The sequence below is a fragment of the Cheilinus undulatus genome, linkage group 20 (genome assembly GCF_018320785.1).
Source record: "Cheilinus undulatus linkage group 20, ASM1832078v1, whole genome shotgun sequence".
Taxonomy (NCBI): Eukaryota; Metazoa; Chordata; class Actinopteri; order Labriformes; family Labridae; genus Cheilinus; species Cheilinus undulatus.
The window spans coordinates 41,063,092-41,184,924 of NC_054884.1; the positions used below are offsets into that span (position 1 = coordinate 41,063,092).

Sequence of the window (121,833 nt, forward strand, 5' to 3'; positions counted from 1 at the left end):
CAAAAAATAAGTTAAAAATGTGGAAATAATGGCAAAATGGGTTAAAAATGTCAGTAAAAGGGGCAAAAAGAGGGACTAAAAATGGGTTAAAAGTGGCAACAGCATGAGTTTCTATATGTGTGTGTTTTTAAATGCAGATTAAATGTGAAGCGGTGGAGGATTATGTTTACAGCCCCGCTCCAAAAACGTCAGGCTGCTGATGAAAATGTAAAACAGAAGTCAATGATGGACGAATCTCATGTTTGATTCACAGTAAAACAGAAACAACATCAGAAGTTAAAAAAAGTAGGGACAGGGCAACAAAAGGCTGGAAAAGTAAAAGGTACTGATGGAAAACTGGAGGAGCTTTTTACAGCTAATTAGATGAATTATCAACAGGTCAGACACATGACTGGGTATAAAAGGAGCATTTTAGAGAGGCAGAGTCTCTCAGAAGTGAGGATGGGCAGAGGTTCATTAATCTGTGAAAAACTGAGGCTAAAAAAAGTGGAACAATTTCAGAAAAATGTTTCTCAATATAAAATAGAGAAGACTTTGAATCTCCCTCCATTTACAGTCCATAATACCAACAGATCCAGAGAATCTGGAGAAAGAAGAGAGGATGCTACACAGTCGTAAACATGACCCTGTCCCAACTTTTTTGAGACGTGTTGCTGCCATCAAATATAAAATGAGCTCATGTTTTCCTGAAATGGTGAAATGTCTCAGTTTAACATCAGACTGTGAATCCCATCTGGGTTTATGAGATTTTTTATTTACATTTCACACAGTGTCCCAACTTTTCTGGAGCTGTGGTTATTATCTGTCCTCCTCCTCTGTTTGTGTGTGTCATATTAATAAAGCCGTGCTGGCAGGCAGCTGCTCATGACTCACGCTCTCTCAGCAGGAGGGCGTCCTGGACGAGTCGGCGCTCTCTCTGATTACTGATGATGATGTAACACGCTGGCGGCCATGTTGGAAGTCTGCGGCTCCAGGCTGACAGTGACTTTGTGCAATAACAAGTACGACCTGTTGGTTCGGACAGAGCTGTTATGGTGCAGGAATACTTTTACGGTCTGTTATTCTAGTGACCGACGTTAGCCGGAATATTCCACCACCTACAGATCTACGGCCATGTTCTCAGGAGAGGAAGAGAGAGGAAGAGTTCAAGACACAGAATAGTGTAGCTGGGCTGTTCTCCAGGGGACTAGCTCTGATCTCACTGAGAGTCCCAACATTCTATCTCACACACACACACACACACACACACACACCCACACACACACACATTATAAAAGTCTGAGAGCCAAAAATCACCCGGAATTAAATTAGGCAAAAAAAGTTGTTAAAGTGAGGCAAAAATGGTTTAAAAGTGGAATTTAAAGGAATAAAGCAGCAATTATTGGTTAAGGAAGGAAAAAGTTTTAAAACTGGGTGGTAAAAATAGTGAAGAATTTTGCAAAAATGTATTAAAAGTAAAAAGTGGCTTATAGTTGCATAAAAATGGCAAAAAGTGGCAAAATTAGGAGGAAAAAAATGCTGAAAAGCTGTTAAAATGTGATAAAAGGTCAAAACTGGGCAGCCAAAGTAGTTAAAGCGTGTACAGGTAACAAAAGTTCAGACGAGGAAAAACGGGTTTAATGTGGCAATAATGAAGAGCGTAAATGGTGAAAAGCAGTTAAAAAGTGTCAAAAATGGGTCATAAATGGCAACAATAGGTTTAAAGATGCAAAAATGTTAATAAAAGTGTCAAAAATAGTTGGTAAGATTGGTGAAAAGCAGAAAAAAATCAAACTTCAGAACCCAACAATAGTTTAACACAGTATTCATCTCCAAAATTAAGAAAGTGTTAGCCAGGATGCTAGCACCAATGCTACTGATCAAACACAAGACTGGAAATCAGTAAATACTACTGGGAAGGGGCCATTCTCTGGGTTTATCAGGGGCCATTCTCTGGGTTTATCAGGGGCCATTCTCTGGGTTTATCAGGGGCCATTCTCTGGGTTTATCAGGGGCCACTTCTGGTTTATCAGGGGCCATTCTCTGGGTTTATCAGGGGCCACTTCTGGTTTATCAGGGGCCATTCTCTGGGTTTATCAGGGGCCATTCTCTGGTTTATCAGGGGCCATTCTCTGGTTTATCAGGGGCCATTCTCTGGGTTTATCAGGGGCCACTTCTGGTTTATCAGGGGCCATTCTCTGGGTTTATCAGGGGCCATTCTCTGGTTTATCAGGGGCCATTCTCTGGGTTTATCAGGGGCCACTTCTGGTTTATCAGGGGCCATTCTCTGGGTTTATCAGGGGCCATTCTCTGGTTTATCAGGGGCCATTCTCTGGGTTTATCAGGGTCCATTCTCTGGTTTATCAGGGGCCATTCTCTGGTTTATCAGGGTTTATTCTCTGGTTTATCAGGGGCCACTTCTGGTTTATCAGGGGCCACTCTCTGGGTTTATCAGAGTCCATTCTCTGGGTTTATCAGGGGCCACTTCTGGTTTATCAGGGTCCATTCTCTGGGTTTATCAGGGTCCATTCTCTGGGTTTATCAGGGTCCATTCTCTGGGTTTATCAGGGTCCATTCTCTGGTTTATCAGGGGCCACTTCTGGTTTATCAGGGGCCACTCTCTGGGTTTATCAGAGTCCATTCTCTGGGTTTATCAGGGGCCACTTCTGGTTTATCAGGGTCCATTCTCTGGGTTTATCAGGGTCCATTCTCTGGGTTTATCAGAGTCCATTCTCTGGGTTTATCAGGGGCCATTCTCTGGGTTTATCAGGGGCCACTTCTGGTTTATCAGGGTCCATTCTCTGGGTTTATCAGGGTCCATTCTCTGGGTTTATCAGGGGCCACTTCTGGTTTATCAGGGGCCACTCTCTGGGTTTATCAGAGTCCATTCTCTGGGTTTATCAGGGGCCACTTCTGGTTTATCAGGGTCCATTCTCTGGGTTTATCAGGGTCCATTCTCTGGGTTTGTCAGGGTCCATTCTCTGGGTTTATCAGGGTCCATTCTCTGGTTTATCAGGGTCCATTCTCTGGGTTTATCAGGGTCCATTCTCTGGGTTTATCAGGGTCCATTCTCTGGGTTTATCAGGGTCCATTCTCTGGGTTTGTCAGGGTCCAATCTCTGGGTTTATCAGGGTCCATTCTCTGGTTTATCAGGGTCCATTCTCTGGTTTATCAGGGTCCATTCTCTGGTTTATCAGGGTCCATTCTCTGGTTTATCAGGGTCCATTCTCTGGGTTTATCAGGGTCCATTCTCTGGGTTTATCAGGGTCCATTCTCTGGGTTTATCAGGGTCCAATCTCTGGGTTTATCAGGGTCCATTCTCTGGTTTATCAGGGTCCAATCTCTGGGTTTATCAGGGTCCATTCTCTGGGTTTATCAGGGTCCATTCTCTGGTTTATCAGGGTCCATTCTCTGGGTTTATCAGGGGCCATTCTCTGGGTTTGTCAGGGTCCATTCTCTGGGTTTATCAGGGTCCATTCTCTGGTTTATCAGGGTCCATTCTCTGGGTTTATCAGGGTCCATTCTCTGGGTTTATCAGGGTCCATTCTCTGGTTTATCAGGGTCCATTCTCTGGGTTTATCAGGGTCCAATCTCTGGGTTTATCAGGGTCCATTCTCTGGGTTTATCAGGGTCCATTCTCTGGGTTTATCAGGGTCCATTCTCTGGTTTATCAGGGTCCATTCTCTGGTTTATCAGGGTCCATTCTCTGGGTTTATCAGGGGTCTGTTCAGATCTGCAGCAGACCTGCTCCTCTTCAGGTTCAGGACTGGTCCACAGTGGTGTTTTCATTCAGTTCTTCCTCTCCTCTGTCTCTCTGACCTCTCGTCTGTCAGCGTCTGGAGCAGAGCGCCTTTTTCTCCGTCCTCTCCCTAAGCTGCTGAATGTCGGCTAAACGCCACAGATTTTAAAGCTGCAGAGAGACCGATATGTTCAGTGAGGATCCACTCAGCAGCCACACGTTTAGACTAAAGCGGTGTACTGTAGTCTCTGCCTCACACAGAGCTCTAATGTTGGGGAGCAAACACAGCGGTACATGAGCGTGCACTAAGAATGTATAGATGGTTGATCTTTAAATATTCTGACAGTAGAGAGGAATAAAATACCCGGTTTCCTGACGTTTGACATGGAATTAAACTCACTAGATGTACCAGCTAGTATATCAGCATGTCCTTTAGAGGGGCTATGACAACATGAGGGAGAAAAGTGGTTAAAGAGGCTCCACTGGCCCCTCATGGTGACTGTCCTCAGTTGACAACTTTTGGTAAAGCTGGCGGTACTGTGAGGCGTTATGATGTGCTTAAGGTCAGAGCAGAATAGGACTGTTAGGCGAAGGTAAATTAAATATACAGTCATGGACAAAAGTATTGGTACCTGGAATTTTTCCAGAAAATACACCATTTCTCCCAGAAATTGCTGCAATTACAAATGTTTTTGGTATGCATGTGTTTATTTCCTTTATGTTCATTGGATCAACACAAAAAAAACAGAAGAAAAAAGCCAAAATTGACATAATTTTACACAAAAGTAAAAAAATAGGCCAGACAAAATTGTTATTGGTATCTAAACATAAAATCTGCTAGTTTGATTTTACTGGAGCGTCACTCTGACTATTCCTCACCTTAACTATGTGGGATTTTGGGGCTGATTTACAGCCTTCTTGGGTTTCCATGGAAGTCCTCCTCCATCCTGTGACGACACCGTGTCCCCACATCAGGCCGTTTGGCTGAGCCGCAGCGCTGCAGCCATGATGTCTGCTGTTTCTGGGTCATCTCCTTTAATAGGAGCTCTGACGGCAGACGCAGACATAGCTGTGGTTGGCCGCCGGTCGCCAGGGAGTTTTGCGGTGAAATGCGGGACGACTGCAGACTCCGGCCACTGGAGCAGGACCAACAGCGCCGAGGCCGCGGGCGTCTGACCTGGAGGGGGCTTTGCTCTTCATCCAAACCCAGAGCAGAGCTGCTATTACAGGCTGAGCTGCGAGGAAGACGCCAAACCACACGGGGAAACCTTGATTAGATCTGAGAGAACACACCGACGCAAGCTGACAAAAATGCCTCGCCGTTTCAGATACTTTACGAGCCGTTCATAATTACTCACAAACGAGAGCCATCAGGGCCAAACCAGCGTTCACTGTTTGTTTGAGACGCCCATCAGCAGCTGTTAGGGAGCATCTTTGCAGGGTTGTGTAACTTCAACTACATTTCCAGCAGGCCTCAAGGGTCTGAGTGTGTGATGGTGATGAATGTGTGTGACCATGTTGAATGTGTGTGAGATGGTGTTGAATGTGTGTGACGTGTTGAATGTGTGTGACTTTGTTAAATGTGTGTGACGGTGTTAAATTTGTGTGACGGTGTTGAACGTGTGTGGTGGTGTTGATTGTGTGTGATGGTGCTGACGTTAAATGTGTGAGATGATGTTCAGTGTGTGTGACGGTGTTGAACGTGTGTGACGGTGTTGACCCTGTGTGACGTGTTGAACGTGTGTGACGTGTCTGTGTGTGACAGTGTTGAACATGTGTGACAGTGTTTAACCTGTGTGACGGTGTTGAGTGTGTGTGACGGTGTTGAACATGTGTGTATTTGACCTGCTTTTCACCGTTTTCAATCACCCAGTTTTTCCAGTCTTTTCCTTTTTTACCCCTTATTTTCTGTTTATTCCTTTTTTGGAATAATAATCTTTTTATTTTTTGTCACCTTTAACCAATTTTTGCCACTATTTCTCAACTTTTCGACACTTATTTCTGGCCTTTTGCCACTTTTATCCCATTTTTGATACTTAAAACTAACTTTGCTACTTTTTAACTGCTTTTCACCATTTTTACTGCCCATTTTTTGCCACTTTAAGCCAAACTTTACCATTTCAGCTTTATTTTTGCTGCTCTTTTTTACCACATTTCACCACTTTTTTCTGCCAGATTATTTTCTGGGAGGTCTTGGTGAGATTTTGGGCATGTTAAGGCCGCCAAATTAGCAACTGGTGTTACGGAATAATACTAATTCCTTCAGTTTCGATAGGGTCCTCGCTCTGAGGTCAGTGCTGGGGCCAAAGTTAAGCCATGTGAAGGCGTGATATGTGGAGAGGTGGCGTATTAATGCTGGCTCATGTTGAGAGGTGACGGATGGACAGAGGGACAGGAGAAAAACCTTGGTTTTTAACTAATGAGAGACAGAAGGTCATTCAAGGTAAAACAGGCAGTTAAATCCCACTTGATTTTTCCACAGACGTAAATCTCACCTCTTTACTGAGTGAGGAGCGTTATACTGACGGTGAGAGAAAGAAGCAGCTCTTATTTAAAACCCTGAAATGCTCCTTTAATCCTGCTGCAGCATCAGTGATGGTCTAACCTGCAGCCATCACACATGTGCTGCACATCTGAACACACGGTCAGATGTACACATAGAGAGAGCAGCCTCAGTCTGTATGATCTCTGAGGTGAGCCGACTAGCCTCTCTCTCTCTCTCTCTCTCCCTCGCCCTCTCTTATGTAACACCACTTTCCCTAGATGCCTCATGTATCATGCATACCAGAGAGAGCGTGTTGTAACTCCAGCATATGTGTGTAGGTTGGACTGGTGTGTTGTTCTCCTCCCAGAATAACTCCTGGATTACATCACATCTTCGTCCTCCTCCTCCTCCTCCTCCTCTTCTCCTCTCCTCGCTCTATTACTCCGGCAGTCTCTGTCTTTTCCTGTCAGTGTCTCTTTCTTCTTCGTCATCTTTGCCATCTTTATTCCTCTTCTTCGTCTTGTCCCTCTGTTTTCTTCTTTGTCAGTCTCTACTTCTTCTTCCTTGTCCTCTTTTTTCCTTCCTTTCTCTTCATGCTTGTTCTCTTCTTTTCCTCTTCCTCCTTCTTCTTCTTGTATTTGTCTTCTTCATCCTCATCTGGTTCTTAGACTTCTTTTTCTTTGCCATCTTCACTCTTTCCTGGCTGTCTTCTTTAACTCTGTCTTCATAATCATCTTTTTCTTCATTGTCTTTGTCCTCTTCTTCTTTTCCTTCTTTGTCCTCATCTTGTTTTCTTTGCTTTTTTCTTTCTTTTTCCCTTTCTTCCTCTTTTTCTTCTTCATCTAAGTTTTTGTCCTCTTCTTCTGTCGTCTTCCTTGTCTTCGTCCTCGTCTTCTTCTTTGTCTTTGTCTTCTGCTTATTTGTCCTTTTCCTAGCTCCTCTTCTTCTTCATCTTCTTCCATGTCTTTTTCTTTGTCCCTTTCTCCCTTTTCCTCTTCCTTGTCTTCATCCTGCTTTTCTACTTTGTCTTTGTCCCTTTCTTCTTAGTCCTTGTCTTTTCCTTTGTCGTCATCTTATTTTAATTTTCCTCTTCCTCATCTTCTTCCTCGTCTTTGTCCTCTTCTTTGTCTTTGCTTTTTTGTCTTTGTCTTCTTGTTTGTCCTTTTCCTCCTCTTCTTCTTCCTTGTGTCTGTCCTCTTCGTCTTTTTCTTTTTCTTCTTTGTTTTCATTCTTGTCTTCTTCTCGCTCGTCTTTCTCTTCTTTTTTGTCTCATTGTCTTCTCTCTATCTACTCTTCGGGATGGAGGAGTTCTCCACCCCATAGGCAGTAATGCAACCCCATACCATCAGAGATGCAGGCTGGATGCTCCCTCTCCTCTTTAGTCCACAGCAGTGGTTGTCAACCCACGGGTCGGGACCCCCTTTGGGCTCACAAGACACTGAGAGGGGGTCTCCAGATTCCCTAAATAAACTAAGAATATTTTAGATTTACACTGTTGCCACTTCACACAGTTTTTCCCATTTTAACCACATTTCACTATCTTATATACCCATTTTTCCAGTTTAACCAATTTCTACCAATATTTGCCTCTATTTTCTTTCTCAGTTAACACTTTTTGCCAGTTTATATCAATTTTTCATTCTACACAAATGCTTAAACAAGATATTTGTGTTTTTTTGACAAGGGTGGTTATTTTTTCAGGTTAACTATAAAGTATGGATCTCACAGCCTAACTTTACAGTGGACCATGATTTCGTTGACCTCCATGGGCCCCCAGTTTGGCTGGGCCCCAGAAAGCTCTCCCATTTATCCCACTTAAGGGCAGGCTTGTCTGCAGATGACTGTTCTTGATTGTGCATGGCTGTGTTCAGCCACCTTCAGGTACAGTGGGGGTCCCCGGTCTCTGGCACCTTTATTTTGGGGGTCGTGGGCTGAAAAGGTTGAGAACCCCTGGTCCACAGGACACCAGAAAGAATAGCCAATGCTCATGCTAATGCTAATGGAGATCTTGATAAAGTCTGCAGGATACTGTGCCCATGGCTTCCAAAAAGAATTTCAAATTTCTGATTCCTTCGACCACAGAACAGTTTTCCATGTTTCCTCTGACCACAGAACAGTTTTCCATGTTTCCTCTGACCACAGAACAGTTTTCCATGTTTCCTCTGACCACAGAACAGTTTTCCATGTTTCCTCGGTCCATGTTGAATGAGCTTTGGTCCAGAGAAGACGGCGGTGTTTCTGGATCCTGTTCACATATGGCTTCTTCTCTCCATGATCCAGCTTTAACTGTCATTGGTGGATGGCACAGCCAACTGTACCGAGGCTTCTTGAGTATCTCTGAATTCTCTTGAAACTGCTAATAGGTAGCAGTTGTTTCCTGATATTTGCAAGCTATAGATTGTGAAAAGAAGGATTTTTTTTAAATGAAGCAGCTGTTGGCAACAATAATGTAAGTAACATAAAACCACTGCAGTATCACTTCACAAAGTTTAGTTAAAACATTTTAAAAAGGGAATACTGGGAAATTTTCCATACTGGAATTGTTCTCTGCTATGCAGATGATACCCTACTATCAGCGTATTATTAAACAAAATCCATGATGATATCGAGGCTATCAGGGCTTCCTTTGGACTGTAGATGGTGGAATATTCAAAGTTTTTCTGAAATTGTTCCAGTTTTTAATCTCAGTTTTTCACAGATTGGTGAGCCTCTGCCCATCTTTACTCCTGAGAGACTCTGCCTCTCTAAAATGCTCCTTTTATGCCCAGTCATGTTACTGGCCTGTTGACAATGAATCTGATTCGTAGAGCTGTTTTTAGAGTCATCTTTAACTCCATCGACATGACTGAATGTATCTGTGAGGTAACATGTAGTGGGCTGTTAGTGGGAACCAGTCAGAGCTGAGGCTAGACTGGTTCTGCTGGTTTCAGGTGACTAAAGCGTCTGAACCTCTCTGTGTTACTGTAACTGTGAGCTCAGAAACAAAGCATTTACATAACGTACATTTCTGTGTGCACTCTGCAGATATTGTTGAAGCGTGGCAGAGCCGTCGCTCCTCAGACAGCTCCTGATAATTACTGTAATAAAAGAGACGAGCCGCTCGCCACCTTTGTTCCCGGCGGAGCCTCGGTGGCAGCAGCCTGATATTAACAGCTAATCAGGAGAGCGAGGGTGCGTTCGTGTGTCTTTCTGTAAAGCTGGCGGGTGTTGGTACAAATCTCGGGGTATTTTAGAGGAAATCTGCAGCCGTCTTAGCTCGGAGCCTCCAGCGGTGGATTTTGTTAATCTGCTGTCGGAGGAAGCATTCGCATGGAGGCTGAAAGGTCGCTGGTTCTAATCCCCATGAAACCTCTTTAAAGTGACACTACTTAACCTCTCATTTCCTTTCAAAGTCTCTAAAGCAGTTTTCACACATGCATCCCTGAACATTTCCAAATATTCAGACAGCTCATGCTCCTAAAGTCTATCTGAGCTGCCTTTTTCCACGTGTCCCTCACAGCATGAACTTTTTCACTCCTGGTCGGGGTGGAGTCCGGCACAGAAATGTGGACGAAGCAGCAGGGTTATTTTAGGGCTGGTTTCAGCCGTAAACTTTAGATATGCACCATTAGCCAACTAAAGGGTTCAAAGCAGGACTCTTTGGAGTTGGCAGCAGGATTGTGACTCAGTAAATCGATATGCTTTCCTGTAATAGAACTGCTATGCAGCCTCCTGCCAGTAGAAGCCGCTGTAGCTCCAATTAATGCTCTGTAATCCAACGTAAACAAAACTGGACTGTTAGCACTGATAGCATCTCACAGGAACACATTACCTTAACGTATCATATCATACCACACTGTTCCATGCTGTAGCATACCCCACCACACTGTAACGTTATGTAACAAAACATAACATTACAGAAACCATATAATGATAATTATGATGTATCATATTGTGTCTTATCACAATGCATCTCACAGAAAAGTATATTACCATACCACACCCTAAGGCAACCATAAGGTAAGGCAACATAACATAACATAACTCTATGTAATGTAATGAAATGTAATGAAATGTAATGAAATGTAATGAAATGTAACGTAATGTAACATAATGTGATGTAATGTAACGCAATTTAATGTAATGTAACGTTATGAAATGTAACATAATGTAATGTGTCACAGTGTAATGTAATGCAATGTGACATAAGGTTAGGTAACGCAACATAATGTAATGCAGCGTAACTCGGAGTAACTTAACACAACATAACTTAACACAATGGCACGTAATGCAGCGTAACTTAATGCAATGTAGGCCAATGGAATGTAATGCAATATAATGTAACATAACATTGTTTAATAAAATGAAATGTAATGTAACAAAACATAAAGTAACATAATGTTAACTGGATTGTGCCTTTTACATCAAATCTTACTAAAACATATCATTCCATTCCATACCCTTCCCAAATTCCATACCCTACCAAATCATTAAGTGACATAACATTATCTAAAAAAAGAAAATGTAATGTAGTGTCACATAAATTATCGTATTGTGTCATATGACATCACACCTTACTCAAACTTACAGTGTCATACCATATCCTACCCTACCAAACCACAATGTAACATAGTGTAATAGAACGTTATGTAACGTAATGTAATGAAACATAACATAATCTAACGTAATATAACTTAAAGTTACACATTGTAGCATTACAGAGTCTAATATTACATAATGCAACGTTACGTAATGTTACATAACAAAATGTGTTGTCATTTAACATCACAGCTTACAAAAACAAACTGTATCGTATCAAACCTGTCAAACCATTAAATGTTACTTAATATAATATTACATTATTTATCTTACTACATTCTATCTCATTACATCCTACTGTAACATATAATATCATAAAACATATAACATAACTATTGTACCTCATCATCTATGACCACATCATTACTGAACACAATGTAACATAATGTAACATTAGATTACGTTATTTTATGTAGTGTGACATAAAATAATGTAATCTTACATAAAGTAACCTAAAGAATGCATCACATTTTATCATACTGTAAAATGTATTAAATTACATTGAACTGAAATGTACTGCATTGCATTAAAATGTTCCATATGGTATCGTATTGTAATGTCATGTATCATATCAGATTGTAAGGCGACATAATGAAATGTAATGTAATGAACATTACAAAATATCACATAATATTATGTAAGTTAACATAATGTGACATTACACAGTGTCATGTAGCATAGCATAACATAAAGTAACATAATGTATTATGTATCATATCTTACTAAAACTTACTGTATTACCGTGACATAACGTTTTATCCATCATACCTTATGGAATCTTATGTTACAATGTAATGCAGCGTTACGTAATGTAACATAACATACAGTTATGAAAGAGGAAATCACAAAATGTAACGTAAAGTAACATATTGTTTTATAAGGTTAATCACATCACATCGTACTGAAACGTTTGGTATCACATTGAACCCTCACGTAGCGTTTGATATTGCCCTGTCTCATATTGTAACATTACATAACGTAAGGTAACATAACGTTATGCAATGTCATGTATCATAATTATATCTTATCACACAACACCGTACTGAAAAGTGTCGTACCTTAGCTTACCAACCGTAGCGTATCCCGTCTTATTGTTTTGTATACTTTCATAGCTACTGTCTGCTGTAGGATCATAATCTCTTACCTTCTGTGTTGGGCTGTGTGATATAAATCAATCTTAATGCATCTTATTACATAGCGTAGTGCTATATTGCATCACATTAAATTGCATCACAACGTATCGTGTCAAATCCTTTTATGTTGTACTGCATTGCATCCCATCATGTATTATTACCTTGTATGGTGTATCCTTGCATTGCGCTCCATCATATCATATCATGCTGAATCTCCCCCACTGCTCTCTGATAAACCTTCTCATTGTTGACTTCTTCACAGCCTGGCTCATTGAGATTTGATTGCATTCTACTACAGTCTGTTCTTTTTTTCAACACTCAGATAATTCACACTAAACATCTGCTGGGTTAATAAGTTATTTGACTTCTGGTAAAATCTCTGCAGGAATCTCTGCCTTTAAGAATCTTTTTTCTTCACTTTATTCTCTATTAACATTTTCTCCTGACGTGTTCTTTGTTTTTGTCCCGTCTCGTTTCAGGGATCGACTACAAGACGACCACCATCCTCCTGGACGGGAGGAGAGTCAAGCTGCAGCTCTGGTAAGCTCCTCTCTCTCTCTCCCTCACACCTTCACTCCGTCTCCGGATAAACTCGTGTTATTCTCCCTCCGAGAAATCCTCGACTCTCACCGTTTTCCCTCGCCGTGCTCCTGTCAGGTCATGTGAATCATCAGAGAAGCTGCTTGCTTAAGAGGAGAGTTAGGAGCAGAGATAAACAGGAAGCGTGTGAGGCCGTTTGACGGGATAAAGAGCCGGTTCAGGTGGCACCGCCTACGGCCGACATGTTGGCTGCAGCTGGGTGGGTTTAAATTCTCTCTCAGGGTTTTTCTATTATTAGATATCTGTTTATTCAATCCATAACCACAGCCTCACTGGATAATGGGATTATCTCTATGTTTTAGACAGTAAAAGGCTTAAAAGTTGATCTACGGTCATTCCTCATCCCAGCAACTTAGAGCTGTCCCACCACCATTTGATTCAAAGTCAAAGAATAAGGATGCCTGTTTGATGTCACAGCAACAAAAAACAGAAGACACCCAGTGTTAGGAAGTTATTGTTTTTCTTTAGCAGAGAAAAAAATTAATGCACGCTGCGACTCTGCTCCGGATCTCTAAAAATAGAGTTCCCATTATAATGAGTGAGGCTGGACAGACATCAGCTGAGGAAACACGGAAGATCTGCTATTTCTATTCAGATTAGCCTGATGATCTGAAACATTTACATGTGACAAACATGCAGAAAAATAATCAGGAGAGGTGCAAATACTTCTTATAGGCAGTGTGAATAGAATAAATGGAGCCATGCATAAATAATAAAGGCAGCAGAAATATACAGAGACTACATGTTTAAACCTCCACTCAGAGTAGGAGGGATTACAGTGCACTTAAAGCACACAGACACACAAAAGAGCTAAAGCATCTCATCCGCTTAAACATCAAACAAAGTTTCAGATTAATAATTTAATATTGACTCGGCTGAGAGCTCTAAAAATACCTCAGAGGGCCTGGAGTCCATGCTGTGTGTGTTTCCTCCTCACGCTCACGGATGCACACACTCTGAGGAAGTCCAGCTTCTCACTAGGGCTGGGCGACGGGGACCTGAATCTGATCTCAATAGTTTCACACCATTCATGAAATAAATGATTGTTTTACTACCGTTAAGTCTAAAAGTACAGGGATTAGTTTGTTGTTAACTCATTGAGTGCCAGCCCTTTTATAAAATGAAAAGTGGCTTGTGCCAGCATTTTTGGCCATTTTGAGTCATCTTTCAAGACCCACAGAATAATTTGTACTATGATTCTGAAAACACCAAATAGCTCAAATGAAAGAAGAATCTCTCTATTTCATCATGGAAAAAAACGTTTGTTTGCAGCTTGTTCCTTTCTTGATTTATCTGAAGTTGAATAGAGGCTAGTTTCACCAAAAAGACCACTTTTTTTTCTAGAAAGCTGAGAAAAATGCATTTTTGTGAAAGAGAGTCTGTCAAGCAGAACAGTGATTTGAATGTTATAATTTTGCCCTCAGTGACATAAAAGACATCTAAAAAATTGTATTACAAATGTGATTTTATTGTTAAATAAATAACATTGCTTCCAGTCACTGTCATTCACACTCTGGAACTGGGCAGCCTCCACGGGACCCCCTATATGCCCACGTCCTCTCCTGCTTGTCGCTGTATGCATCCAGCTGGTGAGAGGCTGCCTTATTTCTCCAACACACGGGGGGGAGCCTCACGGCATTCTTTAGCCTCTTTGCCGGCCGAGGCAGATCAATAAAAGCGCCGATCCCTAGATTCGCTGTCGTTAAGTGTCGGTTTCAGTGAGTCAGCGATTTCTCAGGCAAATATTTAAAGTTTCTACCAGCGTCTAAGTTAGAACTTTTTTTTTTTTTTTTTTTAATTTATTTTTGGGCATTTTTGTGCCTTTATTAGATAGAGGAGGACAGTGGATAGAGTCAGAAACAGGGTCAAGAGTGGAGGAGACACATGCGGTAAAGTGCCTGGGCCGCCCACGTACATGGGGAGCACCTTTTAACCTCTAGGCCACCTGCTCCCCCAAGTTAGAACTTTTAGCTTAGATTACCTCCGTAACGATCGCTCTGCTCTTTGACCCCGGGGTCTCCACCTCTGATGTTTGATCTACTGTCACTTCCGACTGTAGTGTTCCAACTACGTATCCCATAAGGCCCCAAAATTACTCACAGGGAGCATGAGAGCGCCCCCTTGTGCCAGCCACCGTAAAAACACTTTGACGTATATATATGTCAGTGGCACTCAATAAGTTAATATGGGGCAGAGCCATACCAGGGAATACCAATCTATTTGGGCCCCTGATAAACCCAGAGCATGGCCCCTGATAAACCCAGAGAATGGCCCCTGATAAACCCAGAGCATGGCCCCTGATAAACCCAGAGAATGGCCCCTGATAAACCCAGAGAATGGCCCCTGATAAACCCAGAGCATGGCCCCTGATAAACCCAGAGAATGGCCCCTGATAAACCCAGAGAATGGCCCTGATAAACCCAGAGCATGGCCCTGATAAACCCAGAGAATGGCCCTGATAAACCCAGAGCATGGCCCTGATAAACCCAGAGAATGGCCCTGATAAACCCAGAGAATGGCCCTGATAAACCCAGAGCATGGCCCTGATAAACCCAGAGAATGGCCCTGATAAACCCAGAGAATGGCCCTGATAAACCCAGAGAATGGCCCTGATAAACCCAGAGAATGGCCCTGATAAACCCAGAGCATGGCCCTGATAAACCCAGAGAATGGCTGATAAACCCAGAGCATGGCTGATGACCCCAGAGATTGGCCCCTGATAAACCCAGAGTATGGCCGCTGATAAACCCAGAGCATGGCCCCTGATAAACCCAGAGAATGGCCCCTGATAAACCCAGAGCATGGCCCCTGATAAACCCAGAGAATGGCCCCTGATAAACCCAGAGAATGGCCCCTGATAAACCCAGAGCATGGCCCCTGATAAACCCAGAGAATGGCCCCTGATAAACCCAGAGCATGGCCCCTGATAAACCCAGAGAATGGCCCCTGATAAACCCAGAGAATGGCCCCTGATAAACCCAGAGCATGGCCCCTGATAAACCCAGAGAATGGCCCATGATAAACCCAGAGAATGGCCCCTGATAAACCCAGAGAATGGCCCCTGATAAACCCAGAGCATGGCCCCTGATAAACCCAGAGAATGGCCCCTGATAAACCCAGAGAATGGCCCCTGATAAACCCAGAGAATGGCCCCTGATAAACCCAGAGCATGGCCCCTGATAAACCCAGAGAATGGCCCCTGATAAACCCAGAGAATGGCCCCTGATAAACCCAGAGAATGGCCCCTGATAAACCCAGAGCATGGCCCCTGATAAACCCAGAGCATGCCCCCCCCTTTTTTTTTTACCTTTTCACCAATTTTAACCCGTTTTGCTCTTATTTCAATAATTGATGCCACATTCTTTTTTCTTTTACCACTTTGAACCCATTTTTGCCATTTTTAATCCACTTTTGCCACTCTCTACTAATTTTTAACCATTCCTGCCATATTGTCTTTACAATTGTTTGTCTATTTTTGCCATATTTTGCCAGTTTGGCCACTTTTTTTATTTTACCATTTTTAACCAATTTATGCCAAATTCTGTCCTTTTTCATCCATTTTTGCCACTTTGACTCATTTATCTTCATATTGCCACTTCTGTCCCTTTTTTTTTAACCTGGTTTCTTCACTTTCTGATAAGTTTGACCTCTTTTTTTGCTGCTTTTCACCCATTTCTGCCCATTTGAACCCCTTTTGTCTGTTTCCCCCTATATTTGTCTCTTTTTTACAGATGTCTCAGGTTGTTTGCTCTGTTCTCTGATATCCTGAGGTTTGTGCACATCATGGCTTAGCTCTGAATCCTAACATTACTTTCCTAATGTTCTAGTTCAGTGTTAACAAACATCCTCTTATGTGGCAGAGTCTTCTTTGAATCTTGAATCCTGATGCGCTGCCAGCCTTTCTCCACACTCCCAGCTCGTGTTAGTGATGATTTTATGGTCACGTTCTGAAAATGAGCTCTTACAGCAGACTCTCTCAGCGTTAAATCTCCATGAATCTGATCCGGGTTTATTAGACCACCTGATGTACTCCCAAGCAGCCGGCCCGGGTCAGAGGTAGCAGGCCTGCGGCCAACGAGCCAATGAAAACACAGCTCTGGTATTCAGCTCTGCTGTTGGGGAGCGGGCTTGTTTTTCTCAGTGGACTCGGAGACAGACACGGTCCAGTCCTGTGTTTGTGTGAAAGGCTGTACAGTGGCCTGGAGGGGTTATGACGACTGCAAAGTTGAAAGTCAGTTCAGCTTATGCTGTTGATAGTAATGATGTGTTCTTCAAACCAAAACTGGACTTTAAAAAGCAGCTTAGTCTGACTGACCTCTAACAGTGATTTTACATTAGACATGATGGTTCTGAATGCATGAGCACAGTAGCCCCGCCTCCTCCCTCCCGCTGGTCTGCCTCCACATTAGCAAGGCCGCCCATAAGGGGGGAATAAGGGGAGAGCTTGGGGGCCCATGGAGGTCTGGAAAGTCCTGGTCCGTTATAAAGAGTGGCTGTGAACCAGAATAAAACCACTCCTATCAAACAAACAAAAGCTGCATTGTATTTATTTATGCTGTAGTACAATAAAGCATCTCTAAATGTCAACCTTTTTCTTAAACAGAATGACCTTTTATTGGTACTGATAACATGGATGGACACTAAAGGAAAGTAATGTTAGGATTCAGAGCTAAGCCACAGTGTGCTCAAACATTTGACAAGTTGTCAAAACAGGTTTCAGGAAATGATTAAGTCATGGCACTTTTAACACTTTCATCTCTGTTTCTGACGATTTTGCCACATTGTTTCCATATTAAACACATTTTTGCCACTTTATGCCAAATTTCTCTTCCTTTAACCCTTTCCCTTCTTCAGCTGCAAATTTTTCCCCTTTTATGCAACTTGAAACTCATGTCTGACACTTTTTAACTGCTTTTCTCCATTTTTATCATAGTTTTGCCACCTCTAGCCCATTTCTGACACTTTTTAACTGCTTTTCTCCATTTTTATCATAGTTTTGCCACTATATGCCCATTTCTGACACTTTTTAACTGCTTTTCTCCATTTTTATCACACATTTTTGCCACCTCTAGCCCATTTCTGACACTTTTTAACTGCTTTTCTCCATTTGTACTATAGTTTTGCCACTTCTAGCCCATGTCTGACACTTTTTAACTACTTTTCTCATTTTTTATCATAGTTTTGCCTCTTTAAGCCTATCTCTGCCACTCTTTAACTGCTTTTCTCCATTTTTACCATAGTTTTGCCACCTCTAGCCCTTTTCTGCCACTTTTATTAACTGCTTTTCTCCATTTTTACCATAGTTTTGCCACTATTAGCTGACCTCTGCCACTTTTTAACTGCTTTTCTCCTTTTTTATCATAGTTTTGCCACTTCTAGCCCATTTCTGACACTTTTTAACTGCTTTTCTCCATTTTTACTATAGTTTTGCCACTTCTAGCCAACCCCTGCCACTTTTTAACTGCTTTTCTCCGTTTTTACCATAGTTTTGCCACCTCTAGCCCATTTCTGCCACTTTTTAACTGCTTTTCTCCATTTGTACCATAGTTTTGCCACTTTTAGCCGACCTCTGCCACTTTTTAACTGCTTTTCTCCATTTTTGCTGTAGTTTTGCCTCTTTACGTCAATCTCTGCCACTTTTTAACTGCTTTTCTCCATTTTTACCATAGTTTTGCCACTTTTAACCAGTCTCTGCCACTCTTAATACGTTAGATCACTAACTGTCATGGTTAAAGTGAACAGCACCCGTCATGGCTGTATATCGTGCTGGTAGAAGAGTGAAAAACTGCCGTTCCTCCAGTGTTCCTGCTGCTGGAGTCAGCTGTGTGCTTCTGGAGGTTTATAATGTTCCCTCCTGTCTGTGGTCTAGTGTGCAATCAGCATAAGAAGGTGGTTAAACAGAATAATTCTAGACTTAAAGTTGGTAATGTTTTTTATTATTATTATAGATGCTGACGTAGCTTAAATTGGTTTCTGATTTGTCATTGTCCTAACTTTCTTTTGTGTTTCAGGGACACGTCTGGCCAGGGTCGGTTCTGCACCATTTTCAGATCGTACTCCAGAGGAGCTCAGGTACGTTTTTGCTCTGTATTTAGAAAAGAATGTTTCGTCCTCTTCATCCTTAAAGCACACCTTCGTGTATCAGATAAACTACTGTGATGTGCTAGCAAGGCCGCCCATAAGAAGGGGCATGGGGAAAGCCACGAAACTAGGGGTCCATAGAGGCCAGCAAAATCAGGGTCCATGTAAAGTTAAGCTGATAACATTATTTTATTTTTAACCTGAAGAATAAACACTCCTATCAACATGAGTAAGGATTGGCAAAGGAGGGCAAAAATCGGCAAAAACTTGCTGAAATTGGCAAATAATGTGGCAACATTGGGTAAAGGTGGCACAAAAGCGGTAAAATGGGTGTAATATAAAAAACAAAATGTGGGTCAAAGTGGCCAAAAATGGTAAAACGAATTTTAGAAATGGTTGTAAAAAGTGGTGAAATGGATACCAGACTTCATAGCTTAGCAGCGACGTGTACTAGTGTCAGAATGCCAGAAAATAAAGTCAAACAAACTGAGACAACTTCACTGGGAAAAGAGTAAATAATTGTGAAAAGAGGGGGAAAAAACATGGTTTAAAGCGAAAAAATTGGGCAAAAAGCTGCAAAAACCCCAGCAAAAATTGTCAGGAAAAGTGTTGAAACACATTAAAAAATGTCACAAATGAAAAATTGAACATCAGAACCTGATTACAGTTGGACTGTGAGATCACTGTTAGCCAGGATGCTAGCAATAATGCTAACGATCCAACACACATGAATGATGTCATTAAACAGCTGTTGTCAAAGTCATTCTGTTTGTTGTGATTGGTATTTCTGTTGTCGTCCTTGCTGTTGTGAGTGTTGTTGTTTTGTTGTTGTTGTGGCATGACCTCAGACCCAGGCTGATGTGTGAGGACCTTCATCAAACTTCCACAGACCGCCCTAGTTTTTGTTGTTGTTATTGTGTTGTTGTTTTTGTTTTAATTGTTGTTGTTGATGTTATCGTTTTTGTTTTTGTTGTTGTTGTGTTGTTGTTGTTTTTGTTGTTGTTGTGTTGTTGTTGTTGTCGTCCTTGCTGTTGTGAGTGTTGTTGTTTTGTTGTTGTTGTGGCGTGACCTCAGACCCAGGCTGATGTGTGAGGACCTTCATCAAACCTCCACAGACCGCCCTTGTTTTTGTTGTAGTTATTGTGTTGTTGTTTTTGTTTTTGTTTTAATTGTTGTTGTTGATGTTGTCGTTGTTGATTTTGTTGTTGTTTTTGTTGTTGTGTTGTTTTTGTTGTTTTTGTTTTTGTTTTAATTGTTGTTGTTGATGTTATCGTTGTTGATTTTGTTGTTGTTTTTGTTGTTGTGTTGTTTTTGTTGATGTTGTTGTTTTCTTGTTGTTGTTGTTGTTGTTGTTGTTTTTCTTGTTGTTGTTGTCGCGTGACCTCAGACTCAAGCTGATGTGTGAGGACCTTCATCAAACCTCCACAGACTGCCCTTGTTTTTGTTCTCAGTGGAGAAAAAAAGAAAGAGCTCTTCTCTCTGAATGAAGTTGTGTTGTTGTTGGCGGCGGCACTCATCAGAGGCTTTTAGCGGGTACAGAGGAGACATCGCCATGGCAACAGTGACACCATTGCCACAGCGAGGCTCGAAGCTGATCATGAATCTTTATTGTGTCTGTTGGTTGGACTCGATCATGGCCTTCACAAAAATCGGATTGTGCTGTTAAGACCCGGTTAGGGGGCATCCTACATTTATGACCCGTATGACCAGAGAAGGTCTGTTTCTGTCTTCTGACTGCTGAAGATCTGATCTATGGAAGAGTAGGGGACTCTCTCTGCAGACGGTACGACAGGATGCTAAGAGGAACTACTCTGTTCATTATTCAGAGAATGGCCCCTGATAGGGCTGGGCAGTCACAGCAAAATCAAAATCACCATTAATTGGGCTTTTTAAACCCAGAGAATGGACCCTGATAAACCCAGAGAATGGACCCTGATAAACCCAGAGAATGGACCCTGATAAACCCAGAGAATGGACCCTGATAAACCCAGAGAATGGCCCCTGTTAAACCCAGAGAATGGACCCTGATAAACCCAGAGAACAGACCCTGATAAACCATAGAATGGCCCCTGATAAACCCAGACAGTGGACCCTTATAAAACAGACAATGGACCCTGATAAACCATAGAATGGCCCCTGATAAACCCAGACAGTGGACCCTTATAAACCAGAGAATGGACCCTGATAAACCATAGAATGGCCCCTGATAAACCCAGACAGTGGACCCTTATAAACCCAGACAGTGGACCCTTATAAACCAGAGAATGGACCCTGATAAACCATAGAATGGACCCTGATAAACCCAGAGAATGGCCCCTGTTAAACCCAGACAGTGGACCCTTATAAACCCAGAGAATGGACCCCGATAAACCCAGAGAATGGACCCTGATAACCCCAGAGAATGGACCCTGATAAACCCAGAGAATGGCCCCTGATAAACCCAGACAGTGGACCCTTATAAACCCAGAGAATGGACCCCGATAAACCCAGAGAATGGACCCTGATAACCCCAGAGAATGGACCCTGATAAACCCAGAGAATGGCCCCTGAGAAACCCAGACAGTGGACCCTTATAAACCCAGAGAATGGACCCCAATAAACCCAGAGAATGGACCCTGATGACCCCAGAGAATGGACCCCGATAAACCCAGAGAATGGACCCTGATAAACCCAGAGAATGGACCCTGATAAACCCAGAGAATGGACCCTGATAAACCCAGAGAATGGCCCCTGTTAAACCCAGAGAATGGACCCTGATAAACCCAGAGAACAGACCCTGATAAACCATAGAATGGCCCCTGATAAACCCAGAGAATGGACCCTGATAAACCCAGAGAATGGACCCTGATAAACCCAGAGAATGGACCCTGATAAACCCAGAGAATGGCCCCTGTTAAACCCAGAGAATGGACCCTGATAAACCCAGAGAACAGACCCTGATAAACCCAGAGAATGGACCCTGATAAACCCAGACAGTGGACCCTTATAAAACAGACAATGGACCCTGATAAACCATAGAATGGCCCCTGATAAACCCAGACAGTGGACCCTTATAAACCAGAGAATGGACCCTGATAAACCATAGAATGGCCCCTGATAAACCCAGACAGTGGACCCTTATAAACCAGAGAATGGACCCTGATAAACCATAGAATGGCCCCTGATAAACCCAGACAGTGGACCCTTATAAACCAGAGAATGGACCCTGATAAACCATAGAATGGACCCTGATAAACCCAGAGAATGGCCCCTGTTAAACCCAGACAGTGGACCCTTATAAACCCAGAGAATGGACCCCGATAAACCCAGAGAATGGCCCCTGATAACCCCAGAGAATGGACCCCGATAAACCCAGAGAATGGACCCTGATAAACCCAGAGAATGGACCCTGATAAACCCAGAGAATGGACCCTGATAAACCCAGAGAATGGCCCCTGATAAACCCAGACAGTGGACCCTTATAAACCCAGAGAATGGACCCCGATAAACCCAGAGAATGGACCCTGATAACCCCAGAGTATGGACCCTGATAAACCCAGAGAATGGACCCTGATAAACCCAGAGAATGGACCCCGATAAACCCAGAGAATGGACCCTGATAACCCCAGAGAATGGACCCCGATAAACCCAGAGAATGGACCCTGATAAACCCAGACAGTGGACCCTTATGAGCCCAGAGAATGGACCCTGATAAACCCAGACAGTGGACCCTTATAAACCCAGAGAATGGACCCCAATAAACCCAGAGAATGGACCCTGATAACCCCAGAGAATGGACCCCGATAAACCCAGAGAATGGACCCTGATAAACCCAGAGAATGGCCCCTGATAAACCCAGAGAATGGCCCCTGATAACCCCAGAGAATGGACCCCGATAAACCCAGAGAATGGACCCCGATAAACCCAGAGAATGGACCCCGATAAACCCAGAGAATGGACCCCGATAAACCCAGAGAATGGACCCTGATAAACCCAGAGAATGGGCCCTGATAAACCCAGAGAATGGGCCCTGATAAACCCAGAGAATGGCCCCTGATAAACCCAGAGAATGGACCCTGATAAACCTAGAGAATGGGCCCTGATAAACCCAGAGAATGGGCCCTGATAAACCCAGAGAATGGACCCTGATAAACCCAGAGAATTGACCCTGATAAACCCAGAGACTGGACCCTGATAAACCATAGAATGGCCCCTGATAAACCCAGAGAATGGACCCTGATAAACCCAGAGAATGGACCCTGATAAACCATAGAATGGCCCCTGATAAACCCAGAGAATGGGCCCTGATAAACCCAGAGAATGGACCCTGATAAACCCAGAGAATTGACCCTGATAAACCCAGAGACTGGACCCTGATAAACCATAGAATGGCCCCTGATAAACCCAGAGAATGGACCCTGATAAACCCAGAGAATGGACCCTGATAAACCCAGAGAATGGCCCCTGATAAACCCAGACAGTGGACCCTTATAAACCCAGAGAATGGACCCTGATAAACCCAGAGAATGGACCCCGATAAACCCAGAGAATGGACCCTGATAACCCCAGAGAATGGACCCCGATAAACCCAGAGAATGGACCCTGATAAACCCAGAGAATGGACCCTGATAAACCCAGAGAATGGTCCCTGATAAACCCAGAGAATGGACCCTGATAAACCCAGAGAATGGACCCTGATAAACCCAGAGAATGGACCCTGATAACCCCAGAGAATGGCCCCCGATAAACCCAGAGAATGGACCCTGATAAACCCAGAGAATGGACCCTGATAAACCCAGAGAATGGCCCTTGATACACCCAGACTGGTTTTATTGATGATGTCATCATGTGTGTTGGATCATGAGATTATTATATTCTCTCTCCTTTCCTAATAAGTCTAATGGCTCTCCATCTCCTCTCAGGGCGTCATCCTGGTGTATGACATCACGAACCGCTGGTCCTTCGACGGCATCGATCGCTGGATCAAAGAGATAGATGAGGTCAGTGATCGATCCGTCCCTCACCTTTCTCCACTACGACTGTGAATGTTTTTGCGTTTGATTGTTACATAAGACATGATATTTTACTCCTGTCAGCATGTTGTTATTTAACAGACAATCTGGGCTCCTCTCTTAGTGAGTCAGCGACGTTCACAACAACAACCCACACATGGCTGCAGACAAAAGCAGCTCTGATAGCAGCCTGGACGTCAGAATCAAACACCACATACTCTCATCAGTGGGTCCCAGGTCCGCTTTTTGTCATTTAGACGCCCCAGACAACGACTAATACAGGGCCCCTTTACAACTCAAGTAAAACCCAATCAATGTTGGTGTACAGGATATTTAGAAGCATCTCTTTTCAGGTCAATTATCACCTGATCCATCATAGTTTCTAATACTAATAATAATGATAATGATTATAATCATCGTCATTAAAGGTGCATTGTGTAGAATTTGGAATTTTAGCGACATCTAGCGTTCAGATTTTAGAATGAGCCCATCTGTTACCAAAACATCAAATCACTAAGGGGCGAGAGCCTGTGAAGACCAAAAAGGATCATTTACAGCAGTGACGAGGTGAGGGTTTATTCATTCATTTTTGTAACCACTATTTTTATAGATTATAGGTCAGTCTTCTTCTCCACTGCCTTCCAGGTAGCTTTCAGGACCGGCAGGCAGGTTCGTATTTAAAAATCGCGTTCCGCTCTTTCTGTCCCCAAAACGTTGCCGTAGACAACATGGCGGTTCGTTATGTCAGCCTCCGTGAGGGCGACCTGCGGTAATGTAAATTTAAAAAGCTTTTTTCTAATATTGTAAAAAGAAAACGAAAGTTTAAAGGGGATTATTGTGCACTTACTTTAACATACTTCACATAAATATATAAAAATTATACCCCATTTACACCGTCTCTGTTTGGCGAAATGCAGCCAAATTCTACACACTGCACCTTTAAAGCAAGCATTCAGAAAAGGATTGGAAACACCTTTTTTGTTTGTTGGGGGGGGGGGGGGGGGGATTAACCCCTTAAAGCCTGTTGTATCACCTTTGATACATTCTTTAATGATACCTCTATCTAATCAATATGATCAATAAGTGACTAAAAACAACTTCTGAATACAATCTGATAAATGATAAAAATGCCTTAAAGTGGATTATCAGTTACAAAAAACACCTAATGTATCAAATGAGATACAAAAAATATATATATGTTAGATTTGGATTTTGGAATTTGGATTTTTATGAGTAGAAAGTAGAAAGTTAAATAAGCATTTCAGTTCCAAAAAAAGAGAATTTTCTGGCTATAATTTTTGTTTTCAGGCTTTAATGGGTTAAAGATTAGGATGAATTCTGATATTGATGTCAAAATTCTAATAAAGTCCTTTTTCTGGGATTAAAATCAGAATTCTGAGATTAAAGTCAGAATTTTGAGCTTAAAGTCAGAAATCTGAGATTAAAGTCAGAAATCTGAGATTAAAGTCAGAATTTTGAGCTTTAAGTCAGAAATCTGAGATTAAAGTCATAATGTTGAGATTAAAGTCAGAATTTTGAGATTAAAGCTGGAATTTCAAAATTAAAGCCAGAATGTTGAGATTAAAGTCAGAATTTGAGATTTAAGTCAGAATTTTGAGATTAAGGTCAGAATTTTAAGATTAAAGTCAGAATTTTGAGATTAAAGTCAGAATTTAAGATTAAAGTCAGAATTTTGAGATTGAAGTCAGAATTTAAGATTAAAGTCAGAATTTTAAGATTAAAGTCAGAATTTTGAGATTAAAGTCAGAATTTTAAGATTAAAGTCAGAATTTTAAGATTAAAGTCAGAGTTCTGAGATTAAAGTCAGAGTTCTGAGATTAAAGTCAGAGTTCTGAGGTTAAAGTCATAGTTCTGAGATTCAAGTCAGAGTTCTGAGGTTAAAGTCAGAGTTCTGAGATTAAAGTCAGAGTTCTGAGATTAAAGTCAGAGTTCTGAGATTAAAGTCATAGTTCTGAGATTAAAGTCAGAGTTCCGAGGTTAAAGTCAGAGTTCTGAGGTTAAAGTCAGAGTTCTGAGATTAAAGTCAGAATTTTGAGATTAAAGTCAGAATTCTGAGATTAAAGTCAGAATTTAAAGATTAAAGTCAGAATTTTGAGATTAAAGTCAGAATTTTGAGATTAAAGTCAGAATTTTAAGATTAAAGCCAGAATTTTAAGATTAAAGTCAGAATTTTAAGATTAAAGTCAGAGTTCTGAAATTAAAGTCAGAGTTCTGAGATTAAAGTCATAGTTCTGAGATTAAAGTCAGAGTTCTGAGATTAAAGTCAGAATTTTGAGATTAAAGTCAGAATTTTAAGATTAAAGTCAGAGTTCTGAGATTAAAGTCAGAGTTCTGAGGTTAAAGTCAGAGTTCTGAGATTAAAGTCAGAGTTCTAAGATTAAAGTCAGTGTTCTGAGATTAAAGTCAGAGTTCTGAGATTAAAGTCAGAATTTTAAGATTAAATTCAGAATTTTGAGGTTAAAGTCAGAGTTCTGAGGTTAAAGTCAGAGTTCTGAGATTAAAGTCAGAGTTCTGAGGTTAAAGTCAGAGTTCTGAGATTAAAGTCAGAGTTCTGAGGTTAAAGTCAGAATTTTAAGATTAAAGTCAGAATTTTGAGATTAAAGTCAGAATTTTAAGATTAAAGTCAGAATTTTGAGATTAAAGTCAGAATTTTAAGATTAAAGTCAGAGTTCTGAGATTCAAGTCAGAGTTCTGAGGTTAAAGTCAGAGTTCTGAGATTAAAGTCAGAGTTCTAAGATTGAAGTCAGTGTTCTGAGATTAAAGTCAGTGTTCTGAGATTAAAGTCAGAGTTCTGAGGTTAAAGTCAGAGTTCTGAGATTAAAGTCAGAGTTCTGAGGTTAAAGTCAGAGTTCTGAGGTTAAAGTCAGAATTTTGAGATTAAAGTCAGAGTTCTGAGGTTAAAGTCAGAGTTCTGAGATTAAAGTCAGTGTTCTGAGATTAAAGTCAGAGTTCTGAGGTTAAAGTCAGAGTTCTGAGATTAAAGTCAGAGTTCTGAGGTTAAAGTCAGAGTTCTGAGGTTAAAGTCAGAGTTCTGAGATTAAAGTCAGAATTTTGAGATTCAAGTCAGAGTTCTGAGATTAAAGTCATAGTTCTGAGGTTAAAGTCAGAGTTCTGAGATTAAAGTCAGAGTTCTGAGATTAAAGTCAGAGTTCTGAGATTAAAGTCATAGTTCTGAGATTAAAGTCAGAGTTCCGAGGTTAAAGTCAGAGTTCTGAGGTTAAAGTCAGAGTTCTGAGATTAAAGTCAGAATTTTGAGATTAAAGTCAGAATTCTGAGATTAAAGTCAGAATTTAAAGATTAAAGTCAGAATTTTGAGATTAAAGTCAGAATTTTGAGATTAAAGTCAGAATTTTAAGATTAAAGCCAGAATTTTAAGATTAAAGTCAGAATTTTAAGATTAAAGTCAGAGTTCTGAAATTAAAGTCAGAGTTCTGAGATTAAAGTCATAGTTCTGAGATTAAAGTCAGAGTTCTGAGATTAAAGTCAGAGTTCTGAGATTAAAGTCAGAATTTTGAGATTAAAGTCAGAATTTTAAGATTAAAGTCAGAGTTCTGAGATTAAAGTCAGAGTTCTGAGGTTAAAGTCAGAGTTCTGAGATTAAAGTCAGAGTTCTAAGATTAAAGTCAGTGTTCTGAGATTAAAGTCAGAGTTCTGAGATTAAAGTCAGAATTTTAAGATTAAATTCAGAATTTTGAGGTTAAAGTCAGAGTTCTGAGGTTAAAGTCAGAGTTCTGAGATTAAAGTCAGAGTTCTGAGGTTAAAGTCAGAGTTCTGAGATTAAAGTCAGAGTTCTGAGGTTAAAGTCAGAGTTCTGAGGTTAAAGTCAGAGTTCTGAGATTAAAGTCAGAATTTTGAGATTAAAGTCAGAATTTTAAGATTAAAGTCAGAATTTTGAGATTAAAGTCAGAATTTTAAGATTAAAGTCAGAGTTCTGAGATTCAAGTCAGAGTTCTGAGGTTAAAGTCAGAGTTCTGAGATTAAAGTCAGAGTTCTGAGGTTAAAGTCAGAGTTCTGAGGTTAAAGTCAGAATTTTGAGATTAAAGTCAGAGTTCTGAGGTTAAAGTCAGAGTTCTGAGATTAAAGTCAGTGTTCTGAGATTAAAGTCAGAGTTCTGAGGTTAAAGTCAGAGTTCTGAGATTAAAGTCAGAGTTCTGAGGTTAAAGTCAGAGTTCTGAGGTTAAAGTCAGAGTTCTGAGATTAAAGTCAGAATTTTGAGATTAAAGTCAGAGTTCTGAGATTAAAGTCATAGTTCTGAGGTTAAAGTCAGAGTTCTGAGATTAAAGTCAGAGTTCTGAGGTTAAAGTCAGAGTTCTGAGGTTAAAGTCAGAGTTCTGAGATTAAAGTCAGTGTTCTGAGATTAAAGTCAGAGTTCTGAGGTTAAAGTCAGAGTTCTGAGATTAAAGTCAGAATATTGACATTAAATTCAGAATGTTGAGATTAAAGTCTGATATTAAATCTTAGAGAATCTGAGATTCTGAGGTAAAATTAAAGTCAGAACTCAGACTCTGCTATCAGGTTTCTAGACTCTGCTCAATAAAGCCCAGGTCAGATGAAACAGTGACACCATGAGACTGCTGTAGTGCAGTACTGCTGATTGCCTCAGCTGTCTGATTTGAGCTGTCACAGCTCATGTGGTCTGTCTGAAGATTTTAAAAATTCTAACTATTTTAATGCTCTTTGTTCCTGCTGGCTTCTTCATTCACCGCTGTTTCAGAAAGCTTCTCATGTCCCAACATTAGGAAACGCCTCAAAGTAAAACTGACCTGGGCAAAGAAACCAAACTTTAACTCACTAAAGATCCCTCCCTGTTTACCCAGCATGCCCCAGGGGTGCCTAAGATCCTGGTCGGGAACCGTCTCCACCACGCCTACAAGCGTCAGGTGACCACGGAGCAGGCGCAGGTGTACGCAGAGAAGCTGGGGGTCACCTTCTTCGAGGTCAGTCCGCTGTGTAACTTCAACATCACCGAGTCGTTCACCGAGCTCGCTCGCATCGTTCTGATGAGACACGGCATGGAGCGACTGTGGAGACCCAACAAAGGTCAGGAGAATATTCACGATATCTCAGCGAACACATCACAGTTCCAGAAAAGCTGGGACGCAGTGTAGAAATAAGACCCATATTTGATTCACAGTAGAACAGAAAAAACATATCACGTGTTAAACTGAGACATTTCAGGAAAATATGAGCTCATTTTGAATCTGATGGCTGCAACACATCTCAAAAAAGTAGGGACAGGGACAGACCCTGCTTTTTTAGAGATGTGTTGCTGCCATCAAATTCAAAATGAGCTCATATTTTTCATGAAATGGTAAAATGTTAAACATCTGAATTGTTGTTTATGTTCTGAATCAAATATGGGTTTATGTGATTTGGCAATTATTGACTTCTTTTTTATCCACATTTAACACAGTGTCCCAAATTTTTGGTGAAAAAAGTGTCTTAAAATTGAGCCCCTTCATGTTAAAATGAAACTCTCTCTCCTAAATCCCCATGAAGTCAACCAGCAGAGCTTCATGCTCAGTGTCAGTCAGACATGTGCTGCCCTCTGCTGGACACTAAAGCACAGTTTTAGAATTAAATCACTTTCACTTATATTAAAAAAATATATTTTTATTTAATTGACGTTACTTTGTAGAAATCTGTTTTCACTTTGAGAGTGGAGAGGGTATTTTTATAATTTTTTTGTCGGAAAAACAAAGTATATCCACCATTATTGGTGAATAAAATCAATAAAACGTAGAGCAAACCCCCAAAAAATTGAGGGGATTAATACTTTTCAAAGGCACTGTTAATGTATCAGAAATCTAGGTTTGCCTTTAAAATTTACAGGTTATTAATCAGAGTCTTTATTTAAACTCTATAGATTTTAAGGTACAATTATGATTCAAAATTTTTAAAAAATTCTCTCTCTCTCTCGCCCTGCCTACCTCTGTCTCTCGTCCTGTCCCCCCTCTCCCTCGTCCCGTCTCCCTCTCTCTCTCTTGTCCCATCTCCCCCTCTCTCTCATCCTGTCTCCCCCTCTCTCTCTCTCGTCCCGTCTCTCTCTCTCGTCTCGTCTCCCTCTCTCTCTCGTCCCATCTCCCTCTCTCTCTCTCGTCCCTCTCTCTCTCTCGTCCCATCTCCCTCTCTCTCTCTTGTCCCGTCTCCCTCTCTCTCTCTTGCCCATCTCCCTCTCTCTCTCTCGTCCCGTCTCCCTCTCTCTCTCATCCTGTCCCTCTCTCTCTCGTCCCATCTCCCTCTCTCTCTCGTCCCATCTCCCTCTCTCTCTCTTGTCCTGTCCCTCTCTCTCTCTTGTCCCGTCTTCCTCTCTCTCTCGTCCCATCTCCCTCTCTCTCTCTTGTCCCGTCCCGCTCTCTCTCTCGTCCCATCTCCCTCTCTCTCTCTCGCCCCGTCTGCCTCTCTCTCATTCTGTCCCCCTCTCTCTTGTCCCATCTCCCTCTCTCTCTCTCTCGTCCCGTCCCTCTCTCTCTCTCGTTCCCATCTCCCTCTCTCTCTCTTGTCCCGTCTCCCTCTCTCTCTCTCCCGCCCCGTCTCCCCCTCTCTCTCTCTCATCCCGTCTCCCTCTCTCTCTCATCCTGTCCCCCTCTCTCTTGTCCCATCTCCCTCTCACTCTCGCCCCATCTCCCTCTCTCTCTCTCTCTTGTCCCGTCCCTCTCTCTCTCTCGTCCCATCTCCCTCACTCTCTCTTGTCCTGTCCCTCTCTCTCTCTTGTCCTGTCTTCCTCTCTCTCTCGTCCCATCTCCCTCTCTCTCTCTCTCGTCCCATCTCCCTCTCTCTCTCTCGTCCCGTCCCTCTCTCTCTCTCTCGCCCCGTCTTCCTCTCTCTCTCATCCCATCTCCCTCTCTCTCTCTTGTTCCATCTCCCTCACTCTCTCTCTTGTCCCGTCCCTCTCTCTCTCTCTCGTCCCATCTCCCTCACTCACTCTCATCCAATCTCCCTCTCTCTCTCTCGCTCCATCTCCCTCTCTCTCTCTCGTCCCAACTCCCTCACTCTCTCTCTTGTCCCGTCCCTCTCTCTCTCTCGTCCCATCTCCCTCACTCTCTCTCGCCCCGTCTTCCTCTCTCTCTCTCATCCCATCTCCCTCTCTCTCTCTCGTTCCATCTCCCTCTCTCTCTGTTATCCCATCTCCCCCTCTCTCTCTCTCGTCCCGTCCCCCTCTCTCTCTCGTCCCCTCGCTCTCAGTTTTGAGTCTCCAGGACCTCTGCTGTCGCTCCATCGTCTCCTGCACACCTGTCCACCTGGTGGATAAGCTCCCCCTTCCGCTCACCCTCAAGTCTCACCTGAAGTCCTTCTCCATGGCCAATGGCCTCAACGCACGCATGATGCACGGACGCTCGTACTCTGTCACTGCCAACGCTCACCACGGCGCCACCAAGAGGAGTGGAGCTGCGCTGCTGAAAAAGCCAAGACTGATCCGGCCGCCACCTCTCAGCCCGTCTGCACAGAGCTGCAGAAACAGCTGTAAGATCGCCTGAAAACGTGCACAGCATGAACACACCATCACACGTCTACAGAGTCTAAAGACGAGTGGGACCTTTAACCTGAGACCATGGGACACCAGGAGCTTCAGAGCTGAGTACAGAAAGAGTTGGAAGTCCAACATTTCTGTCCTTGAGTGGAATTTTAACAACGTGTGAGAAGACTGTTGGGTGACAGACTCCATGGACGTAAAAGTTAGAAAATAGCTATCTGGTAAAGTTTGTCTGGGTCTCTGGTGATGCACTTTCTCATGTTTGAATGGATTAACGTCTAATCTAAGAGAAACCACGCGGAAGCATCAGTGATTCTTCTCCAAAAAAGAAAAGAAGACATTTTTCCCGTGGACGTTTTTAGATCCAGTATAAAAAACTCAGCCGTGTATTTTTTTAATATGGGAACATTTAAGGGCCAGTTTTTACCAGCTTTAAGTATTAAAGATACATTTAGACTGAGATGGAATTATGACTTGATCTCAGATTACTGATTTTAATCTAAAAATTCTGATTTTAGTCTCAGAATTCTGACTTTAAAGTGGGGGTATTATGCCTTTTTTCAAGGCTTTACACCATCTCTCTGATACCCACGCAGTAGCTTCACATGGTTTACAGCTCAAAAAAACTCCTCATGTTTCTCACACTGGCATCCTGACAAACCTTTATTTTAACCTCCGTCTGAAATGCTTCGTTTTCGCTGCTGTCTCTTCAACACCCCCCACCCCACGGACCTGCTTTCCTCCGATTGGCCGATTTTTCGGAGGCTGGCTGGCGGCAGGGCTCAATGTTTTATGCCTGCCCCCTCTAATGTGGCTAATGTTGTTATGCTAGTAGTTGAAAACCTTGAATGAACCGGTCCGACTGAGTAAAATGTTTTGATATACGTCCGTACGTGTTAGACCCGGAGTCTGATCCTGATAGTTTGGAGAGAGAGGGGGAAGAAAACCAGCAGCAGCGAAGGATAGAGCAGGATGTATCTGTTTGGTAAGTCTTTAATTACTCTGTTGCTAATTGGCTAAATGGCTAAAAGGCCTTGTGGGGGCGGTCTGTTCCGCTTTGCCGGCAGCACGGATGAACCACGAACCAGTCAGGAGATCCTATTGTGATGACCTCATCAGTTTACTCCATCGAAATCTCGTCTCAGGAGAATCTCGGAGAGATTTTCAACGAACCATTTTCATCAGTTTACACGCTAATTGCAAGATTTCTGCCGCATACGTTTATCTTGCGGTTTGAAAATTTGCATAAGTGAAGTATGGACACCCAACATTGTGAATTTATATTTATGTTTTAAAAATCAGAAAAGTAAAATACCCCCTCTTTAATCTCAGAATTCTGAAATAATCTGAGAATTCTGATTTTAATCTCAGATTTCTAGCTTCAATCTCAGAATCCTGGTTTTAGTCTCAGAATTTTGTTTTTATTCTTAGATATTTTGGACTTTAATCTTAGAATTCAGACATAAATCTTACAACTCAGACTTTAATCTCAGAATTCTGGTTTTTAATCTCATATCTTTGACCGTAGAATTCCGAATTTAATCCCAAGGGTCTGATTTGAATCTTAGAATTTAACCCAAGAATAAGGACTTGAATCTCAAAAATCTGGCTTAATCCAAGAATTAGGCCTATGATCTCACATTTCTGGATTAATCTTAGCATTCTGACTTTAATCTCATTATTCTGGCTTTAATCTCAGAACTTGAAAACAAAAGTTGTTTCTCATAAAAAGTCAACCCTAATCATAAGCCCTTATCCTCTTTAGTGTGAAACCACGTCCAGCCAACACTTCCTTTCCTGTGTGACCTTCTCCCCATGACCCTTCTACTCCTGCTAAGTTATTTTTAATTGTGACTTTATAAAGAACGTATCGCATAAACATGTCTGAATTTACCAGATCTCTCGGTATGATGTGAAAATACTGTTTGAAGACAGTCTAGGCTGAGCAGATCTACTCTGGGTTCCCCACTGGACATTAGTTTTACTTCCCCTATCTGTAGAGCCTGTAAGGTTTATGCCTCCACATCAAGACTACGCCGCCATGACCTACACCGCCATGAACTCACATACTGGGTTTATCAGGGGCCATTCTCTGGGTTTATCAGGGTCCATTCTCTGGGTTTATCAGGGTCCATTCTCTGGGTTTATCAGGGTCCATTCTCTGGGTTTATCAAGGGCCATTCTCTGGGTTTATCAGGGGCCATTCTCTGGGTTTATCAGGGGCCATTCTCTGGTTTATCAGGGGTCATTCTCTGGGTTTATCAGGGGCCATTCTCTAGGTTTATCAGGGGCCATTCTCTGGGTTTATCAGGGGCCATTCTCTGGGTTTATCAGGGGCCATTCTCTGGGTTTATCAGGGGCCATTCTCTGGGTTTATCAGGGGCCATTCTCTGGGTTTATCAGGGGCCATTCTTTGGTTTATCAGGGGTCATTCTCTGGGTTTATCAGGGGCCATTCTCTGGTTTATCAGGGGTCATTCTCTGGGTTTATCAGGGGCCATTCTGTGGTTTATCAGGGTCCATTCTCTGGGTTTATCAGGGGCCATTCTCTGAGTTTATCAGGGGCCATTCTCTGGGTTTATCAGGGTCCATTCTCTGGGTTTATCAGGGTCCATTCTCTGGGTTTATCAGGGGCCATTCTCTGGGTTTATCAGGGGCCATTCTCTGGTTTATCAGGGTCCATTCTCTGGGTTTATCAGGGGCCATTCTCTGGTTTATCAGGGTCCATTCTCTGGGTTTATCAGGGTCCATTCTCTGGGTTTATTAGGGGCCATTCTCTGGGTTTATCAGGGGCCATTCTCTGGGTTTATTAGGGGCCATTCTCTGGGTTTATCAGGGGCCATTCTCTGGTTTATCAGGGTCCATTCTCTGGTTTATCAGGGTCCATTCTCTGGTTTATCAGGGGCCATTCTCTGGGTTTATTAGGGGCCATTCTCTGGGTTTATTAGGGGCCATTCTCTGGGTTTATCAGGGGCCATTCTCTGGGTTTATTAGGGGCCATTCTCTGGGTTTATCAGGGTCCATTCTCTGGGTTTATCAGGGGCCATTCTCTGGTTTATCAGGGTCCATTCTCTGGTTTATCAGGGTCCATTCTCTGGTTTATCAGGGTCCATTCTCTGGTTTATCAGGGTCCATTCTCTGGTTTATTAGGGGCCATTCTCTGGGTTTATCAGGGTCCATTCTCTGGGTTTATCAGGGTCCATTCTCTGGGTTTATCAGGGTCCATCCTCTGGGTTTATCGGGGACCCAGTCCAGTTGGCTCAGGGTCCACATAAATCTATGGCGTAGCCTTGAGGCATAGTTATAAATAAACATTAACCATTATTATAGTTAAATCTTTCCTGTTTGTTCATTCAGCAGCACCATCAGAGAAAAATGAACTTGCTTCAGACAGAAAAGTAAAAATAGCTAAAGGAACCAGTCAGATGTCACAGAGGATGGTGAGGAGTCTCCAGCTGCTGTCCTGCTACACTAGCTTAACTAAAAGTAGAAATTAGCATGCTGTTAAAAGAATCGTAGCGTTGTTTTTGGAGCTAATGGTGGTTTCACACTGACAGGAAGGTAGAGGACCCTCAAACTGCAGAAGAAGAAATCTTTGAGGAACGTCATCACAAAGTAGTAAAGCACAAACCCTCACAGGCTGGTGAATTTCCCTCACCGCCTCTAGTCGTCACCCTCACAGTCGAGCAGCTTCTTCCTCAGGAAGTTTTCTACACACCCACACTCTGCAGTACCAGCACTTTGGACTCAGTGTTTTTGCACAGTAATGTTTCCCCTCCCGTTCTCTACGGCCTGTTTTTACAGAAACACTAATGTCGTTAATTTCTGTACAATATTTGTACGTTTTGTAAATATCCCTGTTTGATACGATGGAGAGCGTGTGCCGTTTGTATGTTTTCATGTGTTGAAGTTGTGTTTTATTTTAGCAGAGTGACACCAAAGACTCACTCACGGGACTGGAGGTGTTTTTCACTCTGTCAGCGTTTAATGAGACACACCTTTACAATAAACGTCACTACGTCACTGTCTTTGCTGTTTTGATTCTTCTGCAGCTCTTTATGACTTTTAATCAGTCTCATTTTTTTCAGGTTTATTTTGGGTTTTTTTGTTGTTGTTTTTATCTGGAATGGACAGGACAATAGATAGAGTAATCCAGGGAGAGAGAGAGAGTGGTGTGGGAAAGGAGCCACAGGTCGGACTCAAACACAGGAAAACCAGCCTCCATACAGGGGCTGATTTAGTAAACAGTGACCAGTCTGAGGCTTTTTTCCAATCAGTAAGTGGACAAAATATGACAAAGCATCTCTTTTCACATATAAAAGTCAGAAAAACTACAGGACCAGCAAACAGGGGTTAAAAGTGGCAAAAATGGGCTTAAAGTGATAAGAAATGAGTTAAAAGAGGCAAAAAGAAGCATTAAATTTGGCAGAAAATCAGTTAAAAAGTGGTAAATATGGGGTTGAAGTGGCAATAAATGGTTAAAAGTTGCAGAAATTGCTTGGAGTGGCATTAATGTATTCAAGTGGCCAAAGAATGGCTTAAAGTAGCAAAAATTGGCTAAAATAGGCAAAAATGTGTGGTAAATGTGATGAAAGCGGAAAAAATGTGACAAAAACGGGCAGCTGAAGAAGTGGAAAAGGTTAAAAGTGGCAAAAAGAGTTAAACTTTGGTATAAATGTGGCAGAATGAGCAGAAACAGTGATGAAAATGAGTGGCACAAAGGTGGCACCAATAATTACTGTGAGCATCAGAGCCCAACTACAGTTTAACACTTTCAGCTCCACATGAGGTCGCTGTTAGCCAGCATGCTAACACCAACGCTAATAATCACAACAGTGGAGGGGCCACTCTTTGGTTTATCAGGGGCCACTCTCTGGTTTATCAGGGGCCATTCTCTGGTTTTATCAGGGTCCATTCTCTGGTTTATCAGGGGCCATTCTCTGTTTTTATCAGGGGCCATTCTCTGGTTTATCAGGGGCCATTCTCTGGGTTTATCAGGGGCCATTCTCTGGGTTTATCAGGGGCCAATCTCTGGGATTTAGTGGACTTTTTTAGGGTTTTTAGGGGCCCATTCTCTGGGTTTTAGGGGACTTTTTTTAGGGTTTTTAGGGGCCCATTCTCTGGGTTTTAGGGGACTTTTTTAGGGTTTTTAGGGGCTCATTCTCTAGGTTTTAGGGGACTTTTTTTAGGGTTTTTAGGGGCCCATTCTCCAGGTTTTAGTGGCCCAGGTCAAATCTGTGGGCAAGCCTGAAGATGTCATTTTAAAGCTCAAAGGCCGGATATAACGGAACGATTGATGAGCCCCAAATCACCAATTCAACTCCTAAAACATTAAGATACTTTCTTGAGTTTTGTTACAATAATGAATCCATAGAAAGCCTCTAAGGTGGCGCTTTAAACGCGAAATAGTCACCTGAAAGTTCAGTGAAGGCTTTTGCCGTCTTTTTCCACCAGCAGGTGGCGGTAGAGGGCGGTCTACTACAGTCTTTTATAGAAGTGAAGAAGAAGAGGGCTGCAGGAGAAGAAGAAGTTGTGTACATTTGCAGCTAGCATGATTCCTGAAGGCAGAGAGAGGAATATTAGTGCTTAAATGGACAGAGGAGGGATTGACCTTCTCCCGGGTTCCTTTCAGGGATAAACACGGTAAAAACATTCACTGTCACGTTTAACTGTTGACCACATTTACTGATATTTACCAGGAGCTCCTGCTTTCTTTAAGGACTCTGTTGTATCTAGAACTTTCCTCAGCTTGTTAAAGAAACACTTTTTAAAACAAGTGTTAAATATTAAAATAAAACCAGGGCCTGAATCTCCGCGCAGGATTATGGGAATTACGCACAAAACGGCAATATCTGCCAAATAAATAATAATAAAATCAAACAAAGATATACAGATGCCCCTTCATGTCACACCTCTGATTGTCTACAGGATTAAAAATAGAACAGAGGGGTAGAAAATGCACGCACAGTGACGCTCAGAAGTATGGGTTTTTTGGCTCACTTTTCTTTAACTCGCGCGTAATTACGCACCTGAGACTGGGCAGGTGTACAGAGAGGAGCTATCTGAAACAAAGAGGCCAGACCAGGTGGTCCAACTAGGATACCTGACGAACATCTGAGCCTTTTTGTCCTCTTGATCCGGATTAAAACACCATCCAGGATCTGTAAACTAAAAGACAGCCCCTTTGACTGAACCCCTTCGTGCGTCTGACACGTTCCACATCCTGGTCTCCATCCTCTCCCACATCCTGCCCCGTTATTAGATCCGTTCAGTAAACGTCATTAATCAGCCTCATCCACGAGCGGATCAGGACGGACCCGCGAGACGCACCTGAAAACTTCTACAAAGGTAGGAGTCTGGTTTAGAGATCTGAAACACTGGCAGAGAGGCGGCCATGCTTGTGTGGATAGAAGCAGATAAAACAAAGAAAGCCAGGGCAGAGCTCAGTTTATAGAAACATTTAAGTGATCGGTTAGAAATAGAAACAGACATCTTTAGTGGCTGGCAAGGCCGCTCATAAGGGGGGTCAAAGGGGAGAGCCAGCCAGTGGGGGTCATGGAGGTCAGGAAAATCAAAGCAGAGGCAACTGAAATAACAGTTAGATAAAAATTATTAAATATTTGCAACAAAAAAAAGTGAAGCTGAGTAGAAATGGGTCTAATGTTTTTTTTTTCTTTTTTTTATTAGCTAAAGGTGAAAAATGGGTAGTGAATATGGTGAAAAGCAGTTTAAAAGGGGTTCCAAGTGGCAAAAATCATTTAAAAATGTCAAAATTGATGGTAATCAGTGTCGAAAAGTGGTAAAAGAGTGTCAAAAATAGTTTTAACCCTTGTGCCCTCCTCAAATTTACCACCCTCTGGACACCGAGGCAAAAATGTACACGTACAAAAAACTGCCATTAAATCAGCATACGTCAATATTTTTTTCTACAGTTTTTTAATATATGTCTTTAACAACTTCAGCCCTGCTCAAAACTACCAAACATTATATAATTTTCAAGATTTTAACCCTTTAAATACCAGTTTGATTATTTTATATATTTTATTTGTTACTAAAAAGCAGAAAAAGTGGATTATTTCCCGTATAATAAATAGTAGAAAGATGGGGCTTTGGGGGTGATAAGAGTCTTGGATGGGTCAAAGATTAGCAACAAAATTGTTTTTATTGCATAAATATTGACTGAACTGAAAATGGCTGAACTGGTTTCATTCAAAGCTTTTCGTTCTATTTTGATCACCAGGCAGCGAGAATCCTATGAACAACGCCTGTGTTCTTAATTGTAACTGTCCTCAAAAATGATTGCTCTTCCGTTGTCAAGCTGTTGTTTATGATATATTTATTGGTTGTAATTTTATTGCCTAAACCTTTTTTAATTTTGTATTGATGCTTGATGTGTGCTGCTGACCTCTTGGCCAGGTCGCCCTTGTAAATGAGATCCTGATCTCAATGGGATTTATCTGGTTAAATAAAGGTTAAGTAAAAAAAAAAAAAAAAAAAAAAAAAAAAAAAATATATATATATATATATATATATATATATATATATATATTATTTACGTAGAGTCAGAAATACTCTCTGGACATCTTCGAGGCTAAAATGCCCCCATTGACTTCCATTAAAACCAGGTTTTTTAATCTCACTGTCATTGCAGTATAAAATTATGCATTCTTTAATGTCAGCATTTCAATGTGAAGAAGTCTAGTGAAATTTGACATTTTTACCGTATTCCACCAGATTCAACCATTTCCTCATTTTAGGACCATGCACTAAATTCTTCTATTTTTGCCCGTTATATTATGGAGAGTTTTGTGTGAGTTTAAAATTCTGAGAATTATTGAATGTTTGGTAGTTTTGAGCAGGTCTGAAGTTTTTAAGAGATTTATGAAGAAAAAGTAGAGAAAAATATTTGATGTATGCTGATTTAATGGCAGTTTTTGCCTTGAAGGTGTCCAGAGGGTGCAAAATTCACTGAGTATGAATGACATTTAAGAGTAAACATGTCGGATTTAAAAAATTTAACTAGAAAGAAAAGTTCCTGTAAAAATTCATGCAAGCTGTGAAACTGACAAAATGATCACAAATTTAAAAAAAAGTTGAGATAAATGGCCAAAAATGCCAGAGGAGGGCACAAGTTAAATGAGGGGGGAAAGAAAGACAAAAATGGGCAGTAAAATAGTGAAAAAGTGTTGAAAAAAAAAGGCAAAATTGGGTTAAAGTAACGAAACATTGCATAAAAATGGCAAAAATGTGCATTAAAAATAGTGAAACCTGGCAGCCTACATAGTAAAAAGGGTAAGGAGTTGCGAAAATTGGCTGAAAATGGCACAATAGGTCAGAAGTGGCCAACAGAAAGGCTTAAAGTGGTGAAAATGTGCAGTGAAAATGATGAAAAGCTGATAAAAAGTGGCAAAATGGGTTGTAAGTGGAAAAAGTTGTGAACATAAGTGTTGAGAAGTGATTAAAGAGTGGCAAAAATTGGTTAAAAGGAGAAAAAGCAGAAAAAATGTGTCAAGATCGAAAAAAAGGGGACAAGAATGGGTAGTAAAAATGGTTAAAAGCCGTTACAAGCAGCAAAAATTAATTAAAAGTGGCAAAAATTTGCTTACATTGGCAAAAGATTGCATTCAAATGGGCAGTAAAAATTGTGAATGGTCTGAAGTCATGAAGTCCGGCAGTTTGGGAGTAGAAACGGTTAAAATCACAAATATTGGCTTACAGTGGCAAAAAGAGGCAGTAAAAATGGTGAAAAGCGGTTAAAAGTAGTAAAAATGGGTTAAATGTGGTAAAAATTGGCAGAAATAAGGGGTGAAAAGCGGTTAAAGAGTGGCAGAAACTGGTCAAAGTGGTTAAAGGTGTAAGCAGCAAGCTTGGGTTGGGAAAGGAAAAAGGGTCAAAAATGGTGAAAAGCGGTTAAAAGTGGCAAACATGGATTAAAAAATACCTCCCAAACCCTGTAAGATGATCTCTGATCAGTGTTTGATCAGCAGTGGCAGCCAATCGTACGCTCTGACAAAGTTAGAGGAAGGAAAGGAATGTTTGATTAACGGGAATGTTATGGAGCTCCACGGCTCCTCCGCTGCTCGCCATCTTCTCTCATCGTTTTCATCCCCTGGCGGTGAAACTTTCCTTCTGTGCATTTAACCACAGAAAACAGCTCACAGTTGGTTTAACCGTCCGGACGAAGCACTGGGATGTTGAAAAATGGGTCCAGTCAGGTGTGTTCCCCCTCGTCACCCTCTGTCTCTCTCTGCAGGCTGACCTGTTGACTGATTGGCTGGATGGCTTTCTGCTGTCTGTTCATCTCCGCCCTCCTCTTCGCGCTCTCCTCGGCTCAGTATGAATTCTTCACCTCCATCAGTGAGTTCATCCAGTTTACCTCGTTGCTCTCTGTTTGCTTCTGTGGATGTTCCTAAAAAAAGAGGAACCGCCTCTAACCTGCTGTTTTAGTTTAAATCAAATCCTTGAAATTGTTTTATTTTGATTTAAAAAGTGCATGTGCTTTGGATAAAATGCTTGAAAGTGCTTTAAATGATATTTTTATCTCATATCCTCCTGAGACCCCAGCTTTTGTTTGGAATGCAACTTCTTTAACATTATTAGAGATTTCCAAAACATTAAAAAAAAACATTTCCTCAAATTTCCAAGATATTACCAAAAATTTTAGTGAAAATTCTTAAACATATCATTAAAATCCCATATAATTATCCTAAAATTTCCTTACATATTCTTCAAATGTTTCAGTGAAAATCTATAAAAAGGCGACAGCAGATTTAAACAAAAATTTGTCTGAAAATTCCATGAAAAGGTCTTGAATTGCAAGCAAACTCCATTCAAATTTCCAATTAAATTCCCCAAAATATGCAAATAAATTCCACTAAAATTCCACGGAAAATCATGGAACCTTACCAAACAAAGTCCTCCCAACATACAAACGAATTCCCTAAAATTTCCCAAAATAATTTCAGGAAGATTTCAGAGGAAATTCCAACTAGAATTTCTTATCAATTTCCCAAATTATTCGTAATATTCGCCCCAACATTCAATTTCCACAAATTTCCATAAAAATACCTCAGATTTTTTAAAGTATATCCCCGAAACGGCTTATCAAACTCTCCAGTGTTTTCAAACATATCCTTCAAGATTCTCAGGAAAAATTACAGAAAATTCAAAGCAAATTCCATCCAAATTTCCAATCAAATTCCCCAAGTCTTACAAATAATTTCCCCAAAATTTGATGGAAAACGATGGCAACTGTCCAAACAAAGTCACCCCAACATTTAAACAATTTATCCCAAAATTCAGAAAAAAAATCTAGAGGAAAATTCTCCCAAAATTTCTTATCAATTTCCCAAAATATTACAAACAGATTTCCCAAAATTCCATAAAAGTTCCTCAAAATTTTGAAAGCAGAGATCCCCTAAAACCTAAAAAAAAAACTTTGGAAAAATCCCTAAAAGTTTAAAGCAAACTCTTCCAAGTTTCAAAGCAAATTTCATTCAAAATGTCACATCAAAATTAATTAAATTCCCCCAAGATTACATGGAAAATGATGGAAAAATTACAAACAAATTCCCCCAAACGTGCAAACAAATTCCCTATTATTCCATAAAAATTCAGAACAAAATCAGAGGAAATTTTCCCTGAAATTTCTAATCACCTTCCCAAAATAATACAAATAAAATTCCATAAAATCCCTCAGAAATTGGAGTTCAGATCCTCCTTAACCTCAAATCAAACTCTCCAGTACTGCTAACATATCCCCTAAATTCCAAAAGCATAGGAAATTCCCCTAAATGTCAAAGCTAATTCCATCCAACATTCCAGTCAAACTCCCAAAGACTTTCTAATGATTTTGCCCTAAAATGTCATGGAAAATGATGTAAATTTTCCAGACAAATTCTCCCAAAAACACTAATGAATTTCTTTGAAACATCTATAAACTTCAGAAATGTCAAAGTAAATTTTTTGTAGTTTTCACAGATTTTCAAATGAATTTCCCAAATTCCCATTAAATATTTAAAAATCTCAAAGCAAATCTCTCCAGAATACCTAAATTAAAACTTTTCCAAAACTAACAAACATGTCTTAGAAAAGGCTTTGGATTTTTTTTCTCTGAACCAGCCAATAGGAAACAGGTAGAGGATGAACTAGCCAATAGGATACAGGCAGAGAATGAACCAATCACGTTAGCCCTGTTAAAAATGGTGAAAAGCGGTTACAAAGTGGCAATGATGGGTTGAAAATGACCAGAATTGGCTGCCTGTTGTTGCTATGCTGTTTCAGGAGACATTAGCTCTGATCTCGCTTATGTCGTTTATGTTTGCGGCCATCTTTGGTCATGGACGCCTGCAGTCTAACATTCTTTTACAGCCCATAAAGGTTCAAATGAAAGTGGGGTTTGTCCCGAATATTTGTCCCAGTCATTTTTGTACTTCCAGCCTGAAAATCATGCCACAGTTTCTCCGACACCTCTTTTCTCTACTTTCCTGTGCTGGTAAAATTAAAAAGTGTAAAACTCTTGTATTTGACCCTGATAAAGGCATTTAACTCTGGCTGTTTGTGTTCCGCAGGTCAGATGAACGACCTGCTGCTCTCAGAGAAAGCCCTGGTCGCCGCCCTGAAGGAGTACATCCGAGCAGAGGACAACAAACTGCAGCGCATTAAGAAGTGAGAAACGTGTCAGCTGTCTGTTTGATTTTATTCTCCACAGCCAGCAGACGAGTCTCTTAATTACAGCTGGATTCTGGTTTAATTATGTTGACTGAGGGTGGTTTCACATTAGAGATCCGGATCCAGATCCCAGTACACTTCACCCCAAAGTCCGGGATCAGTGAGAACACAAGGGTAGCATACTCTGGCACTGTGCCCGAGTCCGCTTGGAAAGGGCATGTGTACTCGAGTAGGGCTGAAAGGTTGATCCACATTTAAATGGAATCTCAACAAGGCCTACAGCAATTTAAAAGGACAGAGCAGTCTGGTAAGTAAAAATTGTGTTAAAAATGGTGAAAAGCAGTTAAAAAGTGGCAATGATGGGGTAAAAATGAACCAAAATTGGCTTAAACTGGCACAAAAATGTGTTAAAAATGGTGAGAAGCAGTTAAAAATGGCATGATGTGTTAAAAATGACCAAAAATTGGCTTAAAGTTGCAAAACGTGTTAAAAAATGTGAAAAACAGTTAAAATTGGCAAAAATGAGTTAAAGGTCAAATATATTTTATCCCTAATGTTATGAGTGTGAAAGCAGACCAGTGGGGGAGGAGCAGTGTCATGTAGGTACAGTTTTACTTAGTTTTCCTGCATATTTTAGAGGGACTTTAGCGTTGCTGCGACTTGGCCTGATTTTAAATGTGTGTGTTCTTGTAACCATTTGTGTGCTGTGCCGTTAGGAGATGCTGTAAAATCAGAGAAAGGAGAAACCTTTATCCATCACACGGTTCTACCTGCATGTAAATGTACTGATGAATTCACGAGTGTTGTTGTTTTCTGTGTTTTGTGTCCAGGTGGGCGAACCAACTAGACAACATCACTGCAGCTGCCACTCAGGACCCCGAAGGTTTTCTGGGGCATCCGGTGAACGCCTACAAGCTGATCAGGAGACTCAACACAGAGTGGGCGGAGATTGAGAACCTGGTGCTCACTGAGTATTCTGAAGGTAACGATCACGGCCCTAGGCGCTCGTTGAGGGCCAGTGTCCACAGACACTGTTTTTGCCCTGACAGCGTCTTCAAACTCAAGTGCTTCTCCCGCCTCTCACGCTTCTTTAGATGGTTCCATGATGTGTTGGAGACCTTTTAGCCTGCTTCACTGTCAGACAGGTTCTATTTAAGGGATTTACTATACTCAGCTTTACTAAAAAATGTGGTTAATCACAGTTAATTCATGAAAGCAATGACTTTTTCCACACAGGGCCAGCTAGGTTTGGCTAGCGCCTCAGTTCCAAGCCCTCTTTGACTCTTAAAATATCTAAAGAATCTAGGATTTCTGTTGTGTGATGTTCAAGTAATTGAATTTTCTTGCTGTGGTGTTCTCAGCGTTCCGCATTAACCTCACCGTCCAGAGGCAGTACTTCCCCAACGATGAAGACCAGGTTGGAGCCGCCAGAGCCCTGATGAGGCTGCAGGACGTGTACCAGCTTGATACCAACACCATCGCCGCTGGGAAGCTGCCAGGTCAGAAACACTCCAGATCAGGGTCTAAAATCTACACCCCTCCCCTGAACAACTAATGCCACATGGTGGAGTGATGTTTACACAGTCATATTTAAGGAAAGTGGGCAGAGATTTAATGGCACCAGGTTCTGGAAGAAAATTAACAGGTCTTTATAGGAACAGGTTTCAGTCTCCATCCCTCCTCCTACACCAGTAAAGACAGAACAGTTTTCAGACTTGTTGACATACAGTATTGATTTCATCTCCATTAAACCTCAGCCAACACAACATGCTGGGCCCCTGACAAACCCAGAGAACGGCCCCTGATAAACTCAGAGAACGGCCCCTGATAAACTCAGAGAATGGCCCCTGATAAACTCAGAGAATGGCCCCTGATAAACCCAGAGAATGGACCCTGATAAACCCAGAGAATGGCCCCTGATAAACCCAGAGAATGGACCCTGATAAACCCAGAGAATGGCCCCTGATAAACCCAGAGAATGGACCCTGATAAACTCAGAGAATGGCCCCTGATAAACCCAGAGAATGGACCCTGATAAACCCAGAGAATGGACCCTGATAAACCCAGAGAATGGACCCTGATAAACCCAGAGAATGGACCCTGATAAACCCAGAGAATGGACCCTGATAAACCCAGAGAATGGACCCTGATAAACCCAGAGAATGGCCCCTGACAAACCCAGAGAATGGCCCCTGATAAACCCAGAGAACGGCCCCTGATAAACCCAGAGAACAGCCCCTGATAAACTCAGAGAACGGCCCCTGATAAACTCAGAGATTGGCCCCTGATAAACTCAGAGAACAGCCCCTGATAAACTCAGAGAACGGCCCCTGATAAACTCAGAGATTGGCCCCTGATAAACTCAGAGAACAGCCCCTGATAAACTCAGAGAACAGCCCCTGATAAACTCAGAGAACAGCCCCTGATAAACTCAGAGAACGGCCCCTGATAAACCCAGAGAACGGCCCCTGATAAACTCAGAGAACGGCCCCTGACAAACCCAGAGAACGGCCCCTGATAAACTCAGAGAACGGCCCCTGACAAACTCAGAGAACGGCCCCTGACAAACCCAGAGAACGGCCCCTGATAAACTCAGAGAACGGCCCCTGACAAACTCAGAGAACGGCCCCTGATAAACCCAGAGAACGGCCCCTGACAAACTCAGAGAACGGCCCCTGACAAACCCAGAGAACGGCCCCTGATAAACCCAGAGAACGGCCCCTGACAAACCCAGAGAATGGACCCTGATAAACCCAGAGAACGGCCCCTGATAAACCCAGAGAACGGCCCCTGACAAACCCAGAGAATGGACCCTGATAAACCCAGAGAACGGCCCCTGATAAACCCAGAGAATGGACCCTGATAAACCCAGAGAATGGACCCTGATAAACCCAGAGAATGGACCCTGATAAACCCAGAGAATGGACCCTGATAAACCCAGAGAATGGCCCCTGATATACTCAGACTCATGCCTGACTTTGCCATTTTTGTCACCTTTTCTGGCACTTTTTTCCCTTTACCCTCTCTTTTGCCTTTTTGTGCCACTTGTTGCCCATTTTTCCTTTTTTTTTTAAGATATATATTTTAAGGACATTTATGCCTTTACTTGGAGATGAGGACAGTGGATAGAGTCAGAAGCAGGGCTGAGAGAATGGGGAAAGGTCACAGGTCAGACTTGCTATGACTTGCTTGGATGCAGCTCAGTGAATTCAGTGGCAGTGGGGGGTCAGGGGAGTTGTTGGGGTCACATAAACCACTAAAACCTACTCTAAGAAGTACAAATACACCAAAATAAATTAAAGCATATTATCCTCTCTCCCCCCTGCTCAGGCTCCTCCCATGACTCCATCCTCTGCAGCATCATGACTGTCGACGACTGCTTTGACCTTGGGAAGGTGGCGTACTGGGACGGAGACTACTACCACACGGAGCTGTGGATGGAGCAGGCGCTAAAACAGCTCGATAAGGGGGAGAACTCCACCACAGTGGACGCCATCACCATCCTGGACTACCTGAGCTACTCTGTGTACCAGCTGGGGGCGCTGAGGAAGGCGCTGAAGTACACAAAGAGGCTGCTGAAGCTCGGTTAGTCACATGATCAACCCTGCAGTGTGTTGGGTTTATTTAAACTCTTAACGGAGAGAAAAAAAGGAGAAAAAAAGTTCCTGTTAGTTCAGGTTTTAGGTGTTTTTTTAATCCATCAGGTTAAACTTGTTTTTACAGTCCTTTAAAACCTCCACTTAAACTTTCAACTATGGTGGCCCTGTAGGTTAACCACAGAAAAATTCAATTAGCATTAAAAACATTAAAACAAATAAAAAAGTTTCTGAAACACAGACGTTCATCTATCCATGCATCTCTGACTCTTGAATTTTACTCCATTCCTCTTTGCTAAACTGATCAAGCTCTGTCAGGTTGTAGAGGATCAGGCATAAACAGACCTTTTCAAGTCCAGCCATAATTCCTATGTTGGATTAAGGTCTGGGCTTTGACTCAGCCACTCCAGAACATCCCCCTTGTTGTCTTTAAACCATTTCTGTGAAGCTTTCTCTGGATCCTTCTGCTCATTGTCTACTGGAAAATAAATCTTCTCTAAGCCGTAGACTGGATAAAATTGTCCTCCAGGATTCTTCTATTTTGCTGCATTCATTTTACCATGAACCTTAACAAGCCTTCCGGGGCCGGCTGCTGAGAAGCATCCCCACAGCGCCATGCTGCTGAGAAGCATCCCCACAGCGCCATGCTGCTGAGAAGCATCCCCACAGCACCATGCTGCTGAGAAGCATCCCCACAGCACCATGCTGCTGAGAAGCATCCCCACAGCCTGATTTCCACCTTTAACACAATTTTGATGTTTTTTTTGACATATTTTAAAGTTGCTGTTTTTTTGCTCTTTATTGCACATTTTTCCACTTAAAGTCCCTTTATGCCCATTTTTGCTGCTTTTTGCTCACTTTTCTACATTTTTTCTGCTTTTAACCAATTATTGCCACTTTATCACCCATTTTGCCATCTGTTTTTGGCACTTTTCCATTTTGTTGCCCACTTTTTGCCCCTTTTGCAGCTTTTTTGCAATTTTTTTGCCCATTTTACTGTTCTTTCCCATTTCGCCACTATTTTGCCATTTCTTTCCCACTTTTTTCCCCGCGTTTAACTCATTTAAATATAAAGTCATCCACGGAACAGATATTTTAGCATTATTTATTTATATATTTATCTATTCAGAGCTCTTTATGGAATACTCTGAGCTTTTTTTTAAACATTTTTCTGTCTGCTAAATTATAACAGGGCCACTGTATTCATTAGGCGTGAACAGAGGATGTTAAGAAGTTTTATTTTTCCATTTAGACCCGACCCACCAGCGAGCCAATGGGAACGTGAAGTATTTTGAGTATCAGGTGAGTAAACTGACGATGGAGGAGAAGAGCGGGCTAAAAGGGGAGAAGAGGAAAGGTCGATCAGAGGGTAACCAGGATAGGGATAAATATGAGGCGCTGTGCCGTGGCGAGGGGACCCTGATGGTGAGTAGAGAGCTCAGAAACGTCACATTTTCCTGGATACAGTCATGGTCAGCGTCTTTATCTTTCTGTCAGACTCCTCAAAGGCAGAGCCGCCTTTTCTGCCGTTACTTCCACAACCACCATCCGAGGTACATCATTGGTCCGGTGAAGGTTGAGGACGAGTGGGACAGCCCCCGCATCGTCAGATACCACGACATCGTGTCCGACAGAGAGATGGAGAAGGTCAAAGAGCTCGCCAAACCAAGAGTGAGTCAACATGAGAAACAGATTCTGTGAAAGAAGCTGCAAACATTAGCAACCTCAGATACGTAGCTCACACCTCTCCGAAAGCTTTTAGGAGTGGACGATGTCTCTTTGACTGCAGAAACTCAACTGCCAACTAGTAACCCCTCTCTCTCTCTCTCTCTCTCTGTTATCTGATTGGTTAACTAGCTCAGACGTGCCACAGTTAGTGACCCCATTACAGGCGAAACTACTACAGCACATTACCGAGTCTCCAAGAGGTAAGAGCTGGGCTCCAGCATCACACAGTCGCCTCACCTGGACTCAACCAGGGGCTTCTAAAGACCAGACCACATTCAAAGGTGTCCAGGCCGTTAAAGGCAGTCTGTCACGGATGTGGGCCCTCCTGGGTTCAAAGACTGATAATAAAAGCCGATCATCATTAAATCCTGAGTAATTACCCGGCGTATAAATGTATAAATACTCACTTCTCCACTCTCAGCGCCTGGCTCGGATCGCTTGAACACCCGGTGGTGGACCAGATCAACCAACGGATCCAAGACCTCACCGGGCTGGACGTCAGCACGGCAGAGGCCCTACAGGTAAACAACACACCTTTATGCTGATATAACTATGTATTCATCCAGCCATCCATCCATTCATCCATCCATCATCCATCCATGATCCATCATCCATCCATTATCCATCCATGCATTATCCATCTATCCATCCTTCTATCATCCATCCATGCATCCATCCATCTATCCATTATCCATCCATCCATCCATCCATCATCCATCCATTATCCATCCATCCATTATCCATCCATCTATCATCCATCAATCCATCCATGCATCCATCATCCATCCATTATCCATCCATCCATTATCCATCTATCCATCCTTCTATCATCCATCTATCCATTATCCATCTATCCATCCATCCATCCATCCATCATCCACCCATCTAACATCCATCCATCCATCATCCATCTACCATCAATCCATCCATTATCCATCCATCCATTCATCCATCCAGTAGTGTTAACTGGTACCAGTGTATAGATTCTCTCTGAATGGAAGCACACATTCATTCCTGCTTCTAACAGTGAATCTAATGATCAGAGGCATCAGCCTGCTGTGAATCACTGCTGCTTTCTTGTGTGTTACTGTGGATGTTTAGCTGTATCAGGAGGACTGACCTGAACTTTAAACATTATTTCTGTTGTGTCTCCAGGTGGCCAATTACGGAGTAGGAGGGCAGTACGAGCCTCACTACGACTTTGGACGGGTGAATAAAACCCCCAAACCAACCACACAAGATGTCTGAAACACAGCTCACACCGTACATTCATCTGATTTGATGCATTTTTATCAGATTATGTTTTGTTCTTTTCAGAAAGACGAGCCAGAGGCTTTTGTGCAGTTGGGGACAGGAAACAGAATCGCCACCTGGCTGCTTTATGTCCGTAAACATCTGCTCTGATTCTTCTTCTTTTTTTAAGCCTGATGAACATTTTTAACACCAGTTTCCTTTCCATGCTCCAGATGAGTGATGTGTCAGCAGGGGGCGCCACAGTCTTCACTGATGCCAGATTTGCTATTTGGCCCAAAAAGGTGCAAATTTCTCCAATGTTTCCAGTGGCTGCTGATTATTTAGAATTATGAATTGATATAAAATAAATCATCTGTGTTTAATTCAATAGTCAGAATGAACCAAGACTCAAAGATCTTTGTTTTATTTCAGCTAATGTTCCCTGGGAGGATTGTTGAGAGCACATTTAACTGCTCTCCAAAGATGGGGTTCTTTTTAACTGATTTCCATGTAGAAACAAATTCCAAAAAAGTTGGGATGCTGTGTAAAATGTAAATGAAAACAGAAATCATTGATTGTCAACTCGCAAAAGAAAACATATTTATTCACAATGGAACATAAACAACATGTCAGATGTTAAACTGAGACATTTTACCATTTCATGATAAGATTAGCTCTTTTTGAATTTAATGGCAGCAACACATCTCAAAAAAAGTAGGGACAGGACAACAGAAGGCTAGAAAAGTAAGTGGTAATACTGAAAAACAGTTTGAGGAGCATTTTGCAGCTAATGAGGTTAACTATCAACTTTTCATTGACATGACTGGGTATAAAAGGAGCATTTGAGAGAGGCAGAGTCTGTCATAAGTAAAGATGTGCAGAGGTTCACCAGTCTGTGAAGAACTGAGTTTAAAAATTATAAAACATAACTCATCAGGTCTCCTCACTGCCCAGACGTTTACAGACTGTTGTTAAAAGAAGAGGTGATGCCACACGATGGTAGACATGACACTGTCCCTACTTTTTTGAGATGTGTTGCTGCCATCAAATTCAAAACGAGCTAATATTTTCCTAAAATGGTAAAATATCTCAGTTTAACATCTGATATGTTGCTAATGTTTTATTGTGATTCAAAAATGGGTTTGTGAAATTTGGAAATCATTGACTTCTGGTTTTATTCACAATTTATTTAGCGACCCAGCTTTTTTGAAATTGGCTTTAAGTGAAGTGTTCAATATGTTTTATTTTCAGGGAACGGCGGTGTTCTGGTACAATCTCTACCCCAGTGGAGACGGAGACTTCAGCACCAAGCATGCTGCCTGTCCAGTTCTTGTTGGTAACAAGTGGGGTGAGTTTTATAGATATATGTGTATATTACGGCTGTCAACGCGTTAATGCGGATTAATCCATCATCATGATTAATCTGTTTAAAAATTTTAACACAATTAACCCATCTAGTTTTCTTTTCACCGAAGCACTTCCAGCTTAAAATACCACATTAATGTGAATTTGTAACTGAATAGTCCTGGCATGTATACAGTGTTCCCTTCTTTCTTGAGTCTGTTTGCTTATGCAAAATGAAACGTGGTTAATATAGATTAAAAATGAATGATATTTAATCATGATTAATCGAAATTAATCCACAGCAACCCTGTGATTAGTCTGATTAAAAATTTTAATCGTTTGACAGCACTAATATGTATATCTACAGAGCTTAACAAATGTATTAGACCAGCTGTCATCTCTGTCTCAGAGACCATCCAGCATCATGAAGTGCTTTAATGCGGACTCTTTCATTTTCAGTCAGCTTTCCACCTTTTACCATTTTAAACAGGAATGAGGAATTTCAAACTGAATTCACCCAAATCTGAGCCGGCTCACTGGGCTTCTCTGAGAAGTCAGAAATGAATCAAGCAGAACATTCAAGCACTAAAACTCATTTTTCTGTTCAGGAATGACAGTAAATAACTATAATTTGACATATTAATCAGAAATATTAATGTGCTTTACTATTTTTTCAGTTTTGTTGTAAATCAGTAAATTTGAAAGTTCATGGATAACAATAATAATTCTATTTTAGCATTAAAAATATCATTTGGGTTAAAGAGCTTCTACATATTGGTGTATTAACCATTGCAGAAACATCAAAATGATTTTGGTAATTACCAATGCTGTTAATTTAGGGCAGCTGTGGCAGAAACCTGACTTTGGGTGGTGGTCTAATAAATTTGTTATGCACTGTATGAAACAGGGTTTTTTTATTTATTCTATGAACCGATCCTCACTTCGACTTTTCGTCTTTTCTGCAGTCGCCAATAAATGGTTGCATGAACGAGGGCAGGAGTTCAGGAGACGCTGTGGCCTCAAGGAGACAGACTGATAGATGCTCCTCCTGCATCTTCCTCCTCATCCTCCTCCTCCTCAGCAGACCATCTCCACTGAAGCTGCTGTAATGTGATAAGACTCCTTGTTTTAATCTGAGGAGTGACTGTGTGTTAAAACGCCTGGCTGTGTTTGACTGATACCTCGTTTTAAGGGCGTTAATCCAAACCAAGTTGCCTCTATTTATTTGAATGATCACACTGGAGACACATCAGGAGTGTCTGAGTTCAAACAATAAAAATATTTCTGCAGCTCTGATTGGACATTTTAGACTGTGAACCAAATAAACACTGAAATATTTCTACATCTGCTTTCAGAGCTTTTTACTTCACTCTGTAACTTCTGTCTGGAATGACGAACTCTTCTGACCTGATGATCTGCACTCTTTAAAAGTTAGACTCATCCTTCAGCAGACGTAGTTTTAGTTCCTTTGAATTAGAGAGAGAGCGTATTTAACCTGTTTATATTCATGTAATCCTTTAGTAAAAGTACGTATGTACTCATGACGAACCAAAATCCTTTTTCTCACACAGAACAAATTAAAAAATCCTGTTTTTTTCTTTAGTTCATCTTTTAACTAATGCAGACCTGTCAGAGAGCCTTTATATGTCAGAATGTCGACATTTTGACCACTAATATCCAAGTTTTACAGCTTTTTAAACCCTTTTAACCATTTTTACACCCATTCTTTCCACTTTTAACCATGTTTGCTGCTCTCTCCTCTTTTAGCAAATTTTTTGCTTCTTTTTAACTAGCTTTCACCATTTTTACCACCCATTTTTGCCACTTTTTTCCTTTTCAGCCTCTTTTTACCTATTTTTTTTTTGGCCACTTCAAACCAAATTAGGCCACTTCCTAACCACTTGGCTGTGTATTTCACCATTTTAAACCATGCTTGCCGCTGATAACCAATACTTAACAATTTCTTACCCTTTTTATGTCCATTCTTGCCATTTTTTCCAATTTTTACCACTTTTACCTGTTTGCCACTTTTAACCAATTTTTGCCACTTTAACTATTTTCTACAACTTTTACCACCAATTTTTGCCACTTTTTTCCTTTCTTAATCCATTTTCTTGCACTTTTCCTTTTTTGCCTCTTTTTACCTTTTTTTTGCGATTGTTACCCATATTTGGTCACTTTCTAACCACATGGCCAAGTATTTCAGCATTTTAACCACCTTTTTTGCCATTTTCTTCCCTTCCTTAGCCATGTCTGCTGCTTTATCCATGTTTTGTTTTGGTTTTTTTTAACCTTTTTTTGTCACTCTTTAACCAAAATTGGTCACTCTTAAACTACTTTTCACCAGGTATTTCCACAACTTTTTGCCATTTTTTAAACCCATTCTAACCACTTTTAGCCAATCTCTCCTCTTTTAACCATTTTTTGCCTCTTTTTAACTATTTTTTACCATTTTCACTGCACATTTTTCCACTTTTTTCCTTTCTTGCCTGTTTCATCTACTTTTTTGCCACTTAAAGCCAAATTAGGCCACTTTCTAACCACGAGGCTGTGCATTAAACCATGTTCTCCACTGATAACTAACTTTTATCAATTTCTAACCATTTTTCACGCCCATTCTTGCCATATTTAACCTATTTTTGCCACTTTTACTAGTTTCCACCATTTTTACTACCCATTTTGCCACTTTCTGCCTTTTTTGGCCCATATTTGCTGCTTAATCTCTTTCTTGTCTCCACCGGCCCATTGTTTTGCTATTTTGAGCCATTTTTTGCTACTGTTAACCCGTGTTTGCTACTGATAACCAATTTTTAGCCATTTCAAACCACTTTTCACAACTTTTTTATATCCATTCTTACCACCTTTAGCCAATTATTTTGGCTTCAGCATTTTTTACCACTTTTTTACCAGATTCCACCATTTTTTCCAACATTTTTCCTTTCTTAATCTATTTTCTTGCACGTTTTCCTTTTTGCCTCTTTTTACCCTTTTTTTTTTTACCACTTTAAACCAAATTTAGTGACTTTCTAACCACATGGCCACATATTTCAGCATTTAACCACCTGTTTTTGCCATTTTCTTCCCTTCCTAAGCCATGTTTATCCCTTGTTTTTCACCTATTTTTGCCACTCTTTAACCACTTTTCACCACTTATTCTACATTTTTTTGCCACTTTGAAACCATGTTTGCCATTGAAAACCAATTTTTGCCAATTTCTAACCACTTTTTTACGCCCATTTTTTTTTGCCAATTTTTGCCTGTTTTATCTACTTTAACCTATTTACCAGTTTTAATCAATTTATGCCACTTTTTGACTAGTCTTCACCCTTTTTTCTCTTTCTCAGTCCATATTTGGCACTTCTTTTCCTTGTTTGCTTCTTTGTACCTTTTTTATACCACTTTCCACAAATGTTTGCCACTCTTAAACCCTCTTTCAACCCCTTTTCTCCCATTTTCACCTTTATTCTGTAATTATTTTATGACTTTTCCCTTAATGTTGTTTAAATTCATTCTACTTTATTGGTCATGGTTTAGTGATGAACTCTGGCACTTACTTCTAAACGGGTTAGTTCAGTGTGTCCATCCACACTCTAATCATCACTAATAAAAAGGTAATGTTGTTTTAAGTTTATAATGCTATATTATACTACAGCATAGGATATAGCAGTGGTTTTTATTCAGCTTAACTTCACAGTGGACCATGATTTTCCTGACCTCCCTGATTGGTTGGGGTTTATCCAGGGTCAGAACTCTCCCCTAGTACCTGATCCATAGAGACCTGCTACTGTAGCACAGCTCAGACCGTTACTGTGGCCACCAGTGGAGAAGAGACATGCTACTTCACCTTTAGGGACTGTTACTCATCGCTGTGTTTCTAAGTGTTGAAATATCTGACAGGACACGCCCCCCCAGTACTGTGTGGTTCACTCTGTGTTTCATCCTGCAGGTCGTTCACTCCTCAAACAGCAGATAAACATTAATCACACGTATGTGAAGCCACTGCAGGCCTTCACACACACCGCTCATGAAGGTCAGATGTGACTTTTTCACTCTTTAATCTCATCCAGGAGTGTCCAAACTACGGCAGCCCTTGGCTCATTTTTAATTTGCCTGCAGCAAATTCTTATCTGGCCTGTTGCACATATTTAAGGGATGGGATATGTTTAACATCCATCCAAGGCCGCCCACAAGGGGGGGCTAAAGGGGAGCGCTTTCTGGGTCCAGACAAACTGGGGGGTCATGGAGGTCAGTAAAATCATGGTTTATTGTTAAGTTACGCTGTGATAACCATATTTTATATTTAACTATGACAATCACAGCAACAAATAATACATTTTATTTATTTATGCTGTAGTGCAACACAGCATTTTACTGGAGACCCATTTTCTTGAAACAGAATAATCTATTTTAGTAATGCTGACAATGTGGAGAGTAATGTTAGACTTCAGAGCTAAGTCATGATGTACACAAATGACAGGATGCAAAATGATCCAGGAGAAAGAACTGTAACAACTTTAAGGATAACTTATTAAATAATTCCAGAATAAAGGCAAAAAGATAAAAAAAAAATATGGAATAAAAATGGCAAAAAGTGGTAAAAATAAGCTGCAAAAGTAGTAAAAAGCTGTTAAAAGAAGCGAAAGATGGCCTGCATATATACATACATCTACACATATATACATCCATATATACATACATACAAACATACTTACATGCATACATACATACATACAAACATACATACATGCATACATACATGCCTGCATACATACATGCATACATGCATACATACATACATACATGCATTCGTCCATACATACATGCATACATACAAACATACATACATATATACTTACATGCATACATACATACATGCATAAATACATACATACTTACATGCATAAATACATACATGCATACATACATACATGCATAAATACATATATACATACATGCATAGTGGTAAAAATAAGCTGCAAAAGTAGTAAAAAGCTGTTAAAAGAAGCGAAAGATGGCCTGCATATATACATACATCTACACATATATACATCCATACAAACATATATACAAACATATATATATACATACATATTTACTTACATGCATACATACATACATACAAACATACGTACATACATACATACATGCATACATACATACATGCATACATACATGCCTGCATACATACATGCATACATGCATACATACATACATACATGCATACATACATACACACATGCATACATACAAACATACATGCATACATACATACATACATGCATAAATACAAACATACATACATGCATACATACATACATGAATACATACAAACATACATACATACATACATGCATACATACATATATACTTACATCCACACATACATACATGCATACATACATACATACTTACATGCATAAATACATACATACATGCATGAATACAAACATACATACATGCAGACATACATACATACATGCATACATACATACATACTTACATGCATACATACATACATGCATAAATACATACATACATACATACATGCATACATACATTCATACTTACAAGCATACATACATACATGCATAAATACATACAAGAATACAGACATGCATACATACATGCCTGCATACATACATGCATACATGCATACATACATGCATACATACATACATACATGCATACATACATGCATAAACATACATACATGCATACATACATACATATATGTATACATACATACATATTTACATGCATACACACATACATGCATAAATACATACATACATACAGACATGCATACATACATGCATAGAAACATACATACATGCATACATACATACATACTTACATGCATACATACATACATACATGCATACATACATACAAACTTACATGCATACATACATACATGCATAAATACATACATACATACATATGTACATACATACATACTTACATGCATACATGCATACATACATACATGCATAAATACATACATCCATGCATACATACATACATACAAGCATACATACATACATGCATAAATACATACATACATACATACATACAAGAATACAAACATACATATATGCATACATACATACTTACATGCATACATACATACATGCTTACATACAAACATACTTACATGCATAAATACATACATACATACATACATACAAGAATACAAACATACATAAATGCATACATACATACTAACATGCATAAATACATACATGCATACATACATACATACATACATGCATAAATACATACATACATACATGCATAGTGGTAAAAAGAAGCGAAAGATGGCCTGCATATATACATACATACACACATATATACATCCATACAAACATATATACAAACATATATACATACATACATACATACTTACATGCATAAATACATACATGCATACATACATACATGCATATATACATACATACGTACATGCATAGTGGTAAAAATAAGCTGCAAAAGTAGTAAAAAGCTGTTAAAAGAAGCGAAAGATGGCCTGCATATATACATACATCTACACATATATACATCCATATAAACATATATACAAACATATATACATACATACATATTTACTTACATGCATACATACATACATACAAACATACATACATACATACATACATACATACATACATGCATACATACATACATGCATACATACATGCCTGCATACATACATGCATACATGCATACATACATACATACATGCATACATACAAACATACATGCATACATACATACATACATGCATAAATACAAACATACATACATGCATACATACATACATGCATACATACAAACATACATACATACATACATGCATACATACATATATACTTACATCCACACATACATACATGCATACATACATACATACTTGCATGCATAAATACATACATGCATACATGAATAAAAACATACATACATGCATACATACATACATACATGCATACATACATACATACTTACATGCATACATACATACATGCATAAATACATACATACATACATGCATACATACATTCATACTTACAAGCATACATACATACATGCATAAATACATACATACATACATACAAACATACAAACATACATATATGCATACAAACATACATGCATAAATACATACAGACATACAGACATGCATACCTACATTCATAGACACATACATACATGTATACATACATACATACTTACATACATACATACATGCATACATACATACAAACTTACATGCATACATACATACATGTATAAATGCATACATACATACATACTTACATGCATACATGCATACATACATACATGCATAAATACATACATACATCCATGCATACATACATACATACAAGCATACATACATACATGCATAAATACATACATACATACATATATACATACAAGAATACAAACAAACATATATGCATACATACATACTTACATGCATAAATACATACATGCTTACATACAAACATACTTACATGCATAAATACATACATACATACATACATACAAGAATACAAACATACATAAATGCATACATACATAATAACATGCATAAATACATACATGCATACATACAAACATACTTACATGCATAAATACATACATGCATACATACATGCATATATACATACATGCATAAATACATACATACATACATGCATAGTGGTAAAAAGAAGCGAAAGATGGCCTGCATATATACATACATACACACATATATACATCCATACAAACAAATATACATACATACATACATACATACTTACATGCATACATACATACATACAAACATACATACATACATACATGCAGACATGCATACATACATACATACATGCATACATGCAAACATACATGCATACATACATACATACATGCATACATACATACATACATGCATACATACAAACATATGTACATGCATACATACATACATACATGCAGACATACATACAAACATACATACATACATACATACATGCATTCATACATATATACTTACATCCATCCATACATACATGCATACATACATACATACTTACATGCATAAATACATACATGCATACATGAATACAAACATACATACATGCATACATACATACATACATGCATACATACATACATACTTACATGCATACATACATACATGCATAAATACATACATACATGCATACATACATACATACTTACAAACATACATACATTCATGCATAAATACATACATACATACATACAAGAATACATACATACATATATGCATACATATATACATACTTACATGCATACACACATACATGCATAAATACATACATACATACAGACATGCATACATACTTACATCCATCCATACATACATACATGCATACATGAATACAAACATACGTACATGCATACATACATACATACATACATGCATACATACATACTTACAAGCATACATACATACATGCATAAATACATACATACAAGAATACAAACATACACATATGCATACATACATACATACTTACATGCATACACACATACATGCATAAATACATGCATACATACAGACATACATACATACATGCATAGAAACATACATACATGCATACATACATACATATATGTATACATACATACATGCATAAATACATACATACATACATGAATACAAACATACATACATGCATACATACATACATACTTACATGCATACATACATACATGCATACATACATACAAACTTACAAGCATACATACATACATGCATAAATACATACATACATACATACATATATGCATACATACGTACATACATACATACTTACAATGTTACAATGTTACAATGTCATTTAGCAGACGCTTTTCTCCAAAGCGACGTACATTTGAGAGCAAGAACAACACAAGCAATGATCAAGACAAGAAGAAACAACATCAGTAAGTGCCATCAAGTGCTTCAGGTCCAATTGGACGCAAGTGCTGCCATGTAGAGTTTAAGGCAGAGTACCTAAAATATACGTTGTTTATGGAGTTTTTTTTTTTGTTTTGTTTTGTTTTGTTTTGTTTTTTTGTTTGTTTTTGTTTTTTGTTTTTTTTTTTGTTATGAGACAGCAACAATGAATCAAGGAAAATGTGGGATCACTAATCGCCATTCATTAGACTTCACAACAACTATTTACCAAGTACCAAGTGCTGGATCATTCCCAAAGAGCTGGGCAAAGAAATCCCAGAAGTAGAGCAGGACAGTGCGAGCTAACTATAGTTGGGAAACTCATTCAACCACTGGGGGCAGCAGTGGAGAATAGTCTGGCTGAGACTCAATCTACTACTGGGGACAACAGTAGAGAATTGCCTAGCTAAGTGCAAAGTGTTCTCTGAAGAGCTGGGTCTTTAGCCTTCTCTTGAAAGTAGACAGGGAGTCTGTAGATCGAATGGAGTTGGGTAATTCATTCCACCATTTAGGGACAACAGAGGAGAAGAGTCGAGCTAGTGACTTAGGAGCATGATGTGCTGGAAGTACCAGGCACCTTTCGCTGGCTGAGCGTAGTGGGCGAGAAGGGGTGTAGACCTGGATGAGGGAGTCCAGGTAAACAGGAGCAGTTTTAGTTACTGCTTTGTAAGCAATGATTAGAGTTTTGAATTTAATGCGAGCTGCAACTGGAAGCCAGTGTAGAGAGATTAAAAGAGGCGTGACATAAGCTCTCTTGGGTTGGTTGAAGACCAGACGTGCTGCTGCGTTCTGGATCAACTGCAGAGGTATAACTGTGCATGCAGGTAGGCCTGCCAGTAATGAGTTACAGTAGTCAATACGTGATATTATAAGAGCCTGTACCAGGAGTTGTGTAGCATGCTCTGTCAAGTAGGGTCTGATCCTCTTGATGTTGTAGAGGGCGAAACGGCAGGACCGAGCAATCGAGGCCACATGGAGCTTGAAGGTTAGCTGGTCATCAATCATGACACCCAGATTCCGGGCTGACTTAGTGGGCAAGAGATTATTTGATCCAAGCTGGATACTGATCTGCGGTTCCATAGTGGGACTGGCTGGGATGATAATGAGCTCCGTTTTGGGCAGGTTGAGCTGAAGGTGACGTTCTCATCCATTTAGAAATATCAGCAAGGCAGGATGAGATCCGAGCTGAGACAGTTGTGTCATCTGGTGGAAAGGACAGGAATAGCTGTGTGTCGTCTGCATAGCAGTGATAAGAAAAGCCATGGGAGCGGATGATTGCACAAAGTGAGGTGGTGTATATTGAGAAAAGTAGGGGACCAAGCACAGACCCTTGAGGCACCCCTGTTGATAAGCCATGCAGTTTAGACACTCCTCCCTTCCATGATACTCTAAAAGATCTCCCTGTGAGGTAGGACTTAAACCACTGTAGGGCAGATCCTGAGATACCAAGTGAAGAGAGTGTGGAGAGGAGGATTTGGTGGTTTACTGTGTCAAAGGCAGCAGACAGATCCAGCAGTAAGAGAACTGAGGACTGACCAGCTGCTCTGGCCAAGCGAAGTGATTCCGTTACCGACAAAAGTGCAGTTTCAGTAGAGTGGCCCCACCTAAAGCCAGACTGATTCTGATCAAGTAGATCATTGTTCTGCAAGTGTTCTGAGAGCTGGTTGAAGACTGTGCGCTCCAGTATTTTTGATAGGAATGGGAGAAGTGAGACCAGCCTGTAATTTTCAACCAGGGCTGGGTTGAGAGTGGGTTTTTTGAGCAGTGGTGTAACCCGCGCTTGCTTGAAAGCAGCTGGGAAAACACCTGTGGACAGAGAGGAGTTAATGATACAACTCACAGCAGGGCTGATTGTGGGCTCAATCGCCTGCAAGAGATGTGATGGTATCGGATCGAGGGGACAGGTTGTGGGCTTAGAGTCAAGCAGAAGCCTGGTGACCTCGCTCTCACTTAGTGGAGAGAATGAGCTAAGTGATGCATCACTAGCTGGTGGCAGAAAACTGAGTTGGACAGGCTCAGAGAATTGGTTGCTGATGGTAGAAACCTTGTCAGTGAAGTAGGAGGCGAACATGTCTGGAGTCAACATACTGGAGGGTTGTGGGTTTGAAGGAGAGAGGAGCGAGTTAAAAGCAGAGAAGAGTTTATGCATCAGTGGCAGCACAGATCTTTGATTGATAGAACGCCTTCTTAGCAGATTTTAGAGCAGAGGTAAAACAGGACAGTTTTTGCTGATAAGCACTCAAGTCAGTGGTTTGTTTGGATTTACGCCATTTTCTCTCTGCCGCCCTGAGCCCTGCCCTTTGGGTTCTGATGACCTCAGTGAGCCAGGGACAAGGTGGAGTATTTCGAATAGGCTTAGACACCAGAGGGCAGAGTTTGTCCAGAGAGGAGGTCAGTGAGGAGCAGAATGTGTCTGTGGCCTCGTTAACAGTGAGTGTGAAGGACTCGTTACATGAGGCTAGTGCAGCTGAGACCTCGTCAGACAGCTGTGTTGGGTCAAGTGACTGAAGGTTTCTGCGGTATGATCTTAATTGAGTAGTAGATTGTTGAAGTTCAGGTAAGCCAAGTGAGAACTGAATGAAGTAGTGGTCAGAGAGGTGAAGTGGTGTTACACTCAAATTAGCCGTGGAGCAATTGCGAGTTAGAATCAAATCCAGTGTATTACCAGCCTTGTGTGTAGGAGGCGTTTGAACCAGTTTCAAGTCAAAGGAGGACAGTAGTGAAATAAAATCAGTAGCCTGGGCTCTATCCAAGTGGATGTTCATGTCACCCATGACAACCAATGGTGTGCCATCATCAGGGATGTCTGAGAGTAACATGTCCAGTTCCACAATAAAGTTGTCCAGGTGACCCCCAGGTGGGCGGTATACCACAACCATGTAAGCCTTTATTGGGGCAGTGACCTGTACTGCATGATATTCAAATGAGGTGTTATTGTCCAAGGGTTTGAACTGGCTGAAGTTCCAGCTATGAGAAAGAATAATGCCTGTGCCACCTCCTCGGCCAGAAGAGCGAGGTGTATGAGAGAACACTGCATCAACTGATAGAGCAGTTGGTGTTACAGTGTTCTCAGGACGGACAAGTTTCTGTCAGGGCTAGGACCTGAATGTTAGACAGTTTAGTGAGGGAATTGATGAATTCTGCTTTGTTAACTGCAGACTGGCAGTTCCAGAGGCCAACTGTGATAAAAGGTTGTGGAAAAGAGGCATTCTGCAAAGTGGATAGATTATGCAGGTTTCGTTTTCTGTAACTATTGTGCTTCTTTCTGTTCCCATATATGACTTGTATTTTTTGGTTGCACATGTTGCGTTAGACTGCTGAGGTGCGTTAGACTGTTATGAGGCAGTGCTGCCTGTCTGTGGCCTTGCTCGGTGGACTCGCACAGGTAGACTCGCTGGTCTTTACCCAATGTGGTCTTCACACAATTGGGCTTCCACAAGGGCTGACGCTTCAGCGCAGTCTGTGTACTTATATAGAGAGATATGCCACAGATGTGCACAATTGAGTTGATTGTGCACAGCCGCTAACCGCCCCAGCTGGCAAATTTAGATTCAAACTCTCTTAAAGCTTGGACTACAGTGAAACTCCGCCCCGGCTGTTTTCACTTTAGCAATCAATAGAGGGAGCCACACGCGTCAACTGCCTCACCTATTGTTGCGGAGAGAGTGAAACTAACACGTTCAGCCTAAGCAAAACTGCCAACAACCTACTTCCAACTGAAACAACCAAAAGCAGATTCCTCTTACCAAGTAGCTTCTCCCTTCCTATCTCAAAGATCAGAGCTTGTTCTTACATGCATAAATACATACATGCATAAATACATACATATATACATGCATGCATACATACATACATACATACATACATACATGCATGCATGCATACATACAAACATACATACATACATACATACATACATGCATATAAACATACATGCATACATACAAACATACATGCATGCATGCATACATACATACATACAAACATACATACATGCATGCATACATGCATTAGCCTTATTTGTGTTTAAATTTTTATTTTTTTTCAAGCACATTTTAAACTGTCAATAAATATTTAATGCAGCAGATACATCAGTAAATCTTCTTTTCCTTTTGTCTTGATCTGTGTCTTTTTCCTGAGAAGCAGGTGGATTTTATCTTTGGTCAAAGCGTTGCATTAGTCATACATAGGCAGTGCAGAGGTTTGTCAGCAGGCCAGAGGCATTCTGGGTATTTTAGTCCATGATTTTGCAGTTGTCCTTCAGTGCAGTAGGAGAGGAGAGCATCTTCCCCGTTATGGCTCAGGTAGCACATACCCCAGAGGGTGGTTTCCCTCACGGCGGCGTCCAAAACAGCCAAGCAGCAGGTCAACCGCCGTGCTGACGGTGGACTGAACGTCCTCCTGTGTCTTACCCAGCAGAGGATTCACTTCCACCAGATCCACGGCAGACAGGAGACCTGCAGGATGGACACAGGTGAGATGGTAAAGTTACATAAGCATCAGCTTCATGAGTTTTTAACATTTTTATTTTAAATGAACGTCAGTTAGTTAGATGGTATGTAGCTGTAGGGCTGCCATCTCTGTTTGGGGTTTTATTGTTGGAAACCATGAAAATAGCCTTTATTCATTGAGCTCTTTTCAAAAGTCCAAGTTTTAACCCTTTATGGGGCGAGGATCTGCGGTCACTTCACTGAAAGTGGCATAGCAGTTTATTTAAAGAAGTAAATGTAAAAAAGTGTTATGTCAGCTGTCGAGGGTTGAGCTCACATAAACTACTAAACCTAAGTGAAAAAGGCCACATATCAATGAATGATATTAATCTGCAAAGAGAAAGGAAGGCTGGCTCATACCCGTCTCACAGAGGTATTCTGTGATGTAGACGCCCTCTCTGTAGCTCAGCCCGCCCACTACTGGTGTCCCGGTTGCCGGGGTCTTGGAAGGGTCAATGGCATCCACGTCGTAGCTCAGATGGATCGGTTTATTCCCTCTGAGGAAAATAAAAGTCACATTTATTAAGTCATATGGAGTATACCCACTTATTTTTCTGTCTCTATAGAGTGTACCCACTTCTAAATCCACTCTCCTAGGATGGCACAGGCAGCAAAAAGTAATCTGATTACACTAGAGCAATGCTTTGTATTGCATTAACCCTAACACTGCAGATGAATATGGAAGACTTCACTAATGCATCATCAGGCAGTCAGCCTTTGGTCTTTGGCCCAGAGGTGATAAAATCTCCTCTTCTTTTGCTGTTCGTTTCATAATGATCCTCATTCACTGATGCAACAGCAGTTCAGTGACAATACGGTGACTAAAGTCCCATTTTTAAGCAAATTATATATGAAGATAGAAACCCATACTCTGGGTTTATCAGGGTCAATTCTCTGAGTTTATCAGGGTCCATTATCTGGGTTTATCCGGGGCCATTCTCTGGGTTTATCCGGGGCCATTCTCTGGGTTTAACAGGGGCCATTATCTGGGTTTAACAGGGGCCATTATCTGGGTTTATCCGGGGCTATTCTCTGGGTTTAACAGGGGCCATTCTCTGGGTTTATCAGGGGCCATTATCTGGGTTTATCCATGGCTATTCTCTGGGTTTAACAGGGGCCATTCTCTGGGTTTATCCATGGCTATTCTCTGGGTTTAACAGGGGCCATTCTCTGGGTTTATCCATGGCTATTCTCTGGGTTTAACAGGGGCCATTCTCTGGGTTTATCCATGGCTATTCTCTGGGTTTAACAGGGGCCATTCTCTGGGTTTAACAGGGGCCATTCTCTGGGTTTATCAGGGGCCATTATCTGGGTTTATCAGGGGCCATTCTCTGGGTTTATCAGGGGCTATTCTCTGGGTTTAACAGGGGTCATTCTCTGGGTTTATCAGGGTCCATTATCTGGGTTTATCAGGGTCAATTCTCTGAGTTTATCAGGGTCCATTCTCTGGGTTTTGTCCGGGGCCATTCTCTGGGTTTATCCGGGGCCATTCTCTGGGTTTATCCGGGGCCATGCTCTGGGTTTATCCGGGGCCATTCTCTGGGTTTATCCGGGGCCATTCTCTGAGTTTATCCGGGGCCATTCTCTGGGTTTATCGGGGCCATTCTCTGGGTTTATCAGGAGCTATTCTCTGGGTTTATCAGGGGCTATTCTCTGGGTTTAACAGGGGCCATTATCTGGGTTTATCCGGGGCTATTCTCTGGGTTTAACAGGGGCCATTCTCTGGGTTTATCAGGGGCCATTATCTGGGTTTATCAGGGGCCATTCTCTGGGTTTATCCAGGGCTATTCTCTGGATTTAACAGGGGCCATTCTCTGGGTTTCTACATGGCTATTCTCTGGGTTTAACAGGGGCCATTCTCTGGGTTTATCCATGGCTATTCTCTGGGTTTAACAGGGGCCATTCTCTGGGTTTATCAGGGGCCATTATCTGGGTTTATCAGGGGCCATTCTCTGGGTTTATCCAGGGCTATTCTCTGGGTTTAACAGGGGCCATTCTCTAGGTTTATCAGGGGCCATTATCTGGGTTTATCAGGGGCCATTCTCTGGGTTTATCAGGGGCCATTATCTGGGTTTAACAGGGGCCATTCTCTGGGTTTATCAGGGGCCATTATCTGGGTTTAACAGGGGCCATTCTCTGGGTTTATCTGGGGCCATTCTCTGGGTTTATCCGGGGCCATTCTCTGAGTTTATCCGGGCCATTCTCTGGGTTTATCGGGGCCATTCTCTGGGTTTATCAGGAGCTATTCTCTGGGTTTAACAGGGGCTATTCTCTGGGTTTATCAGGGGCCATTCTCTGGGTTTAACAGGGGCCATTATCTGGGTTTATCCGGGGCTATTCTCTGGGTTTAACAGGGGCTATTCTCTGGGTTTATCAGGGGCCATTCTCTGGGTTTAACAGGGGCCATTATCTGGGTTTATCCGGGGCTATTCTCTGGGTTTAACAGGGGCCATTCTCTGGGTTTAACAGGGGCCATTCTCTGGGTTTATCAGGGGCTATTCTCTGGGTTTAACAGGGGCTATTCTCTGGGTTTATCAGGGGCCATTCTCTGGGTTTAACAGGGGCCATTATCTGGGTTTATCCGGGGCTATTCTCTGGGTTTAACAGGGGCCATTCTCTGGGTTTATCAGGGGCCATTATCTGGGTTTGTCAGGGGCCATTCTCTGGGTTTATCCGGGGCTATTCTCTGGGTTTAACAGGGGCCATTATCTGGGTTTATCAGGGGCCATTCTCTGGGTTTATCCGGGGCTATTCTCTGGATTTAACAGGGGCCATTCTCTGGGTTTCTACATGGCTATTCTCTGGGTTTAACAGGGGCCATTCTCTGGGTTTATCCATGGCTATTCTCTGGGTTTAACAGGGGCCATGCTCTGGGTTTATCAGGGGCCATTCTCTGGGTTTATCAGGGGCCATTATCTGGGTTTATCAGGGGCCATTCTCTGGGTTTATCCAGGGCTATTCTCTGGGTTTAACAGGGGCCATTCTCTGGGTTTATCAGGGGCCATTATCTGGGTTTAACAGGGGCCATTCTCTGGGTTTAACAGGGGCCATTCTCTGGGTTTAACAGGGGCCATTCTCTGGGTTTATCAGGGGCCATTATCTGGGTTTAACAGGGGCCATTCTCTGGGTTTATCAGGGGCCATTATCTGGGTTTAACAGGGGCCATTCTCTGGGTTTAACAGGGGCCATGCTCTGGGTTTAACAGGGGCCATTATCTGGGTTTATCAGGGGCCATTCTCTGGGTTTATCAGGGGCCATGCTCTGGGTTTAACAGGGGCCATTCTCTGGGTTTAACAGGGGCCATTCTCTGGGTTTATCCGGGGCTATTCTCTGGGTTTATCAGGGTCCATGCTCTGGGTTTAACAGGGGCCATTATCTGGGTTTAACAGGGGCCATTCTCTGGGTTTATCAGGGGCCATGCTCTGGGTTTAACAGGGGCCATTCTCTGGGTTTAACAGGGGCCATTATCTGGGTTTAACAGGAGCCATTCTCTGGGTTTAACAGGGGCCATTATCTGGGTTTAACAGGGGCCATTCTCTGGGTTTATCAGGGGCCATGCTCTGGGTTTATCAGGGTCCATTCTCTGGGTTTAACAGGGGCCATTATCTGGGTTTAACAGGAGCCATTCTCTGGGTTTAACAGGGGCCCATCCAATAAATAAAGGCAGAGGGATGAGGAGTTGGAGCTCACCTGGCAGCGATGTAGTCACATGTCTCCTCCATCACTCTCTCCACACCCAGCTGGTCCACCTCAGTCATGGAGTACATCTTCACTCCAAGCTCCTTCAGGATGTAGCTGTCAAAATAAAACAGACATACCTTAGTTTGTCCCTTTTGATAAACCACATACAAAATCAGGGTAAAGTGGCTCCTTAAAATGAGCTGGAGCTGTAACAGGCTATCATTATGCATTTATTTGTTCTACAGGATAAACCCTGTGGACTGTGGTGATTCTGTAGATCTGCTCTGGTTTTATTAGCACATCGGATATAAAAATCAGTATAAACAGAGAGATATCTTTATATGTCAGTGTTACTCAACCCTGCTCAACCAAAGAGCCGAAATGTTATAAAAAAATAAAAACATTCGCAAGAGCCACAATCTAAGTGGTAAAAAGTGGCAAAAATGGGTTAAGGTGGCAATAAAAATAAGTTAAAGGTTGCAAAGATGGTCAGAAAGCAGCAGAGAAGTGGCAAAAGTGGGCAAAATGGGCATAAAATGGCAAAAAAGTGGGAGAAAAGTGGCACAAGGGGCAAAAAGTGGCAAAAAAAATGGGTTAAAAATGACCAAAAAAAAGAGTTACATGTGGCAAAAAAAAGCAAAAGCTTGGAAAAAACTGAGTGAAAAGTCACTGAAATTGGCAAAAATTAGCAAACAGTTGGAAAAAGTGGGCAAAAAACAGCGAAAGAGTGGCAAAAATGGGCAAAATAGACATAAAATGGCAAAAAGTGGGAAATAAGTGGCAAAAAAATGAGTTACATGTGGCAAAAAGCAGCAAAAACTTGGAAAAAACTGAGTGAAAAGTGACTGAAATAGGCAAAAATCAGCTAAAAATGGCAAAATAGAGAATATGAATTTAAAAAAGACAGCTTAAATGGGCAAAAAGGGGCAAAAAATGGCAAAACTCAAGATAAAAGTGTCAAAAACAGGCAAAATCTGGTAAAAGTGGCAAAAAGGAATGGGAGAATGGGCTAACTAGTAAAAATGGAATAAAAGTGGCAGAAATTGCAAATAAAGGCAATGAAAATACACAGACAACAAATAACAGTTGACAATTAAGGTTGCCAATTAAATCCTTCTGTATAAATGTGGGAAACAAACTGATTACAGTGACTTGCAGTGGATAGTTTCTGAGGTCAAAGTTTCCCTTTTTTTGGGTTTTCTGGGGGAATAATATTTCTGATTATAAAAGAGCCACATGTTGATAATCACTGCTGTACGTACTGCTCTCCAGGGTCGATGTCTCTCAGTCCGATGTAGACCAGATCCCTGGCTGACACGCACGGTTTGAGCCACGAGAAGTTTGGCAGAGTGGGAACCTGTCCACAAAAAAAAAAGAAAAAATTAAAGAAAAAATACAGAAAAATCAGAACATGACAAAAACCACAGCATTGATATGACGGCTTGACTTTAAAAATGTTTATTCCAGATGGAGCATGTTAATAAATAAATACATCAGTTAGAATTATTTAGTGTTGGCAAGCGTTTGATTCTGTTTCTGTCTAAACTGCTCCAATTCTCATGAGATGGAACATGCCAAAAACACTCAACTTATATATATAACTGAAATTCCTGTGTTTGACCGTCCTGTGACATATCGGTCCAGATGGTGGCGCTGACGTTCTGCAGGGTTTTTGACAACATGAACGACTTAAAGGGCTGGAATCACCAAACTGCTGCTTGCAGAGATATTTGTGATTTTTCAGTGTATTTTTGAATAATAACTCAGAAAGCAGAGGTTGCTGTTAACAGTCTCTGTGTATGTGATATTCCAACCTTAGAGAGCAGCTCGTACAGCAGGAAGGAGACGGGCTGTCCGTGCAGGTTTCCTGTCGTTGTGGTCAGCGGCGTGTTGATATCGGAGTGGGCGTCGACCCAAACCACGCTCAGATCGCCGACGGCTGCAGAGTGACCGTGGATGGAGCCGATGGCCAGACTGATGAAAGCAGGAAAGAAGAGAAATCCTCATGAATAAATAGTAAAGTTTCAACTGGACTAAACGGTTTTTAACAAGGGTGCAGCTGCTGATTCTGGTTTTTTTTTTTGTCTGTGCTAATCAAAACTGTTGAGGAGTAAAATGTAAAATGTTTTCTACCTAAATGTGCTGGAGAAGGTTTCATGAAAGGACAATTTGAATTCATACTTTGAACATATTCAGTCTTTTCTATACATGAAAATAAAAGATTATGACCCTTCTCCAGCTTTTCTGTGACTTTAAGCCTCCATACAAACAGCTTTTCTCCTCTCTTACATTTCCTGTTTGTGTGTCTGAAGCTCTGGATGAAAACGTTTTGTATTTAAGGCTGAAGTTCAGGTCGATGGCACCGTTCGCTGTGTCTGTGGATGATTGACCACCTCCAACGTTACTGAACGATTCACCCGTTTAACTCTCTGACACGTTGAAGTTCAAATCCAGAGCTGCAGGAGGAAGAACTGATCAACTAGAGCCAGCTCCTCTATGAGGTACGGGAAGGGCTGGGTGGCCCATCGACCATGACCTTTGACCTCCAAAACCCAACCAGTTCATCCTTAAGTCAGAGTAGACTTCTGTGCAAAGTTTGAAAAAAATCCCTTGAAGTGTTCTTGAGATATCAGATAAAGGAACAGAAAGATGAACGACCTGAAAACACTGTAGCTCTTTAAAGACTTGTGTATTCACCGAGTCATGTGCAACGTCCCTGTAAGTTCAGATTCACTTCCTTTCTCAGAGTCAAGAGCACTGAGCAAAGACGTGTTTTAATTTAGCTCTGCATGTGCTGAAATAAACCCAAAGCCTCCATGAAGACTTGAATGTGGTTTGAAAATGATCTGAAAATTATGAATTAAAAATGACTCTTGGTCTAGGGTTGTTGGTTATTTCTTCATTTTAGATAAGAACTTTGTATTTAGAACACATTTAAACGGTGGGGATGGCTATTACAAGAGCAGAGTTATTATTTCAAACTCACCTGTGGTCTCCTCCCAGCATCACGGCCGTCTTCCCCTCCTTCTTCACCTCCTGCACCGCCTCCGACAGCCTCTGGTTGGCGCTGCCCACCGCCAGCACGTTTTTCAGCATCCCAATCGGCTCGGGGTCCACAACATCATCAAATTTCAGGTTCCCATAATCCTTCACTGCAACACCTACAGACAAACGCACAGAAAATCATCAGTAACAACAACAAAGGAGACTGTTGATTTTACGATTTATGCAAACTGGCCCTTTATTCTGAAAAAATGGCACCTTTACAATAAAATGTATTCTCACAGAGAGAACAGGAGCCAGGGATGAAGAAGAAATAAAGACATAAATAAGGTTTTTTACTGTGCGTTTAAAGAAAAAGTCAGGATACAGAGGAACCCTAAATTCAAAATTACTGGGGAAATGAATGTGTTAAGATAAAAAGGAAGTAGAAAAACCTTCTAAATATCAAAATAAATGTAAACATGGGGACAGACAGGGAAAGGTTGACATAATATAAACTGAAATAAAAATGAAAAATATTAAAATAAAATATTAGAATGTAAAGAAAAAGTCAAAATGTAGAATAAAAAGCTAAAATGTTGAATAAATTGCATCTTGAATGTTGGGTTAAAATTTTAAAAAGTTGAGATGAATATCACTGATATAAATCATTGGTTTATTAAACAGAAGTCAAAATGTTAAGATAAAGGTCCACATGTTGAGATGAAACATTGGAGTATTAAAGAGTCAAACTGGTGAGCTGAAAAAATCAAAATGTTGAGATAAAAAATGTTGAATTAAACCGTTAATATAAAGATAAAAGTTAAAATGTGAGATAAGAAGACAAATGCTGAGATTAAAAATGGAAATATTGAGATAAAAATGGAAATGTTGAGATAAAAATGGAAATGTTGAGATAAAAATGGAAATATTGAGATAAAAATGGAAATGTTGAGATAAAAATGGAAATGTTGAGATAAAAATGGAAATGTTGAGATAAAAATGGAAATGTTGAGATAAAAATGGAAATGTTGAGATAAAAATGGAAATGTTGAGCTTCAAAACTGGAACAATTGAGATATAAAAGTCAAAATGATGAGATCAGAGTCACCTCCATCGTTTTATTTCATTGTTTCTGAGGATTTTTCTGTTGTCCCTGGATATTTGGACTCATTTCTCTCTCCTCTCTGATACTCTCTGTTGTCTTTTAGGTCATTTTTTTCCCATAATGCCCTCTGTTTGAACATTAACAGCTGCAGACGGTCTTTCTGTTGTTTTAAGTCATCATTGACAGACGGAACAACCTGCTGCTGCTGCTGCACCAATCAGACAGCTCGGTTACCGAGCCTTCCTCTGACCTCCAGTGGAAAGGCCATCACATTTAACCATTTCCTTCCAGCTGTAGAGTTCAGGAGAGACGAAAAGAAACAAACAAACAATAAACAGACCCGCTGTGCGTCATCAAACCCCCGTAAGGTGCTGGACACGAGTGTTTCAGTACGATAAGATAAAACATTTCCTCTCAGTCACTTCATGATGAGCTGGAAACCACAACGTCCTCAAAGTGAAAGTGAAATGAAAGCTTTCGTGCACTGCAGCATCGTTAGCACTGTTAGCATCCAGAACCAGTTTCACATGGACAGGACGTCTGCAGAGTTCAGAGTTCAGTTTTCAGGCTTCGCCTCACGAAAGCACACCATCATCAGGACATCTTTGATTTGATGGGCGTTTCATGATTAGAATTTAGCTTTTTTTCTCATGATGCTGAACTTTTTAAGAATCCACACATTTTTTATTCTCTGATGGATTTGAACGTCACCTTGCTCTTGCAGCCTGCTGATGAGTCCTGCAGCTCGGATCAGGTCAGGTCCTTTCTCCACTCCTCCGCGGGGCTGCAGGCAGAGAGGAAGAGTCAGAACTTTGATATTTTCAGACATTTTCATGGGAATTTGTTTGGATGTTTGGGGGAATTTTCTCTCAATTTTATTTGGACTTTTTTTTTTTAAATTTGAAACAAAATTAAACGAGAAGTAGCCCATAAATTGGGGGTAATTTTACTTGAAAATAGCGATTTTCTGGAGATTTTGGGGATGTGTTTTATATTTTCAAGATTACCACTGAACATTTTTAGGGAAATTTGTTCAGAATATTTGTATTTTTTTAATTTTGTAATCATGGAAATTTGTGCATTTTTTGGGGTCTTGGAAATATTTCAGATTTCCATTGAAATTTCAGGAAATCTGTTCAGATGTTTGGGTGAACTTTCAGTCATTTCCATATAATTTTGGGAAAATTATTTGTAAATTTGCTTGAATATTTTCTGGAGTTTATTCCACATTTTTGTGAAGTTTATTATAATTATTAATAACAACCCTTTAATGCCTGAACACACACATTATAGCCAGGAAATTCCCTTTTTTTTGGCACTTTCTACTGAAATCCAAAAAAATCAAATTTCCATAAAATGTAACATTTATATTTGTTGTGTCTCATTTGATGCAGTAGGTGTTTTTGCTGACTGATAATCCACTTGAGGGCATTTTTATGATTTATCAGACTGTATTCAGAATGTTTTTAGAAGGAGCAGAACTTCCGTTTTAAAATGATGGACTCATTAGAATTAAAAGTTTTTCTGCTAAAGCAACACTCCGTCTGTCTAACCGGATATCTGGGGGCGTAAAGTCCCGCTACCACCTCTGAGCTCACTACCTGGACGTTCACTCACCTGTCCCTTGCAGAAAGGGGCCCCGATGACCCCCACGGTCCTCTGGCCGTGAGCGTGCTGATGAAGGCTCCTCGCGCCGCCGACCAGCTGCCGCAGCCTCCTCGCGCTCCTCATCATGACTGACATCACCACGCTCACCGAAACGAGCCACGAGCGACCTATAAACCCCGGAGTGACGTCACCACCTGGCCTGACCGAGGGGGGGCGGTGCTGAGGCAGAGAGGGGAGGTTTGGTTTCTCCAGGGTTCAGCTCCATCCACGCGCTCACTTCTGGATTTCATCTCCTCTGTTTACCGGATTAAACTGGAGCCAGAATCTCCTCTGACGTCATGAAATCTAATCTCACGTTCAAATATCCTGACTGTGAAAACCGCGAGGACGTGTTTGAAGACAACACACAGAATTCACTAGAAAAGAGGAAGACCGGAGTCCTTTATTCTGATTCTAATGAAACAACCAGGAACAGTTCTGGACCAGGATTAGGACCCATGCAAACAAATATATTTCATATTTTAATATATTTTAATATATCAAATATAGATTTGTATATTTTGATTTTAAAAGTTCAAAAACTTAAAATTCAAATTCATGATTTTTAACATTCAAAATATGAGGTAAACATCAAAATCATGAGTTTAAAATGTCAAATTATGAAATAAAATGAAAAATCACGCATTTTTAAGGTAAAAAATGAGATAAAAGTTAAAGTTAGGAGCTGAAAAAGGTCAAAACGTGAGATAAAAGTCAAAATCATGATTTTTAAAGTTCAAAAACTGGGATAAAATTCAAAATCATGATTTTTTTTAAAGGTAAAAAATGAGACAAAAGTTAAAGTTAGGAGTTGAAAAAGGTCAAAATGTGAGACAAAAGTTAAAATCATGATTTGAAATGTTTAAATAGGATTTAAAATTTAAAATGATGAATCTAAAAGTTAAAAATATGAGATAAAAAGTCAAAGCTGTGAGATGTAAAGGTTAAAATCTGAAATGAAAAGTCAACACTGTAATTTTTAGTCATAACTGAATTGCAAAATTGAAAATAAAGAGAAAACACTCGTTTCTGTCCAACGTTCCTGACTTTTTATCAAATTATTTTTACTGTTTACTTGTTCTATTTTTTTTTTTTATATAAATCATCAGGTTAAGTTTACATTTTTATGCTGGAGGAAATCTGCAGACCTCATACTGGTGGGCCAGTTCTAATAAAAATATCATGTGATCTTGGGGGCCGGGTAGAACTGCACCACGGGCCGGATTTGGCCCCCGGGCCTTGAGTTTGACACCTGTGTTCCAGTAGGTGAATCCATGGTATAATGTGACTTTGTAAAGTTGCTGCGCTGGGTCTGATCATTTTAATACGGGACTCTATAAACATCAAACTCAGATCTGCTGCTTTAAAATCAGACGAGGGAAAAAGAAAGAATGAAGTTCAGAGAGGATTCAGTCCATAAAACCACTAAAGCAGAGAGAGGCTGGGGTAAACAGAGGAGGGGGCTGAGGTGTTCCCTGTACCTGACTTTCTGCTGGTGTGCTGATAAATACGTGAGTAGGTCTGTAACCATGCGAGGAAAGTTTCCACCCAGTACGTGTGAGAAACAGTAACTTCCTGTTACAGGCGAGACATCACACTTTGGTGAGCCACCAGAGGCAAACCTCTAAACTTAGATTCAGAACTGAATACATTCTTCTGCAAAGGCTTTTAAACTCTTAACAGCATTCAGGTTCATTTTAGAAGCACTTCATCCCAGAATGAGGCCTGGAAATGTGCCAGTTTAACCAGTATGTCATACCAAAAACTCAAAATAACAAACTTCCTGTTGATCTGGCGATGTTGCTACAGGAGACTTTTATGTAGGTCTTTGGCTACGTTCACACTGCAGGCCTTAATGCTCAATTCTGATCTTTTCTCAGACCTGATTGTTCTGTTTGCCTGTTCACACTGCAGTCAGCCTTAAAAAGATCAGATCTGTATCTGGTTCAGAACCACACACCCAAGACTGGCCTGAATCTGATTTGAAAAGGTCAGATTCAGTGTGAGTTGTGCTGTTCACACTGTCAGAAAAAACCCAGGTAGACCAGATTGGCTAGTACACGGGTTTTAAGTTCAAAACTACTTCCTGTTTCATGGCAAATACTGCATTATAGTAACAGACGTGCCTCCTTCACAAGATAGACTGGGTCATTTTGGGATGTTACCCCTAAACTAGGGGTGAATCATATTAGATTTTTGCCGATATCCGATATTTACAGATTCATTCCAGCTGATACTGAAATCGACGCCGATATTTAAATTTGCTTTTTGGACAAGAACATTCAGTCCTTTTGGACACACTTTGAGGTTTGAGGATGACCAAGGAAACAAAGTTTAGTCCTTAAAAACAATTTAAACTTTAAAGAATGAGGATAAATAAAGAAAAAGACGTCCCCTGACATAGGTCCGCTAATTTATTAGGATATATGGACAAAATTTACAGGCGATAAATGCTGAAATACACAGGCAGAATATCTGATGTAAATATCGGCCGAAATTTTGACATCTGCTGATATCAGACCGATAATATTGTGCATCCCTATTAAAAACCTATTTTTAATGTATGTAAAGTATGTATGTGTACATGTCAGAACGTACACGTCTATATGTGTACATACACTTTTATACGTGTGTACATGAATGAAAGTGTATGCGTGCACATTATTATGACTCACCCTATGATAATTATTCTATCTTATCTTATTTTTTATCTGTTATTTAATATCTACTATCATTGTGTTATTATATTATAATAATTGTTACTTTATTGGTAAAATTATTATTATTATTAATATCATCATTTCAATTTCTGATATAATTGTTAGTCTAATTCAGGGGTTCTCAACCTTGGGGTTGGGACCCCATTGGCGGTCACCAGATGCCTTAAAAAAAACTAAGACTATTTTCTAAATTGCAAGGTTGTTTTACATCAATTTTACCAAATGTTAACCTTTTTTTCATTACTTTTTATGACCAATTTAAATTTTTAGCACATTTTTGCCACTTAAACCCATTTGTGCCAATTTTAAACCCTTCTTATCACTTTTCCCCCCTTTTTTTGTCACTTCTAAACCAGTTCTTGCCACTTTCTGCCTATTGTTGACCCATTATTGCCACTAGTAACCACTTTTTTGAGCCCTTTATTGCCCACTTTAACTAGTTAACCCATTTTTGCCAGTTTATATCAATTTTTCATCCCATCCCACCTAATTTCCCCCATTTTTTTAACTTAAAGGCCATTTCAGACACTTTTAATCCACTTTTTTTTTTAAAGATTTATTTTTGGGCCTTTTCGTGCCTTTATTAGACAGAGGAGGACAGTGAATAGACTCAGAAACAGGGAGGAGAGCAGGGAGAGACATGTGGGAGATGGTGTCAGAGGCCAGACTTGAACCCGGGCCGCCCTTATGCATGGTGCGCGCCTTAACCACTCGACTACTGGTGCACCCCTTTTACCTCTTTTTGTGCCCATTTTTTGCCAATTTAAAAAATTTTTGGTTATTTTTTGCCACTTTTATCCAATTTTTACCACTTTTAACCAATTTGTGTTCTTTTAAAATCCAATTTCAACACCTTTTCTACCAATTTTTGCCCCATTTTTCACCCATTTTATTATTTTCATTTTAAGAAGGCTATTTACTGCACAAATGAATAAATAAAGATCTTTGTTTCTTTGATAAGAGTGGTAATTATCCAGGTCAAATATTAGATATGGTTTTCACAGCTTAACTTCATAATGGACCATGGTTTTGCTGACCTCACTTTTAATTATTTTATTCTATTTTATTTTTAGGACAACTATACTTTCTTTATAGCCATCTCCTTTTCCTCTTAACTTATAAGACTGGAGTAATATAGTCTGTGTAAGCCAGGACACCTTAGAAAACACGGATTATCCAACACCACAGCCATAACAAGGTGTTTTTTCATCCTTTTTTAAAAATGTTCTTAATCAGTTAATTTTGTTTTGTTTTTTTGTGTGTGTATGTTTGTTGTGTTTTCTTGTTACTGTTCTGTGTATGTAATTTCACTTTATCACCAATAAAAAAAACCAGTTTTTAAAAAGATTTAATCGACTGAAGATTTAAACAACCTTTAAAAAATCAAAAGGCCTGAGGATCACACCCTGAGGAACACCACTGTTAATCTCAGTCATGTGTAACAGTAAACACCATGTTTTTCTGCGTAACTTGCCATTTTTGACGCTAAAAGCGTAAAACAGACCCAGAGCTGTGTGCCTAGCTTTAGCTTCCATGGTATCAGTATGGTTAGATTTTACTAGAATTATGTTTAAAATGATGGTCAATCCTGCTGTCATGATGCTCTGCTGTGCAGACGTTTAGCAGAAACATTAAACTGATGTTAAATAAATAAAACCAACTCTAACCTACAGCTGAACCCTGAGGCTGATCTCTAGAAACTGACGGTGAATCAGCTGGTCAGGATGTTTACTCAGGATGTTTGCTCAGCTATGATTTAGCCACAAAAGTTTCACAGAACAGGAAGTTGACACCTCCTTTTGTTCAGAAGAGGATTTAGAAATAAAACTCGACTCATACTGAAAGTAGACGCCAGTTTTATGGGCAGGGTGTTGCTGTTGCAAGAAAAAAACCCCACCTCATGAAAGTGACAAAAATGCACAGCTGACCATCAGCTGATGGCTAAACACAGAAGCAGGTTATTGTTCATCGAGCTGCAGAGAAACGCGTCCTTATGTCTTCAGATTTACACGATTTGCTTCATTTTCTCTTCCTCATTTTAACGCCGGAGCTCAGTCTGAATAATCAGGGTTCTACGTGGGCCTTAAAGGGACAAACAAAACGTGTTGATCTCAAAAACTTTTGCAACTTACTATTTCTACAAGATCTTGCACAAATGTTAAATTCAGGTGAATTCCTCTTTTACAGCATCCTTCCTCAGGTCAAAGGCTCAATGACACACCTCAGTAAAGGCAGAAATGCATTCAAAGATGGTAAGATAAATGTGGAGGTGTGCAGACATGCATCAGCAGATCTCTGGTGTTCCTAGAGGACACTGTCTCCCAGGGTGGCTGGGATTCATCAGTCTGGAGCTTCTCTCACAGCAGCATTTGCCCCCAGATCCACCTTCTCGGGTTGCTTCCACATTAGGGGCCAGATCCGAGCATACTTAACCCAGTGTTACTCAACCAGAGAGCCAAATTACCTTTGCAAGAGCCACAATCTAAGAGGTAAAAAGAGGCAAAAACGGGTCAAAGTGGCAATAAAAATAAGTTAAAGGTGGCAAAGATGGTCAGAAAGCAGCAAAAATGGTCAAAATGGGCATAAAATGGCAACAAAGGGAGAAAAGTGGCAAAAAGCAGGGGAAGTGCAAAAAAAAGAGTTACATGTGGCAAAAACATGGAAAAAGATGAGTAAAAAAGTGACTGAAATGGGCAAGAATCAGCAAACAGGTAGGAAAAATGGTCAAAAAGCAAAGAAAGAGTGGCAAAAATGGGCAAAATAGGCACAAAATGGCAAAAAGTGGAAGAAGCGACAAAAAATGAGTAACATGTGGCAAAAAGTGGCAAAAACTTGGAAAAAAATCAGTGAAAAGTGTCTTAAATAGGCAAAAATCAGCAATAAATGTCAAATAGAAAAAATAAATTTAAAAAAGGCAGCTTAAATGGGCAAAAAGGGGCAAAAAATGGCAAAACGCAGGATAAAAGTGTCAAAAACGGGCAAAACCTCATAAAAAGTGGCAAAAAGAAGTGGGAAAATGGGCTAAAAAGTAAAAATGGAATAAAAGTGGCAAAAATTGCAAATAAAGGCAATAGAAATACACAGACAAAAAATAACAGTTGTCAATTAAGTTTGCCAATTAAATCCTTCTGTATAAATGTGGGAAACAAACTGATTACAGTGACTTGCAGTGGATAATTTCTGAGATCAAATTTTCATTTTTTAAAGGTTTTCTGGGGTGTAATATTTATAATTATAACATAAAAGAGTCACATGTATCACTGAGTTAACCCCAGAGTCAGGCACCATGCTTCAGTCTGCTCAGTTCTTGTGGACTGCAGCAGCATGTGGGAATGGGAATGCAACCGTGCCTGACTACAGGGCACTGGTAAATGAGTATGGTTGTAAAATCAACTCTAAACATCCCCCGTCTCTATGGAAACCCTCGTATCCGTGCAGCAATGACCTGTTTCATCCTCTGAGCTGCACAGTAGAAAAGTAGAAAGAGGATCGTTGTTGGCATCCCCTAAATGATAAAACCATCGGTGATAGCAGGGTGGACTCCACTGTCTGAGTTGACCTGAGAGGCTGCTGTGGTGGTCTCCTCTCCTTTGTGGATTTTCAAACCAACTGTGTGCTCATCGCCCCCTTCTGTGTTCATGTGCAAACGTGCTTAGGCACAGAGTGATGCTACTGACGTGAAAAAGAGGAAAGGGGGGGGGGGGCTCCAAAAGCTGGAGTAGCAGCATTCACAGCCTCTCTTCTTCCCTGCTCTACAACGCCCGGCAGCGTGGAAGCTCAAAGGAGTGAACGTCCACCAAGTCCTCAGCATCACCTCCAAGACTTCCTGTGTGTCTGCAGTGTGGAGGGTGATAATCCTGAAGCAAAGCTGATTTTAGTTTTGCTTTAAAAAAAAAAAGAAACTGACTTAAGAAAAACACCTTTATTCTTTCTGCAGGTATGAAAACAGAAGTCCAACATTTCCATTAGAGATCCCTGAGATCTTCAGCGTTAGAAGTAGCTCTGTAGAGGCTCTCCCAGGATGTTCTCCATCTCCTGAACCACCTTCTGCACCTGCTGCTCCACCTCCTCACACTCGTCTGAAACGAACACGAGAGCAAACACGTTAGATATCACCCAAATGTTCAACGAATGGCATCATTCTTTTCACACGACCATCTGCGCTCCCCTTTTTTCATATTTTTTTGCCACTTCTTTGGTGCTTTTTTCCCATAATTGCCCCGTTTCACTAGTTTTTCACCATTTTTGCCCATTTAAGCTACCTTTGGCCAATAAATACTACATTTTCTTCCTATTTTTTGCCCACCTTTTGCCACTTCTTTGACACTTTTTCTCCCATTTTTTGCCATGTTGGCACTTTTATCCCATTTTCACCATTTTTTTCAATGCTTTTCACACATTTAAGCTACCTTTTGCTATAAAACACCGCTTGTTTCCTATTTCTTTGCCCTATTTTTACACTCTTGACTACTTTTTGCCCATTTTAGTCACGTTTCTCTCATTTTTTTGCTACTTTTTGCCACTTCTGGACCATTTTTGCCACCTTTAACTTATTTTAATTGTTACTTCAAGCTATTTTTGCCACTTAGATTGTGGCTCTTACAAAGGTATTTTTCAACAATTTGGCTAACGGGTTTATGAACTTCCTCTTTGACATTTTAAAAATCCCTCATCGTGTGTGACTGTCCTCACCCTCCATCAGCTCAGCCAGGAACGGGATGGTCTCAGGCAGCAGCACCATGTAGTTCTCCTTCAGCTTGGACGCCACCTCCATCAGCACCAACAGCGACGAGAAACGCACCTGAGGGGGGAGGAGAAGGGGGTGGAACTTACAAACTACTGCAGTAGAAGCCCCGCTACACAGACGTCTAAAACCCTAACCCTTAAACATGCTGATAAAGTTCCAGCTGACGCTCCTACTGAATGTGCTAAGACCAGAGCCAGGTGTTTGAGTCTGACCTCGGCATCGCTGTGTCTCGTCTTCAGCAGGATCTGGTAGTTGAGCATTTTCCACAGAGCGTCGTCACTCAGAGCCACGGCGAACTGGCCCACACACGGGACCAGGTGCTGACTCACCCTCTGCTGGTACACCTGGACCCCCCCCACTTTGTTCTCCAGCTGTAAAACACAACAGCAATGAGTCATGAAACACAAGTTATGAGCTGTAAACATCAACCAATCAATCAATCAACTTTTATTTGTAGAGCCCTTTACAACGCATAAAGTGACCAAAGTGCTTTCCAATAAAATCAAAACAGTAGGAATAATAAAACAATATAAAACCAATAAAAACTACAATAAAACAAATACAAGTAATGTGTCACGACTGAATGTTAAAAGCCAGTGTGAAAAAATAGGTTTTAAGTCTGGATTTAAAAAGGCCAAGTTGGTTATGGTTCTCATGTCCGGGGGCAGCTTATTCCAAAGTCTGGGCCCCGCCACAGAGAAGGCCCAGTCTCCCCAGTGTTTTTATGTGGCTCTGGGCACTTCCAGCAAGAGCTGGTTGGCTGACCTTAAGGCCCTGTTTGGGTTGCGGACAGACAAAACTTCACACTGATATGAAGGAGCAAGGCCATTAAGAGCTTTAAAAACAAAAAATAAAATTTTAAAATCACTTCTAAAAGAAACTGGAAGCCAGAGGAGAGAGTAAAGGACAGAGGTGATGTGCTGACGTCTGGAGGTGTTTGTTAAAAAACGTGCTGCAGCGTTGTGCACCAGCTGGAGGCGACTGAGAGAGGACTGGGAGACACCAACATAAAGTGCAATGCAGTAAACAATTCTAGAGCTGATAAAAGCGTGAATTATTTTTTCTAAGTCAGTGCGATTTAAAAAGGGCTTTACTTTGGCTAAAAGACGTAACTGATAAAAAACAAACAAACAAACAAAAAAAAACCCATCAGTCTCTATCAGCTGTAAATATCAGTCTCTATCAGCTGTAAATATCAGTCTATATCAGCTGTAAAAATATCAGTCTATATCAGCTGTAAATATCAGTCTATATCAGCTGTAAATATCAGTCTATATCAGCTGTAAAAATATCAGTCTATATCAGCTGTAAATATCAGTCTCTATCAGCTGTAAATATCAGTCTCTATCAGCTGTAAAAATATCAGTCTATATCAGCTGTAAATATCAGTCTCTATCAGCTGTAAATATCAGTCTATATCAGCTGTAAAAATATCAGTCTATATCAGCTGTAAATATCAGTCTCTATCAGCTGTAAATATCAGTCTCTATCAGCTGTAAATATCAGTCTATATCAGCTGTAAATATCAGTCTCTATCAGCTGTAAATATCAGTCTCTATCAGCTGTAAAAATATCAGTCTCTATCAGCTGTAAATATCAGTCTCTATCAGCTGTAAATATCAGTCTATATCAGCTGTAAAAATATCAGTCTATATCAGCTGTAAATATCAGTCTCTATCAGCTGTAAATATCAGTCTATATCAGCTGTAAATATCAGTCTATATCAGCTGTAAATATCAGTCTCTATCAGCTGTAAATATCAGTCTATATCAGCTGTAAAAATATCAGTCTATATCAGCTGTAAATATCAGTCTCTATCAGCTGTAAATATCAGTCTATATCAGCTGTAAATATCAGTCTATATCAGCTGTAAATATCAGTCTATATCAGCTGTAAATATCAGTCTCTATCAGCTGTAAATATCAGTCTCTATCAGCTGTAAATATCAGTCTATATCAGCTGTAAATATCAGTCTATATCAGCTGTAAATATCAGTCTATATCAGCTGTAAAAATATCAGTCTATATCAGCTGTAAATATCAGTCTATATCAGCTGTAAATATCAGTCTATATCAGCTGTAAATATCAGTCTATATCAGCTGTAAATATCAGTCTATATCAGCTGTAAATATCAGTCTATATCAGCTGTAAATATCAGTCTCTATCAGCTGTAAATATCAGTCTCTATCAGCTGTAAATATCAGTCTATATCAGCTGTAAATATCAGTCTATATCAGCTGTAAATATCAGTCTCTATCAGCTGTAAATATCAGTCTATATCAGCTGTAAATATCAGTCTATATCAGCTGTAAATATCAGTCTATATCAGCTGTAAATATCAGTCTATATCAGCTGTAAATATCAGTCTATATCAGCTGTAAATATCAGTCTCTATCAGCTGTAAATATCAGTCTCTATCAGCTGTAAAAATATCAGTCTATATCAGCTGTAAATATCAGTCTCTATCAGCTGTAAATATCAGTCTATATCAGCTGTAAATATCAGTCTATATCAGCTGTAAATATCAGTCTCTATCAGCTGTAAATATCAGTCTACATCAGCTGTAAATATCAGTCTACATCAGCTGTAAATATCAGTCTACATCAGCTGTAAATATCAGTCTATATCAGCTGAAAATATCAGTCTATATCAGCTATAACTGTCAGTCTATATCAGCTGTAAATATCAGTCTCTATCAGCTGTAAATATCAGTCTACATCAGCTGTAAATATCAGTCTACATCAGCTGTAAATATCAGTCTACATCAGCTGTAAATATCAGTCTACATCAGCTGTAAATATCAGTCTACATCAGCTGTAAATATCAGTCTGTATCAGCTATAACTGTCAGTCCACATCAGCTGTAAATATCAGTCTACATCAGCTGTAAATATCAGTCTCTATCAGCTGTAAATATCAGTCTATATCAGCTGTAAAATATCAGTCTATATCAGCTGAAAATATCAGTCTATATCAGCTGTAAATATCAGTCTATATCAGCTGTAAATATCAGTCTATATCAGCTGTAAAAATATCAGTCTATATCAGCTGTAAATATCAGTCTATATCAGCTGTAAATATCAGTCTATATCAGCTGTAAAAATATCAGTCTATATCAGCTGTAAATATCAGTCTATATCAGCTGTAAATATCAGTCTATATCAGCTGTAAAAATATCAGTCTATATCAGCTGTAAATATCAGTCTCTATCAGCTGTAAATATCAGTCTCTATCAGCTGTAAATATCAGTCTATATCAGCTGTAAAAATATCAGTCTATATCAGCTGTAAATATCAGTCTCTATCAGCTGTAAATATCAGTCTATATCAGCTGTAAAAATATCAGTCTATATCAGCTGTAAATATCAGTCTCTATCAGCTGTAAATATCAGTCTATATCAGCTGTAAATATCAGTCTATATCAGCTGTAAATATCAGTCTATATCAGCTGTAAATATCAGTCTCTATCAGCTGTAAATATCAGTCTCTATCAGCTGTAAATATCAGTCTATATCAGCTGTAAAAATATCAGTCTATATCAGCTGTAAATATCAGTCTATATCAGCTGTAAAAATATCAGTCTATATCAGCTGTAAATATCAGTCTATATCAGCTGTAAATATCAGTCTATATCAGCTGTAAAAATATCAGTCTATATCAGCTGTAAATATCAGTCTATATCAGCTGTAAATATCAGTCTATATCAGCTGTAAATATCAGTCTATATCAGCTGTAAATATCAGTCTATATCAGCTGTAAATATCAGTCTCTATCAGCTGTAAATATCAGTCTATATCAGCTGTAAAATATCAGTCTATATCAGCTGAAAATATCAGTCTATATCAGCTGTAAATATCAGTCTATATCAGCTGTAAATATCAGTCTATATCAGCTGTAAATATCAGTCTCTATCAGCTGTAAATATCAGTCTATATCAGCTGTAAAAATATCAGTCTATATCAGCTGTAAATATCAGTCTCTATCAGCTGTAAATATCAGTCTATATCAGCTGTAAAAATATCAGTCTATATCAGCTGTAAATATCAGTCTCTATCAGCTGTAAATATCAGTCTATATCAGCTGTAAATATCAGTCTATATCAGCTGTAAATATCAGTCTCTATCAGCTGTAAATATCAGTCTCTATCAGCTGTAAAAATATCAGTCTATATCAGCTGTAAATATCAGTCTCTATCAGCTGTAAATATCAGTCTATATCAGCTGTAAAAATATCAGTCTATATCAGCTGTAAATATCAGTCTCTATCAGCTGTAAATATCAGTCTATATCAGCTGTAAATATCAGTCTATATCAGCTGTAAATATCAGTCTCTATCAGCTGTAAATATCAGTCTATATCAGCTGTAAAAATATCAGTCTATATCAGCTGTAAATATCAGTCTCTATCAGCTGTAAATATCAGTCTCTATCAGCTGTAAATATCAGTCTATATCAGCTGTAAAATATCAGTCTATATCAGCTGAAAATATCAGTCTATATCAGCTGTAAATATCAGTCTATATCAGCTGTAAATATCAGTCTATATCAGCTGTAAATATCAGTCTCTATCAGCTGTAAATATCAGTCTCTATCAGCTGTAAATATCAGTCTATATCAGCTGTAAAAATATCAGTCTATATCAGCTGTAAATATCAGTCTATATCAGCTGTAAAAATATCAGTCTATATCAGCTGTAAATATCAGTCTCTATCAGCTGTAAATATCAGTCTATATCAGCTGTAAATATCAGTCTATATCAGCTGTAAATATCAGTCTATATCAGCTGTAAATATCAGTCTATATCAGCTGTAAATATCAGTCTATATCAGCTGTAAATATCAGTCTATATCAGCTGTAAATATCAGTCTATATCAGCTGTAAATATCAGTCTATATCAGCTGTAAAAATATCAGTCTATATCAGCTGTAAATATCAGTCTCTATCAGCTGTAAATATCAGTCTATATCAGCTGTAAATATCAGTCTATATCAGCTGTAAATATCAGTCTCTATCAGCTGTAAATATCAGTCTCTATCAGCTGTAAAAATATCAGTCTATATCAGCTGTAAATATCAGTCTCTATCAGCTGTAAATATCAGTCTATATCAGCTGTAAAAATATCAGTCTATATCAGCTGTAAATATCAGTCTCTATCAGCTGTAAATATCAGTCTATATCAGCTGTAAATATCAGTCTATATCAGCTGTAAATATCAGTCTCTATCAGCTGTAAATATCAGTCTATATCAGCTGTAAAAATATCAGTCTATATCAGCTGTAAATATCAGTCTCTATCAGCTGTAAATATCAGTCTCTATCAGCTGTAAATATCAGTCTATATCAGCTGTAAAATATCAGTCTATATCAGCTGAAAATATCAGTCTATATCAGCTGTAAATATCAGTCTCTATCAGCTGTAAATATCAGTCTATATCAGCTGTAAATATCAGTCTATATCAGCTGTAAATATCAGTCTCTATCAGCTGTAAATATCAGTCTCTATCAGCTGTAAATATCAGTCTATATCAGCTGTAAAAATATCAGTCTATATCAGCTGTAAATATCAGTCTATATCAGCTGTAAAAATATCAGTCTATATCAGCTGTAAATATCAGTCTATATCAGCTGTAAATATCAGTCTATATCAGCTGTAAATATCAGTCTATATCAGCTGTAAATATCAGTCTATATCAGCTGTAAATATCAGTCTCTATCAGCTGTAAATATCAGTCTATATCAGCTGTAAAAATATCAGTCTATATCAGCTGTAAATATCAGTCTATATCAGCTGTAAATATCAGTCTCTATCAGCTGTAAATATCAGTCTATATCAGCTGTAAATATCAGTCTATATCAGCTGTAAATATCAGTCTATATCAGCTGTAAATATCAGTCTATATCAGCTGTAAAAATATCAGTCTATATCAGCTGTAAATATCAGTCTCTATCAGCTGTAAATATCAGTCTATATCAGCTGTAAATATCAGTCTATATCAGCTGTAAATATCAGTCTCTATCAGCTGTAAATATCAGTCTATATCAGCTGTAAAAATATCAGTCTATATCAGCTGTAAATATCAGTCTCTATCAGCTGTAAATATCAGTCTATATCAGCTGTAAAAATATCAGTCTATATCAGCTGTAAATATCAGTCTATATCAGCTGTAAAAATATCAGTCTATATCAGCTGTAAAAATATCAGTCTATATCAGCTGTAAATATCAGTCTATATCAGCTGTAAATATCAGTCTATATCAGCTGTAAAAATATCAGTCTATATCAGCTGTAAATATCAGTCTATATCAGCTGTAAATATCAGTCTATATCAGCTGTAAATATCAGTCTATATCAGCTGTAAATATCAGTCTATATCAGCTTATAATATCAGTCTATATCAGCTGTAAATATCAGTCTATATCAGCTGTAAATATCAGTCTATATCAGCTGTAAATATCAGGATCTATCAGCTGCAAATATCAGTCTATATCAGCTGTAAATATCAGTCTATATCAGCTATAAAAATATCAGTCTATATCAGCTGTAAATATCAGTCTATATCAGCTGTAAATATCAGTCTATATCAGCTGTAAATATCAGTCTATATCAGCTGTAAATATCAGTCTATATCAGCTGTAAATATCAGTCTATATCAGCTGTAAATATCAGTCTATATCAGCTGTAAAAATATCAGTCTATATCAGCTGTAAATATCAGTCTATATCAGCTGTAAATATCAGTCTATATCAGCTGTAAATATCAGTCTATATCAGCTGTAAATATCAGTCTATATCAGCTGTAAATATCAGTCTATATCAGCTGTAAATATCAGTCTATATCAGCTGTAAATATCAGTCTATATCAGCTGTAAATATCAGTCTGTATCAGCTGTAAATATCAGTCTGTATCAGCTGTAAATATCAGTCTATATCAGCTGTAAATATCAGTCTGTATCAGCTGTAAATATCAGTCTATATCAGCTGTAAATATCAGCCATTTTAATATAAAAATGTCTTTTTTGGACACTCAAGACATATTTAATGTTCTTATAATCATATTAAAAGTTGGCAGGGACTATTTTACATATTGATGTTTCACATAAGACAATTGCCCAGCAGAAGAATAACCCAGACATATCTTCCTCCCACACTGATCTGTTCTTGAGAATGAAGAGTCATCAGAACATTTTGCCCTGTTTTAGTTGGAAACTTCTCCTTTTATCAGACGTTGGTTTAAGTTCACTTCAAAATGAAACAGAGCAGTGGTTTTATAAGAACTGGTCATGCTTCTATGATCTTTCGCCTCCCCTGTGAACCTCTATTAACTGACTAGTTTCCAAATTTAAACCCTCTCCTCTGATTCACGTCCTCATAGCACAGAGTCTTGGTTTGTGCTTTAGGTCATAACCCAAAGCATCCAGGATCACTATTTGGTATCTGAACACCTAGAATCGTTGTGTAAACTGTGTTTTTGTTCCCACCTGGTCGACGAGCGGCCCCAGCAGGGCATCGGCTCGCTCTTTGCTCAGGAATTGGTGCGAGTCGTACAGGAAGATTTTGTGCAGACAGTCGAGGACGAGCTGCAGCAGAAGACTCGTCTTCTCTTCAGCTCGGCTCGATGAAAACAACGACTCGTCTGATTCAAACAGAAAACATTTATTAACTTCTTACTTAAAGGACAGAGTCAGAAAAAGAGCAGAGTAAGAGAGACAGAGAACAAACATCAATGAAATAAAGATGCAGTAAATTAAACAAGTCACACATATAAAAAGACCCACTTCTGACTCTGCACAGTTTGAACCCTGCAAACACGAGACTTCAAACTGAAATGAAACAAAGTTCAGACCTGTGTCGCTCGTCTTTGAGGTGTTGGTGAGCCTCAGCAGGTCGGCAAACGGTTTCACTAAGTTTCCAGCGAAGAGGACGAAGAGTCCTTTGAGTCGCTCGGCGATGCAGTCGGACAGACGGTAAAACGACAGCAGACGATCCTTACTGTCTGATTTACTCCAATCGAAGAGCTGCACAGAGAAAATACACACCTGGATCACACCTGGACTCACCTTCTCACAGAGACCAGTTTAATAGAGTAGACCGGGGCGGTTACCTTGAAGAAGAGCGGCCTGAACGTCACCTCAGACAGCTTTAACACCATGGAGACTAGACAGTCGATCACGCCACCCTCCACCTCCGCCGTCTTCTCCAGATCGCCCTGAAACACAGATGGCGCTGCGTTACTGGGTATGACATCAAATTCAACACTTTAAGACATTTTTAAGACCTTCTAATATATCGTCCTGAGAACCTGTGTTCTCAACCTTTTCAGCCAGGGACCCCCGAAATAAAGGTGCCAGAGACTGGGGAACCCCACTGTACCTGAAGGTGACTGAACACAGACATGAAAATAAAAATATTGCTTAAATCAGTGAATAAATTGGTGAATAATAAACAAAAGGTTCAAGAAAGGTTATAGGTGAATTATACAGGTATATAAATGAACTAAGAGGGAACTCTACAGAATATGTAAAAGCCAGATGGGAAAAGGAACTGGGGGTGGCTATCCCCCCTGAGGACTGGACAAATATGATCAACACACAAATTACCACCACAGCCTCACAGTCATGGAGGGATTTTTCATGGAAGAACCTTATCAGATACTTTATAACACCAAAACAAAAATCCAGACAATCCAGTCCTCGATTCAGCTGTTGGAGAGAATGTGGTCAGTCTTTGGCAGATCATTCACACATATTCTGGCACTGCCCTGTTCTCAAACCCTTTTTGGAAAATGTTTACACTGTTGTTAGAAAGGTCCTCTGCTTTGGTTTTGAATTTACTTGTTTATTTTTTTACTTAGGAAATATAGACACAAAACTCTCTAGTAATGACAGATACCTCCTCAGAATATTTATGGTAGCAAGCAAAAAGGCCGTAACAAGGCGTTGGCTCTGTAGGGATCCACCCACGATTAGTCAGTGGGCAGGTATAGTAAAAAATATCCAGTGCATGGAAAGTCTGACCTTTTCTCTAAGACTGCAGAAAGAAAAATATGATGCTCTCTGGAAGAAATGGGAAACATACCTATCACAAAGTGGTGATAACCTATGCTAATTCTAAAACACATTTTTCAACTGAAAACAATGCTGATAATGGGAAAATTTGGGCTGACCCACTTGTGTCCCCTTAAGTTCTATAGTTCCTACTGTTTCGCTGAAAAACTTGTGTGCATAATATGTTTGTAAGCTTAACAGATTTGTGTGGCTTGACATTCAGTTGTATTTTCTTTTCTTCCCTGTTTAAATCTGTCTCCGACAGAGTTGTTTTGTATTCTTTCATCTTAAAAACTAAAAATAAAGTTATAAAAAAAAAAAAAAATTGGTGAATAATGGCAAAAAAATGGTGAAAAAAGGTGTTAAAATTGGATTTTTTTAAAGAACATTAGTTGGCTAAAAGAGGCAAAAATGGCATAACAGTGGCCAAAAATAACAAAAAAATTGATTAAACTGGCAAGAATGGGTATATAGGGGTAAAAGTGGATTAAAAAGTGGCTGAAATGGCTTTAAAATGCAAAAAAATTGAGGCAAATTAGGTGGACTGGGATGAAAAATTGATATGAACTGGCAAAAAATGGTTTACTGTGGTTAAAATGGACCAAAAGGGGTTAATAGTGGCAATAATGAGGCAACGATAAGCAGGAAGTGGCAAGAATTGGTTTAGAACTGACAAAAACAGGCAGAAAAAGTGGTGGAAAGGGTATGAGATTGACACAAATGGGTTTTAAGTGGCAAAAATGTGCTAAAATTGCCAAATTTGGTGTTAAAAAGTCATGAAAATGGTTAAAATTTGGTAAAATTGGTGTAAAGTGGCAACAGTGTAATTTAAAAATATTCTTATTTTTATTTTAAGGCATCTGGTGACCTCGTCTCAGTGTCTTGCGACCCCAAATGGGGTCCCGATGCCAAGGTTGAGAACCACTGCACTAGAGGACATCATCGCATTTTGACTTTCCTACAACACGGTAACAATTTCTGCTTTTTCAACTTTAGAGGCATTTGTCCAGAATTTTCATAAAACTTTAAAGTTATTTGCTTGGAATATCTGGAGAATTAATTTTGGGTACTTTTATGGGAATTTAAGGAATTTATTCGTAAAATTTGGGGGTTTTGATTGGAAATGCCTGAATTTTTATGGAACTGTTAGGGAATTTGCTTGGATTATGGAGGGAACATGTTTGGAATTTTTCATTGTAAATGTGGGTGTAATTTATTTGTAAATTTTTGTGAATTTGATTTGAATTTTTTGGGCAATTTTCTAGATTTTTTTTTCAGGAATTTTCTTGGGATTTTATGTGAAAACTTTACGTAAATCTTTAGGCCTTTTCAGAAAAGCTAACTGAAACATTTGGGGAATACTTGAGGAGATTTGGGGAAATTTGGAAAGAACTTTTAAATTTTACAGATTTTTTTTTGTAATTTAGGGATATTTTTTATGTTTTGGGAATCCCTCATTTTAAAGGGAATTTTTTCCAGGATCTCTGGAACTTTTAGTCAAAATTTAGTTTATACCTCTAAGGTATAAACTCCTGTCAATTGGCCAAAACACACTCAAAATGTATGCAAATGTTAAAAATCTATATTTTGTGTGTGTTACACTGTAAGGTAAGCCTGTTGCCTTCATGTGCAGATACATTTTTTGGTAAAAAACCATCCTGTTTAAAGACAAGACTTAATACTAGTCAGATTATCTGACTGATAAATCAGAAATGGGTGGAATTAAAAGTGCATTCCAAATAAAATCTCAGGTCTCAGGAGGTTAAAAAAACTCCACTGTATCTTTAATTTCCCTCCAGTTATACTGGTGACCACTATGGACATTTTTCTGCAAATTTTAAGATAAAAACACGGTTAAGAAAATCCAGACATACTCTGTGCCTAGGCCAGCTTCAAGGGGGGTAAAAGGGAGAGCTTTCAGGGGCCCAGCCAAATTTGGGGGGCCCATGGGGGTCAAGAACCCTCCTATTTAGGGTTGTTGGCTTCTAGGGTTCATGTTTGCTGCCATGATGGTGAAACTGGTGCGTTATTAACTCTGAAAGGACAACTCCCAATGAAGTTATCTTCATCCAGTCAGAGCCAGTTTTAGTTTGTTTACATGATGCACATTAATGTGGGTGCATAAAGCAGCTTCACTGATTCAGGCATGGAGGACGATGGTAAAAAACAGCGACAAAAAGCAAAGAAGAAGAAGAAAGTTGCGGGTAAACATGTTTGTAGAAACTTGAGACGGACCTGACAGTGCTGAGCTCTGTAGTCCAACGCGGTAAGGAAGAAGGCGGTGAGCTCTGATTGGTGGGCGTTGAGCTGATCTTTCTCCATGTGGCCGATGTGTTCCTTCAGGATGCTCATCAGCACCCCCAGCTGGGCCTGCAGGAGAACACAATGATGGATAAAAGGAGGTATAATACACTTCAATGCAGTCAAATAAAACTATAAAAACAGGCTAAAGCAGCTTGATTGGACACTTGTAAGAAATGTTGTGATGGCTCACCTTTTTGTCCACCACCATGCTGCTGTAGCACTTGTTGAGCGTGGGCAGAAGCACCCTGGAGGGCAGCTTGGTGGCGAGGGTGGTCCTGAGGGAGGCGAGACGTGTGGAGAGCTGGGTGGAGGTGGAGGAGGAGGGAGACGACTCTACGAGGCGAGTCAGACGACATACCTGCAGGAAGAGGTCGAGTGAGGAGTGCTGCAGGTCGGGCTCATGAAGAAATTCATCCTTTACAGGTAGCAGCATTTGTCTTTTTCTCATGCAGGTGTGTTCGTCTCACCTGCAGCGTGGTGTCCTGCAGGTACGGGCTGATGAAGTGAGGCAGCGTCTCTGAGATGCGCTGCAGGGCGGTGACGGCGCTCAGCAGGTAGATCTCATTGGTCAGCAGCTCCCTTCTGTCTGTAAGCGTCTGCAGCACCGCTGGCATCAACCTGCAGGTAAAATATGCCAACGACCAATCAGAGACATGCAGGTGAATAAAGACATCATAGGGTCGTTAAAATTATTGAGTTCTTTTCTATATTAGTTTAAAATCAAAGAATAACTCCCTCCACCAGGGGGCTCTGCAGCACAATAACAGAAGCTGAGAATAATGGCAGTCCAGCTCTGATTTTAGAGAAATTTTACTAACATCATGCCAAATTTCAAAAATCTGTTACGCTGCCTTAAAACTCCAACCAATCAGAGACCAGATAAATCAATCCTTCGGCGTGTTTTTGTTCTGACCTCGGGAGCTGCGGGATGGCAAGCGCTCTGAGCGCGCTCACAGTCTCAGCGATGCAGAGCAGAGCGCTGCCCGTCACGTTCTTCTCCTCACTGGGCACCGTCACGACCTCCACCGCCTTCAGCAGCACGGGGACGAACGCCTCCTGGTGGTCGGAGCCGAAACAGCGACAGAGCAGCTTCAGGCTGTAGAGCGCCGTCTGCCGGTTGATGGCCTGCTCCGCCTCCTCCTCCTTAACCGGCTGACTTTTACCCACAATGCTCAGCAGGTCGCCCATCAGCTGTAACAGAGCAGTGACCTACAGAGAAGAGGATGTTTTATTTCATGTTTTAATCAAAAATAATTATTTAACCCTTTAATATCATTCAAATGTACTACCCTAACAAGCCATTCATGGACAAAAATGTCCCATTTACTCCCATAATAGTCACTTTTTTAATCTCTGCTATGGCAGAATACAAACATGAATTTTGATTCCTCAGTGATTTGTTTTGAAGTAAAGAGTGAAAGGTATTATTTTAATTGTACACACCTAGATGGCGCTATCTTCCCATTGTAAGTCTATGTATGGATGCACAGATGGATGGGAATTCATGATGGTTGAAGATACGTGTCATTTTCAGTGTTGAAATAGCTTTAACATATACTGTAGTAATGCTATTTATCAATTTAAAAATGTAAATGAGCATCACATTTAAGCACTGACCAACTTTATTGAACATTTTTTCACCACTATTGTGAATTGCATCAACATTCAGAGTCCAATCAAAGCTAATTTCTCACCTGCTGTTCCTCCCAGGTGTGTCTGTGCTGCAGTTTGTTGTTCAGAAGCTCCATGGCCTTCCTCCTGACAGACGCCAGCTGATTACCCATCAGCCCCCTCATCACCGTGATGAATGTGTCCGTGGGCAACAAGGAGTTAACCTGGAGGAAGGATAGAAACGTGACATCAGCGTTAGAACAAACTGTTAAAGGCCGTCACACCGGGACACGCCACTACAAGAGGAAAAATATCAGCTAGCTCAGCGGTTTTCAAAGTGTGAGGCGGGCCTCCTCTGGGGGGCGCCACAGAGCTTCAGGGGAGGCGCGGAACCATAAACCAGAAAAAAAGGTGATTTGCATTGCTAACCTCTGCTGTGCATGGAGCAAAATGGATAGACTCATAGTTACTATAGGGACTATGATATAGAGCAGTGCTACTCAACCAAAGAGCCACATTGTTGAAAAATACCTTTGCAAGAGCCACAATCTAAGAGGTAAAAACAGCTTAAAGTAGCAATTAACATAGGTTAAAGGTGGCAAAGTGGTCAAAAAGCAGCAAAAAACGGGTGAAAAGGGGCAAAAAAGGGGAGAAAAAGTGGAAACATGGTCATAAAGTAGCAGAAGTGAGTGAGAAGTGACAAAAAAATCTGTGGAAAGTGACTTAAACGGGCAAAAAAGAGGAAACAAGGGGTATGTAATGGAAAAAGGCAGCTTAAATGGACGAAAAGTGGCAAAAAATGGTAAAAATAAGGGCAAAAAATGGGATAAAAGTGGCAAAAAGACGTCGCGAAAATGAGCAAAAAATTTGAAAAACAGGGATATTAAATGATGAAAGGTAGCTTAAATGGGCAAAAAGGTGAAGAAGGGCAAAAGTTGGATAAAAGTGGAAAAAATGGGCAAAAAGAGGCAAAAAGAATTTGTAAAATGATCAGAAAAATATGAAAAAGGGGTTTTTAATGGCATTTTAATTGAATAAAAGGGAAAGGCAGATGTTTAAGGACATTTGCAAACCAAAATTTTCAAAATATATTAATGTTAAAAATGTTTAAAGATCAGACATAAATGTTTAAAATGTTGTCGTTTCATTTTTTTTTTTTTTAGTTTAAATCTTTTTTGTGGGTGGGGGTCCACCGAATGAATAATTTCTTTTTTGGGGGAGGCTCACTCTTCCACACTTTGAAAACCACTGAGCTAGAATACATGCAGTAGGAGTGTTGACAGCTCTGGGTCATATCTGGGACGGCCATGATTAACCCTCAGGCCCTCCTTTAAAAAAATCACATTCTCCCTATTAAAGCTTTTTTAGGACATTAGACATATTTAAAATTATTAAAAATGAATAAAAAACTTTTTTTTTTTTTAAATTTTGGTCCTCACCTCCAGTCCTTGTCATATATAGCATATGTGAATTATTTTTCATAATTTAAACCCTATAAATGCCAGTTTATTTACATAACGCCACATTTTCTGACACAAAGAATGAATTATTTTCTATTTGAAAAATGCAAAACAGATTTTTTTTATTCAAGAATCAGTCTTGGATATGTCTATGATAAGCAGCAACACTGATCAGCAGGTCGCCCATCAGCTGTAATAACAAAAAAATCATTTAAAAATCACACTCTCCCTCTTAAAGCCCTTTGGGACATTGGATATCTTTAGAAACATTAAACATGAAAGAAAAAACATTTTTTTTTTTAATTTTTGGTCCTTAACTCCAGTCCTCATCATGTATAGCAAATGTGAATTCATTTTCATAATTCTAATTTTTCTCCAGACTCTGACATCCACAGAAAGCAGCCAGAGTAGTTTTAGTGTAAATAATGAGTTCCACTGGCCTACAGTCACTGATAAATCCTATCAGTTCAAACAAGGTCATTATCTCCCACAATGCCTCTCTGCAAACATTGAAAAATGGTGAAATTTGGCTGCATTTTTGGTGTACAAATATTTTTACCTCTGAATGACTGAAAACGGAGGAATTAACAGGATTTCTTATTTCTGTGTTGCAGTGGCAGTAGAATGAAAATCAGTGGTTCTAATGGCGGTCAATGAGGCCTAAAAGGGCTCTAGGAGGGGGAGTGTGAGTTTTTTGTCTACACAGTGGACAATTTTGTCAACACAGTGTGGATAACGATATTTCAAAAATTCATTATATTTGACTTTGACTTCTTTGTCAAATATCATCTTAGCATGAAAACTGCCAAAGTAAGAGCAACAATACAATCAAAGAGGCCTAAAAGGGTCTAGGAGGGCCTGAGGGTTAAGTAACCATGATTGGTAAAGAAGAGAACTTTGTAATTGATGTTGAATTGTTGTGAATCAAACCTTATCTAGAACGTCGTAGGTTTTATTCAGCAGAACTCTCCAGAACTTGGCAGTGGGTTTGTCGGCGTTTTCCTCCACACAGCGAGCGACGCTGTGGATGTACCGAAGGATTTCCTCCAACAGCCTGAAATGCACGTCATACATCTTTAGTACCCGCTTCACATGATGCTCTACAGTAAACACGGACTGAAATGGTTGAGAGTCCTCTTCGTGAGTTTACTGACCTCTGCTGCAGCTGCTGAAGAGACTCGTCCACGCCATCACCTCCATCTGCAACCTTAAACACAACAGCGATCATTAAACACACTGTATGCAGATTCTACTGCTTACTGCTGCCTGCAGGGGCTTTAATGTAACACGAAACATGTTTGTGGAGTTTTAAGACATCAGAGTTTAGTAGGAAATTAAGGGTTTTCGTTATGAAAGATTACTATGTGTTGTGAACGTTCCCTGGGTTGGTTCTGACCTTCCCGATGAAGCTGTTGGACCCGAGAAGCTGAGCCATGAAGGAGACGCAGAGGAACTTGAAGTGTCGCAGCTCTTTGCCGCTGTGAGTCTCCACGCTGAAGATCAGCTCCTCCAGCTTCTCCTCCTCCTCCTCCTCCTCCTTCTTCTTTGGTCCTCGGCGGCCGGCGGGGCGTTTCACTGGAGCTGTAGAAGAGAGAAACAATCACAAGAAAATCTACCGAGCATCAGCTTTGGATTTCTGTTTTAAGATCAAATCTGTGCACTAAGACTCTTGATATCAGTTTCAGACACCGATCTCTAATTAGAAGTTCTGGAAGTGTTTACTCTCACAGGTTTATGGGGTCTAGTCTAAACAGTCATGGACGAAAGTATTGGCACCCTGGGAATTTTTCCAGGAAATACACCATTTCTCCCAGAAATTGTTGCAATTAAATGTCTTTGGTATCCTTTATGTGCATTGGAACAACACAAAAAAGCAGAAGAAAAAAGCCAAAAATTGACATAATTTTACACGAAACTTAGAGGGATTATTTTTGAAACCCTCTGTATTTAAAAATACCCTCCTATGTACGGACTAGGCCTGAATCTGCACTCATTCAAACATCTGTCTCACCCTCATCTTTGTCGTCAGGAAGCTGCAGGAGGAAGTTGAGGATGCTGATGATAGAGGTGAGCTGATCCGACACCTCGAACTGACAACACAGAGAGATCCAGAAATCCATGTCTCTCTCCAGAGCTGCATCCTGCACGCACAAAACACACACACATAAATAAAACTGATGCAGAACTCACATACTAACACGGCTGCAACATCACTGTAAAAAAAAACAGGTTTTCAGCTCCTTTCAAACTTATTTGTCAACCTTTATTTTTTCCATTTTTTTTCTTACCACTTTTAATCCATTTCTGCTTCTTTGAGCCCATTTTTTACCACTTCTTTTAGCCACTTTTTTTGACCATTTTTACCACTTTTCACCCAGTTTTCTCCATTGTATGCCTATTTTGCCACAATTTCCCCCATTTTCTGCCACTTTTAATCCATTCCTGCTGCTTTTAGCCCATTTTTACCACTTCTTTTAGCCACTTTTTTGGACCATTTTTGCCACTTCTATCCCATTTTTGCCCTTTTCCATCAGTTTTTGCCACTTTTATCCTGCTTCTTGGCAATTTTTCCCCCATTTTAGCTGCCTCTTGCCATTTAATGCAACTTTTCCCCATTTTCCCACCTTTTTGGCCCACTGTAGTCACTTTTCACTCATTTTTGCCGCTTTTTGACCACCTGTATCTATTTTTTTGTGGCTTTGCACCCATTTTACCACTTTTCACCAAGTTTTCTCCATTGTATGCCTATTTTGCCACATTTTCCCCCAATTTCTGCCACTTTTAATCCATTTCGGCTGCTTTTAGCCCATTTTTACATCTTCTTTTAGCCCCTTTTTCGACCATTTATGCCTCTTTAATCCCATTTTTGCCCTGTTCCATCAGTTTTAGCCAGTTTTATCCTGCTTCTTTGCAATTTTTCACCCATTTCAGCTGCCTTTTGCCATTAAATGCCACTTTTCCCCAATTTTTCCACTTTTTAACAGCTTTTTTGCCCATTTAATCACTTTTCACCACTTAGATTGTGGCTCTTGCAATGGAATTTTTCAACAATTTTGCTCTTTGGTTGAGCAGGGTTGAGGAACACTGGTCTAATATTTAAATATGTTTTGATATTTTGGTCTGCAAATTTCCTGAAACATTTGCCTTTCCCTCTTTTTTAGTAGGAAGTATATGTTTTCATCTGTACAGTTGATGCAGGATTGCTTAACAGCAGACCATCCTCCATGTTCAGCCTTTCCTGGAATCTGCTTTTGATCAGTGATCGAAATTCCTTTCACTTCCTGTTAAAAATTCCCCTACTTTGGTCACTAGACTTTTTTGCTCAGTCTTAAGATGACTCCAATGTTTACATGGCTTCATGCCGTTATTAGCTTGTACATCTTTGCAACTTAGTCAATGTGACTAGAGCATCATTGGATCAGGATCAATGCAGGGAAATCCTAACTTGAATAGCTGATTCTATAACACAGTCCTTATAGTAACTATAAGTCTATCCATTTTGCTCAATGTACAGCAGAAGTTAACAAACCAAATCCCATTTTTTCTTGTCTATGGTCCCGCGCCTCCCCTGAAGTTCTGTGGCACCCCCCAGGGGAGGACAGCCACTGCTATACATCATTATGCTGCAACTTTCTGGATTTCTGCATGAACCTTACATATTCAGATTGAGAAAAAGAATCCAATATGGAGGTATACAACCATGTCTCACCTTCTCACTGGTGCCGCCGGTCGTCTGCGTGGCGTGCAGCTTGAAGAGCAGCAGCATCAAGATCCACAGGAAGTGAGCGGGGCCGAGCGTGGTGACCAGCTGACTGAGGATCGGGACCCGACGGTGATCCGGCACGTGAGGGAGAGCGTCGGCAAAGACATGCATGATCTTCGTCACCACCGCGACCATGTGAGAGGAGGAGCTGCCGTCAGAGAGCCGGTGGGCCTGAGGAGAAGGAGGAGGAGATTAGATTCAAACATCACCTTGAAAACCGTTCCTCCTGGAGGTTTCTGAAGGTTTCGGTCTAACCACCTGAATCAGCGCCGGGATGACCATCTGCACCGTCCTATCGATGACCCTGAAGCTGTACGAGTCGTCCAGACGGAGGATGTTGGCGCCCATGAAGGTGAAGATCGGCATGATGTTGTGGAGGACTTTCTCCTGAAGAAGGACCAGGACCAGGAGGAGGTCACAGTTAATTCTTACATCAAACAACATCAGCTCCTTATTTCCTCATCTAATTCTTTAAGAATAGTTTAAATTTAAAAACTCGTTCACAAGGGTTGGGGAGGGGGAACGAAAATAATGTTCGGTCATAAACTTATTGAAGTTTAGGTCTATGTACAAAATTTGTTCTTAACATTAAATGTGTGAATATTTCTTTAAAGGTCTCATATTTTACCTTTGAAGACAAGTTTATATCGGTCTCAGAGGACCCAAAACATGCCTGTGAAGTTTGTTGCTGTAAAAACACTCCAGTGTCGATGTCTGCATGTCTAAAAAAACTCCTCTGTTTCAGCCCTGATCAGCTGTTTCTGTGTCTGTGGCTTTAAATGTTAATGAGCTGCCTGACTCCGCCCCTGACCACACCCCTCTCAGGAAATGGATGTGGCTCCTTCTCTCAGCTGAGGATCAGAATAGGAGGGCGGAACTTTCTTCCAAGCGGGGAGGGCCAACCAGACCTGGGGGCGGGGCTACAACCCCACATGACATCATGAGGGTAAAATCTGAGAACGGCTTGTTTCAGCACATTTTTTTTTAAAGGTGGAGAATGAGGGAGGGAGGAGGGAATGGATTTTTGTTTTATTCTTGGGGGGACAGGCACATATTTTTGTTTTTAATATGATAGTATGTGACCTTTAAAACCCTTAAAAGTCAAAGTTTGAGTTGAGCTCAGCCAGGGAGAATAACAATGAAATTAGAATCTTAAATGTGTGTATTTTTGGTTTTAGTGTTCAGAGTTAAATGATCAGAAACTAGAATCTACAGCAGGGGTGTCAAACTCAAGGCCCGGGGGCCAAATCTGGCCCGCAAGATCCTATCATATTTTTATTATAACTGTCCCACCAGTAAAAGGTCTGCAGATTTCCTCCAGTATGAAAATGTGAATTTAACCATGATGATCTAAAAATTTCCTTGTAAAGCCATAAAAATCTGGAAAAAGTAAGAAAAAAAAGATAAGTCAGGAATTGGGGAAAGAAATTAATTTGTATTTTTATTTCATATTTTCTATTTTGCATCTAAAGATTACGACTCAAACTTATGATTTCATACTTTGACCTTTTTAACTCATAATTTGGACCTTGTATGTCACATTTTTATCTTTTAGATTCACAATTTAAAATTTAAAGTCATATTTTGTCCTTTTAAAATCATGATTTCATTTTTTTTCTTATATCTTAACATTCAAAATTCTGAATTTTGACTTTTTACATCATATTTTGACCTTTCAGATTCACAATTTTAAATTTAAGTCATGTTTTTAACTTTTTAAGTCATTATTTTGAATTCTAGCTCATGTTTTGACATTTTCAACTCGTAATTGTGGCCCATATGTTGACCAATCAGACTCACAATTCAAAATTTTAAGTCATATTTTTATTTTTAAACTCATGATTTCAAATTTTATCTCATATTTGCTCTTTAAAAGCATTACTTTTCTATTTATTAATATTGTGTTCTAACTTTGAACTAAAAGTTGGACTTTTTATCTCTGATTTTAAGCTTTTAAACTTATCATTTTTACTTTTTTGAATTTATAAATGATTTATCATCCGTGCTGGGTTTATTTTCATGTTTTATTACTGGTTAAAATGAGGTTGACAGTTTATGGTTGTGTTGACCCTGGTAGGCTCTCAGGTTAGACCTGAATCCAGAATCCGGCCCCTGCTGTGATTGAGTTTGACACCCCTGGGTTAAATGATGTCATGTGATGCCCCCTGACTTAACACGCTCCCTGAATGATCTTTAATAAAGGTGAAGCACTTACGGGGAAGATGGCGGCGGCGGCACCCAGCAGCAGCAGGGCGTGGTGATGCGTTTGAGGCACATCTGATGCTCTAATGCACTGAACCACGAGCTCCACGCTGAACTTCTCCTCATCCAGGACGTCTGAGGAGGAAAATTACACATTATCTTTATATTTCCTCTGCTATCGACTGTCTTTGACACATAGCGGCTAAATGCCCTGAAAAGGTCCTTCAAAATAAACAAAGAGAGTAATGTTTCCTTTATTGGACCCACCTGTCCCCACAGCGCCCCCTGCTGGACACAGCTTGTTGCAGACGTTGAGCAGACAGCTGAGCAGCAGCTGTTTGGTGTACTCCATGTTAGCGTGATCAGATGGATCCAGACTCCTGAGGGACAAAATCAGCAGAGTTCATATGAGGATATAACCCCGCTCATCTCCACCATCCCTCCTCTGTTCAGGTAATCACCGTTACCTGGTCATTACCGTTACCTGGCGAGCAGCGAGAAGAGGACGGGCACCAGCGTCTGAGGGCTCTTCAGCTTCTTCTTGTGCTGCAGCAGCTCCAGGATCAAAGTCACCCTCGGCCACGACACAGCGCCCCCCTCTGGGCCGGCAGCGTCGCCCGCCTCTGGTTTCCTAAACAAACAAAACAATAAAAGCTTCATTCAAACGTGACTACACAAAAACGCCAAAAACTGTTAATAACTAGATTCTTGTACATTTTTTGTTTTTCTGGACCTCATGCACACATTTACCAACTTCCACGCATGTAACTCAAACATACGTGAGAGGCCATGGTTTTCTGTGGGTGATAGGGGGCGCTCTGGAGCCATTTCTGACACACAGACACAAAAAGCACAATAGCATGAAATTCTGCTGCACTTCTCTGAATAGAGCACAAACTGTGCTGAGTTTTGGGGCATGTAAGTACTGCACTTCCTGTACATTTTAGAGGATGGTCCCCGAGACTGTTTACCTCGTCTAGTCAGAATACACACGTCTCAGCATTTTCATCTTCTTCAGATCCTTGTTCACCAACCACACCCTAAAACGGTGATACTCAACCAGTGGCTCTGGAGCCACATGTGGCTCTTTTATGTCCAAATTTGAAACATGATTCCCCAGAAAACCTTAAAAACGGGTAACTCTGACTTTAGAACTTACCCGTGACAAATCATTTCAATCAGTTTGTGTCCAGCACTTATACAGTAGGATTTAAGTGTCAACCTTTATTTTCTGTGTATTTCCATTGCCCTTATTTGCAATATTTTGCCCCTTTTCTCCTTTTTCTGCCATTTTGAATCCATTTTTACTGCTTTAAGCCCATTTTTTCCACTTATTTTTTGCCACTTTTATCCCATTTTAGCTACTTTTGCCATTAAATTCTATTTTTTCCTATGTTGCCAATAATGTCTGGGTTTTTAAAGCCAATATTTCCACCTTTTTGTTGATTTTTTCCCATTTTAGGCAAGGCAAGGCAAGTTTATTTGTATAGCACATTTCAGCAACAAAGCAATTCAGTGATTCATCAGTGATTCATTTTTTAACATTCTCACCCATTTTTGACACTTTCTGCCTTTTTCCCCACTTTTTCTCCCCACTTTTGCAACCAGGGTTTTGCCATGTTATGCCTATTTTGCCTCTTTTCACCTGTTTTTGACACTTTGGACCATTTTTGACACTATTCTTGACACTTTTTCGCCGCATTTAGACCATTTTTGCCACTTTCAACTTATTTTTATTGCCCCTTAAACCCATTTTTGCCCCTCTTCACCTGTTTTGCCAATTTTGCAGCTTTTGGACGATTTTTGCCACCTTAAACTTATTATTATTGCCACTTAAGCCCATTTCGCCCCTTTTCACCCATTTTTGACACTTTTTTGCTGCCTCTTGAACCATTTTTGCCACCTAAAATTTTTTTTTGCCATTTAAACCCATTTTCACCCCTTTTTGCTGCTTTTGAACCATTTTTGCCGCCTTAAACTTATTTGTAATGCCACTTAAACCCATATTTGCCACTTCCCACCAATTAAATTGTGGCTCTTGCAGATGTATTTTTCAAAAATGTGGCTCTTTGGTTCAGCAGGGTTGAGTAAAACTGCCCTAAAACCAAATTTTCTTCACAGACTGAGTAATAATACATGCTTAAATGCGCCATCAAAATTTTTAAGAACTAACCAGCTGGATTGAGACTTTTTCAGACTTTTATGACCTTGAATATCAGAAATCTCACCAAAGTTTTGAAGGACGCCATTCTTTTCTACTTTAATGGAGCAAATAAAAACACAAATACAGAGTTTGAATGTTTTTTTGCAGGTTTTTTACAGGAGAAAACATTTTTTTCATTGATTTACTCAGGAGCGTCTGAGATCTCTGCATAAAGAGATGGCGGAGGATTTCAGCTCTGCATTTATTAATGAACGATACAAAAAGGCTCCGTACCTCAGGGCCATCCTGCTCCGGCGAGTCTGCTGCACCGTCACGCTCACTTTGGGTTTCTCTGGAGGAGCGAGCTCATTGGCCACCAGCTGAGCGTCCACCGTTAGCTGTGGATGAGAAAACACGCTGTTCAGAGCCTAAATTTACAGGGTGGTCGGTTCCTGCAGAATTAAGTCTGGAAATAATCTGCATATCTGAAAAGTACTGAAACTGAAAACAGCAAAAGCTCCATGTTAGAGAACTGCCTGACCGCAGAGACATTAGTTCCAAATATTTCCCATGATTCTGTGCAAACATTTGCCTGCAATAGTCAGTAATTAAAGAGAAGAAATGGAAGTCTGGGGGCCTCAGACTTCTACTTCTGACGCTGTGGTTTAGTTTGATTTTTAAAAAGTGAAAATGTGGAGTGTTTAATCAGCTGTTCTACTCTCACCCCTTTAAAGACGCTGCTGACTGTGTTAGCCACCAGGGGGCGCCTGCTCTCCACCAGGAGGTCGAACATCACCGACAGGATCTTCTGCTGCACCGCCTCGTCTGCCAGCGCCGTGAAGAACGGCTTTGTGATCTGTGGAGACGAGGAAGATGAGGAAGAGGAGCTTTAGTCATACAAAAACCTTAAGAATGAAAGAAAAATCACTGGATCACTCATCACGTCTCGTACGCTTCCTCTCTGCTGTTTCTCCAGTTTTTAACTCTTAGAGAACCCCAATTTAATCCCGATATGACCCTCATTTATACCCTGATTTAACCCCGATATGACCTTCATTTAAACCCTGATTTAATCCCGATATGACCCTCATTTACACCCTGATTTAATCCCGATATGACCCTCATTTATTCCCTAGTTTAATCCCGATATGACCCTTATTTATTCCCTGGTTTAATCCCGATATGACCCTTATTTATTCCCTGGTTTAATCCCGTTCTGACCCTCCTTTATTCCCTGGTTTAATCCCTATATGACCCTCATTTAATTCCCTGGTTTAATCCCGATATGACCCTTGTTTATACCCCCGTTTAATGTGGATATGACTCTCATTTATTCCCTGATTTAATCCTCATTTTAACACTTAGTTTCACACCGACCTGTTCCAGAGCGATGATCTGGCAGCTCTGGACGTCTTTGTGCTGCTGCGCCGACGTCCTCAGAGCTCGGATGAACAGATCCAGACAGTTCTGGTCTTGAACCAGCAGAGGGGCCGACGCCTCGTTAAACTTCCCCAGAACGAGCTGCATCAGCTGGGCTTCAGACCGCAGGAGGGAGGGGGCGTCCAGACCCTGCTGCTCCAGGACACGATCAAGGACGGGGAGGAGGGCGGAGAGGACGGACTGATAGAAGGAGACGGACATATTCAGTGTCTTATCTGCTGTCATATTAGAATCGTACCTGTGCAGATGTGACCGATGACTCACCGGCCCGTTAACGAGGCCGAGTGCTCGCAGCAGGGCGACGGCGCTGTAGGACGGGCAGCTCAGAGACTGAGCGCTCTGAAGGAGCAGCTGGAGAGATGCCTGAAGCTTCTTTTGCTCTGAGCTCGCTTTAGCAGACTGACAGTCATCATGGAGCGTGCCCAGAGCCTGCAGGTAACCATGGAGATGGTCAGAACACACATCATTTTACATTCAAGATGATTTTCATTCTCCAACTCCAAAAAAGTCGGGGCGCTGTGTAAAATATTAAAACAAAAAGAGGTAAAACGTCTCATTTTAACATCTGGTGTGTTGCGCTGTTCTTCTGTGAATTAAATATGAGTTTATGAGATTTTTACACAGTGTCCCAACTTTTTTGGAACTGGGGTTGTAGTCTGTGATAAAAGAACTTGACTTACCTGGCTCAGGTATGAAGGGTCAGCGATGATCTCCTCTGATGTCTTCAGGAGCTTCTCTATGATTGGCTGGAAGGGAGAGGAGCTGGCTGCTGATAGGCTCTGCAGAGCGCCGAGGGCGGCCCTCCGAACCTCCCGAACCGGAGAGGAGAGACAGACGAGGAGAGAGGGGACGACTGGAAGAGAGAATCAGGAATAAAGCAAAATAGACAATATAAAACTGAAACAGGAGGATTATTCTTCATTTTTCTCACCTGGCGAGTTGGCTGCGGTCAGCTCATCCAGCGTGGCGGCCGGCTGGACACCCAGCAGAGCTCCGCCCATGTACAAAGCCTGAGTCTGCAGCACGGCGCCCACCTTCACATCCAGCTGGTCTCCATGGTTACCGCTGTATCCCCACAGCACGCACAGAAACCTGAAGAGCATCATGGGCTCCTGCAGGTGAACCTGGACGAGACAGAGAAGCTAGCTGTTTCCATCTGTTTCCAGTCTTTATGCTAAGCTAAGCTAAGCTAAGCTAAGCTAAGCTAAGCCTGTCCATATGATCAGTACCGTCTTATTCTCTTACATAACACAACAGGAAGTGACATCATACCTGTATGAACAGCCTCATCATGTCTCTGAAGCTCCCGGCGGTCCGCCCCTCCCCTGCTCCGCTGACGATGGTGCTGTAGAGGCGACACATCAGACCCAGGTAACAGCAGCTGTTCGTGTCCATCTTCTCCGGGTTCCACCATGCCTCGTCTGACAGGAAGCAGACAAAAAAACAACTTCCTGTTAGTCTTAGCAGGCAAACTCACTGCCGCGCTGCACATCTTGGCGTGTTTTTTTACCTTTGAAGGAGGCGTCGTGACACCGGAGTGAGGAGATGAATGACCCCAGCAGAGACATGAGGACGAAGGTGAACTTGGTCGGCTGGTCACATGACTGCTGCTCACACCGGCTCAGGTAGAGCGCCAGAGCTGCAGAGAAGGACGAGGGCGGGCTGACGGGACGATCAACTTCCTGTTTATCAAAAGAGATTTAAGAGATGTGAGGTGGATGTCCGCCAGTCGTGACCCTTTAACCTGATTAAGCTAAAACTGAAGAATAGGCGTCTTCCTCATGTCTGACCTGAGCGGCTGCGTCTCTGATGGCGTCCAGCAGGGGCGGCTCCAGCAGCGAGAAGACCCTCTGAGCCGTGAGCAGGTGCTGCGTCCCGTTCAGCTCCTCCAGGCCGAGCAGCAGAGTCTGGGTCAGGACCAGGAAGGAGGCCCTCGCTCTGAGCCCGGGGCCCCTCTGCTGCTCCACTGACAGAGCTAACCTCTCCAGCTGAAGAGGACAAACGCCGTCACATACAGGAAACGAAATACCAGACTGTCTCTGAGGGTCTGAATGGTGTAAAAACTCACAGCGTCCCGTTTGCTAAAGTTCTCCATGGTGGACAGATTCGTGGTCATCATGGAGATGAGACGCTCGTTGGCTAAACTTATGAAATCTGGATCAGAGCTCCTCTTCATCACTCCATCCAGCTCTGCAGGAAAACAGCAGACACTTTATTGTAAATCTTTACAGGTAGGTAGGTCCATGTTGTCTGTTTGCATCCCAGAATGCATTGCACTGGTATGTGACAACCAATGGCAGACTGTTCTGTCATCACGCCATGCTTTGCAGAACTGAGCATGTGCACAGACTTAGAAACTAAAGAAGAGCCTGAATGAGTGAGAATAGAGAGAAAGAGACACAGCGAGGCCGGGACGGGTCCCTAAGAGTCTCTGCAGGCAGGAACTGATTTAACCCTCAGGTCCTCCTAATGCCCTATTAGGCCTCATTGACTGCAATTAAAACCACTTATTTTCATTCCACTGCCACTGCCACACAGAAATAAGAAATCCTGTTAACCCTTAGAGCTCACGTGGCACCCCTTTGTAAATTGCTTGGTAACTTTTGAAACATAAGTCATAGGCACTAACTTATTTTTTCCTATGAAAGCTCTGTGTTGTGCCTTTCTAAATATCTTCTTCATGCATTCATAACCCTTACAGAACATTTTCTCATGAGCCCAGAACTTGGCTGACTTTCCAGGGTCTCTGAGGACAGTGTTGTCGTACACACCAAGAAGTGACACATGTTTATAAAAACATTAATAACTTTTGAACCATAAATCACAGAAATAATTTTTTTTCTCTGAAAGCTGAATATTTTGCCGTTTGTTTGCTACCCTCGATGTCTCTGTAGCTTTTAAGGACGCCATTCTAGTGAGCCCGGAACTTCAGTGACTTTTCGGGGTCTTTAAAGATGAACTCCATGTCGTTATTTTAATACTCATTCATTTTTAATACTTTTAAATATATCCAATGTCTTTAAAGGGCTTTAAGATGGCGAGTGGGTTAAGTAAATTAAAGGGTCGTTCTGTCACCTTTGGCCCAGTTTTGTGTGAGCGGATGCTGGCTGACGATGGAGGATCGGGCGACGCAGGTGGACAGGTGGAGCTTGGTGGAGGTGATGACGAGGAAGGGCAGCAGCTTCCAGCCCGCCATCTGAACCAGCTCAGAGTCCGCCTTTCCCAGCCGAGGATCGGACAGTAAACGCACCGCCTCGGTCTGCACGGGCAGCCTGCAGGAGGACATCAAACGCGTTAACATAAAACAGTGATGCCAGTCCTCTGTGGGCTTCCATAGGGAAGTCCTTTCTCCTCGTTGCTAATATTTGAAGTAAGAACTGTGAGTGGACTTCACTGACCAGCGCTCGGCGTCCAACCTGTCCACTCTGTGCAGCAGTGACAGTAAACATGACACGATGCCTTCAGGGTCCACAGCATCAAACAACATCTGCAGGGGGAGAACAGAGCAACCTTTTTAAAGAAATCTTATGGAGAGCACCTACCACCACTGATCACCCTAACTGACCTCGAGGGCTCTGAGAGCGGCGGTGACGACCTGTGGCACGTCGTCCTGCAGACGGTCCATGACGGCGTCCTTCAGGAACGTCTGGTCCAAACTCTGCTGTGGAGGCGAAAACGTTTAGTAAAAATACATTTTTGAATGCTTGGATGGAAGAAAAATAAATCATATGCACAATTTTTTTGTGTTTAATCTTTAAAAATTGCAAAAACTCCTTAAAACTGTCAAGGTTGCATAAGTGCATTGGACAAGTAGAGGCTGCAGCTTCCAGGAGTCTGAGGCGTGCAAGTAGTATTTTGGCCAACCCCTCTCAGCCCGAACTTTTTGAGGCCCTCCCTCTGGTAGAAGGCTGAGATCCACCAGGACCAAAACCTCCCACCACAAGAACAGCTTCTTCTTCTCTGCTGCCAGTCTAATGAGCAATACTCATAACATCTCTTAACATCTGCTCTGTTTGACAGTCCTCTGAAGGCCCAGTCATCCCTGTGGGTGTGCTTCTTTTCTTTTCCTTCAGTCAGCTTTAGATGAATCTGCTGGGATACAGCTTGAGAACGGCCTGACCTTTCAGCAGTGACCTTCTGTGGCTTACCACCTCAGACATCCATTGGTACGACCGTAATCTTAAAATAAATAAATAAACAGATAGAAGAGGTGTGGTGCGTACCTGTCCAGAGGAGATGATGCTCATCAGGTGTTCCACAGCAGAGACTCGGACCGACGGCTGTGGGTGTTTCAGACCGAGGACCAGAGACGTGTCCGAGTCGCCAAGAATCTACGAAACGCCAGAATGAGTTAAAAAAATAAACAGAAGATATAAGAACAAATGCCAGAAGGAGATGGAGTTCCCTGAAGGACATGATCGCAGCTTTAAATATGTTAATAATGAGCAACAAGTTTGACTGTTCTGAACTATTTTATTTTTTTTCTTTAAAGACCATGAAATGTCACACTCTGGTAATGGACGCCGTACATACACAGCAATTAAAACGTTCCACTCCTTTTTTTTTAATTCCTGATTTTTTATTATGATGAGGCCTGATCATAAATATCAAATATTAATTTTAGAAATTTAACCCTTAAAATGCCAGTTTAATTGCAGAAAACACTTACATTTGTAATGTATAAAACACAACTAATGAAATATTTTCCTAAACTACATGCAAATTGAATTTCCTTGAAGGAGATTATCACAGTGATTAAAAGTTACTATACAATAAAATTTTGCCCCTTTTTCCATTTTTTAAGATTTTATAAGACTTGATCATAAATATAGAACATTTATTATTTTGGGGGGAATTTAATCCTTAATACGCCAGTTTAAGTGCTTAAAAGCCTTGAATACTTTAATAATAAGCAACAACTTTGATTTTTATGCTTTATTATTTACTTAAATTTTAAGATTGTGATAAATTGTTATACTCTTAGTGTTTAGAGCCAAATATGGATGCAATAAATAAATGTCAATTAAAAACTATACATTAAATTTTTCCCCCTTTGTTTGCATCAATGCTTTAATCAATATCAGACCTGATCTTTAATATCCCATATTGATTAATTTGGGGAAATTTAACCTGTTAAATGCCAGTTTAACTGCATTAATCCTGATGTTTCTGATGTACACAACACAACACAAAATATTCTTTATAAAATACATGGAAATTAAAAGGAGATAATCACAGCCTTAAATATCTTAATAATAAGCATAATCTTTGAATTTTATGCATTATTATTTGTTTAAATATTAAGATTTTTATAAATTGTTACACTCAGGATGTTTAGGACCAAAAATGGATGCCCTAAATTAATGCAAACAGAAACTGTAAATTAAATTTTTTCCACTTTTTTAGCATCAATTTTTCAATCATCATCAGACCTGATCATAAAAATCAAATGATTAATTTTGGGGAATTTAACCTGTTGAATGCCAGTTAAAGTGCATTAACCCTGCTGTTTGTGATGCAAACACAAAAACAAAATATTTTTTCTAAACTACATGGAAATTTAATTTCCTTAAAAGAGATTATCACGGCCTTAAATATGTTACTAATGAGCAACAACTTTGAATTTTATGCATTATTGTAATTTATTTAAATTATAGAGTTTTATTAAATCATTATACTCAGGGTGTTAGTGGTCACATAGGGACGCTGTACCTAAAAAGCAATTAAAAATCCTTTACATAAAAAAAAGGTCTATTTATTTTGCATTAGTTTTTCAAATCAAGATCAGACCTGATCATTATTATGGGAAACTGATTATTGCATGATGATATTGATGTTCACAGTGTAAAAGCACAATAAAAAAGTATTTTTCTCCATGCAAACTGGATTTCCTTCAGGATGATCAATGGCTGCAGGAGCAAAAATCCTGGTTTTAATGGTTTAATGGGACATTTTTGATCACCAGCAGCCTGTGCTGAGATTATTACTGACCTGTTAAAGGCTCTGATGGTAAAATGTTAAAGTTCTACTAAAAACAAAAGTACCTTTTAAAATGTCTTTAGTTAGCATGAACACAGTCAAAATAATCAGAGCGCCCTCTGAGGGTTACGTTTCTGACCATTAAATAAAACGCGTGAATGTTCAGAGCCATTTCCTGTCTCTGAGGATGACTAACACTAAAGTCAGAAATAAAGGACATTCTGGAGGACAGGGGGTGTCCTGGCGTACCTGGTGTTTCCCGCTGCTCATGGACAGAGACAGGAAGTGATGGAACAGACGCTTCTGCTCGCTACTGCTGCTGTCAGTCACATGATCAGCAAGGACGCCATCCAGAGCGCCACAGTACCTGATGGAGGGCAGAAAAAACAAATCACCCTTTATCGTGGTAAAAAACCCCAGTTCCAAAAAAGTTGGGTCGCTGTGTAAAACGTAAAAAGAAACAGAAGTCAATACCACACACACACCCCCACCCCCACACCCACACACACACACACGTCTGAGAGCCACAAATCATCACCAAACTTTAACAGGAATTATCAAAACTCTCAAAGATAGCAAAAATGTGACTCCAGCATAAATGTCTGAATAATTTCTCTCCTTTTTAAATCTAAAATGACGTCTGTAGGAGGAGCTGAGGCGGAGTTTTAGGGCTTGGATGTCGACTGAGATGATGTGTGTGTGTGACAGAATGTTGGGACTGTCTCAGTGAGATCAGAGCAGCGGGGTCAGACTGACCTGGACTCAAACACCCGGACTAGAGGCAGCAGACGTTGGTCCAGAGTGGACAAGTTTTCAGTCGAGAGCTCAGTCAGACTCAGATACTGGTCCAGGAGTAACCTGCAGCAGGAACACAGAAACCATCAGGATACGGGGCAGAGACTAAGCCCTCCTTTTCCTTTACACTTAGCCCGACGCTCACATCCCTGAGTCTGTTTATAGTCTTTCCGATCATAGCTTAGCCCCAACCCTCTACCTGAGTCTGTTTATAGTCTCTCTGATCGTACTTTAGCCTAACCCTCTATCAAACGCCATCACATCGGCTGTGATGATTGGTCAGGCACCAGCATGTCTTCTGTCAGTTATGGATCACCAGAGGTAGGGTTAAATCAAAGAAAAAGGCGTGTTTTAGGAGTGTTGGATTTCTATTTTTGTAGCTGTGGACTCAAACGTGTATCACTAATGTCTGATTTTCATATTTCCATTCCTGACGACCGTTGCGCTCGTATTCAGGATGGAAACGCCGTCAGAGATTAACGTATGTGGACTGAGGCTGATGGCGGTTTACCTAGCCACGGTTTGGTCCAAGCCTTTGGTCAGGGGAACAGACTGAAGGAGCGACTCCAGCACGATGAGCTCGCCAGTCTCCGCCTCACCTGAAAAAAAAGGACAGGTGACCTTCAAAGGTATCCGTTTGGTTGGTTTTGGTAAGAACATGAATGATTTCTTCACTCAGACATGGTTTGACATGTTTCCTGCGTTCTGACCTGAGCCTCCGGTGAAGACGGCGTGGACCAGGTGAGGCAGCAGATACCGCAGCAGAGGAGTGACGTCGTAAGTCGTCGCCATGACCTGCAGCGTGGAGACGAGCGCCGGCATGGAGCTGAGCCGACTGAACGCCCTGAAAAGGAAGAACGATCTAGTGATGGAGGTTACACCTGCCCTGCAGGGGGCGTGTCTCCTGCTCAGACGGCGGTCTTACCTGGGCCCGGCGGAGCCCTCCTTCTGGTTCTGCAGCAGCACCACAAGGCAGCCGAGCCCGTCCTGAGCGAGTATGGGCTCTCTGAGCAGAGACTTACTGACATGGACGGCGAGCGTGTCCACCAGACTCGCCTCCATCACCACCTTCACTGCCAGCTGGCTCACGATCATATAGGTCGCGGCTTTGTAGTCGCTCAGAGACGACTTCAGACCCTGCAGAGAGGCGTGGTTACATCATCAGGGGGAGGAGCTTTAAAAAGGCTAAGATGCTGACAGAGATAGAGCCTTTTTATGGAGAAGTTTCCTTTACAACAAAAGCACATAAATGTGTCTGTCAGAGCTGATGTTTTACCTTCTGGATGTAAGGCAGCAGCTTGGAGATGATGCTGTCAGACACTCTGTCCACCGCGTCCAGGGCTGGGACGATGGTGGAGGCGTAGAAGGAGAAGATCACTCTGAGCTGGGAGCAGCTGCCGGAGCGGCCCGAGTACGCCTGAAGAAGAAGAACACAGCCGTTAAAGACCAGAGGATTCTCCATGACCCCGAGCTGACAGGATGAAGATATCGGTCTACCTGGACGGCCTTGGTGACCATGGTGCAGATGAAGTCCATGAAGCCGAGGTCAGAGTAGCAGTGAGTGATCAGGGTTCCCCGGGACAACGGCACTCCGGGTTTCTGAGGGAACATCAGCAGAGAGTGAAGAGCGCTGGTAGCAGAGGGTCTAAACCATCAGAATGGAAATATTCCCAGTACAGAGATGTGATAAAGGAGTGTTGCCCTCATGATGATAGCATATCTGCCACACTTTAATGTTCAGATCATTAAACTACCTTTAATATCAGACAGAGATCGCCTGAGCTGATGCTAAAGTCAGACTTTAAATGATGATTTCATCTATTAAGAGAAAAATCCAAACCTGCCTGTCCCTGTGTGAAAAGTCATCGTTAAATCCTGAATTTAACATATTTTTATAAAGCTGTGTTCAGTTTGACTGTCCACACCCACTGATATAAACAATGTCAGACTTCATAGCAGAGCCACAATCAACACAAATGTCAGAATGCCAGAAATAAGGCAGGGAATTAAAAAATTTAAAAGGAAAAAAAAAAACAGGATAATTGTGAAAAAATATGCAGAAAGGGGTTAAAAGTGACAAAAATGTGTGAAAATGGAGAAAAATGGTTACAAAAGTTGGCAAAAATGGGGGAGAAATGGTCAGAAAGCATCAAGAATTGGTTAAAAAGGAGTTAAATATTGGCAAAAAAAGGAAGAAAATACATGGACAAAACAGAAATGCCAAAAATCTGGGAAAACTGGCATAACATTTGCAAAAATTGGCAAAATTTGGCAGAAAGTGGTAACAATTAGTGAAGAGTGGCAAAAATTGGGGAGAAATGGGAAGAAAGCAGCAAAAATGGGTGAGCTGGGGGGCTAATTGTGGTAAAACTGGGCAAAAAGTGGCCAAAATCGGTAAACAGTGGAAAAAATGGGGACAAAATATGGCAAAAACACTAAAGATAAAAATCTGTGAAAACTGGCAAAATATTTGCAAAAAATGGCAAAAGTGGGATAAAATCAAGAGCCAAAAAGGATTGGTAAAAATAGTAAAAAGTGGCAAAAAATTGTGCATACATGGGCAAAAACTGCTGCCGGTCTGGAGCGCCGGCTATGGAAATGCTCTGATAGACTAGAGAAGGAGTGAAGTGCTCCGCAGTTCGATTTGCTGGCGTTCCACGGCGCGCCGCAGCGCGGCGCACACGCTGTATATGGAAATTCGGGGTGACAATAAACAGCAAAAATTAGTTAACAGTGGCAAAAACAGGTGAAAAAGGTGCTGAAAAGGGTTATAAAGTATTACAAATAAATAACTGTAACGTCAGAATCCAGTTACAGCTAGACACACTTTTAGGTCCAAATGAGGAAACTGTTAGCCAGCATGCTAGCACCAACGCTACTGATCCAACACTCATGCTCTGATATCACTAAATCATTAAAGGGAGGGCCCATTCTCTGGGTTTAAAGAGGCCCAGCCAATTCTGTGGGAGGGCCTGACTGCCAGACCTGAGAGCCATTACCCACAAACACCAAGAATAGAACAGACAGCTATGGCTTTAGGGGGAATGACTTTCTCACATAGGAACAGGTAGGTTTGGATGGATTATTTCCCTGAAAAACTACATAAAGCTCAGGCTAAAGTGTGACAAACATGCAGAAAATAAGCTCTCATGCAGGGGAAATACTTGACGGTGCATATTCAGACCTGTAGGCAGTGCAGCCAGTTCCAGCGGTTTGTGGCGTCTTTGATTTTGAGGAGCTGCAGGACTCTGACGAACACGTTGGTGTCGTGATACGGCAGAGCGCAGGCTAGCAGGCTGTCGGCGTTATACAGCTGGATGTGGAAACTGTAACCAATGAAAACACACCTTTAGGACTTCTGATTTCGCTGTGACAGGAAGAATCCGATCTGCACTGAAGGGTAAACTGGCCAACGTACCGGTGAACCAGCCACTCGATGCACTTGTGAGCCGGTTTGAGGAGGAAGTACGGGCACAGGCGGGTGAGGAAGAGCGAGATGCCGGTGTCCAGCTTCTCGTTGACCTCTTTGGACTGGACGCTGCGCTCGAGAGTCAGCGACGCCTGGCTGAACAGGGTGTCCTGGAACTCCAGAAAGGCCGGTTCGATTCCCAGCAGCTCCTCCAGCCCCGTGCAGCCTGGAGAGGGGGGAAGACGGGGAGTAGAGTACCAGAGTATTAGACTCTAACAGCATAATAGAACAATTATTGATACCAAAGCAGCAAAAATAGAAGTTCTACTCAGCTAGAGGTGGACAGTGAGACCTAAAAAATATCATTTTTTATTCGTTTTTTCACACCAAACCTGGTTTATGCTCTTCCCTGCTTAAAATTCTAACATGCACATAAGGAGTGGAGATAAAATGGAAATAATTGAGCAGTTTACTGATCACAGAAGGCCATTTTGAGCAGATAAAGAAAGTACAAACACTTCAGTGGTCTGCAAATATACCAAGAAGATCAGTGAGGGGAGAAAAGAGGTAAACGTGACCAAATCAGGTAACAAGCAGCAATAGGTGGAAAAAATGGGGGAAAACCTGGCATTTAATGGCAAATGGCAGCTGAACTAGTGAAAGCAGGATAAAAATAGGCAAAATCTGGTTAACAAAAGGAGAAAAACGAGCAAAAAGTTGATGTAAAAGAGTAAAAGGGGCCATGTAGTCAAAGAAACACCTCTGCTCTTTTCTGCTGGTCTGCATTCATGAATATGATCAGGAGAGAGAAAAATCAAGCTAACGCACAAATGATCAGGATCATTTATCTCTTCTATTGAGGATTTATTCATCCTCTTTAAAGGTAGAATGTGTAGAATTTGGCATTTTAGCGACATCTAGCGTTCAGATTTTAGAATGAGCCGATCTGTTACCAAAACGTCACATCACTAGGCGACGAGAGCCTGTGAAGACCAAAAAGGATCGTGAGCCGGACATCATTTACAGCAGTGACGAGGTGAGGGTTTATTCATTCCTTTTTGTAACCATAATTTTTATAGATTATAGGTCAGTCTTCTTCTCCACCTGCCTTCCAGGTAGCTTTCAGGACCGGCGGGTAGGTTCGTATTTAAATATTGCGTTTCGCTCTTTCTGTCCCCAAAACGTTGCCGTAGACAACATGGCGGTTCAATATGGCAGCCTCCGTGAGGGCGACCTGCGGTAATGTAAATTTAAAAAGCTTTTTTCTAATTTTGTAAAAAGAAAACGAAAGTTTAAAGGGGATGATTGTGCACTTATTTTAACATACTTCACATAGATATATAAAGATTATATCCCATGTACACCGTTTCTGTTCGGCGAAATGCAGCCAAATTCTACACATTGTACCTTTAATATCAAAGTGAATCAGATTCCTACAATGTGATGTCAGTGAAACAAAAATCAGTGATGGAAAATAAGTGAGTGCAGAAATATTCCTCCTTCTAGTCAGTATTTAGTCAAGTCTCCTCTGTCTGCAGTCTCAGCTCTGAGTCTGTGTGGATAGGTCTCAGTCTCTCTGGGTCTGTGTGGATAGGTCTCAGTCTCTGAGTCTGTGTGGATAGGTCTCAGTCTCTCTGGGTCTGTGTGGATAGGTCTCAGTCTCTCTGAGTCTGTGTGGATAGGTCTCAGTCTCTCTGGGTCTGTGTGGATAGGTCTCAGTCTCTCTGAGTCTGTGTGGATAGGTCTCAGTCTCTCTGAGTCTGTGTGGATAGGTCTCAGTCTCTGAGTCTGTGTGGATAGGTCTCAGTCTCTGAGTCTGTGTGGATAGGTCTCAGTCTCTGAGTCTGTGTGGATAGGTCTCAGTCTCTCTGGGTCTGTGTGGATAGGTCTCAGTCTCTCTGAGTCTGTGTGGATAGGTCTCAGTCTCTGAGTCTGTGTGGATAGGTCTCAGTCTCTGAGTCTGTGTGGATAGGTCTCAGTCTCTGAGTCTGTGTGGATAGGTCTCAGTCTCTCTGAGTCTGTGTGGATAGGTCTCAGTCTCTCTGAGTCTGTGTGGATAGGTCTCAGTCTCTCTGAGTCTGTGTGGATAGGTCTCAGTCTCTGAGTCTGTGTGGATAGGTCTCAGTCTCTGAGTCTGTGTGGATAGGCCTCAGTCAGGATCAAACATCTGGACTCTGGAATTTTATTTTTTCCTTGGAGTGTTCTTTTGTCGTTGTGGTGTAATGGTAGCCAGGAATACTTACTGTCTGGACCTCTGTTGAATTAGCTCATTCTCTTTAAGGGGATGAATATTTATGCAGTCACTGATTTTATGGTATTTACTTTGAAGAAATCCGTTTTCACTTTGACCTTAAAGAGTACTCTACTGTTTGTGACGGTAACTTGTGAGCGCGTGCAGGACTCACCGAGGGCGTAGAAGGTGCTTCGGTCCATGGACGCAGCATCTTTGGGGTCAAAGAGCAGAGAGGCGACCTCTTTGCGGGTTAACAGGTTGGGGTCGCTCTGAGGGAGAGCGAGTCTCTTCAGCTGATGAGCCAAAGACGTCATGGCGGCTGTGTGTTAATCTGACAGAGACAGAAACAAAATCAGGATTACTGGATTCACACTACAAGTCTGTTTGTTTAAACTCAGACATTTTTGTGCCTCACATACTGACTCTACACAGATCCTTTACTAATCCAAAATAATTTAAACTGTATGCGTTAGATTATATTAAAGTTGGATAGAGTTCTGAGACAATATAGTACAGTATCTTTGCCTTATTTTTTCAAAACACAGAAAGGTGGCGTTTTAACAGGTGTGTGAGCTTTTACATCTCCATAAAACACATAAAGTGTAAGTACCTAGTCTAGATCAGTGTTACTCAACCAAAGAGCCAGGCTGTTGAAAAAATACCTTTGCAAGAGCCATATCTAAGTGGTAAAGGTGTCAATAAAAATAAGTTACAGGTGGAAACAATGGGTGAAATGGGTGAAAAGGGGCAAAGTAGGCATGAAATTGTAAAAATTGGGTGAAAAAGTGACAAAACTGGGAAGAGTTAAGTTGTGACAGAAAAATGAGTTGCAGGTGGCAAAAATGGTCAAAAGGTGACAAAAACATGGAAAAAATGGGTTAAAAGTGACTAAATCAGGTAAAAAGCAGCAATAGGTGGCAAAAATGGGGGGAAAAGTGTTATTTAATGGTAAATGGCAGCTGAAATAGGCAAGAAAGGTGAAAAATGCAAAAAGCAGGATAAAAGAGGCAAAATCTGGTTAACAAAAGGAGTAAACGGGCAAAAAGAAGTGGCATAAGTGGACTCAAAGCAGTAAAAATTTATTTAAAAGGGTAAAAAATGGGAAAAAGGGGCAAAATCTGCAAATAAGGGCAATGGAAATCCAGAAAAATAAAGGTTGACAATTAATTTCAGTTTGGGGGAATATTATTTCAAATTAAGGCGTTAAAGATCCACAAATCATTACAGAAGAGCCACGCGTTGAATATCACTGGACTAAATAATTAAATAACAACAGTTTAAGACGATAATTCCCCTGTTTGAAAACCCCCGTTTTTTAATTTTTCTTATTTCTTGGAGAAAAAATTTAGCACTGAGTTTCACCACCAACGTAAACATGCACAGAGGCTGACACCTCCGGGGTTTTCCTTTATTTATTTATTTTTTCAAGCTTAAAACTAAAAGTAGAGCTGGACAATTGATCGAAAATTAGATTAAATCACAATATATCCTGCTGCAATTTTCAAATGCAGAAGTTACAATATTTTTTTAACCTGAAATTTGTGTCAAAATACAACTTAAAAACTTTTTTAGCAGCAGAGATATTATACTCTCTTCAATGCAACAATTCAGACCCAATCTGCAATAAAAATCAAAATCATCACGATTACTTTTTTTAAATACTTAAGGCCTAATCTAGTCTAATAATGTGTTGGTTACAATATAGACGATTTATTGATTGTGTTTGTTGGAAAGTGCATAAGATGAGTAACTTAAGAAATAATCGCACATTAAATCGCAACATCGGGGAAAATATCGCAATTAGATTATTTTCCAAAATCGTCCAGCTCTAACTAATACTCATTCATTTTAGACCAGAATTCAAAAACAAATTTATCTAAATCTGAATTTCTCAATAATGAACGAGATCAGAGCCTGTTTCTTGTGCGGTTTTTCACATTTTAACTTCCGGTTATAAATCTAAAGAACCAAACACGGATCTACCTACAGTAACAGACTAGTCTTAAACACCGTTAACGCAGAGGTAAAAATACATTTATATAAATATTAGAGGGGAACAGTCTCTCCTTCATACAGAAGCTCAGAGTCTAGCTACCAAAGCTAACCCGTCTGACTTTAACACGGCTCTAAATCAGGAAGCTAACGGCGGACGAACAAAGACTAACGGAGACAAACTAAAGTATTATCGACCGATAATAAATCAATAAGACATTAAAATAAAGGACACAGAAAGTCTCACCTGAATTCTAGCACTGAAGAAAACACATGGGCGCACGCTGTTGATGGCGGAAATGACCTCGTCCTGGATGATTCCACATCCGGGTAAAGCAAGATGTTTCCCTCAACCCCTCTTCCGTCTTCGCCTCCCGGCTTCACGGAGAAACGGTTGTCTCTAAGTCCTGAAAACCAGAACCAGAACTCCCCGGACCGGTTCCAAAGAAAGCATCGCTGATATTCAGCCCTCTGGTTGGCGGTGCTGGCTCTCTCCAAGCAGCTGTCAGGGACAAGGGGACAGGGAGAAACCGGAAGTTTCGGACACTCTGTTTGGCATCTTCCTCCGTTCGCGTCTTCTCCTCGCATCTTAGCTCCAACCAGAGAGGAACAGACAAGAGGAGAGAGGAGGATAATTTAAGGAATCAGAAGATCCTTCATCATGGTGGGAGGGAGGAAGATGTCCAGGCCAGTCAAGGAGAGAGGGAGGACGCGAGGATGGACGAAGTTTTGAAATGAGACGCACCTATTATCGGTGTAGAGGTCTCCTTTACAATTTTAAAATGCATTAAGGCAGGGGTTCTCAAGCTTTCCAGCCCGCGACCCCCAAAATAAAGGTGCCAGAGACCAGGGACCCCCACTGGACCTGAAGGTGGTTCAACACAGACAAGAACAATCTAGAGTAGTCATGTGGAGACAAGGCCGTCCATCAGGGGGGAAATGGAGAACTTTCTGGGGCCCAGCCAAACTGGGGGTCAGCGAAATCCTGGTCCATTGTGAAAAACTGTGTTATTTTATATTTAACCTGAATAATAACCACTCTTATCAAAGAAACACATTTTATTTCATGTGTGCAGTGAGTAGCCCTCTTAAAAATGCAATTTGTTTTAAACAGAATTAAAATATGTAAAAAAAAAACAGCTAAAATTGGTCAATAATAGCACAAAATGGCGGAAAATGTGGTGAAATTCGATTTTAGAAGTAGCAGAAATGGATTACAAATGCAAAACATTGGATAAAAGTGGCAGAAAAAAAAAAAAAAAGGCAAAAATAGCTCAAAGTGGCAAGAATGTGCATATTCAGTGGTAAAAGGGGATTCAAAATTGGTTGAAGTGGCATTAAAGTGGCAAAAATAGGTGAAAATCTGGTGAAATGGGATGAAAAATTGACACAAACCAGCAGACAAGGGTTAGCTGAGGCAGAAATAGTCAAAACCGGAAAAAAATGGGAATCTCAAATAATGAACTGGGGTGAAAAAAGTGGTAATTGGGTTAAAGTGGCAATAATGTTTCAACAGAGCCAACAATAGGCAGAGGGTTGCAAGATTTGGTTTAGAAGTGGCAAAAACAGGCAGAAAAAAGTGGTAAAAAGGGTTTAAAATGGGCAAAAAATGGGTTTAAAGTTGCAAATATGTGTTAAAACTGGCAAAGTTGGAAAAATGGGTTAAAATTGGCAAAATTGTTGTGATGTGGCAACAATGGAAATTGAAAATGTTCTTAGTTTTTTTAAGGAATCTGAGACCTCCTCTCAGTATCTCGTGGCCCCTAATGGGGTCCCGACCCCAGTGTTGGGAACCCCTGCATTATGGATCTTTATGTTTCACTGAATTTTAACAGAAGCCTGAGGAGATGGCTGGAGTTTCTAAAAATCCAGCCTTGTGGATTAGAAATGTTGCCATATTGACAGAAACATTACCAGAAAGTCATTTTTTATCTCAAAAATGTTCATCATGTCTTCTTACTGACAGGAATTTTGAGTTTCTTTTGTTCAGACATAAGGTAACGATGTTAGTTTTTTACCTTGACAGTTTCGGCGAGCAGCTCTCGCCTTCTTCAGAAGCGTCTCACTGACGGCGTGTGACGTGTCAGCCCGCAGATTTTGACAGCCGGCAAACGCGGCACGCCCAGCAGCGCTGCCGGATCCGCCGGGCCAGCCACGCCCACGCCGTGATGGCATGTCGTGGCGGGCCCAAACGAAACCAACCGCTCCGCCAAGCGCACCGCGGCCCCCGCCGTCCTATTTCCTCTGGAGTAGAGTGTCCCAGGTGTGGGAAAGCATGAAGCCCCCTTCGTCCCTGTTTAAGACCCTCTCGGCGCGTCTCCTAATCTCCATAGCCTCCTTAATCCAACGTTTGAGTTTGTTTTCCTCGACTCCGATGGTTCTTGCCCCGTCCCAGTCCGTAACATGATTGTTCCTTTTGCAGTGGTCTGATGTTGCAGATTTGAGGTTTTCCTGTCGTGCTTTTTCTTTC

The 121,833-nt window shown here is 40.8% G+C and overlaps 4 protein-coding genes across 5 annotated transcripts; 2 read left to right on the forward strand and 2 right to left on the reverse strand.

Annotated features, from left to right (window-relative positions):
• Positions 1 to 10,460: 10,460 nt before the first annotated feature.
• Positions 10,461 to 31,688, forward strand: LOC121528047 (ras-related protein Rab-40B-like). The gene is made up of 6 exons (XM_041815152.1): positions 10,461 to 10,467; positions 12,394 to 12,454; positions 18,526 to 18,586; positions 23,497 to 23,574; positions 28,425 to 28,647; positions 30,793 to 31,688. Exons 1-6 carry the CDS (start codon positions 10,461 to 10,463, stop codon positions 31,083 to 31,085), a joined length of 723 nt encoding a protein of 240 aa, XP_041671086.1. The 3' UTR covers positions 31,086 to 31,688.
• A 4,902-nt stretch (positions 31,689 to 36,590) lies between these two features.
• Positions 36,591 to 51,993, forward strand: LOC121528312 (prolyl 4-hydroxylase subunit alpha-1-like). Its single transcript, XM_041815694.1, has 15 exons — positions 36,591 to 36,723; positions 40,334 to 40,437; positions 42,651 to 42,747; positions 43,581 to 43,732; positions 44,112 to 44,249; positions 46,081 to 46,335; positions 47,599 to 47,771; positions 47,844 to 48,017; positions 48,204 to 48,274; positions 48,496 to 48,595; positions 49,230 to 49,283; positions 49,392 to 49,457; positions 49,541 to 49,609; positions 50,559 to 50,655; positions 51,617 to 51,993. Exons 2-15 carry the CDS (start codon positions 40,359 to 40,361, stop codon positions 51,685 to 51,687), a joined length of 1,596 nt encoding a protein of 531 aa, XP_041671628.1. The 5' UTR covers positions 36,591 to 36,723; positions 40,334 to 40,358; the 3' UTR covers positions 51,688 to 51,993.
• An 11,654-nt stretch (positions 51,994 to 63,647) lies between these two features.
• On the reverse strand, positions 63,648 to 73,624 carry arg1 (arginase 1). The gene is made up of 8 exons (XM_041815833.1): positions 73,498 to 73,624; positions 72,592 to 72,664; positions 70,777 to 70,951; positions 69,605 to 69,764; positions 69,053 to 69,147; positions 67,800 to 67,904; positions 64,470 to 64,606; positions 63,648 to 64,076 (listed from the first exon to the last, which is right to left on the reverse strand). The coding sequence occupies exons 1-8, from the start codon at positions 73,621 to 73,623 to the stop codon at positions 63,913 to 63,915; spliced, it is 1,035 nt and encodes a 344-aa protein (XP_041671767.1). The 5' UTR covers position 73,624; the 3' UTR covers positions 63,648 to 63,912.
• A 6,530-nt stretch (positions 73,625 to 80,154) lies between these two features.
• On the reverse strand, positions 80,155 to 120,049 carry heatr1 (HEAT repeat containing 1). Of its 2 annotated transcripts, none has more exons than XM_041815697.1 (45): positions 119,611 to 120,049; positions 117,544 to 117,702; positions 115,148 to 115,364; positions 114,914 to 115,055; positions 113,227 to 113,328; positions 113,006 to 113,146; positions 112,655 to 112,866; positions 112,440 to 112,573; positions 112,241 to 112,328; positions 111,691 to 111,792; positions 111,184 to 111,301; positions 109,179 to 109,286; positions 108,521 to 108,613; positions 108,354 to 108,442; positions 108,031 to 108,227; positions 107,024 to 107,145; positions 106,746 to 106,943; positions 106,466 to 106,637; positions 106,228 to 106,376; positions 105,887 to 106,079; positions 105,636 to 105,808; positions 105,220 to 105,384; positions 104,893 to 105,135; positions 104,240 to 104,371; positions 103,810 to 103,913; positions 101,857 to 102,003; positions 101,640 to 101,752; positions 101,386 to 101,507; positions 99,429 to 99,557; positions 99,117 to 99,341; positions 97,419 to 97,548; positions 96,804 to 96,988; positions 96,562 to 96,614; positions 96,338 to 96,461; positions 94,031 to 94,171; positions 93,250 to 93,545; positions 92,804 to 92,954; positions 92,527 to 92,694; positions 92,268 to 92,402; positions 89,090 to 89,194; positions 88,832 to 89,003; positions 88,467 to 88,621; positions 81,207 to 81,365; positions 80,940 to 81,048; positions 80,155 to 80,326 (listed from the first exon to the last, which is right to left on the reverse strand). In XM_041815697.1, the coding sequence occupies exons 2-45, from the start codon at positions 117,683 to 117,685 to the stop codon at positions 80,238 to 80,240; spliced, it is 6,444 nt and encodes a 2,147-aa protein (XP_041671631.1). In that variant the 5' UTR covers positions 117,686 to 117,702; positions 119,611 to 120,049; the 3' UTR covers positions 80,155 to 80,237. The 2 variants fall into 2 exon arrangements, with proteins under 2 accessions (XP_041671631.1, XP_041671630.1); XM_041815696.1 differs by having other exon boundaries at positions 108,521 to 108,616.
• Positions 120,050 to 121,833: the final 1,784 nt, after the last annotated feature.

Excerpts from the sequence above, each read along its gene's own strand:
- LOC121528047 (XM_041815152.1), top strand. Across the intron at positions 23,575-28,424 it reads GGATCAAAGAGATAGATGAG|CATGCCCCAGGGGTGCCTAA; the intron begins GTCAGTGATCGA and ends CTGTTTACCCAG. Across the intron at positions 28,648-30,792 it reads ACTGTGGAGACCCAACAAAG|TTTTGAGTCTCCAGGACCTC; the intron begins GTCAGGAGAATA and ends CCTCGCTCTCAG.
- LOC121528312 (XM_041815694.1), top strand. The coding sequence starts at position 40,359 with ATGGCTTTCTGCTGTCTGTTCATCTCCGCCCTCCTCTTCGCGCTCTCC. Across the intron at positions 42,748-43,580 it reads AAACTGCAGCGCATTAAGAA|GTGGGCGAACCAACTAGACA; the intron begins GTGAGAAACGTG and ends TTTTGTGTCCAG. Across the intron at positions 48,018-48,203 it reads AAGAGCTCGCCAAACCAAGA|CTCAGACGTGCCACAGTTAG; the intron begins GTGAGTCAACAT and ends TTGGTTAACTAG.
- arg1 (XM_041815833.1), bottom strand. The coding sequence starts at position 73,623 with ATGTCAGTCATGATGAGGAGCGCGAGGAGGCTGCGGCAGCTGGTCGGC. Across the intron at positions 67,905-69,052 it reads GACATCGACCCTGGAGAGCA|CTACATCCTGAAGGAGCTTG; the intron begins GTACGTACAGCA and ends TTATTTTGACAG. Across the intron at positions 64,077-64,469 it reads AGAATACCTCTGTGAGACGG|GTCTCCTGTCTGCCGTGGAT; the intron begins GTATGAGCCAGC and ends TCCATCCTGCAG.
- heatr1 (XM_041815696.1), bottom strand. The coding sequence starts at position 117,685 with ATGACGTCTTTGGCTCATCAGCTGAAGAGACTCGCTCTCCCTCAGAGC. Across the intron at positions 113,147-113,226 it reads TGGTCACCAAGGCCGTCCAG|GCGTACTCGGGCCGCTCCGG; the intron begins GTAGACCGATAT and ends CTTCTTCTTCAG. Across the intron at positions 88,622-88,831 it reads CTCAAAGACGAGCGACACAG|ACGAGTCGTTGTTTTCATCG; the intron begins GTCTGAACTTTG and ends TGTTTGAATCAG.